The 134,191-nt window shown below is 42.2% G+C and overlaps 5 protein-coding genes and 1 non-coding gene across 26 annotated transcripts; 3 read left to right on the plus strand and 3 right to left on the minus strand.

Moving 5' to 3' along the window:
* Nucleotides 1–5,579: 5,579 nt before the first annotated feature.
* ACTRT3 (actin related protein T3) lies at nucleotides 5,580–7,601 on the minus strand. The gene is made up of 2 exons (XM_008142272.3): nucleotides 7,290–7,601; nucleotides 5,580–6,704 (listed from the first exon to the last, which is right to left on the minus strand). Exons 1-2 carry the CDS (start codon nucleotides 7,487–7,489, stop codon nucleotides 5,786–5,788), a joined length of 1,119 nt encoding a protein of 372 aa, XP_008140494.2. The 5' UTR covers nucleotides 7,490–7,601; the 3' UTR covers nucleotides 5,580–5,785.
* A 1,744-nt stretch (nucleotides 7,602–9,345) lies between these two features.
* On the plus strand, nucleotides 9,346–9,418 carry TRNAV-AAC (transfer RNA valine (anticodon AAC)). The gene has a single exon. It is a non-coding gene; the product is annotated as a tRNA-Val (tRNA).
* A 1,592-nt stretch (nucleotides 9,419–11,010) lies between these two features.
* MYNN (myoneurin) lies at nucleotides 11,011–47,878 on the plus strand. 18 transcript variants are annotated; one of them, XR_008555523.1, is made up of 11 exons: nucleotides 11,012–11,357; nucleotides 12,494–12,790; nucleotides 18,424–19,217; nucleotides 19,960–20,119; nucleotides 21,934–22,112; nucleotides 22,984–23,067; nucleotides 24,072–24,158; nucleotides 26,273–26,598; nucleotides 42,478–42,510; nucleotides 43,652–43,747; nucleotides 47,665–47,878. XR_008555523.1 is itself a non-coding variant. In XM_054713713.1 (9 exons), exons 3-9 carry the CDS (start codon nucleotides 12,525–12,527, stop codon nucleotides 26,533–26,535), a joined length of 1,833 nt encoding a protein of 610 aa, XP_054569688.1. In that variant the 5' UTR covers nucleotides 11,011–11,357; nucleotides 11,743–11,846; nucleotides 12,494–12,524; the 3' UTR covers nucleotides 26,536–27,845. The 18 variants fall into 18 exon arrangements, 6 of the variants coding, with proteins under 6 accessions (XP_054569688.1, XP_054569690.1, XP_054569689.1 ...); XR_008555527.1 differs by lacking the exon at nucleotides 47,665–47,878 and adding an exon at nucleotides 44,409–44,422; XR_008555525.1 differs by lacking the exon at nucleotides 47,665–47,878 and adding an exon at nucleotides 44,311–44,369.
* LRRC34 (leucine rich repeat containing 34) lies at nucleotides 35,498–55,821 on the minus strand. Of its 2 annotated transcripts, XM_028146581.2 has the most exons (12): nucleotides 55,698–55,821; nucleotides 54,997–55,020; nucleotides 54,599–54,719; nucleotides 53,734–53,852; nucleotides 52,840–52,904; nucleotides 51,773–51,856; nucleotides 48,192–48,320; nucleotides 45,495–45,590; nucleotides 41,187–41,341; nucleotides 38,908–39,063; nucleotides 37,744–37,870; nucleotides 35,498–35,851 (listed from the first exon to the last, which is right to left on the minus strand). In XM_028146581.2, exons 1-12 carry the CDS (start codon nucleotides 55,798–55,800, stop codon nucleotides 35,648–35,650), a joined length of 1,383 nt encoding a protein of 460 aa, XP_028002382.2. In that variant the 5' UTR covers nucleotides 55,801–55,821; the 3' UTR covers nucleotides 35,498–35,647. The 2 variants fall into 2 exon arrangements, with proteins under 2 accessions (XP_028002382.2, XP_054569691.1); XM_054713716.1 differs by lacking the exon at nucleotides 38,908–39,063.
* Nucleotides 55,822–60,718: 4,897 nt separating this feature from the next.
* Nucleotides 60,719–74,592, plus strand: LRRIQ4 (leucine rich repeats and IQ motif containing 4). Of its 2 annotated transcripts, XM_054711135.1 has the most exons (6): nucleotides 60,719–61,780; nucleotides 64,184–64,357; nucleotides 65,601–65,739; nucleotides 66,702–66,898; nucleotides 72,688–72,862; nucleotides 74,511–74,592. In XM_054711135.1, exons 1-5 carry the CDS (start codon nucleotides 60,815–60,817, stop codon nucleotides 72,838–72,840), a joined length of 1,629 nt encoding a protein of 542 aa, XP_054567110.1. In that variant the 5' UTR covers nucleotides 60,719–60,814; the 3' UTR covers nucleotides 72,841–72,862; nucleotides 74,511–74,592. The 2 variants fall into 2 exon arrangements, with proteins under 2 accessions (XP_054567110.1, XP_008140594.2); XM_008142372.3 differs by lacking the exon at nucleotides 74,511–74,592 and having other exon boundaries at nucleotides 72,688–72,934.
* Nucleotides 66,433–98,158, minus strand: LRRC31 (leucine rich repeat containing 31). Of its 2 annotated transcripts, XM_008142374.3 has the most exons (11): nucleotides 98,143–98,158; nucleotides 96,278–96,529; nucleotides 90,116–90,250; nucleotides 87,478–87,645; nucleotides 84,557–84,724; nucleotides 84,157–84,324; nucleotides 83,222–83,389; nucleotides 79,884–80,051; nucleotides 77,336–77,503; nucleotides 73,929–74,256; nucleotides 66,433–66,460 (listed from the first exon to the last, which is right to left on the minus strand). In XM_008142374.3, the coding sequence occupies exons 2-11, from the start codon at nucleotides 96,495–96,497 to the stop codon at nucleotides 66,433–66,435; spliced, it is 1,719 nt and encodes a 572-aa protein (XP_008140596.2). In that variant the 5' UTR covers nucleotides 96,498–96,529; nucleotides 98,143–98,158. The 2 variants fall into 2 exon arrangements, with proteins under 2 accessions (XP_008140596.2, XP_054567117.1); XM_054711142.1 differs by lacking the exons at nucleotides 66,433–66,460; nucleotides 87,478–87,645; nucleotides 98,143–98,158 and having other exon boundaries at nucleotides 73,925–74,256; nucleotides 96,278–96,467.
* Between the last annotated feature and the right edge of the window lie 36,033 nt (nucleotides 98,159–134,191).

Raw genomic sequence — 134,191 nt, forward strand, 5'->3', positions numbered from 1 at the left:
ATCACCCGGCCCGGGCCACCCTCCGCAACCCGCCGCGCGGCGGGCCGCACCCCCTTATAAAGGAGCGGCCTGCGCCCGCGCCGATTGGCCGAGGCCGCCGCCGCAGCTGTCGCGAGATCCGGCCTCTGCAAAACTTTTTTCCCCTCAAGTTGTATTTCCGGCCATGCGGTCAGTCGCAGCCCTTCCCCCACGCCCCTTTCGGGGAAGATTTGCTTTAAGGGTGAAAATTAATTTGTGCATCAGAGTGCCGGTTTCAGTCCGCTTCGGAGCGGGCGCAATGCATTAACTTAGCTAAATAAATAAATAAATAATATCAGCCGAAACCGGTTTGGCTCAGTGGATAGAGCGTCGGTCTGCGGACTGAAAGGTCCCAGGTTCGGTTCCGGTCAAGGGCATGTACATTGGTTGCGGGCACATCCCCGGTAGGGGGCGTGCAAGAGGCAGCTGGTTGATGTTTCTCTCTCATCGATGTTTCTAGCTCTCTGTCCCTCTCCTTTCCTCTCTGTAAAAAGTCAATAAAATATATTTAAAAAAAAAAATCAGAGCTGACCTAGCCTGCATTGCTCAGTGATTAGAGTACTGAAGGGTCATGGGTTCCATTCGGGATGACCTGGGTTGCAGGTTGGATCCCTGTCCCCTCACCCTCCCCGCTTCCGGGGCGGGTTGGGGAGGCAACCTACGTGGTGTCTTATCTGTCTGTCTCCCCCACCCCCTTTCTTCCCCCCCCCCCTCCTCCTTTCCACTGTCTCTGAAAATAGATGGAAAAAATATGCTCTTGTGAGGATTAAAAAAAAAAAAGAACTCACAGAAAAAGTTGAAGGCAGGAGACACAAGAACAGTGATTCTTACTGAATCTACTATTTGTTAGGAAGGGCTTTCAAGCATTGGTTTTGCTTTTTTAAAAAAATATATATATATTTTTATTGATTTCGGAGAGGGAGAGAGAGATAGAAACATCAATGATGAGAGAGAACCACTGATCCGCTGCAAACCCCCCTCCCCCCCCCCCCCACCACCCCGCTTGCCCCCCACTGGGGATCAAGCCTGCAACCCAGGGCATGTGCCCTTTACTGGAATGGAACCTGAGACCCTTCAGTCCACAGGCCAACGCTCTATCCACTGAGCCAAATCAGCCAGTGCTGGTTTTGCTTTTTAATGTTGTGTCGTGATTAGGTTGAAAAGGAACAATCCACCATAAATAGCAGCAAGGGTTTTATAATGGCTAATATAATAATGTTTTACATGTAACTGACTTCTTAAAATACATTTATTTTATTTTATTGTAACTATTTGATCTTAATTGAACTCGTGTTCACTGGGTGAATTCCATAGAGTCGCTACCAGTGCCTCAATCTGAGAAAAAAGTAAAATGTTAGATGTGTCGGTTCCAAATGATTGTAAGGGCAGGAAAAATATAAATGGAGTTTTCACATTTTATTCTCTATTCCTAGATTACCTGATAAGGATCATTTATGACCTCGTGTTAGAGGCTGAATATTCTACAGAATATTCCAAGCTGGCTATTGGGTTAACTACCTAGGAGACCAGTGTGGATGAAAGGGGCCACATGCTAACCTGACAAGCTCAGGGAAGGCCTGCATGGTGGACTTGCAAACTCAGAGACCTAAAGTAACCACAAAGGATGGTCTGAAATTAAACTTTAACTAAAAGCAGTTATGGTGGGTAGTTACGTCCTAGGCCAGTATCTTCACCGACAAGGTCAACCTTTACCTAACTGAGCCTCTCTGTCTTTTTGCATCTATAATAATGTCTGTGTAACTTGTAACTTCCCTTTTTCCGGACCCCTTGGGCTAATGTGCCTGGGCTCTAGGACAGATACCACAAATTCCTTCATTGTTATCATGTTAACTAGGGGTCCAGTGCACATGCGATTGATGTCAGCAAGAGCTTTATATGTATCGCGCATGTGCCAGTCAACCTAGCCTTTTATATATATAGAATAAACTTGCTTAATTAGACCTGCTTTCTGATGTAGCTAAACTTTTTCCAGCCCAGTGAAGCACCCCATCTTCTCTTTCAGGTAATTGTCAGCAGCACAGCAGTAAATATCAACACGAAGCAGATGATTATTAGATGGGAGAACAAAGGGTAAATAAAATATTTAACTGCAGCAGTGTTTGACTATATTCTGTGCAGTGAGAAAACCTGAAGTCATTTTCAAGGTCCACCATTTCTTTCTTCTGTTCAGTCGGGTCAAGTTTCTAAACTTTCTACCATAAATCTCCGTTTTCCAGCTAATGAAAAGAAGATAGGATTCCACTGAGTCTCCTATCTACCTACTCCAGTATTTCTGTGAGGATCAAATGAGCTGAGGCATGGGAAAATGCTTCATAGACATTTGGTTAAAGTGTAAATGTTTCCACCTGTGTTCCTGGGCTGAAGAAACTGCAAGGAGCCGAAACCGGTTTGGCTCAGTGGATAGAGCGTCGGTCTGCGGACTGAGGGGTCCCGGGTTCGATTCCGGTCAAGGGCATGTACATTGGTTGCAGGCACATCCCCGGTGGGGGGTGTGCAGGAGGCAGCTGGTCGATGTTTCTCTCTCATCAATGTTTCTAGCTCTCTACCCCTCTCCCTTCCTCTCTGTAAAAAATCAATAAAATATATTTAAAAAAAAAAAAAAAAACTGCAAGGAGGCTAGTCGTCACTAGGGAGAGGAAGCCAGCCATTGCTATGTGACGTCATTACCCAGCGCCCATAGCCACCGTTTCCGGGCTGGGCTGTGGGCCACATTTTGTGCCGTGGGGTCTTGGCAGCATTGGCTGTGATTTGGTGGGGTGTTGCTCTGGGGTGGTGGCGGGGCCTCTGTCCCACTTGGGGGAAGCCAGGTGTTGCTTTGTCAGCACCAGGTCTGCAGTGCCATTTCTTTGTAAATGGCCAGTGCGTGTCACAGCAGCTCCTTCACTGAGTGTCTGTCCCCTGGTGGTCAGTGCACATCATAGCGACTGGTCAGATGGTCGGAGGGACACTTAGCATATTAGCCTTTTATATAGAGAGATTGTTCCTGCACCCACCTAAGTATGTGTCTATCATTTTACTTTTTATCCAATCCCAGAGGTTCCCCTGCCTCGTTTGCTTTCTCCTGCCTCTCTAGTCTATCACCAATGGATTTCATATAACCCACCTATGTCCCTTCTTTGATTGCAATGTATAAAAATAGAGGAGCCCTGACCAGTGTGGCTCAGTGGATAGAGCATCGGCCTTGGGACTAAAGGGTCCCAGGTTTGATTCCGGTCAAGGGCATGTACCTTGGTTGTGGGCACATCCCCACTAGGGGGTGTGCAGGAGGCAGCTGATCGCTGTTTCTCTCTCATCGATGTTTCTAACTCTCTATCCCTCTTCCTTCCTCTCTGTAAAAATCAATAAAATATATTTTTAAAAATAATAATAATAAATAAATAAAAATAAAAACAGAGGAAAACCCGCCGTTCTCCAGAGCATTATGTCAATGTTGAGGTTCTGCTTCCCAGCAATTGTCAACAGTTTGGCTCAAATAAACTCACAAAAATTCTTTATAGGTTTGGATGTTTTTACATTAACACCAGGATAAGGACTGTGTGCCCACCTAACCTGGAGAGTTATTTCGGGATCACTTTAAACTTAAATCTCTTAACCTGTTTAAATCTCAATTTCTTAATTTGTAAAATGTGAATAATTGTTTTCTCTTTGGGATGTTGATGTTTAAGTTAGGTAAATGTATAATTAGCCCTATTTTCTTTAGGAAAAAAAGCACTTTAAGAATTCTAAAGTGAGGAAGACAAGTAAACCAAAGGATAAGAATCCTATAGAATAAAAGCCTAATATGCCAAGTGTCTGTTCGTTCGACTGTTTGACCAGTCGCTATGATGCGCACTGACCACCAGAGGAGAGATGTTCCAGCCGGTAGGTTAGCTTGCTGCTGGGGTCCAGCCAATCCGGACTGGGCAAGATGGGCCAGACATGCCCTGGAGCCCTCCTGCAGTCCCTCCCCGGCCCCGATGGTGCACCGGTGGGATCCCCCGGCCTGGCCTGCTCCCTCTCGCAATCCAGGACCCCTCAGGGATGTTGGAGAGCCGGTTTTAGCCCGATCCCCACAGGCCAGGCTGAGGGGCCTCTAGTGTATAAATAAAATGGTCAATAGATGTGTGTGTGATATGATGTGCTGGAGGACATAGTCAATTTAGACTCCATGGAGGAAGTAGCATCTGAACTAGAATTTTCTAATTCTATGAGCAAAAGTTCCTTTAGGGACATTATCTCAGTTGAACCTCGAAATGACCCTGTGAGACAGATTGGGATTAGCAACCCCACCTTATGGATGAGGAACTTGAACTTCAAGGTGTTGAAACAATTTGCTTAAACAGACATCTGGAAGGTGGCAGGGTTTAGGCCCCAACCCATAAATACTGCCCCTGAATTCAAAGGGCAGTAAATTCCACAGTCCCCAAGCCCCGTCCCAGAGCCAAATCTACCAGAAAGTCTTCCTTGAATCCTTAAGGCATTTTCCCTCCTATTAAACCCCAGAGCATTTCATACTTCACTTAGGGTACCAAATCACCTTCTACCTTGTATTATGATCATTAAGGTATGGATTCTCCTTATACTAGACGGCCGGCTTCCTTGGATCTGACTCCTGATTTAGTGTAGTGATTTGCATAGAGTGGATACCATAAATACTTTGAGTTGTGTCAATACTGCCATCATTCTTTCTGATACACAGGTCATTTTGGACCTTTTTTTCCCCCCTTCACACCTATCTAATTAGGCACCAAGACTTGTCTGTTTTTCATAATTTGTTTTTAAGTCCTATTGCCTATCATCTTGAATACAAGACTTAACTATTTTTTAAAAAAAATATTGTTTTATTTATTTCAGAGAGGAAGGGAGAGGGAGAGGGAGAGATAGAAACATCAACGATGAAGAGAATCATTGATCGGCTACACCCCCTACCAAGGATACAGCCTGAAATCCGGGCATGTGCCTTGACCAGGAATCAAACTGTGCCCTCCTGGTTCATAGGTCGACACTAAGCCACAACGGCTGGACCAAGACTCAACTATATTATGTCCAGTTTTTAACTGAACATCAAATCTCCAGAGCCTCCCCAATTTATCCTCCAAATTATTGCCACATTCATCTCAATTCCCTTATGTCTTCTGCTTTTAAACCTTTAATTGTTCCCCTTTGCTTATATGGCATTTAACACAAAGCCTTCCAGCCTCTGGCCTTAATTTACCTTCCTAGTGTTGCTCTTAGTCTGCTCCATACGAGTTTTTTCTTCATTTTGACAAAACCATTCACCGAACGTGCCTTGAATATGCTTAGTTCGTTTTCATCTCTAGCCCCTTGTTCGTTTCCTTTATGCTTTTCTGGATATCTGCCCTCTGTCCCTCTCCCCCTTACCCATCCCAATGCCTTCCGTCTATGAGGGCATACTTTTGCTATGAAATCTTTCCTCCTAGCAACCCTTTGTTCCTTAAACTCCAGCGAACTTAAACCTATGCCACTCATTTGGCACATAACAAGTGGCACCACAAGTTGTTCTTTCTCCAAGGGAAATGTAAGATCTCCAAAGTCAAAAATAATATTTCCTGTAGCATTTAATTTCGTCCTACTCAATAAACAGGTTGTCTTACTGCTTCACCATTATTTTCCCCCATTATAGAAATGCAACAGAGACATGGACAGTCCCATAATGGAAATAGTTTCTGTTCTCCCAGAAACTTAATATCCAAAGTTTTCTGTCCCACACACTTGGAACATTTTCTTGTAAGCGTTTTATCTAGATTCAGAAGCATCTTTGGTGTACTATGTTGGGACCTACTTCTTTAAATTCTGCAGCAGTGATCCACACATCCTGGAAGGCAGACAGGGACGCAAGAATAGAGCCTCCCATCCACACCGATATTTTCCTTTCTGGGGGAGCTCTAACCTGCACAGGGGTATTGGGAGGCGCCACATTTGCTATATCTTTAACTAGCCGCTTGTCTAAATTAGGGAACAAGGTCGATCCCCCGGCAAGGATAATATTGGAGAAAAGGGAATTCCTCAGATCTTTATCGCATTTCATTATGCTGCTGAAGCACATCTTATCAATGCCCATCGTCCCCAGGTTCACGAGAGATGGACAAAAGAGGACCTCTGGACATTTAAAGAGCTGGTCGTAGAGCTTGATCACCTTCCCGTCGGGCAGTTGGTAAACTTTCTCCATACTACTACATTTCTTGGCCATTTCCTCTTCGTAGTTCATTGCCACATAACAAGAGGTTTCCTTCATTTCTGTGACAATCCTTCTGTCTGTAGCACTAAGCAGTATGATGCCATGGTCCTTTAACAGACTCATGAGGTAGTTGGTGAGGTCAAAGCCAGCCAGAGGTAGCTGCTGGGCGCCATGAGGCAAACAGTAACCTTCAAAAATGGGCACACACTGAGTAACCCCAGCCCCGGAATTCATCACAAAGCCGGTGGTGAAGCCAGCAGCAAAGAGAGCCAGCACCCCCTGGATGGCCATATAGAAGGCAGGAACCCCCAGATGCTCAAAAAATATTTCAGTGATCTGTCGTCGGTTGGCTAGTGGGTTCAGTGCTGGCTCCGTAATCAAAACCGGGCGGTCACAGGGCTTCAGCTTCAGGCTATGGTCATAGACATGCTTCCACATGATCTCCATGTCCCCCCAGGAAGTAATGAGACCACGCTCCACTGGGTAGCTGTGGAAAGAACAATAGCGTCAATGGCAGTTTCTGCCCTTCAAACCTGGGTCAATCCCCATATTTGTCACTAGTGTGCCTTTATGGGCAGTGACTGCCAGAGTTTCTCAGAGAAGGTAACTACCAGCAAAAGTAGAACAGCTACTTCCCTCTGCAATTCCTGTTGCTTTCCATTCCCCACATCCACTTTGGAAAACCCTTTGTGCGTTAAAAAAAAAAAAAAAAAAAAAAAGTTGGGGGAGGGGGATGTTCACATAACAGTGCAATTTTACTACCAATTAATCTGAGACAACCGCCCAAACGACAAAGGTACCATGAATTAAGTAACATTCTTACATGCACTTGCATTTTTATGAGGGATACATTTACATGTTTGAGTACATTTGTACAGATCCAGAGGGCAAGTAACATTCACTCATTAGATGCTTGGCATCCTCGGAGGGTTGTGGCCCATGCACTTCCAACAACGCCGGCTAGCTGAGGCTCTCCTGGCTTCCTCACCTTTTCTCTCACCCTCGCGCACCTCATCTGGGCTCTCCCTCCTCCCCCCCCCCGCGGGTCCTCCCCGCCAGGAGAAGGCGGTACCTAATGGACAGCGAGCTTCTCTGCTTCTGCGCTTGGTCACCCACGTACAGCTCCTGCCCGCCCTGGGCCGCCCAGCTCTGGCCTTTGACACGGCCGATAATGTTCGGGTACATAAACTGGGGCTCCCGGGACCCCGCCAGGCCCGCCTTGATCACTCCCGAGCCGTTGTCGATCACCACCGGTAGCTGGTGGTGGCTCATGCTGCCGACGCCGCCACCGCCTCGGGTCTGCTGGCCGGTCCCTCTGCCCTGGCTGCGGGCCGCGCCAGGAGGACCGAAGGTGCGGGGCGCAGCCCCTGCCCTCCTTACCAGCTTCCAGTGATGCGTGCGAGCGGAAGGTCTGGAACGCCGCGTCACAAAAGCCCCCCGCAAGGTCCCGCAGAGCCTGAGGCCCGCAAGGTCCCGCAGAGCCTGAGGCCCGCAAGGTCCCGCAGCGTCTGAGCAGGGACATCCCCGGACTCTCCGGGCTCACAGAGAGCCCCAAATTACCGTTGTCACCGCGGCTTCTCTCCCTAACTCCTGGAATCCCGGAACACCATTATCAGGAAAAACCAATTTTTCCTCCCCGAAAATACAATCTATCCCTTCACAAGTGGCTTTCTCTAATACCTCGAATAGCTAGAAAACGTTTTATTTCCCCCCAAACCATTGAATTCTAGTTAATAAGTGTCTGTCCAGGCGCTTGGGGAAAGCTATGGGAAGAGGTGGAGAGATTAGACAGGGGAAGTTATCCCCGCAGGGGAGGCAGGGTTCCTGCTTTTGAAACCCCATCACCTTCTGAAAAGAGGAGGAAAAATGCTAGGATGTAAAGTGGGTTTTAGCAAGCCCTGGCTGGGTAAGCTCTCCCGTTGGTTATAGTGTCCAACCGATACTCCAAGGTAGCGGGTTCGATTCCAGGTCCGGACATATACTAGTACAAAAATCAACCAATGAATACATAAGTAAATGGAACAACAAATCTATGTCCCCTCCCCCTCTCTCAAGTCAATAAAAATGTAAAGTGAGTTTTAACATATAATTTCACTCATATGTGGAATCTAATGAACAGAAAGAACTAACAAGCAAAATAGAGACAGACTCATTCATAGTGGAGCAGTCTGATAGCTGTCAGGAGGGAGCTGGGGAAGAGGTGGAGGAAATTGAGCAAAAAAGAAAAGGGAAAAAAAAACACGAAGTGGGTTTTAAAAACTTTTATTATTGTTTCTATATACTGGGCAATGGTTGCGTTTCTTTCGTGTGGTTTGTAAGCATAATGCACTCAAAACCAAAATGGTAGAATCTCACATTAATTAATTAATTACTTACTTAATTAATTAATGCAATCTTATCAGGTTATCTCCCAGGGTAATAGGGAAGCTAATTCTTATTCTGAAAATGTCTGGATTTTTAGGCCTAAGGGTGTGTCTGTCTCTTTGCAGGAAAAGTGATATTCCTTCAGTCAGATGAAGCTCACTCAGGCTTAGAAGCATTTAAGTACCATGCGTGCCAAAAAAGTGCATCATGGTATCTGAGTCCCACCCCCAATTTTGCACACCTGTAAGTACGCAATTTAGAAGCTCTGGTGTACAAAAGCAAGGGAGGAAATTCAAATGCTATTACACGTCCCTCCACTAGGGGCTTGGAAGAGTTGCTTTCTCACTGGCTAAATCCCTGCGTTGGGGTTTGGTGAGGCGCGCCGCTGCGGGTTCAGGGACTCTGGGATCCGCGAGGACGCGCCCTTCCAGGCCAGCGAAGCCCAAAAACTCGCCTGGCACTCTCAGCAACGCCACTCTGGGAAAAGATGCATAGTAAACACTTCTTTCTCATAGAAGAAAGTGTACCCAAAAGAAGGGCAACTAGCGGGTACCGCGGGGGAGGGAGCTTTAAAAAAAAGTGCATCAAATTCCAGTTTTTGAACTAATAGCATTGTTCAACATAGTTATTTTCCTCTTTCTGGTTTTATTTTATTCTTTCAGTTAAAAGTTACATTAATGTTAACTTAGTTAACTTTAAAAGTAAGTGAATGGCAAATTAGAATGTCTATATCTAGGACTTTCTGAAGGCCCACCACCACCCGGGTTTCCGTAGTGTAGTGGTTATCACGTTCGCCTAACACGCGAAAGGTCCCCGGTTCGAAACCGGGCGGAAACAACTTTTGCTTCTTTTATTTTTTTTTAAAGACAGTAACTTGTACACCCTTCGGAAATTCAACTTTCGGTTTGGGTATTATTTGATTTGTTTACCAAATGTTTTTATTCATGGCGTGCCATGTGCAAGAAGGGCTCCAGACTTAATTTTCTTTCTTTTATTTTTTTCTTTATTGATTAAGGGTTTTTTGTTTGTGTTTTGTTTGTTTTACTTCAACTCACAACCTGATCCTGGGAAAATAATGTAATGTACAGCCTAGCAGGGAAGATCAGTGTGAAAACTCTTAGCCCTGTGGCCTCCTGAACACTCTACTTAGTATTATGTCATTAGGTTTTCCATTAATTTTCCCCAGAGACCATGCTTTATTCTTATTCTTTATACTAGTGTCATGCTTGGCACCTCGGAGAGACTCATAAATATTTCTGAATTAATAAATCATCAAAAAAATGTTCCGACAAAAAAGTGAAATAAAAAAAGTATACTCAGAAAAATAAAATTGTTAGGACAAGGGTCTCAAGGTCTGGGTCATTCTTACTAAATGTTATTCTTGCTAAATGTTAAAATGTAGCACAGTATTTTACATACTAACTGTAAACAGGATGAGCTCGACAGGAACTACTATAGATAAATGTAGCCAACTGTAAAGAAGAAATCAGTGTGTACTTGACTCTTCTGGGAGACAGCTTTGGCCATGAATCCCCATCTCCTTTACTTGCTGCAAGTAAATAAAACTACCTTGCAACAATCACCTCTTGTTTTTTTTAATACAGGACCCCAAGCAGCGAAACCCTTGAGTTTAGTGACAAAACCAAGAAAGAACCAGACTCAACTTTTTCCTTTATAAACATAACGGCTGTGTTTTTATGCACAAATAGACTTCTTACTGAGTAGACAGAAGTTATAAAATTAGTAAACAGAATCTGGTTGGAAAAATCTTCAGAGAGAAGAAACGAATAAGTTCAGTTGAGACTGCCCTTTAAAATAAAGTTACGAGCAAACTTCCTATGGTCCTGACACAACTTTTAACAATAAAAAATGTTGGAAGTTTTGGTTCCCTGAGACGGATGATGTCTGCGGGTACTAGGAAAGAATCCACCCTAACACAACACGATTTATCTTAATGTTTCTGCGCTTCTCGTATATTATGCAAACTGGCATCCCTTTCCTTCACCATACAAAATTTGAATTCGACGTAAATAATTGCATTAAAATATTTTTAGCCGGGACTCAGAACCTTTTCCGGGATAACGCCCACCTTCCTCCAATGCTGCGCATGCCCAGTGTGCCCTACATCTTTGCTCGGCTTCCACGCGTCAGACTTCGGTCCCCTGGTAAGGGAATCGTGGAAAGTGGGCTACAGTTGGCTGATGCACACAAAACCCAGGAGGTCCCAAGAGCTTTCGGGTATGTACACTGAAAAGGGGTCATCCGTCTCAGCTCAAAAACTCCCCATGGCCGAGAGAGCCCAGCACACAAAGCAGTTTTTCCCGAGGAAGGAAAGGATGATGGGAGAAGACAAGCAACTACAAGCCCCAGCATGCACTGCGCACTGTGGCTCCAGGAAAGAGGCCTGCGAAGCGAGCGCGAGACGCGGACTGTTGGCCGACCGGAACGCTGAGAAGGAGGAATACAGGCGGGGCGCTCCGAGCGATCCCTGAGGTCTCCCATCTTTGACGCTTGCTATTTTGGGGGAGGAGGGTGCGCCCTGGCATGTAAGGCGTTGGTGTGAAGGGGGTGTGTGTGTGTGTGGACCAAGCAGTTCAGCCCTGGATGGTGTTGGACCTCCAAGGTCCTAAAGCCTCCAGTGTTGCCAAGGGACTCCCGGACCCGGATGTGACGTCGTCGTGGAGGAAGAAGGGAAAGGCGGAGCTGGCGTGGTGACGTCCTCCCAAGATGGCGGGGAGAGAGTGAAGGAACGGTGTCCCCGGTTGGGTGGCTATAGGTGAGTTCTGTCCTCACCCCAGCCCGCGATCCCCGCTCTCTCCAGACCCTGGGCCACCTGTGGGGGACGAGGGGGAGCAGGCACCTTGGAGTTCGAGCGCAAGGCGGGACGAAATGATGAACGGGGGAAGCTTGGTCGAGGCAGCCCGCGGTTGGCCTTGGCTACCACCTCTGCTGTGGGAATTTTGGGGGAGTGGGAGCCGGGCAAAGGGCAGGGCGGCCGAAGCCGGGAGAGACGGGCTCGGGTGGCCGCCCGAAACCACTGTGAGTGGAGAAGGGGGAAGTGAGGGGGCGTGGCCTCTTCCCGGAGCGGGACTGAGCCTTTGACAACTCCCGGTCCTGCCGGTTCTCCACCCGCCGGGCACCCGACTCGCGTTTGGGAGCAGCTGTGTGCACCGCCGAAGCTCACAGGGTTCGGTGATGTGTGAGAGCAGTTAACAGAACTCCTACCGGTCTTTTCCTCCTCTGTCCGAAGGAACCGTTTCTCATGGTTAGTTTTTTTGTTTTTTTTTCTTAACATTTGTATGCCTACTGCGCTTAAAAGTTGGAAGGTTCAGCCCTGACAGGTTTGGCTCAGTGGATAGAGCGGTCGGCCTGCGGACTCCAGGGTCCCGGGTTCGATTCCGGGCAGGGGCACGTACCTGGGTTGCGGGCACGTCTCCAGTGGGGGGTGTGCAGGAGGCAGCTGATCGATGTTTCTCTCTCATTGATGTTTTTTAACTCTCTATCCCTTTCCCTTCCTCTCTGTAAAAAATCAATAAAAAAATATATTTTAAAAAGTTTGAAGGTTCAGCCGGTGCAAAGGCGAGGAATTTTGTGGTGCTTCTTTTTCAGCTTGTGCAAGTGTTTTCCACCATTGTCATTCATTGACGTGTTCAAAGGATTGTGTTAGCTGGCCAAGGTGAAGCAGAGATAGAAAGGACTTATCCCTTGAGCATGTTGACCATATCTGTTTGATAAGAATTTTCTGGTGTGTGTGTGTGTGAGGGGGGGTGGAGGGGGGGGGAATAAAATGAGAACTGACTTTATTCCCGTTCATGTTATGTCCCACGTCCCTTCTCGACTTACCAATTGCTTGGGTGACACTTTTGATGAAAACTTAGGATTACTGACTTACTGTTTCTTTTTGTCTTTTAGAACAAGGGTAAAAATCCATTCTGATACCAAAATGCAGTATTCGCACCACTGTGAGCACCTTTTAGAGAGACTGAACAAACAGCGGGAAGCAGGTTTTCTCTGTGACTGCACCATAGTGATTGGGGAATTCCAGTTTAAAGCTCATAGGAATGTGCTGGCCTCGTTTAGTGAGTATTTCGGGGCGATCTACAGAAGCACTTCTGAGAACAATGTCTTTCTTGATCAGAGTCAGGTGAAGGCAGATGGATTCAAGAAACTGTTGGAGTTTATATACACAGGAACTTTAAACCTGGACAGGTAAAGTACACGTCTTTTTTTTTTCTTTTCACTTATAAAAGCTAATCAATAATCTTAAGAACAGAAGTTGATTTGTATTTGTTACATTCAGTCTCTGAACTTGGGAGTCTTCAAATATTGATGTGCACAATATTGTTGTTTTCTGTTTGTTTTTTAAAGAAGTCAATATCACTGATTTTGAACAGACCACATTCATGCAGTTTTGGAATTATTTTTTAAATGGTGTATTGATTGAGTCAGTTCCGTATGAGTTGAATAAAGGAACAGCAGTGTAATAGATTAATCTCATGATAAATTATTTGAATTTATTGAGAAGTTGACTATAGAAGTGCCTCTGATTAAAAATTCAGAATATTTAATATAAAATAACCACAAAACCAGTGCATTTTGGTTGCTCTTCAATTTAGTGTTTTCCCTTTCTCGGTGAACTTTGCCAGGAAAATATTGAGTTGATCTGAACACACTGAAGAACATCTGACTTTGTGCTTTCATAAACAAAAGCCAGATGTTCTGTCAGTCTTTTTTGGTACATATCTTTCCTGTTTGAGCCCAGCCATAAATGTAAGAGACGACTTTACCAAAAATAGAAAGTCTGTGTAATTTAGTGATTAAGAAAACAGAATAGCACTGACCAGTGTGGATCTGTTAGTGGGAGCATCAGCCTATACGCCAAGAGGTGATAGGTTCAGGTACTGGTCAGGGCACATTCCCAGGTTTCGGGAGGCGACTGATGTCTGTCTGTCCGTTTGTCTTCTTCTCTCCCTCTCCCCCCCTCCCCCCTCTCCCCCCTCCCCCTTCCCCCCATCTCCCCCTCCCCCCTTCCCCTCTCTTTCCCTCTCCCCTCCCTCCTTTAAATTAAGACCTAGAATGCTAGTTATTAATTTAAAAAATAAGAAAGAAAGAAAATAACATTAAACACAAAGAAAGAGAGAAAACAGTAGTAGAGAATTAAGTGGACTCAGGAGCCAGATTACTTTGGTCAAATTTTAGTTCTAACACTGTTTTCTTGGAAAAATTACTTAATTTCTTTGGACCTTTGGCCCTTCATTTGTTTTGTTTTTTTGTTTTTTTAAAAATATATTTTATTGATTTTTTACAGAGAGGAAGAGAGAGGGATAGAGTTAGAAACATCGATGAGAGAGAAACATCGATCAGCTGCCTCCTGCACACCCCCTACTGGGGATGTGCCCGCAACCAAGGTACATGCCCTTAACCGGAATTGAACCTGGGACCCTTGAGTCCGCAGGCCGACGCTCTATCCACTGAGCCAAACTGGTTTCGGCTGGCCCTTCATTTGTATGTAAAATGGGTATCATAATAGACTAGAGGCCCAGTGCATGAATTTGTGCACGGGTGGGGTCCCTCTGGATGGCCTGCAGGGATCAGGCTGAAACACCACCTGCAGCTCCTACCTGCTGCTCCTGCTCATCCCGGCCCCACTGTGCCTGCCTCGGGCTCTCGCCCAGTCAGTACCAATCGGGAGAGGCTCACACTGCCTGGCACAGCAGCGCTCACCAGCCATTAGCCCTGCATCTGGCACCTTCCCAAGGGGAGTGGCCTGCGGGATCGGGCTGAAACCAGCTATCCGACATCCTCCGAGGGGTCTCGGATTGCGAGAGGGTGCAGGCCAGGCTGAGGGACCCCACCGGTGCACTAGGCCCGGGGAGGGACCACGGGAGGGCTCCAGGGCATATCCGGCCCATCTCACTCAGTCCCAATCGCTCAGTCCCGATCTGCTGGACCCCAGCAGCAAGCTAACTCCCCTGGTGGTCAGTGCATGTTGTAGCGAGCAGTTGAGCAGCCTTAGCATATCATTAGCATAATACACTTTGATTGGTTGTTTGGTTGTTCTGCCATTTGGTCTATTTGCATATTACCCTTTTTTTATATAGGATTTCATAGGTATGTCCTGAGGATTAAATGAATTATTCATATAAAGCATTTAGCCAGATACCTGCCATATGTAATTAAATGACTTTCAATGACAGTTCAAAAGGTGAAAGCAGATTTTCAAGCACTGTAACTTCATACTTGTAAACAAAAGCACATCAGTTATTGACATAAACAACTGTTGATTGGTTCTCTTAACTGTAATGAGATTATAAACTATGAAATAATTTGTATGAATTAAGTTTTAATGAGTGACACAATGCTAGTTCTTATTGGTCTTAAAGATTACCTGACCTTGTTATCTGTTTGAAGGTTCATTTTATGGAGCACTAAACACAATTATAATATGAGACCAAAGTATAAAAAATGATAAAGTAAATTTGGCTTTCATTCTAATGGTGTCTCCCATTTATTGTAATTTAATAATAGATTATATACCAAAATCAGTAAAAATACTTAAGGAGAAACATAATGTTTTCAGAAAATGAAAATGCTACATACATGGAAAAAACATCCTACCTAATAAAAAGGTAATATGCAAATTGACCGTACCTTCGACACACCCGCAAGCCACGCCCACCAGCCATTCAGAGCGAGCATGCAAATTAACCCAAACCAAGATGGCTACAGCCACAGAAAGCAAGGTTTCCCAGGTAACAGAGCAAGCCAAGCTTTCTGCCTGCCCTTGCCAGGCCTAAGCCTCCACTCAAGCTACAAAGTTTCAATTATAGAAGGTAAACAAATTCAAACAGAATGGCCGCAGAATGGAGCTTGAGAGAGCAGGCCAGGGTTGCCCCAGGCAACAGGGGAAGCAAAGCTTTTCGCACATCCTGGCCGGGCCCAGGCCTCCGCTTAAGGCTACAAAGTTTCAGTTATAACCCCAACAGAAATGGCTGCCAGCCGAGGAAGGAGCCCCAGGCTTGGCTCCGCTCCAGGCTACAAAGTTTCAGTTGTAGAAGGAAAATAAATTCCAGATACCATGGCCTCCACTTGGGTTGCCAGGGGGCGTGGTCGGCCTGCAAACCACCACAGGACCCTCGCTCAGGCCGCCCTACGCCCCAAGGGAACCCCCACCCTGATCAGGGACACCCTTCGGGGCAAACCAGCTGGCCCCCACTTCTGCACCAGGCCTCTATCCTATCTAATAAAAGAGTAATATGCAGATTGACCATCACTCCAACACACAATATGGTTTCCCCCCATGTGGTCAAAGATCCTGCCCCCATGTGGACACAAGATGGCCAGCAGGAGAGGGCAGTTGGGAGGCACCTGGCCTGCAAGGGAGGGCAGTTGAGAGTGACCAGGCCTGCAAGGGAGGGCAGTTGGAGGTGATCAACCCTGCAGGAGAGGGCAGTTAGGGGTGACCAGGCCGGCAGAGGAGGGAAGTTGGGGGCAAACAGGCTGGCAGGGGAGCAGTTAAGCATCAACCAGGCTGGCAGTGGAGTGGTTAGGGGGTGATCAGGCTGGCAGGCAGAAGCGGTTAGGGGCAATTAGGAAGGCAAACAGGCAAGCAGTTGGGAGCCAGCAGTCCTGGATTGTGAGAGGGATGTCCGACTGCCCGTTTAGGCCAGATCCCACTAAACGGGCAGTCGGACATCCCTCCTGGGGTCCCAGATTGGAGAGGGTACAGGCTGGGCTGAGGGAAAACCCCCTCCATGCACGAATTTCATGTACCGGGCTTCTAGTTTTCTATAAAAGACAGTGATTATATTTATTTATGTCTGGGGCATTTGTGCTGTATCATTGCAAATAGAGTATTAACTTGATTCCAAAGATCATTGATTATATATATATACATATATGTATATGTGTGTGTGTGTGTGTGTGTGTGTGTATATATTCCAAAATTATAGCCAAGGACCATAAAAAAAGACTACGCTTTCTTATTTAGCGGAAAGACTTAATATGCAAACAGATTATGTTCCAAAAGTGTATTTGTAGTATGTTTAGGAACTTGGGATGGATTTTCTTAGAGAATAAAATGTTCCTTAAACTGTTGACTAGGTTTCCAAACTAGCCTATAAATCTAGTCTATAGTCAGCTGAAAATGATTATGAGTGTAATAAAAGACAATTTTAAAAGCTATTGCAATGCTAAATCTAAAGAGCAAACATACAGGTGGCACTTGAAGAAAAGCATGTTTAATTATGAGAAAATGGATAGAGATTTGTAGATACTGTAGTATGTATACTTTCAGTGAACTGAAAGTCTCATCATACTAGTTATTTTTATTTTGTTTCAAATTTTATTCCCCCCCCCTTTTTTTTAAAAAAAAAGAAAGATGTATTAATAGTGCTATATTTATATTATTAGCTATAACTAAAACCCTTTTCTGGCTCACACCTAATAGGAAAAAGTTATTTTTTCTTGTATAATTAAACAATATTTGGGGAAAATGGCAAGTAGGAAGGTTACTTGAAGGACGTGTGTGTATGTATGTGTCCATGTCCTCAAATAATTTTCAGTGTTAATACCAATTCAACTCTGATTTTACAGCTGAGAAAATTGAAGCACCCAAAGATCCTAACTTACCATAATTAATTCAGCTAGTAATTTCAGAGCCAGTGCTAGAGTAATCAGACCTTTCACTACATTGTAAACTTCTGGAAGGCAGGGACTGTTTCTTCATATCCCTCTTAGTACCACAATGGTGGGTGCTAAGTAAATATTGACTGGAATGATGAACAAGGTGACTTAAGTTTTTCTATATAATTCTAATATGACAAACTTGCTAGCTAACTTGGGTTGATCTCTCTCTCTCTCTCTCTCTCTCTCTCTCTCTCTCTCTCTCACACACACACACACACACACACACACACACACACACAAGTGGACAGTTTACAAGGGGGAGCACATTCTAAAACTTGTTTATCCAAGTGTGATGGATGACCAGCAGCATTGGCATCATCAGAGTGTGTTGGAAATGCAGACACTCATGCTCTGGCCAGTTGCTCAGTGGTTAGAGCATCAGCTCACTTACCAAAGGGTTGTGGGTTCAATTTCTGGTCAAAGACATGTGCTACCTTGGTTGCAGGTTTGATCCTCTACCCCGCCACGTGCAGGAGACAACCAATCAATGTGTCTCTCTTAAAAAAAAAAAAAAAAAAAGGAAATGCAAACACTCAGGCCCCACCACAGGCGTACTGAATCTGAATGATCCCTTGGTGGTTCACATGCATAGGAAAATTTGAAAAGCACCATTCAAGTCCCTCACAGAAGGAGGAGAACAGAGGAAGATTAATTAGAAAACATTTTTTTTAAAGTAGGTAGAAATTTTGCCCTGGCCGGTGTGGCTCAGTTGGTTGATTGTCATCCTGTGCATTGTTTGATTCCAAGGTTGCAGGCTCCGTCCCCACTAGGACGTGTGCAGGAGGCAGCCAGTTGATGTTTCTTTATCTCCCTCTTCCTTCCTCTCTCTTTCTAAAATCAATGAAAACATTTCTAAAACAGGTAGACATTTTAACATTTTATTTTTCTGCAGTGGTACATAGGTAGCTATGAATAACTATTATTTTTCATCTTTTCCAGTTCTGTAAAGCTGGATATTTTTGCCTAAACATTACTCTGAGTGAATGAATGAATTTTGTAGATTTATTCTTAGTTATACCTTTCTCATCATTCTGCTTCATTAGGGCTTTAAAGACATTGAAATATATGCACAGCTCTGTTTCAAAAACAGTTTTTCTTTGAAAAACAGTTTTTCTTTGGTCAGAATGTTGTCATTTAGCCTTGTTTCCTTTCAGTTGGAATGTTAAAGAAATTCATCAGGCTGCTGACTATCTCAAAGTGGAAGAGGTGGTCACTAAATGTAAAATAAAGATGGAAGATTTTGCTTTTATTGCGAATCCCTCTTCTGCAGAGATATCTAGTATTACCGGAAACATTGAATTGAATCAACAGACTTGTCTTCTTACTCTACGAGATTATAACAGTCGGGAGAAATCAGAAGTGTCTACAGATTTAGTTCAGACAAATCCTAAACAAGGGGCTTTAGCAAAGAAGTCATCTCAAACTAAAAAGAAGAAGAAATCCTTCAACTCCCAGAAAACAGGGCAGAGTAAAACAGTGCAATATCCCAGCAACATTTTAGAGAATACATCCGTTGAATTATTTCTAGATGCAAATAAATTGTCCACACCTGTAATGGAACAGGTTGCACAAAGAAACGATAATTCAGAACTTGAGTTGACATCAGTTGTGGAAAATACCTTTCCAGCACAAGATATTGTGCAAACTGTTACAGTGAAACGGAAACGTGGAAAATCACAGCCAAACTGTGCTCTGAAAGAACACTCTATGTCCAATATAGCCAGTGTCAAGAACTCTTATGAGCTGGAGAGCTCTGGGGAAGAGCTGGATCAGAGGTATTCCAAGGCCAAGCCAATGTGTAACACATGTGGGAAAGTGTTTTCAGAAGCCAGCAGCTTGAGAAGGCACATGAGAATACATAAAGGAGTCAAACCTTATGTTTGCCACTTGTGTGGAAAGGCCTTTACCCAGTGTAACCAGCTGAAAACACATGTAAGGACTCATACAGGTAAGAATGATTTATGGGAGATATAATTGTTTGTGTACTGTAACTGAAATAATACTTTTAATAGAGAAGTTATTAATATACAGTGTTGACTATGATTAAAATTTGATATATACTTGTATTCATAAAAGTACTTAGGATGTTAAAGTTTTGAAAATTTCTTTGTAATTGTGAGCAAGTGTTTAATCGCTATTTATTTTATTGCAACTGGTTCTCTAGTCTTAATACATGAGCTCTTTATACCATTTTTTCTCAGAGTTAAAATATGCATAAATTTGGGTTTAGCTTACTAAGTATTAACACAAAGATTTAAAAACTGATAAAGAGAAAAAAGTAATTACAACTCAGGCCAATTCTCAGATTTTGCTAACACATCTCACCACCTGCTTCCTAGACTTTGTCAACTTCTGAACATAATATTAGCATCACACAATATTTCTTCCTCAGCATCTACATTTTCCTTTATAGGTACACTTAGATTTGTAGTTTTTAAGATGCAATGTGTATTTCTCTCATTGATCACCTTTCACTATTATGAATTAAGAAACACTAATTTCTTTTAACTCTACTGTTGTTTTCAATAAGTCTGGAAGAAGAGATCCTATTTGCTTTTTTACTTATAACAATTTAACATTTTCTGAATACTGAAACTAGTTCTGTTGGACTCTTTTGAAAGTTTATGATTTAAGTAACTAAAACAGAGTATTTCTTTCTAAATACAGATTTTATTTACTTCTTCTTTTAGGTGAGAAGCCATACAAATGTGAATTGTGTGATAAAGGATTTGCTCAGAAATGCCAGCTAGTCTTCCATAGTCGCATGCATCATGGTGAGGAAAAACCCTATAAATGTGATGTATGCAATTTACAATTTGCAACTTCTAGCAATCTCAAGATTCATGCAAGGTAAAAAACAAACCCAAAAAACATTTGATCTTTGAGTCTGTCATTCACCATAGTCTTATGAATTGACTGCTGTATTAGAATTCAGGATAGTTAAGTTCTAAATGTGGTTCCACCATACAGTATCCTTAACACAGTCAAGGAACCACAACGAAACTGTGGTGACTGGAGGGAAATAAGATCAGAATGGTATTAAGGTGTCCAGAGGGTGTACAGTTTTATAGGCCATTATAAAGCTTTTATTCTTAAGATTGAGAAGTAAGTGATGTGATGTTGCTTGCCTTTTAAGAGGATCATTCTGGCTGCTATATTTGGAAATGATTATAGGATTGATTGCAAGAGTAGAAGCAAATTTACCAGTTAGGATGCTCTAGGTAAAACCCAAGTGAGAATGATGTTGGTCAGCTAGAGTGGTAGCAGTGGGAAAGATAAGTAGTAGTCAGATTCTGGATATATTTATAAATGTAAGACAAACAGAATTTGCTGCAGATTGGATGTGGGGCATGAAAGGAAGGAAGGAAAGTTGGGAGGAGGGGAGAGAAGAAGGAAGGAAGGAAGATCAAAGATGATTTTGACATTTTGAGCCTGACCACCTGAAAAGATGGAATTCCCATTAACTGAGATAGAGAAAATTTGTGGATAGAGGATTTAAGCGGGAGTACAGGAGTTGTAAGAGTAGAATTCTGAACATGTTAAATTTTAGATGGCTATTAGACATCTGAATGGAGCTATATAATACAATTGGTTATCTAAGTCTGGAATTCAGGGTTTGATCTGAAGATATAAATTTAATAGTCATCAACCTATAGATAGTATTTAACGCCATAACACTGGATGAAATCACCAAGAGAATGAATGTGTATAGACAAGGGATCAAAGGACTGAAGTTGTGAGACACACTAAGAGTTCTGGGAGATGGACAATAACTAGCAAAGGTGACTAGGAGGGAACAGCCAATATAAGAGAAAAACCAAAAGAATGGGTTGCCCCAGAATCCAGGTGAAGAAAATTATTCCTGAGGGGAATGATTGGCTTTGTCATATTGTGATGATAGGGAGATGAAGACAGAATTGACTGGGACTTAGGAAAGTGAGAGGTCAGCAGTCAGTGCTTCTGACGAAAGCAGTGTGGTAGTAGAGGCTAGTAGAGAAGAGATTAGTAGGGAAGAAATAAAAGAACAGTTGGAGACTCAAGTTTTTGATAAGTGTGAGTGAAGTGGAGGAGCAAGTAAGGTCAAGGGTCTTTTTTAAGATGGGAGACATCAGTATATTTATATGCTACAATCCAATGGGGTAGGAAAAATGGATGATGTAACATGAAGGAAAATGCAGGGGTAGTATCTTAATTATACAAATGGGAGTAGTGGGAGTCAGATGAACGGTCACCCTCAGAGTTAACAAGAAGGAAAGCAAACTATATAGGTACAGATCTCTATAGGTAGAGAGATGTGATAGTAGAAAATTTATGATTGCTTAAATTTTTCTTGGTGAAAAAGGAAGCAAAGAAATCAGCTAAGGGTGAAGATGGTGAGGAGGTGCTGAAGGTTTGAGGAAAGAGTTTTGAAGAGTGAGTGAATGGACAAGGAAAAATAATTGCCTGCAGAATTAGGGGCGCTCTTGACAACCATGTAAAGATGTGGCAGAACTTTTTGACCTGGTCTCAGAACTGATATTTTGATAACAACCAAACCATTGAACCTATTGGTTTAAAGTTCATGTAATTGGTCTGTTAAGATGAAATGAACTAAAATACTATATGAAAAATGCTCCAAATTGTTTTGCTTATTAGCATATAACTTTATATTTATTTACTAATAGGAAGCATAGTGGAGAGAAGCCATATGTCTGTGATAGGTGTGGACAGAGATTTGCCCAAGCCAGCACACTGACCTATCATGTTCGTAGGCATACTGGAGAAAAGCCTTATGTGTGTGATACTTGTGGGAAGGCATTTGCTGTCTCTAGTTCTCTTATCACTCATTCTCGAAAACATACAGGTAAGAATTTGATATGGAGAGACTGTTTAAAATAATGAAAGTTGTAAAAAAAGGGGAAGCTGAGCCTTTACAGAAAGTAGATTACAGACTTTGTAGTTATATATCTGTTGTGTTTGTGCTTTTTGAAACTTTTTATGCTTATGATTTTTAGATAGCTATTAGATATAAAAACACTATTTTCTAGAATAATAAATGGTGACATTTTTATCATATAACATATACATTAAAATCAGATAATTTTGACTATATAAACTTGAATTGAGACATATTTTGTGATCTTAGAAAAACTCCTTAGCCTCTTGAAGTTTCATTTCCCTTGGATAAACCTATAAAGTGAAATTAAGGGGTAGTGGTGAGTTTGGGTAGAACATTGATTTTATAACTTCTTAGGACTTTTATTATAGAGACATTCTAATATTTGCAAATTAAACAGATACATTAAATGTGAAGTATCAATTTTGAAACAAATCTTATTCAACCGTTTTCATTTTTTATAGGCTATATTTTTAACATATTTTTTCTAAATTTTATTCCTCTTTAATGATATAGTACATAGCAAGAATTGAAATATGGATTGATGAATTGACATGTTTTTAATCATATAAAAATCTAATTTCTTGCCTGATTCTAGCTACTAGAAGTATATTTGCAAAAATAAAGTTTTATTAGATCAAAAGCATCAGGTTACATGAACAATATAACATAATTACTAATATTCATTTCAGTTGGATCACACTGAAAATACCTCTAAAATATATTATAAAGAGGTTTTAATTTTAATATTTTAAAACAGCTTACTTTAGTTTATTGTAATTAATATATATTATATTGGTATAGTACACCACTTCGCTATCTTTTATTTTCCATCTAGGTGAAAAACCATACATATGTGGTATTTGTGGGAAAAGTTTTATTTCCTCAGGAGAGCTCAACAAACACTTTCGATCCCATACAGGTCTGTGTTTAGGGAGAATGTATTATTTTTTGTTCTCTCTAATTTGTTTTTATGTAAACCTTGACTTTTAAGCCATTATGGACTATATAATATATAGTTGTACTTTTCAGTAATATTTTAATGCATAAATATCACCTTTTCATTTGCTTACCTTTTTAGTTGTTTGAAGTGTCAAATAAATTTGGTCGAGAATTGTGTAGATTTTCTAAGAGGTATGCCAGATAATAGTTTTTTAAGTGATTTGGATTTAATTGCACATAGATACCAATAAATGAAAAGGAATCAGTAATAAGATAATATTTTCTTATTAAACAGTGTTCAGCAAGTTTTAGGAATAAATTTTAATATTGGCATGTTTATTGTAAAAGGTAGTAAGTTGTTATTGTAAATGGTATGAAGAAAATATTAAATGTAAAAAAAGTATTAAAGGGAAAGGCCACTTTGAAAATGTGCTGTTCTTTTTCTTTTTAAAAATTACCCCTCATAATTTCTGTCTAGAATAGTGTGAACACCTAGGAAACATTTAATAAATTTGTTGTCAACTTAAAGCATCAGACAGTTCTTATTTCAAGAGAATTACAATTTTGTAGCATTTTATTCTGTCAGGTTTTTAAAGGATTTTCTAATTTGTAAACTACTTGAGAACAGAAACCATAATTATGCTTTTTCCCTCCACTCTATCTCTTAGCCAAGGTCTGGTATTTAATTGCACTCACTAAATGTCTGATAGAAATAAAAGAGTTTTTTTTGTTTTAGTTTAAAATTTCTGTTAATGAAAATGCTCAATTTTCCCTAAAATGGGGATGCTTTACTTTACATAAAGAGGTGCCTATGTGTATAGAAGTTTTTATTTCACTATATTAGAACCAGGTGATTAAAATGGTAATTTGAAACTAAATTTAAACAGTGTAGTAATGTTTGCCTTGTGTTCATGAGCATTGATATTTTTGTCTTAGCTTAGCTTCTAAAATATTGAGGTTTTAAGCTTTTAACTTATTTTTCAGGAGAAAGACCGTTTATCTGCGAATTATGTGGAAATTCTTACACGGATATTAAAAATTTAAAGAAGCACAAAACAAAAGTTCATTCTGGTAAAGGCTTATGTTTTAAAAATTTGGTGCTCTCATTATTGATTATAACAGCTTAGATTTTTTTAACTTAGATACATATGAGAAAAGTAGCTTTATAATTTGTACATAAGTTCACTCTGAATTTCTTTCCATATTGATCTTCTAATAAATAATATTTAACTATTTTCTCCATTTAAAAATCTGATTTATGAACAGTTTCAAAAAGAAGGCATATATAAGTAAACGATGTACCACATTCCCTTTACCAGAGTCTGGTTGTCTAGAGTTTACTGTAGTTATATGAAGAGAGGTCCATCATGAACACAAATCCAGATATACAGATGTATGTGGAAATAAGGAAATGGAAAGCCCCAGACTACTATACTACTAATATATAAAAATAAGAGAGCCAGAGTACAACATTTTAAGTGTATTGCTTAAAATTAATTCCGTGAAAAAGTTTCACTGTGCTTACCATTTTCTTCTGTCATGATTAGAAACAAAACAAAACACCAAGCTTCTTCGGTGTATAGAAATGCTAGTGAATCTTTGATAGGAAACATAAATATAAGGATTTAATTAGTAACATCTGAAGACTGCAATGAGTCATTAATTCCACAAAAATTTATTAAGTACTTCTAATGTACACAATACTTCAGGGTATATGAAGTTGAACAAGGCGTAGTCTAACCTTCAAAGAACTTGCAATCTGGTGTGGGAGACCAGAAATCTAAATCAGTATGATTACAAGACAAAATGTAGGCTGTAATAGAGACACTGAGTGCTGAAGAAGAGATAAATTACCTCTGAGGTATTGGAAAGACCTAATCCTGGGGAACTTGCAGGTCAGAGAAGAATTAAGAGATTAGAAATGGGAAAGGAAGCGTTCATTTCAGGCAACATTGTAGAGAGAATCACTGGGACAGGAAATTGGAAGCCATATTCTTGATTGAACTGAAGAGTATTCTGCAAGAACTGAGTAACTGAGTTATATTTTTATACAAGGAAATACACAGTTTTGTCTAACAATAATAGTGAGATTGTAATCATGTCAATACTTTGGATTGTCAGGAGCATGGTAAAGCTGGTGGAAAATTTGAAGGCAAATTGTATCTTTAGTCAGTATGATAACTATTCACTTGAGTAGAGCAGAATTTCCTACCTCTGGAAACATATGAAAGTGCCTTACCTCTGAACTTGAATTTACAGACTAGTATGAACAACTTGTTAATACAGTCAGTGAACAAATACTGTAGAGTATTTATTATATATATTGCTCTCTTAGGTACTTTAGTTGAGGATTCAAAGAATACCTAAGTTGTTAAATAGTGATAAGAGAAACTAGAGGCCTGGGCCCTCAGCCTGGCCTGCGCCCTTGCCCTTTAGCAGTCCGGGAGCCCTCGGGGTGTCCCATGCAAGGAGCGGGCTCCCTAAGCCACAGTCAGGCATCCTTAGCTCCGCTGCTGTGCTCACCAGCCTTCAGCTCAACTTGTGGCTGAGCGGCGCTCCTCCTGTGGGATCGCATTGACCACCAGGGGGCAGCTCCTACATTGAGCATCTGCCCCCCTGGTGATCAGTGCACTTCATAGCAACCGGTCGTTCCACAATTCGGTCGATTTGCATAATACCCTTTTATTATAAAGGATAGCATGTCACAAGGCTGTATATGAAACACTGACAAATGAGTAGTAAAATAGGTCAGAAGCAACTCAGCCAGGACTAGAATAATTAAGTTCACTTTTATTAAACTTTTAAAAAAATATATTTCCTTATTGATTTCAGAGAGGAAAGGAGAGGGAGAGATAGAAACATCAATGATGAGAGAGAATCATTGGTCAGCTGCCTCCTGCATGCCCCCTACCTGGGCTTGTGCCCTTGCCAGAATCGAACCCGCAGGCCTATGCTCTGTCCACTGAGCCAAACTGGCTAGGGCAAGTAAGTTCATTTTTATTGGTGAGTTGATGTTTGAACCTAGTCTCGAAGCCTGTGTTGAACTTGTATAGATAATGAGGGATATTCAACAAAAGAGAAGTAGCCTGAGTAAAGGTGTGGTGGTTGGAATGCAAGTTCTGGGAATGGTAAGGGTTTTGTTTTGTCTTTAAAGATTGTATAATTTTTTTCCCCTTCTGTTTTAGGGGCAGATAAAATTCTAGATACTAGTATAGAGGATCATCCGTTAAGTGAACAAGATTCCATACAAAAAAGCCCTTTATCAGAAACTTTGGATGTGAAGCCTTCTGATATGACTTTGCCACTAGCCCTTCCACTTGGGACTGAGGACCCCCACATGCTTCTGCCTGTCACAGATAATCAGTCTCTGACATCAGATACATTGTTGAGGTCAACTGTGAATGGGTATTCAGAACCACAATTGATTTTTTTACAACAATTATACTGACTTTGTGAGGATTATGGAATTGCTAAAACATCTCTGGTAGTAAACTTAAACATCTCTGGTAAGGTGCGTATATTCATCTTAAACTACCATTCATTTGAGTTGTGGCCATTATTCATTCACTGAAGTAAAGGCACCTGATGCTATATCTCATAACTGCAATGCTTGTTTTGAGTTTTGGCTTTTATGTCAGTAGCACTATTTTGGGTGGTTAAGTTTCCTTTTCTTTTAGAGCTGCCTAAATTCCATTTTTATTTTGCATTTTAGACTTGCTTTTCATTTATTGAAGTGGAATCTGTCAGTTTATATGATTTAGTTTTCACCTATGGGATTTAAAATTTTTCTTCCCCTCAAAATTTAAGTAAAATCCATGATGGTATGAGCACAAGAGCATTGCTGTTACTAAGCTCCATAGGCCAATACATAAACTATGAGGGAAAAAATAAAATTTCATATTTCTGCCTAAGAAAATTTAGATACTGAATAAGAATTGTGCTACTTCTCTATTAATATATTCCATTGGAGATAACTTTTTTAATGAAACAAAAGGAAGTATTTCTCTTGAAAGCTGGAAAAACTGTATATAAATTCTTGTTTATTTTAGAACTCAGTATTCTGGAGAAAACCAATGGTCAGTACTTTTGATTTGAGTTACCTGAGATTACATTTTCAAAATAAATTTAAATAGCTATTTGGTATTTTTACTTTGTTACAAGACAGTTTCAAAATTTGATTCAGGTTATGTTTTAATAGGTTTCTAGATTATTGAAGATGAGGGAAATATACTGAGTTTTTAAAATTTTTAATAAGTTTCTCTTATACCTGTTGTGCACTTTTAAAATAGAAAATTCTAAAAAGAATTTTCTAAATATAAACAATGCATACTATAAATCACTTGGTTTCTGAATCTATATTACATAGATTTAAGAAATTTAACTTCAATTATAAGTAAACACGAGTGATCAGAAAGCCAGTTTATTAAACATTTTATATTTGAGTGTTCTATAAGTTTTGAGTTTAAAATTTTATAATAAACCACAACATTTGCTGGTGGTTTGTAGCTGCACAGTAGCCCCTTTCCTTCCTAATGAACATAGAAAATCAGTATTATTCTGATATTTGCTACCACTCTTTCCCATTCTACTTTTCCCACATATTGATTTATTTTATTGCCTGATCTTTGAACATTATCAGTCAGTTCCTATACCGCTAATCGAACACCTTGGTGACATTATATTTTATTTCTGCCATACATTAGTTGTGGCTTGCTTTGGTTTTAAACTACACCTATAATAAAGTTAATGTGTTTTCTATTGGTATTGATTCTTTAATTGTATTTCCTTTGGGGTCTTGGTCATAGGAACCAACTAGAGTACATAATAAAACTACTTCATTGTTGTGAACTGTAAAAATCGTCACCATTTCACAGCACACTCAGCATTTTTACAGTAAATTACCACCAGTAGGATTGACTTAACTGAATTGAGTTTGAAATATGCCTTATATTTCCATCAAACATAGTATTTAATTATTTATCTAAGAAATCTAGTTATGCATGTGTATTAACGTAATATACTGGGCTTAAATACAATTTACAGAGTTATAAAATGTTCAACTAATCTATTCTGGCTTAAATTCAATAGGAATTTATTGGAATGTGAAGATTTTAAAGAAAATTAAAAGACTCAGCCTCTTTAAGAAGTCTGCTGAAATGGAGAGGTTATATTTAATTCATATCTTCATTAATTCAAGCTTCTAATGAACAAAATTTCTTTTTAAAAGCACTACAATGATGTCATAATTCTATGAGGGCAGTAGTTACCAAATTTCCTCTAATATGATCGTTAGCACTTTGCCTTTGCATAGATTAGCCTTCAGATTTATTATTTTTAGTATTATTGGATTGGAGTGGTTATAGTTGATTTACTGTGCTTTTTTTTTTTTTTTTAATCACATCTGCCTTTTAAATAATTTTATTTTAAATTGAATTGGCTTGATGCTCTTCCAGAATTGACAGGTAAAGAAAGATTGAAAACTGAATTTCCTGTCTTGTCATTCTTCTCATGCCATCCTATTCTTTATCATAATATACATATATTTTAGCTGTATTTGCTATCATTCTGATAATCAAATGTGTCGTTTTAGTTAAGTTCATCTTTAAATATGTATATCATAATGCAGTGTTTTGAGAAAGATCTGTTTTTAATTATTTAAGTATTACTAAGTTTTTAAAAAAGTGTTTAGGATGCTGAAGATCTTATTGGGAAACAAATTATTTTTTAAGTTTTGTTTTATGTTTGTATGAGACTTTCCCTACTGTATTGTTAGAGGTTAGACTTTTTAAAAAGAAAACATAGATTATATATAAAGGACTTTTTGCTGTTTTTAAATAATACTTGTTTTATGTTTAATTTCATAGGATTTTGATAGACAAATTCTAGAAAATAGTTTTATTATTTTTTTCAAAAAGGGTTCTATCAGTTCTAATGCAATAATAGTTTATACCATTTTTCTATATGTTTTAATTCTACAGAAATTGTGCAAATGAGTAGTTGAAATGTGCTCATATAAAGGCAATATACATGTATTCATGTTTTTAAATATCCAAAAATAATAGTTCTAACATTTGATGCATATCAGAAACATTTATAGAATAATGATACCCAAGCCCCACCTCACCTTATGCCTACTGAATCAAACAATCTTTGGAACATATCTGTGCTTGCAAAGCCTCAGAGTTTATCTTAATGTATACTACACATTGAGAACTATTATCCTAAATATTTTTAATGTCCTTCCTTTAGGAAGCATTTATAAATGAAGCTCTTGATATAACTTTCCATCTTTTACTTAGAGATTTTGAGTCTGTAGAACTTAGCTAGAAATACCACCAAGTAAAAAGAAATTATATTTTAATGCAATACCTGTAAATTCTACATTTTTACTCATTATTTATGAACTATATTGAGATTTACTTATGGAGCATTAATTTCTTTTTTAAAAATATTTTTATTTATTTCGGAGAGGAAGGAAGAGGGAGAGAGAGAGAGAAACATCAATGATGAGAATCCTCAAATCAACTGCCCCCTGCGCACGAGTGCACACACACATACCCCACCGGGGATTGAGCCCAAAACCCAGGCATGTGCCCCGACTGGGAATCAAACTGCGACCTGGTTCATAGGTTGATGCTCAACCACTGAACCACACACTGGCTGTGTGTAGCATTAATTTCTTGAGACAATAATATGGTTTACTCTTCTGTCTTCTGCAGTCCCTGCCCCCTTTCATTCAAGAGAGATTTGGTGTATTTAAGGAATTAAATACTTATATAAATTATCATACAGAAATATGATATTCAATTTCAAGAAGAATGGACATTCAAGAGAGATTTGGTGTATTTAAGGAATTAAATACTTATATAAATTATCATACAGAAATATGATATTCAATTTCAAGAAGAATGGACTAAAATAAACCCGTGGTTGTGAACAGATATTTGGATTAAAATATTTGGCTAGTATTTCGAATGCTGGAAAATTAACGAAATTGTTACGGGGGAGTTCCTCATCCCCACCTGTTGCTCATGAGAATGGAATTCTTGCGATATCCTGAGAAAAAGAATTTTCTGAGACTCACATGGGAGGATGAAATATTGTAGAAAGCTTTATTTCTGTGGAATTACATCCATGAGTTTCCACGGTCCCATTTCCCTTTGTCCCTTCAAGGAAGAAGTGTAGCTGTGGCTTCAGGAGGGCTAGCATAAAAGCCAGTATCCAGAGTCTCTGTTCCATATTAGGGCATAGTCCAATCTTGCATCAGGCTAGTTTAGTTTGTATTCCCAGCTGCAGCCCATCAGTCTATTTTATGTGGGGTCAGCATGGCCATGGGCCATGTGTCTATGGACGGAATACAGGCAGGTGCAAAATCAAAGAGTCAAGAGAGTCAAATGAGTGAACTCCTTTGGGGGTTTATGTATCCCCCAAATTTTCATGGGCGCAATTGGCTCCACCTCTTATAGCCAATGATTTCTGTTCCCGGATTTGATTGACAAGTATCTACCCTTGGTCACCCTAACTTCACTGCATATGTGTCCATCCTCCCTTTTGTGTATTCCCTTTCCCCAGTAACCTACAGGGGATGGGCCAGTGGTTCCCTGGGGAGTGTGAAATTGTAGCTTCCTGGTGATGCTACCCAGGTGACATGCCTATAATGTCTGGCCTCCCTTTTGTTTTTCTATTAATAACTAGCTAATGACAATGTATCAAAATCAGAATATATAAAGCTACAAAGATAAATAAGGTAAATTCCACCCTTAAGTTTACAGTCAAATGGGAAAGACAAGCCTGAATATAACTAGCAATAAAATAAGTCAGAATGTCGAGTACTGCAGGGGAGGAAAGCAAGAAAGGAAATGTTGAGCAGTCAGAGGGAGTTGAATGGACAAAGAAAGGGCTGTTGCTCCCCTAGTTCTGAAAACAAGAAGAGATGGCTGATGGGAGCCCTTTGCACGCAGCTGGCTGAGATAGGCAGAATGGAGAGAAAGTATGAAATGGGAATGAGATAGAAGTCCAACATGTCCAGCTCTATACCTATAACATCTTTTTTTGTTATACCATCTTTTTTATTGTTAATCCTCATACTAGGATATTTTTTCCATTGAAATTTAGAGACAATGGAAGGGAGGGGGAGAGACAAAAAGGAACATTGATTGGTTACCTCCTGCACGCACCCCAACCGAGGCTGGGGATCCAGCCTGCAACCAAAGTGCACACCCTTAACTGGAATCAAACCCAAGACCCTTCAGTCTGCGGACCAGTCCTCTAACCACTGAGCGAAACCGGCTAGGCTTAGCTGTACCTATACTATCTTACTTGCAATAGTCCTCTACCCTTAGCCTATGCAGAAGGAATGGGATTGGGTAGCCTGGTTTATAATCCATGTTCTTACACATGAAAACCACAGTTGACTGCTGAAGGGCAGGGGTTAGACAGCCACATTTGTAACATGATTCCATACCATGACCACAGCTGATTGAAAACCTTACCAGCGAGAAACAATTCTTAGGCCAGACTGAGCTAGTTAGGTTCTTTTAAAAAATACATGTTTTTATTGATTTTAGAGGGAGAGAAAGGGAGAGAGATAGACAGAAATATTGATGAGAAAGACATTGATTGGCTGCCTCCTGTGTGTTCTTCCTTCCCCTCTGCACACACAGTGAGGATCAAGCCCACAACCCAGGCATGTTCCCTGACTGGGAATCAAATTGGAGGACCTCTTGGTTCATGGGTTGGTGCTTAACGACTGAGTCACACCAGCCAGTCTACTTAGGTTCAGTATATTTTTATTGATTTCAGAGAGGAAGGATAAGGGAGAGAGAGGTAGAAATGTCAATGATGAGAGAGAATCATTGGCTGCCTCCTGCACGCCCCCTACGGGGGATCAAGCCCTAAACCCAGGCATATGTGCTGACTGGGATTTGAACCGTGACCTCCTGGTTCAGAGGCTCAGCCTTTGGCTGGGCAGGCTAGTTAGGTTCTTTCTCATAAACTTGAACTATGAAATTCTGAGACCATTACGTACACATGTAAATAAAAAGGTCATTTATAACTGGCCCATGGTCGGTGAAGCAAGCCAAAAGAAACTGAATAAGCAGAGAAAGCTGATTTGTAGAGCAAAAGCAAGGGGATGAAATTGGTTTGCAGAACCAACTGAGGCCCTGTGAGAGAGGAGTGGACTGGGTTTCTAGCTTTTCAGGTCCATTCCTGGGACACAACTATGCTTCATTTTCTTATCCTTGATTTCAGTGATTTTTGCCTGATATATCTTTAGTAAACCCCCTTTTTCTTTCAAAATTTTAAGTACATTTTTATTGATTTCAGAGAGAGGGAAAGAGAAACATCAATGATGAGAGAGAAGCATTGATCGGCTGCCTCCTGCATGCTCCCTACTGGGGATCAAGACCACAACCTGGGCATGTGCCGTGACAGGGAATGGAATCGTGTGACCTCATGGTTCATAGGTTGATGGGGAACCAGTGAGCAGCACCAGCTGGGCATAATTCCCCTTTTTCTTAAACAGGCTTGAGTCAGTTTCAGTTCCTTGCAGTTAGACAGCTTAAGACACCTACCTATGTTTTGATCCTTAGTGACTGGGGTGGTGATGCCAAGAACATATATGAAAGAGAAAACTCTTATTGTGGATATACTGAGTTTGACTGGAGGTGAGATATCCACGTGAAACTGTCTAGTAGTAGTTGGAAATGGGGCCTGAAACCCAGGAGAGGTAAAACTGGAGAGAGAGATCTTGTAGCATACGACTAATAATTATTGTGATAGAAGTGATTAAGGCAGCTCTGGGAGATGGTACAGAAGAACAAAAGATGAGGACAAAATATTGGGAAAATGCATTTAAAGAATGAGCCAAGGACAAAAGGAGATGGAAAGTAGTAACAAAAAGAAAAAAAAAAAATGGTGGTTCAAGCTGGTCACATGGTAAAGAGAAATTAAAGAGGATGTCAGTCTAAAACAATGTTAGGTAGGGTAATTGGGAGTAGAAGCCAGGTGGATGTAGTTTGAGTAGTAGATAAGACATAATGAATACTATTTAGTTTGAAAAGCAGTGTGTGTGGCACAGACAATATCATTATTTTACCAGATATCTAAAATATAAATCACTTGGTTCCTTTTTTATTTCACATTTTAAACATTGTAAAATAAGCATAATATAATTTGCAGCACTGTAATACAAGGCTGTATCTGAGTTGGATCTTTCAAAGGTTGCTAGGAGGAAAATGGAAGGAAACTCTAGACACATATATGGTTGCAGATTTACTCATTACAGTTCACATGTGCAGAGGAAGTGGAGTTTTCCTATAGAACTTCCATGTCCTCCTTCCTCTTGAGCTCCCACCAGTGGGAAGTCTGGAAAAAAATAATTTTTAGTCTTAACCCCTTTAAAATTTAGCCTTATAAAGGGGATATATAATTTATAATATCTTAAAGTAATGCTTAAACTCATGGAATATTGCGGTCTTATTTCTGCTCTTTGTTTCTCTTAAATGGGATCCAGATATATGGAGGAGGGAGCTTTATATGACACAGTGACATCAAGGAAGTCAGCTCTTCCATTCTCTGAGCATCTTGCTGGCCTCTGGTGCCCTGAGCAACAGCTTGTAAATTGTGTGATCAGGTTTTCCTGAGCCTAGTCGGAGCCTCAGTAGTTCTTGGCTGCACTGACCTCACCTAGGTTTTCTTAGGTATGGAGAACTCTGAGGCTTCTGCAATTCTCAAGCAGTCTGCTTGCAGGTTTACCTCACTGTGGGCTCCAGGTAAACCCACTTGCTTCCCAATCAGCTACCTTCTGAGTCTCCTCTTGGGAGAATGTGGGAACTTAGTGGGACATCTCCATAGCACACAAGAACAGGAAGAGGCCTGGAAAAGCATTAGTGCTAAGGTTTACTTGACTGTGTCCTAGTCTTAGAGGCTGTCTTTCCAGAATGCTGTAGACTAAATCTATTGCCCAGCATATTCTAGAATATTTCAACGCAATAAAAGATGGGCTACTGCTACATTAAACAACATAAATGAATCACACTAATAAAATGTTGAGCAAAAGAAGTCAGATACAAAACGTATACACTGTTTGATGCCATTTATTTAAAATTATTAAACAGGCAAAATTACTCTGGTGTTAGAAGTTAGGATAGAGGTTGTCTATTGGAAGAGGTTTGGAGGCACTTGAGGGAAGCTTGTGATTTACTCTTTACCTGTGTCATAGTTAACATAGGTGGGTAACTGTGATCATTCATCCAGCTGTTCACTTAAGATTTTTGTACTTCTCTGTATGATGCTATACGTCCATTTAAAAGATATATAATTTTTTCTTTTAATTTGAAGAATGAGAAAACCAGAACATTGGTTTTTAAACTGTAAAGAGGTGAAAGGTGACCTGGATTGTAAAATGCAGATTCTACAGGCTGCCTAGACATTTTGATTCAGTAGGTCTGACTCTGAGAATCTGTATTTTAAACATTTGTCCAGGTGACTGATGTTCCACACTTTTAAAAAATGCTGATTTATTATCTGTAGTTTGATAAACTGTGATCACTCTCTGGACAGATGTTCAAGTGTAAGAAGTTTTTAAATATATTTTTATTGATTTCCAGAGAGGAAGGGAGAGGGAGAGATAGAAACATCAATGATGAGAGAGAATCATTGATTGGCTGCCTCCTGCAGGCCCCCTGCTGGGGATCGCGCCCACAACTCAGGGCCTTTATTTCTGCAGGCCAACACTATCCACTGAGCAACCTGGGTAGGGCAGAAGTTTGTCATATTAATTGTCATTCAGGCTTGAGTTTATTGGATCTTTATAGGAGTAGTATTTTCCTCACGAACTTAAGTTTGTGAATACAGGCCTCTAATTGAAGGATCCTAGTGTCAATTGCCTCTTCATAGTAATCTTAATTTGAAAACAAGATCAACTACAGGCAACAGTCATTATTTGCCATCAAATCATTAAAATGTTAACTGGCAAAAGAGAACTATCTTAAAGAGAGAAAGATAGAACTCCAAAAGAGAAATGTCTTAAAAAGCTCACTGGTAGCACTGGCTTGTTTGGAAAGTATACTTTTATATGTATTTGTATATGTGTATATTTATACCTATTTGCCTATATCTGTGAGATTGTATCAACACCCATCTGTAATACCTAAATAAGACATATAAAATGCTTTTCAACCCCTAAACCCCTTGGAATTCCCTGAGAATCTGCCACCTGAAACCTTTTTACCACTTCATGACAACTTAGAGTTAGCATACCTATAATGACCTTTTCTTGAATGCTATTTTACTATTTGGTTATATTTTCTTTATAAAAAGTTCTTTGATTTCTTTCTTCAGGGTATAAAAATTGTAGTCTCTATTTTGTAAAATTTCCTTTTAAAAATTGCAGTACACAGTTTTTTCATAATGGATAATTACACAGTTTAATATAGCCATATCTTTTACATATTTGATAAAAGTAAATTGTCCTAATTTATGAAATAGGCAATAAAATGTTCATTTCTGTGACTATAAATAAGTCCAATGTGTGAAAATTATTTTAGAGCTGTTTGTCATAGCTGTTGGCCTACTGGTACAAGACTGAAACCTGCATTAGATGAGTGGCTGAAAGCTTCTCCATAAGTTGGTGTCCAGTAATAGTGCTTTTTAAGGCCATTGGAGACTTCTGAAAGATACACACGTCCATCCACCTCATATGGCTGCACATCTGTATTGTCTGGTTTTAGACGGCCCATTTCAATTAAGTTTGAATATGCCTAATATATTTAAGAAAAGAAAAACTATATCATTCAGAAAATAGTTTATTCATTTTACAATACTTAAAACAAATTGGCTGTGCTAATTTGCAGTTTATAATAAAATATTCTGAATAACATTGCTGAATTTTTATACTTTCCAGGTATTGTAGTTAGGTTTTCATTCATTTAATTTCACACAGTGAAATTAAAATTTTGTAAAACGTATTTCTAATATATTAGGTGCTTTTATTTTTTATAACTCCCAAAGTTACCAATTCTCTGTACACCACTTTTGTGGGCTGAAAAGTCCCATGGTAAAAAATGTCAAGTCCCACAGAGGTTCTTAAATGAAGGAGGAGGGCATTGTATATGTCCTTGAAGATCTGATGATAACCAGGGATCCATTTCTCAGAAAATTAAAGAAGCACAGATTTTGTCATATAACTATATGGAGTGCATGAACTTGCTGAAGCTAATCTACAGATTTAGGGTAAGAGAGATAATCCCCATAGTATTAGATGCTGGCCAGGCTGGCTGCCTAATTATATCTTCGTTGTAGAAATTACTTTGCATATCGCTTATCGATCATTGGTATCTGTGTAAGGGTGTCATACAAGTGAGTTAAACTGGTTTGTCAGTAAGGTTGCAATTATAGAGAAAGGCAAAAAATTTAGGTAAAAGATTTTAAAGTCTAGCTGCTTTTTGCTTTAGCTTGTCATTATTAGTTGTAAAAACTTAGCTTCTAGTATGTGATCTTTATATTCATACTAGAGGCCCAGTGCATGAAAATTTGTGCCCAGCCTGCCCCCTCTCACAGTCCAGGAACCCTCAGGGGTTGTCCCGCAGTCTGGCCTCCCTCTGCAGGAGGCGACCAGGCTGATCAGGGGAAGGCGCCGCCCCCATCACCCTGCTGCTGCTGCCACTGCCGGCCGCCGCAGCTGCCAAGGTGTTTTCATTAACACGGAGTCCAGTCCCTTCACCACGAAAAAATGACAAACTTTATTTAGGCATTTTCAAGATCTCTCTTTCATAGGATATGACATTTCTTTTTTTTTTATTCTCATCTGAGGATATTTTTCTATTGATTTTTAGAGAGCGTGGAAGAGAGAGGGAAAGACAGAGAGGAACATCAGTGTGAGGGGGACACTTCGATTGGTTGCCTCCTGCATGAGCCCTGATGTGGGCCCTGGCCAGGGAGGAGCCTGCAATCTAGGTACATGCCCTTGACCAGAATCGAACTTGGACCCTGCGGTCCACAGGCTGAGGCTCTAACCACTGAGCCAAATCAGCTAGGGCAGAGATGACATTTCTTAGCCCCTCCAGCAGCGGACCTTAGTTTTTTTCCTTCAGTAGTGAGGTGGAAAAACCCTGGCTCACCTTCTCGGATTCTTATTACCCAAGTTACTAAGAACACTGCGAGTGGCGTACCAGGAGCTTAGCCAGTGATGGGTCAGAAAAGGTGTTTCCTCTGCAGCTCACGCACAGAGGCGGGACTGCTGGTGCACTGCAGCTGGCAGGCCCTCCTCTCTCCAGGCCTGTGCCATCCGTGGCATGCCTCACCGTGCACGCAGTCCCCTCCCGCCCCCCTGCATGTGCAGCCTCCTCCTGAGCAGTCATGATGTTATGGCATCCCAGACAATTTGCATATGACCGCTTTGTGTGTGTGTGTGTGTGTGTGTGTGTGTGTGTGTGTATGTAGCACTTGATATCTTTTACTATTTCAATCAAAAAACTTTCCAGTAGCTAATTTTTAGGACTTAATGTTAAAATTTATCAAAACTGTAGTGTCTCGCTCTACTTTGTAATCATTCCTAATGCACTTGTAAACAATGTATATAATTATAAATAAATAATATCTGATGTCATAGAGAAGACCCTAGAAAATAACTTCAGTAAAGAAAAAAACTTACCACACATGTAGCCTCATCAAATTTGTTTCCCCAAATGTAGATATTAGAGAGTGTGGCATTTGTTTTCATTGACTCTGAAAGTGCAACAAGTCCTTCTCCCTTTATGTTGTTGCTGACTACTGACAACCTGTGGGAAAACAAAAAGTAATAACCTTGGAAACTAGTATTTCTACAAAAAGAGAATGCCTAAGTTAGCAACATTTATTACATACAGGTTAATTTGTAGTCTCAGAATTATTCTTAAATATGTTTAATGTAGTAGTCAAAATACTATGTATTTCCTTAGATCTGAGAAACTTAGTTTTCTGCTTGTATGCTTCATGCCCCTAGTAGAGTTACCTACATTGTGGAAATTGTTTTATATTATCCAGTAAATGTTTGGGGGTGGATTACAGACATATTTTTCTTTTTTTTATATTGATTTTTTATAAAGAGGAAGGGAGAGGGATAGAGAGCTAGAAACATCGATGAGAGAGAAACATCGATGAGAGAGAAACATCGACCAGCTGCCTCCTGCACACCCCCCCACACACACACACCGGGGATGTGCCCGCAACCAATGTACATGCCCTTGACCAGACTCGAACCTGGGACCCTTTAGTCCGCAGACCGATGCTCTATCCACTAAGCCAAACCGGTTTGGCTACAGACATATTTTTCAATATAAAAGTCATCCAAGTAATACTTTCTTTTTTTCTATTGATTTTTTGTTTCCCCTTTTACTAGTAGAGAGAGTGCAAAGGGAGGGGAGGGAGGGGGAGAGAGAGAGACACTGATGTAAGAAAGACACACCAATTGGTTGTCTCCCACACTGCACTCGCCCTCACCGGGACAGGAATTGAGTCCAAAATTCTTTGGTGCATAGTCTGACACACTAACCACTGAGCAACAACCAGCAAGGGCAATAATATTTTATTTTATTCATTCTTCATTTTTAGAATTCAGGTTAAACAGTGTAAGCAATAAGAATATTCTTATTAATTTCAAGGAATCATAACTAGAATCAATCTAATTTTTAAAAGTACTTTTGAAAATTAGAAGAAATGTTTACTGTACACAATATTATGACAGTTTAGAAAATGAGTTTATCATAAATCTTAAGAGTTAAGTGGTTTGATGTTACATTTAAGTTTTTTCTGTTATAAAATACAAAACCATACTAACGCTTTAAGGGTCCTGTTGTGTGAAGCAAGAGTTTCACTGAGATTCTTTGCTCCTGCATTTTCTATTCTGTTAAAAGAAAGATCTATTACTTCCAGGGTAGTGTTGCTTTTCAGTACATCAGCCAAAAACACCATTCCATCATGAGTTATTTTATTGCTGGGAAAGGAAAAATATGTAGCTTTAATGAGTGGCCCAGTCCACAAATTTGTGCACATTGAAACTAATTAGAAGAAATATTTTAATATCGCTATTCACACTTTCTCTATAATAGAAGTGTCAACCAAATTCACGATATACAATGACAGATCGAAACACATGTGTGCAACTGGCGCTAGCAATAGCTTTATATGTATCACACATGCATGAGCCAACTTAGCCTTTTATATATCCTATATAATAAAAGCCTAATATGGTAAGTGTCCGGTCATTGGTCATCCATTCAACCAGAGCATAATATGCTAATGATATGCTAAGGTCACTCAACTGCTCGCTGTGATGTGCACTGATCACCAGGGGGCAGATGCTCCAACCGGTAGATTAGCTTGCTGTTGGGGTCCAGCTGATCGGGACTGAGCAAGATGGACTGGACACACCCTAAAGCCTTCCCACGTCCTTCCCTGGCCCCGATCATGCACTTGGCCTGGCCTGTGCCCTCTCGCAATCAGGGCTGAGGGACCCCCTCGCCCCAAGTGCATGGATTTCGTGCACTGGGCCTCAAGTGTAGAATAAACTTGCTTAATTAGACCTGCTTTCTGATGTAGCTAAACTTTTTCCAGCCCAGTGAAGCACCCCAACTTCTCTTTCAGGTAATTGTCAGCAACACAGCAGTAAATATCAACATGAAACACATTATTATTGTAGATCACACAGGGAGAACAAAGGGCAAAATATTTAACTGCAGCAGTGTTGGACTATATTCTGTGCAGTGAGAAAACCTTGAAGTTGTTTTCAAGGTCCATCATTTCTTTCTTTTCAGTCAAGTTTCTAAACTTTCTAAATCTCTGTTTTCTGGCCATGAAAAGAGTCTCCTAGCTGCCTACTCCAGGACTTCTGTGAGGATCAAATGAGAGGCGGCACGGGAAAACGCTTCACAGACATTTGGTTCAAGTGTAAATGTTTGCACCTGGCTATAAAGCAAGTCGTGTTCCTGGGTTGAAGAAACTTCAAGGAGGCTAGTCGCTAGGGAGAGGAAGCCGGGCGATGCTACGTGATGTCATTACCCGGTGCCCACAGCAACCGTTTCTGGGCTGGGCTGTGGTCTGCATTTGTGCCATGGGGTCTCAGCAGCATCGGCTTCGATTTGGTGGGGTGTCGCTCCAGGGTGGTGGCAGGGCCTGTGTCCCACTTGGGGGAAGCTTGAGTGTTAGTTTGTGGGTGCCAGATCTGTAGTTAAATGGCCTGTCACTAGGGAGAGGAAGCTGGGCATTGCTACATGACGTCATTACCCAGTTGCCCATAGCCGTTTCCAGGCTGGGCTGGGCTGGGCTGTGGGCTGCATTTTGCACCATGGGGTCTTGGCAGCATCGGCTGTGATTTGGTGGGCTGTTGCTCCGGGGTCCACGGTGCCGTTTCTCTGTAAATGGCCAGTGTACATCATGGCAGCTCCTGCATTGAGCGTCTCCCCCCTGGTGGTCAGTGCACATTATAGCGACCGGTTGGATGGTTGGACACTTAGCATATTAGCCTTTTATATATAGATATTTGAAAATATGAAGTATTTTTTAAAATATATTTCTATTGATTTCAGAGAGGAAGGGAGAGGGAGAGATAGATACATCAATAATGAGAGAGAATCATTGATCGGCTGCTCCCTGCACACCTCCTACTGGGAATTGAGCCCATAACCCAGGCATGTGCCCTTAAATGGAATCGAACCCATAACCCTTCGGTCCACAGGCCAATACTCTATCCACTGAGCCAAACCGACTAGGGCTGAAATATTTTATTCATAGAGAGAACATACTTAAAAACTTACAGAGTGATAAACAGTATTTTCTATTTCATTAAATATTTTACTCAATTTCCAAAAAAGTTAATGAATATTTGCCATAAAATATTGCTTCCATTCTGGTGTTCATAATTAAATTGCTCACTCAAGTTATTAGGTGATTAATATCAGTATAAACTAAATAAATTCTAAGGCTTAGGATAAAAAGTTGACAACAGTGGTTATGTTTTCTAATCTTTGTAATTTTTGTCTAACAAAATATACTATATACTATGAATATTGACCGATTGTTCCCAGACTTGAATTACTTACTGTATAAATTATCACCTACCAGCTGACATCAAGGTAGCGCAGGCTTCTGTTCAGATATAGTGCATCACATAACTGTTTTAGGCCAGAATTTTTCACATTATGCTTACTCATGTGTAGTGTAACTAGGCTGTGATTTTCCTTTAACATGTGGCCTATATGAACTGTGGACTCTTCCTAAAAAATAGATAAAATCGTTTTTCTAAAGTATAATTTTGAAGTAGTGGATGTTTGTTCAGGACATATACTAAAAATAATCATTTTTCTTTCCCCATAAGTGATCCTCTACCTTCTTTGCCATAAATGATATCTTTACTGTCTTAGAAACAGGCAGCAGGCAATTGAAAAATGCAGTAACTAAATGATGTAAAAGAGACTAGTTAAAAAAAACCATAATAATCATTAAGAAAAAGAATCATTCCAGAAGGAAAAAAATCAAACCAACTTGTCTTATGATGTAGTGAGCATATTAACTCCCTTACTGCCATCTACTCAAGTCTCTAAACCATTCCTGACCCTCCATATATTCCTAAACTTTGTTCTTGATCTCCTCTTAATAGTAGACAAGATACAAAGCCATTTCTTAGTGTCCACTCTATTTTAAAAATACACTCATTTTAACCGACTGATATATTCGATTCTTCCTTTTATAATCATCCCAAATGTCTAAATATGGTATATCTTAATCTTCTTTTCTTGTCACTGGAAGAGTTTTAAAAAAATGTATTTTATGATTTCAGAGAGGAAGAAAGAGGGAGAGAGAGATAAAAACATCAATGATGAGAGAGAATTATTGATCGGCTACCTCCTGTACATCCCCCACTGGGGACAGAGCCTGCAACCTGGGCATGTGCCCTGACCGGGAATCAAACCGTGACCTCTTGGTTCATAGGTCAAGGCTTAACCACATCAGCCAGGCTGGAAGACTTTTTTTAAATTCCAAAATATAGCTGTTCCTAGGCAAAAGGTATATAACCTCAATGAGGATCTGAATACCAAGCATTTCAAATTTTTAACAGAATCAAAATGTGTCTTAAAATGAATGGGCCCAAGTATTTTCTGGTCCTCTTGAATGATTGTTGTATTTGTAGTAAGTTTTATAGTCACTAAAATGCTGACCATAAATACAATAACTATATATGCTTTAATTATGTAAATGTACATTAAGAAAAACTTTAAGTGTCAAATGAAACCACATAGCAATAGCACATGAGCTTTATAATGAAACTGTCCAAATGGTAGCTTTACCTTTTACTAGCTATATGACTGGGCAAATTATTTCATCTGAGTCTGTTTCCTTTTCTGTTAAATAGGTGAAATTATATTTCCCACCAGAATTAAATAAAGTAAGTTCTAGAGAAAACTGCAAAGCATTTATTCCTTCAATATTCTATAATCCTGTATCTGGTTTGCTTATATTATTGCTTTGACAATGACAAGATATACCCAAGGGGAAGCTGTAGTTACCATCCTAAGAAATGCAAACTGAACCCCTAGGCCAACCTTTCGGACCTCACGGACCACCGGTAGGCGACTGCTGCCCTAGGGAGTCCAGTGTTGCTGTGTGTGCTGCCTGGAATGGAGGACATACTAAAAACATATTTGTGTTGTGCATCTTGATTGCATTTTTAGGTCAAGAAGTTTGAAAGAGAGGACTAGTGTCACGTAGGAACAGTAAAGGGTGTTTTTAGCCCCATTCACTAAGTTTGTGACTTAATTTGCCTAGAGTGGCACCTGGCATTGATATTTGTCTATTCTCCCCAGATAGTGAACAGTAAAATCCGTAAGTGGAATAAGTTTGCAGGCTCACATTTCGGAACTGCAAAGTATGAGGCCCACAGCCATTTAAGAGGAGAGCAGTACTCGGGGAGGGTGGGAAACTGTCCTGGAGAGGAAGAGAAAGCAGAGTGTAGCTGACTGCCCAGAAGCTCCAGACTGAGAATAAGGGCCTGGGCTTTTGATTACTATTTTGGGGTGGATTGGGGAGTAATGAAGCCACTCAACATATGATTTCATAGAGTTGAACATGTATTTCCTTGGGACCTTTAATCCAGAAAATTTTTAGCCTTCAGATCTGTCATGCCCTCAATCTGAGAACCTTCCCAGCTACCTCTCGTCCCTCTGTATTGATTTTGCTGCCCTTCCTTTTGCTCCCAAGATCCCCTAACCATATCACCCTCCAAACTTGTTGATCTCATCCCATGTAGACAGAAAGCTCCTTGAAGACAAGGGCTGAGTGTATGTTTGACTTCTTAGTCTAGCACCCAGCGTTGTGTCTGGTTTAGGGTTGCATTCGAATGTTTACTTTTAAAGGTGGCTTTAAATATATATTTATATTGATTTCAGAGAGGGAGAGAGATAGAAACATCAATGATGAGAAAATAATTGATGAGCTGCCTCCTGCATGCCTCCTACTGGGGATGGATCCCGCAACCCAGGCATGTGATCCAACTGGGAATCCAACTGTGACCTCCTTCTGGTTCATAGGTCAATGCTCAACCACTGAGGACACCAGCCCAGCAAATGTTTATAAATGAATGAATCGCCAGTGAAGCAGTTCACCGAATGCTTACATTGAGTCAGGTACTTTGTTGGTCTTTTAAAGAAGGGTGCTTGTATTTGAGGATTCTGTATTTGTTGAACAGATTAGATTTATGTACGTGAAGCAATTAACATGTAAAATTCCAAAAATTTTGATACAGGAAAGTGCAGAAATGAATCAAAGGGAGAGATCTATGCAAAGAATGCAAAACACGAATATTAAAAATACTTTAAGAATATAGTTAATTCTCACCCAGCCGGCGTGGCTCAGTGGTTGACTGTCAACCTATGAACCAGGAGGTCACGGTTCGATTCCCAGTCAGGGCATATGCCCGGGTTGAGGGCTTGATCCCCAGTGTGGGGCATGCTGGAGGCAGCTGATCAATGATTTTCTCTAATCATTGATGTTTCTATCTCTCCCTCTCCCTCCTCTTTGAAATCAATAAAAATATATTTTTTAAATATATAGTTAATTCTCAATGACTCATACTAATGGGGAACAATGACATAGATAATTTAAAGACTAGACAAAGTACTTTGAAAATTTTTTATTAGATATTCTGTTTTTGTTTAGATCAATAATAAAATGACTTCTTGCTCACTAGCTTTTTACAACTGACAAGAAAGGAAAACCATCTAAAAGAATGTTAAGGAGCAAGAAGCCTTGAAAGTAGGAACCACATTTTTATCTCTCTGTTTCCAGCATGCAGCTTACCTAAAGGAGCAAGTCCAGACTTCCCAGACTGTTATGCACACACATTCTGCCACGATTACTCATGATTTCAAGTATGTAATGGTTCAGTCACCGCAATATAATAAAAACAAACAGTAAAACAGTTCACACCCGCCTTATAATCCAGCCTTTAAAACTAATCTTTTATTCTTTCACTAGAGGCCTGATGCATGAAAATTCATGCACTGGAGGGGGGTTCCCTCAGCCCAGCCTGCCCCCTCTCACAGTCCAGGAGCCCTCAGGGGCGGGAGGCAACCTGGCGATCAGGGGGAAGGCAACGCCCCCATCACACCTCTGCTGCTGCCACTGCCGGCAGCGCAAGCCTCAGCCTGCCTGGTTACCTGAGCCTCTGGCAGCCCTGGGTGGCTGGGCAGCTTCCATCCGAGGCTTGCCTCCCCCTCGGGCGTCAGCTGGGCAGCTGACATCTGAGGCTTGCCTGTGCCTCAAGCCGGCCCTAGGTGGCTGGGCAGCCGACATCCAAGGCCTGCCTCTGCCTTGGCTTGGCCCTAGGCGGCTGGGGAGCCGACATCCGAGGCTTGCCTGCCCCTCGAGCATCAGCTGGGCAGCCGACACGACATCCAAAGGTTGCCTGCGCCTTGGGCTGGCCCTGGGCAGCTGGGGGGCTGAGGGCGGGTCCAGCTGCACCGTGCACCTGCCGCCCCCCCAGCTGGGCTGAAAGGACTGTGGGACTTCGGCAGGGCTGAGGGAACTAGGCGCCGCCATCTTGTGGCTGTGGGCACCGCCATCTTTGTGACAGCATGACGGTCAATTTGCATATCCCCCTCTTTATTAAATAGGATTTTAACTACTTTGCCTGTCACAGGTTTACTCACTGAGAATTTGAGTTTCTGAGAAGGAAAAAAATTATATGTTTGCTGCCTAAATAAGCAACATCTAAAACATATTTAAGTAATAATTTTCCTTTAAAATATTTTTTTATAAATAGTTTACATTCTAGAAATACAATGCATTTGTGAACCTTGACATAACATTCAATAAGCAGTACCTTCATTTTATTCACATGTGGTAATAACTACTGTTACTTGGGATACATACCTGCTCACCATACAGTATAGGTCGGTTTAGGTTTATTCCTTTAATTGTCTGGTTCTGAGTTAGGACTGTAGCAAATGCTATCACACTTTGCATTCCCTAAAAACAGGTAAATTCATTAAGGAAACTGACAAAGTATATAAATTAACCTCCCTATAAATAAATATTTCAAGATTGGTAATCTGGAATCTGATAAATCAAAATCGTGTCTTAAAAATGTTTAAGCATTTCCTGCTCCTTGAATTATAGATTGACCAAATTCAGAAATGAACTGTTACGCTCTTTTCTCCCTGCCCTGACACCTATTGATAACATGCATGGGGAGTTCCAGTATCCGAGAATCTGCTAGGGTGTTGGCCTCTAGGTTTGTTCCTAAGCCCTCAGATTCATGTGAATCCCAGCTAGGGCTCTGTACGACGAACACCTATCCTGTGCCAGCATTCTTTTATAGTCATACTTTAAGTGTGCATGGCAGGAAAGGGTTACTGATCACATGTCCACCGCTCCCACAGGCCTCCCTCTCTACCCTATTGGGTGGGCCTAATCCTCCCCCATCTCAGTGATGGTACCACCACACACCCAGCTGTGTTGCCATAAAACCTGTGCTTCCTTTCACTCCACCAGTCCTCTGACCCTCCCATCCAGCTAATCAGTAAGTCTTACAGATTCTACCTCTAAAAAATGTCTCAGATTAGGGAACCTCTGTGGCCACTTCCCTACCCCCAGTCCTCATCGCCCATGTGGACAACTGCAGTAACTTCCTATGTGGTTACTGGGTTTCCTCTTGCCACCCTCTCATTCTTCACAGAGAAACCAGAATGATCTTTTGAAAGTACCAATCCGATCATGTCACCCCTCAACTTAAGGCCTTTCCATGACTTCCATTTATAATAAAATCCCCTCTGCTTCCCATGACCCACGTCCACAACCCACACAACCTTTGTTGAAACTGGCCCCTATACTAGCAAACCTCTCCACCTTCCCTGTGAGGCACTCTTTTAACTCCTGTCCAGCCACTGTCTTTTCAGTTCTTAAAACCTGCCAGACTTCCTATTTCATTATTCCTGTTCCTCCCTCATGATTTTACCATCAATCTGAACATCAGTTTTAGTATTATTTCTTATCCTCACCCAAGGACATGCTTAGAGAGAGGAAGGGAGAGAAAGAAACATCAATCAGTTGTCTTCCATACTCCCCCAACCAGGGACCGAACCCAAAACTCAGGTATGTGCCCTGACCTGGAATCGAACTGCAACCTTTTGGTCATGGAATGACGCTCAACCAACTGAGCCACTCTGTCTGGGCAGTTTTACTATTTACCTAATATTTTTCCATTAAGTCAACTCTTTCACTTTATTTTAAAACTCTGTATCACACCCAGCTGAGGTGGCTCAGTGGTTGAGTGTCCACCTATGAACCAGGAGTTCACCGGTTCAATTCCTGGTCAGAGCACATGCCTAGGTTGTGGGCTCGATCCCCAGTAGTGGGTGTGAGCCAATCAATGATTCTCTCATCAATGATGTTTCTAACTCTCTCCCTCTCCCTTCCTCAATGATATCAATAAAAATATATTTTAAAAACACACCTTTGTATCACTACTGTAAATGGAAAACCATAATCCCTTGAATAAATAGAAAGCATCTGCAAAACATGTACTTAAGGATTAAAATTACCTCAACCTGTAGCAGTAATATTGCCTCCACCACACATGGAGAAGTACTAGCCGAGTCTATATATTGGACCCCTCACCTGGAATGTTCTGTCATACACCTCTCCAAGGCAGTTTTTTCTCATCTTTCATGACTCCTAAATATTACTTTCTCAGGTCTTAGGCAACCGTCTATCATGCGAATTACCTCCTCCCCATTATAAACAGTACTTGGCCAGCTTCACAGCACCTTTCTCTATTTGTTCACTGATATTGTCCCAACTAAATATAGGCTTTATGAAAGAAGGCAGAGACCACATTCGGTGCACTCTTGTATCCTTGGAATCTAGGATTGTGACTGTTATGTATAGAGGGTATATATTGAATTAATGCTTCTCCCAGAGTACTGGCATCTACTACTGGCATCTACTACTTTTTAAAGCTGCAGAACCTATTATTCCTAGGAGCCTCCTGGCCCATCTTATTGTTTAATGTCCTAGTAATTTTCATTAATCTGTACAACAGGTTCCCAACATTAGGCCTCCAGGTCTGAAAGCCTGTTCAGAAAATGAAGCCTGGAATTGGAAGACATGCAAAACCCACACACCTCATCAGGCCCATGGAAGGCCCAGAGCAGTTTCTGGCATCATTTTAGGTTTTTATGCTACAACTACTCACTTCAAAATGTTTTCAAATGTAAAATAATTGTATCATACCAATAAAGTAGTATTTGTTTAATTAAAATGAATACAGTTTTTTTCTTTTAAAATCCCACACAGGTTAAGAAAGGTTATGGATGGAAATTTAGGAAGATTTTTATTATACTGGAAATTCTTCTATAATGCCATTTACAGCAATCTGATTTATTAAGTAAGCACTATTATGCCTAGGGTTTTTTTTGTGTGTTTTTTTTTAAGCAGCCTTTTCTCCGATATTAGACATTAGGGGCAAGTCTAGTCATTCATAATGCTGTCATTTAGCTGGTCTCTATGCTGGTTTCCAGGGAAAATGATCCATTATCTGAGTGTTTTTCTCATAAGCAATTTACTCACCAGATCAGTGTCACCCAGATCTAACTTCTCTAAGGATGAATTCATTTGTAGCATTGCAGCAAAACACATTCCACCTTTATTTTCAATCTTGTTTCCAGTCATTCTTAGGTATTTCAGAGTTGTATTCTTCTGAAAAGGAAAACAGTCAAACCTTGGTTAAGTTTTTAATCCACAGAATTTTCTTCAGACTATGAGCTAAGTGACTATTTTACTATTTGAATTCTCATCAATTATTCATGGAGATAGAATTGGATATAGTCTTTAAGGGTGACATTCAATTTCCCATAATAGATAAAATCTAGATTAATAGTAGCTCAGTAGAAAGAATACCCAGGAAACAAATGCTAAACAATAACCACTAAATAAAGCAGACTTTTAATAAACTTCCTTACCTTGGAAAATCTATAAATTTATCTTCTAAGAATATTACACCATTTTTTTTATTGAGGTGAAATTTACGTAACACAAAATTAACCATTTAAAAGTGTACAGTTCACTGATTTTTTAGTATATTCACAGTCATCACCTCTAGCTGGTTGCAAAACATTTTCATCACCCCCAAAAGGAGAGCCAGTGCCCATTAAGCAATCAGTTCGCTTTTAAAGATCTAGTTCTCAAACATTCTCAAAGTTTAATTCCTTCTCTCATTCCACTTTTTGGATAACTTTCACAAAGAAAGTTATAGACATTTCATTGTCCTAATGAATAAATATTAAGTGCAAATAATTGTCTTTAAAACTAATTCAAACTCACCACATTTAACACTAGAGGCCCAGTGCATGGATTCGTGCACCAGTGGGGTCCCTCAGCCTGGCCTGTGCCCTCTCACAATCCCAGACCCCTTGGGGGATGTTGGACTGCTCGGATGGGACCGAAACCGGCAGTCCGACATCCCCCGAGGGATCCCCCGAGGGATGTAGTAGTGCACGAAGCAGCAGGCGGTGGGAGGAGCCCAAGCGTGGGCTGGTTACCGCGCTGCTCCTGCTCATCCTGCCCTGCTACAGTGGCACTGCCACAGAGGTGAGAGACGCTCCTGCCACCGTTGCACTCGCCAGCCGTGAGCCCAGCTTCTGGCTGAGCAGCGCTCCCTCCGTGGGAGCACTCTGTCCATCAGGGGGCAGCTCCTACATTGAGCGTGTGTCCCCTGGTGGTCAGTGAACGTCATAGCGACCAGTAGTTCCACCATTTGCTCAATTTGCATATTAGGGTTTTATTATATAGGATTGTACTGAAGGTTCTACACAGGGCCATCAGGCAAGAAAAAACTAAAAAGGCATCCAAATTGGAAAAGAAGTAAGTAAAACCATCTCTGTTTGCATACGACATAATCTTATATGTAGAAAATCTTAAGCCACACAAAAAGGAAAAATCTGTTAGAACTAATAAACAAGTTCAGCAAGACTGCAGGACACAAGGTCAATATATAAAAAATCAATTGTATTTCTATATATGAGCAATGACAAAAAATGAAATTAAGAAAATTCCATTGACAATAATATCAAAAAGTATAAAACATTAGGAATACATTTAACAAAAGAAGGTCAAGACTTGCACATTGGAAACTATAAAGCATTGCTGAAAGAAATTAAGGACCTAAACAAACGGAAACAGCCCCATATTCATGGACCAGAAGACTTAATATCATTAAGATGGCAATACTCCCCAAATTGATTTTAAGATTTAAAACAATTCCTCTCAAAATTCCAGGTGCTTTTCTTGCAGAAATTGATGAACAGATCTTAAAATTCATATGGAAATACAAGGAACCCAGAAGAGCCAACATGATCTTGAAAAAAGAACAAAGGACTCACCCTTCTTGACTTCAAAACTTTCTACAACAATACAGTAGCTGTGATAGTGTAGGATTGGCACAAGGACAGGCATATATAGATTAAAAGAATAGAATGGAGAGTACAAAAATAAACCCTCACATTTATAGTCAACTGATTTTCTTTTTTAAAAAAAATATATTTAATTGATTTTCTACAGAGAGGAATAGATAGAAACATCGATGAGAGAGAAACACCAATCAGCTGCCTCCTGCACACCTCCCACTGGGGATGTGCCCGCAACCAAGGTACATGCCCTTGACCGGAATCGAACCTGGGACCCTTCAGTCTGCAGGCTGACGCTCTAGCCACTGAGCCAAACTAGTCAGGGCTCAACTGATTTTCAACAAGGGTGTCAAGAAAATTATAAGGGGGAAGAATAGTCTTAACAAATGGCATTGGGACAACTGGATACACCCACAGGTAAAAGAATGAAGTTAGACTTCTAGCTCAAATCATATACAAAAATTAACTCAAACTGGATCAAAGAGCTAAATGAAAAGCTAAAACATAAAACTGTTAGAAGAAAATAAGTGTAAATCTTCGTGACTAGGTTAGGCAAAGCCTTCTTAGATATAATACCAAAAGCACAAACAAGAAGAGAAAAAATAGATAAACTCAACTTTATTAAAATTTTAAAATGTTGTGCTTCAAAGGACACCATTAAGGAAGCGAAATGCAGCTTGCAGAATGAGAAAATAGTTGCAAAATACACATTTGATAAAGAACTTGTATCCAGAATATATAAAAACACTCTTATAATTCAAAAGGACAAATAATCCAATTTTAAAATGAGCAAAGAATTTGAAGATATTTCTCCAAAGAATATATGTAAATGGCTAAAAGCACATGTAAAGATGTTCCACATCACTACTTACTAAAGAAATGCAAATCAAAACAACCACAAAACCTCTTCATACTCACTAGGATGGCTAAAATTTAAAAAAATAAAAAAGTACCAAATGCTGGTGAGGCTATGAGAAATTGGGAAATTCATTATTGTTATTGAAATTGTAAAAAGGGACAGCCACTTTGGAAAACAGTTTGGCAGCTCCTCAAAATATTAAACAGTTACCAAATGACCCACAAATTCCACTCCTAGGTATATACCCATGAAAAATAAAAGCTTATATGCTCACAAAAACATGTGTAAGTAGTCTTAGTAACATTATTCATTAGAGACAAAAAGTAGAAACCCAAATGTCCATTAATAGATGGATGAACAAAATGTGATGTACCGAGACAATGGAATATTATTTGGCAATAACAAGGATGAACCTTGAAAACATTACGCCAATCACAAAAGGCCACATGTTGAATGATTCCGTATCCATGAAATGTCCAGAATAGGCTATCTACTGGTATAGATGGAAAGTGGGTTAGTGGCTGGTGAGTGGGGAGAGAAGCACGGAGAGGGGTTCCTAATGGGTACAGGCCTTCTTTTGGGGGATGACAATGCTATGAAAGCACTAATAATGGTGATGGTTGCACAACTCTGTGACTCCATTTAAAAAACCACTAAAAGGAACACTTTAAAAGGGTAAAGTGTATGTATGTGAATTATATTTTAAGCTACTTTTAAAAATGAGTTCAAAAGTGCTCATATAATGTTCATATTTTAATAAATTGAAGTGTAACAAAAATATACATCCCCACAATATTAAAATAATATAATATAAATTCACATTAACATTTGATTCTGTTAGTTACAAGATATCAGAAGTTAAAATTCCCAAATACAATGTTACTTACATGTAGTGCTTTAGCAATCAGTTCTCCACCTTTGGGCCCAATATCGTTAAACATAAGGTTTAAGTAAATGAGAATGTGTTGTTTCTACAATAAGGAAAAGAAGCTATTAAACATGTATTATTAAAAATCAATACTATATGAGCTGCTTTATTTAAGTAACTGTTTATAAACCAGAAAATCTTTATAAACCAGAAAATCTGAAAGTCTAGCAAAAGAAACTACGATTAAGGGGGAAAATAAATCACTATTCTCATTTAAACATAAATATAATTGCAACATAGATGAAAGAAAAGGACTATCTTCAGTTTTGACCAGTGATTCAAAGTATGAATGTGCTTTGTATATTGAACCGTAGTGTACAACAAGTTTGTAAAAGATGACTCAGCAGCTCTAGTTACCAGCTCTACTGAAACCAAGTGCATAAATGGATTTTCAATACATTTCAAGTGTTGTAAATATATCACAGTCAGGACTTGACATTTTGCAAAACTAGTGTTTTGTGGGTGTGCCATTAGACTTAGTCGTTTCACTATAAATAGACCTGAGAATGTCCTGACGATTTTGTTGCATTTTTATTTGTGATTGCTGAGAATAACATGGTTTCTTCATTTTTTAATCTTCACCTCTGCGCTTACATTGTGCACCATTTCCTGGGTCTGAGGATTTTAAGATCATTTTAAACTCATTAAAAGTGCTTTTAGAAGAAGAGGTTGGGATAAGTAGTTGCAAAATTAATAAGGGAGAAATTTTAAAAAAGATATATACGGCTCTAAACAGTTTATTTTAACTGACAGTACAGACAAGCGCCTATTTGGTGGTGTTCTGAGGCTGAAACAAGGCCTTTTCTTCAAGTACAACTTCTCTGATTAGTGGACCACACTGTCTTTCTTACATAAAATGCAACCATAATGCAGCATTCCAGTTTGGGTGTCTCCAAAGTGAATCTGCAATAAAGGGTTAACTTAGCAGGCTTAGCATGCTCAAACCCTGCACATTCCAAAGAAAGGACTGGTTCTTAATTGACCTCTGAAAGAAAAAATACAAAACATTTTGTAGTAAAATAATACCTGAAGCAGTTTTGCAGCATAGTATGCACCAGCATCACTTATGAGGTTATATCTAAGATCCAAACCTGAAGAACACAGAGGAATAGAAGCTGATGTTCCTTATAATGGATACTTAACGCAGGAAAATAAAAGCAGGGGCAACCTAACCGGTTTGGCTCAGTGGATAGAGAGTTGACTTGTAGACAGAAGGGTTCCAGGTTCAATTCTGATCAAGGGCACATGCCTGTGGTTGCTGGCTCGACCCCCAGTAGGGGGAGTGCAGGAAGCAGCCAATCAATGATTCTCTCTTATCATTGATATTTCTCTCTCTCCCTTTCTTAAATCAATACAAATGTATTTTTAAAAATAAAGCTCTGTCTTGAAAATTTGTTAAAATTTTTTTTTGTTGTTAAAAAATTTTTTAAAAGCAGGGGCAAACATTTTTAAGGAGACCATAATTATATTAATACTAGAGGCCCAGTGCACAAAATTAGTGCATGGGGCGGGGGTTGTCCCTCAGCCCAGCCTGCACCCTCTCCAATCCGAGACCCCTTGGGTAATGTCCAACTGCCAGTTTAGGCCCTGCAGAATCAGGCCTAAACAGGCAGTCAGACATCCCTCTTCGCAATCCAGAACCACTGGCTCCTAATCACTCACCTGCCTGCCTGTCTAATGCCCCCAACAGCCCTCCCCTGCTGGCCTTGTCACCCCCAATGGCCCTCCCCTGCCAGCCTGGTCGCCTCCAATGGCCCTCCCCTGCCGGCCTGATCACCCTTAACTGTTCTCCCCTGCCAGCCTGATTGCCCATAACTGCCTCTGCCTTGGGCCCCACCACCATGGCTTTGTTCGGAAGGAAGTTGGATGTCTGGTCTAATTAGCATATTACCCATTTATTAGTATAGATATGGACCATACCATTAACGTATGGATTCTTCTCTACAGTTTTAGAAAGAGCTAAAAAATCTTCATTTGTTAGTCTTTCCACTGGCATTGAGTGATTGTTACCAGCGAGGTTTAATGTGATTCCTTCTGATCTGTTAAAATACAAATAAAGTCGGTAACGAAATAAGAGGATTTTATTCTTCATGTGTAAATAGTAACATAATGGATAGCATTTATCGGAACCAAATATGTACAGCAATATAGTTTACATCAAGTCACTTAAAACTACTAAATATTCTACAGATTTTGCTAAGCACTTTAATATATACTATATAACCTAATTTTTCTCTCTCACACACACAAAAGTATCCCCACTTGGTAGATAATAACATTGAAGACTTCAATGACTTGTATAACTACCAGCAAATAGGAGTTAAGGACAAACCTGGAGACCCAGAGTTGGAGATTGCTAGTCAAGTGCCCTTTCCAGTATACTCCACAATCTCCAAGACCTACTAACAGTGACAATCAACTACTCTGAATCAAAAGGTATGTCCAGCCCTAACTGGTTTGGCTCAGTGGACAGAGCATTGGCCTGCAGACCGAAGGGTCCCAGGTTAGATTCCGGTCAAGGGCATGTACCTTGGTTGCAGGCACATCCCCAGTGGGGAGTGTGCAGGAGGCAGCTGGTCGATGTTTCTCTCTCATTGATGTTTCTAACTCTCTATTCCTCTCCCTTCCTCTCTGTAAAAAATTAATAAAATATATTAAAAAAAGAGATATGTCCATTTTACCAAGCACTTGCAAATGGCTTTGAAATCACTCAGTATTCCAGGATTTTCACACAGATGAATATCACAAAATATTATTGATATAATCAAGTATTTTTCTTCCTTACCCCTTTTGGATTTCTTCATCCACTCCTTTGAGTTTAAGCAATATAAATTCATTAATTTTCTGTGAATTTTCTATACATAGATTGTTATAAAGTTCCTGGAGGCTGATAATAGGTTCTGGAGCTTTTGAGAAATAAATGCATTATCATTACCCTTCATCACGCATTAATTACCCCAGAACCCCTCCCGCTCCCAAAATTGCACTTCTTCCAAAGATATGACTGTGTGTGTATAGAGTCAGGTGGGGAAAAAAGGCGACAGAATTAACAGAAAAAGGGGAGAGAAACAGAAGTTAGGAACCAGAGAGAATAAAAACGCTGTTTGGAGAGCGAGGTCCACAGAAGCACCCACCGAGGGTGGGCAGACACGAACTTGGAAGTGACATAAAAGGAGAACTAACCTCTGTATGTACCAGGCCTGGAAGCTGAGGAAAATAATGCCAGAGAAATTAAATATTTTGTCCAAACTCATGCAGTTAGTTAATAAGGGCAGAGTGCAGAATCAAACTGATTACAAAGTTTCTTTTCTACCCTGCGACACTGGGTTAAGGCAACTCCGGGTTTCTTATAATGGCTTCACAGAAAGACAGGTTTTAAGTGAGAATCTACTTTCAAAAGGGATCTGAGATATCACCGAGTCCCTTAAGCTGCTCCCATACCCTCTCCACACACCATGCGAGTTGCTGGCATCTCAGCTCTATTGCTTCTCCCTAACCCAGAGTTGAGGCCAGAATCGCAGAAAGCAGCTCTTCCCGTCCCTGCCTCGGAGCTCCCCCACCCAGGGCCCGAGAAGAGCACCCAGTCACCCTCCCGGAGACCGCAGACCCGCGGGAACACCTGCCTCCGGGACAACCTATCACGCGAAGGGCAGACGCGCCGCAGAGACTTGGGGTCCCCCTCCCGCCCGCGTTTGGCGGCGCCCCAAAGCTCCCGCCACCGCTGGGCGGGAGCGCCCCCTTCCCCACCTCTCTCCCCTTCCCCACCCCCTCCCCCCACCGCGGAGCCTGCTCCGGCGAAATGGGCAGGCGCCACCCCGCAGCCCGGGCTCCCCCGCTCCTCGCGCGTTTGGGGCGACGAAGGACACCCTATTTCTTGTTGCTACCGAAGGTCTGGGCCCGGCCCCAGAAAGGAGCAGTGATCTGCGTGGGGGGCGGAGCTGGGTAGGAGGTCCCGGGCCAGGGGGGCTTCTCCGAGCCCGGCTTCATGCTCCTCCCTCCCGGCGGGCTGCAGCGGCGGCGTTGTCATGACGACCGCACGCATGCGCCCTGGTCCCGGCGTGCTGCGTGGGGCCGGGATCGGGAGCGCGCGCTGGGAGAGGCCGCGGGACCCCGAGCGCGCCGCCCCGGGGATCCCCTGCCATTGCTCACCCGGGCCAGGAGGCCTGACTGGACAGGCAGGGGCTGCCCAGGCCATGCAGGCTCCATGGTCACCATATCTGGGTCCAGATCACGCCCTTCTCCGCCCAGGCGTTACTGTCACACCAAGGCTGGGCTCCTTTGCAGGGACCCGTTTTCCAGGTTTAGGAGGCGCTGCTGTCGGGGCTGGGCCGGGACTACAAAGATGATTGTGACACAGGCGCCTCCCCAAAGTGTGCACACACCTGCGGAGGCCAAGTGCAGAAGGAGATAGATGGTGGCAGCGGCTCAGACAGGGCGCGGAGCTAAGGGAGCATAGAGGGACGTTGTAGATCAGTCTTTTGAGAGTTGGGGAGGAATCTGGGAGGGCTTCCTGGAGGAGGTAATGCCCTGCCTGGTGGCGCGAACCTGCTGGAGGGCGGAACTGCTTGGTGTGTGCTGGAGGCGTGCAGGTACTTGGGGTTGCCTAGAAGAGTACAGAGGAAGGGGACAGGCAGAACGCATCCGCGTGGAGTCCTGTGCATCCTCAGGAGCACAGCTGTTGGAGAATGGATTCGACACAGCGCAGGGCAAATGAGGTCTGAAGCAGCTGCAGTAACCCAGGAGAAATAATAAGGCCTCGGCTAAGACTGGACTTGGGGGGAATGAGAAGAAAGGGGCAAATCCCAGAAATAGTTACAGGGTGGCATAATCAGAATTTAGTTTTTTGGACATCCGAGGGAGAAGAGGAAGGAGGGAAGGGGAGGCCTTCTGTTTGGGGTTGCTATGGACTCAAGAGAAGGAAGTCCAAGGCCCTCACCAGGACCCTGGAGCCAGACAGAGACCCTCCAAGTGAAACCAGGCTGTTTATAAGCACAGTTCAAAGGTGAAAAACAAAATGCCTGAATCCTCTCTGCCTCATGCTGTCCCACCAAGCAGTGCTCCGCTGCCAAGACAGTGTTGCGCCGGACAAGGCGGGGGTCTCTCGAAGCCCTGTGCCCACAGAAGTTAAACATCGCCTGAAATAGCACTTCTTCAGGTTAACCGTGATGAGGATAGAAAACAGACAATTATGTGTTCACTTCCCCTACGTGCTGCCAACAAAGTTGCCAGGTGGCTTGAAATACCAAGTGTATTTACAATCTAGTGCGGGTACAACCTAGCACCTGCCTTCCCCTATGCCTCCCTTAAAGTGGTTTGAGTTAAGAAGATGAAAGGAAAGGAAAGACAAGAGAGGTGGAGGATTCATTAATTGCTGCTCCATTTGGGGAGAGAGGGATGTTCTTCCAAGGGAGCAAGAAATGCAGAATCGGATTCTTGTTTTAGGGAGGAACTAATAAACAGGGTCAGGACAGAATAAACAGAAAAGGGCTGCTTTAACCGAACAGAACCCACAGCACTAGTCTCCTTAGCTAGCTGCCTCCGCAAAACAAAAGCAGTATTTACACAAAAACACAGCCTGCAGTGTCAAAATGCATACTAAACAGGTGGTGAAAAAGATACTGATCACATATACAACCTAGTTCCATCAGTATATTTCTCATTACCCCTCACGAAATGGTTTCCAGATAAAGGAGGGATGTCGTTGGCGGGGGAGGGGGGAGAGAGACAAAGACCTCCCCTTGAGAAGCACTGAGGGGTAGGGAGGTGGGGGAGATGTTGCTGAGCTAGCTTGAAGGAAACCTAGGTGGATTCATTGGGTACTTATGTGCCAAGAACCCAGAGTATAGGTCTAACTCGAATCTGAGCTTTCTAGAAGTCAGAGCCAAAGGGAACATATGAGGGTGTGGAGTCCTGTCTTCAATAAAGGGCAGCATTTACGTTTCTCTGGTACCCTCTAGTAGGAGAATTTAGTAGGTATATCTTTATATAAGTAACTGAATGCACATGTCTTTGACTATAATTTTGTAGACGATCCAGAAATATTTTTTTTTCAAGTGATGTTTCTTTTATTGTAATTCTACTTAGAAAGCCAACGGCATGGTATTTAATTATAGTAATAGGGTCTAGGCATGGTGTTTCCTGATAATATGGAGATAGAACTCAAAGGATCTGGGGGAATATTTAACATATTCATTAGCTATTTTCACAGCTATCAGATGGCCTAGCTGAGGTGCCAGCAAGCGCTGGAACAGAATAAATGCCTGGTTCGATTTTCTGACAAGTATCTGAAGTACTGACTTCTGGTGTTGTTCATGCCTGAATGTTTAGGTACTGAATATGCAGATGGAAAGTGAGTGTTTTGTTATTTTAAAATGATTTTGGCCCATGGATAAAAGAGTACGTAGCATGAAAAGTTTTACATTCTTGTTTTCTGATGAGACGAGAAAATACGTCAGTGATTCATAAAGAAATAGTGCCCCATACTTTCCTGCTCATGATACAAATAACATTTTGAAAAACCCAAATTTAAAAACAGAAGGAAAAAGAAAAAGAAAGGCTTGCTCAATGAGTCCCTAGATCTATAGTTTGGAGGTAGGGGGAAGGGACTGAGGGGGAACGCTTTTGTAAAATGGATAAGATGCAACTTTTGAGTCTATTTAAATAAGCAAGTGTGAGAAGCTATTTCAGGTCAATAATTTGGTGACAGTGGGGATGGGAGCACACCTTCAAGTTGCTTGCTTGTGAAAAGCTTTCCATTGACGTCTGAAATCTGTATGGAACTTTCAGTTCAGTATTAGCTGAAAGGAGACAACATTTTTTCAAGGGATTTTATAGCTTCCAAGAAATTTTCATCAAAGCAAAGAGTAGTGTTACTGTTACATGATTTTCTAGTCCTAGGTAATTAAGGCTACTTTTAGCTTGTCTGCATTAAAGAAAAAAGAGCTCCCAGCTGAAGTTTTAGGCAAAATCTTGAAATCATTTTAACTAGAAATGTAATCAGAGTCAGTCACTTACCATAGTAACCTCAGGGCCCTAATTTTATCCATCCAGTTTGTGTGTAATTACACATGGAAACATAAGTATCAACACTTGATGAAAATTTGAGAGGGCTGATCATTTTCCTAAATGGTTTTCTTGGACATTAAAGTTACATAAAGAAGGGCTAATTATTAAATTGTCCAACCTTGACTCTTTAAAATGATGATGCAACAAGTGATTCCACTTAGAAACACCACAGTAACATTGGATTGTAATAAGTTAATTTGACCATGTTCAGGTAGCAATTTCTAGGGGGAAAAATAGCCAATAAGGAATCAATCTTCCCCCATTCTTATTTACTGTGGCTGAATTATTAGCAAAGCTGTTGCAAATCCAGGCTTTACAACCAGTATTTGTATATTTACTGATTTATGTTAAATATTATTTTGTATTAGTTTTAGGGTATAGCATAATGGTTAGACAATACTTTACAAAGTGTTCCCCACAAACTCCTTTTATTAAATCCACTAATGATATAATATATATATATATTATACATATAGCTTTCAGAGGGCCATCAAATTGGTTCCAGATACATATGTGATATCTGATTAAGGTGAGATAATAGATACACACACACATTCAGACATTCTAGTCAGGATTCATCATGGAGCAAGATGAAGGTTAGGAGAAATAAGTTCTTTCATGTGTCTGGAAGCCCAGACACACCGTGTTCACTCTAATCAGGATGGCTAGTCCACACACATTTCCCCCAGATGTCTTGGAAGGCTGAGAAAGAAAAATCAAGCCTGAAACCTCACACCCAAGAATCATTCTAATAAAAACCAGACTTCCTGTAAATAAATGATGCTAAAAACCTATGTGAGATTGAGTCATCTCTGGTTCTGCTCCCACGTCCTATTCTATCCTGAGAAGAGCCCTTTTAGTTACTTAGTTTATCTGTAAAACAGGAATTATAATGGTGCCTCCTTGTTAGGGTTGTGGTGAGGATTAAATAGGTTAATTTAAGTAAAACCTAGAGCACCTAAGTGTCCTGGTGTTACTGGACTATGGGACCCATTTGCCTGTGCACATCAAAGCCCATTAAAATGCGAATAAGGGTTTTCAGTCAAGCCCCAGCTAGTTTGGCTTGGTAGAGAAGGGCTTCGGTCCTCAGACTGAAGGGTCCCGGTTTTGATTCCAGTCAAGAGCACATACCTCGGTTGCAGGCTCCATCCCTGGCCCTGGTCGGGGTGTGTGCAGGAGGCAACCAATAGATGTGTCTCTCTCACATCGATGTTTCTCTTTCTCTGTCTCTCCCCCTCCATTCCACTCTCTAAAAATCAATGGGAAAATGTCCTTGGGTGAAGATTAACAACAACAAAAAAGTGTGGCTGGTTTCTCCTTACCCCAGAGGTCCCTTGCCTAGAGGATGGCTTGTTCTCCCCCTGTCAGTCACCAAACTTGAAAATGCCACAGGCATGAAAGCGCCCACTGGTCTCTACTTTTTTAGGGAGGACGAGTCCATCTCTCAAATTTAATTCTCCTGACCTTTGCATCCACAACTCTCTAGTAAGGAAAAAATAAAATATTTTAAAATATTAAAATTTTTCTAGAGTTCTCTCAGTGTTTGTTGTAAAACCAATGATCTTTTGCAACTTTCTACAGCCTGCCTGGAAATAGAATCAAGATGGGCATTTTTTTAAAAACTGAATTTAGACTATTTAAAAAAATATTAGTTAACCTGTTAGGAGAAAGGGGAGTCTACACTTTAATTCTTCTCCCAACACAAATCACAAAAACCTTTATTTTATGTTGTGGCATAATGTCAAGCACTACATTTAATCAACTAAATTTTAATTTTTATCTCTCTTTAAGGATACCAAACCCTGGTGGCAGGTAAACTCTGATTTTTTTTTTCTTTTCGCAATATTTCAGATTTTGAATATTTGAATTGTCCATCTAAATAATATCAAATGGCATCACAGAATCAGTAGAACAGTCATCTAACGTACACCAAACTATGATCCACAGCACATCTGGAAGAACATTTTTCCTCGATGCTTCTAATCAGAACTTGGCTACTATTCCACCGGGGATCTTAGCGTTAAAAGAATTAGAAGAAGTGCATCTGGAAAACAACCGCATTGAGGAAATCCCCCAGGATATCCAGTACTTAAAGAATCTCAAAATCCTCTACCTGAACAATAACAAGCTCAGCAAGCTGTGCGCCCAGCTGGGAAAGCTGAGCAACCTGGAGGGCCTGGACCTGAGCGACAACCCCATCCTCCCCTCCTGGATCCCGGTGCTCAGCACCATCCGCTCCCTGCGCCAGCTCCGCCTCTACCGCACCCACGTCAGGGAGATCCCCACCGAAATCTGCAAACACCTCCACCATCTCGAGCTGCTCGGGCTGTCCGGAAACCACCTGACGTCTCTGCCCACGGAAATTGTGAACCAGACCAAACTGAGGGAGCTCTACCTGAAGCAAAACCAGTTTGAAGTCTTCCCGCCGGAGCTCTGCGTCCTCTACAACCTGGTGATCATTGACCTGGATGAGAACAGGCTAGTGGCCCTCCCAGAGGAGATTGGGAACCTGACCAGGCTGCAGAAGTTCTACGTGGCTCACAACGGCCTGCACTCGCTCCCCGAGTCCCTGTGCCAGTGTGACAAACTGTCGGTGCTGGATATATCCTACAACCGCCTCCACTCCATCCCGCACACCCTGGAGAGCCTCGTGGAAATGACGGAGGTGGGGCTGAGCGGGAACCCGCTGGAGAAGGTGCCGCGCCTGGTCTGCAAGTGGACCGCGCTGCACCTGCTCTACCTGTGCAACGCCGGCCTGCGCGCGCTGCGCCGCTCCTTCCGCCGCCTGGTCAACCTGCGCTTCCTGGACCTCAGCCAGAATCACATGGAAGGCTTCCCCTTGCAGATCTGTTCGCTGAAGAGCCTGGAGATCCTGGCGCTGGATGATAATAAGATAGGGAAGGTACCCGATTCCCTTCCTGCCTGTCGCTATGCCCTCATCCAGGGCCCTTCCTGCCCTGAGTTGGTGCGGTTCTGTGTCTAAACATCAGCAACTTCTAACTGACTGTATGGGCAAACATCCAGGGTTCACAAATACACTGAGTGGCCACATTATTATGATCTCTGAACGCATAATAATCTGGCCACTCTGTGTGTGTGTGTGTGTGTGTGTGTGTGTGTGTGTGTGTGTGTATTAGAGGCCCGGGTGCATGAATTCATGCATGGGTGGGGTCCGGCCAGCCTGGCCTTGGGGAGGGGACATGGGTGGCAGGCCTGCCTGCTGGTCGAACTCCTGGTTGAGGGGACAATTTGCATATTAGCATTTTATTATATAGGCTATACACTGAGTGGCCAGATTATTATTATGCATTCAGAGATCATAATAATCTGACCACTCAGTGTATAGCCAACACGGCGATCATTTCTATGACGCCCCTACCCTCCAAGAACAATATCAATCACAATTAGTACCTTCTGTTTATTTACAATATGTATGTCAGTCACTGGGCAAAGTGTTTTTTTACAAGGATGATCTCATTTAATCCTCTCAAGTATCTTTTTTAAAATACATTTTTTATTGATTTCAGAGAGGAAAGGAGAGGGAGAGAGAGAGAGACAGAAACATCAATGATAAGAGAGAATAATCGATTGGCTGCCTCCTGCATGTCCCCTATCAGGGACAGAGCCTGCAACCAGAGCATGTGCCCTTGACCGGAATCGAGCCCGGGACCCTTCAGTCCACAGGCCCATGCTCTATCCACTGAGCCAAACCGGCTAGGGACTCACAAGTATTTTTGATGTAGGTAGTATTATCCTCAATGGCATATGAGGAAAACGAGGCGCAGGGAGCTTAACTAACTTGTCAAGGCCACACACCTATAAGTGATGAAGGCAGGATTCCCACCCAGAGCTGCTGGACTCCAGGGTCTCTATTCTTAATAAAGACCACCTCCTAACAGGATTTCCTTAAACAGCAGATTTTTCTGACATATACAACCTTAGATCTTAATGTTCCATTCATGGGGAACTGCAAAAACAGCTTTAGAGGAACTTTCCCATGTGTACAGGGTGGCCTGTTCAGAAATGTTCATCATAGCATTGTTGGTAATCATGAAGTAATGGAAGACAATCTAAATGTCAGTCAGTAGAGGAATGAGCAAGTAAATTGTGGTATATTTGTAAAATGGAATGCTATGCAATAATTTAAGTGAATGGGAGCTATAGGTAGCAATGTGGAGAAATCCCAAAATGTTAATGTCTGTTAAAAAGTAAAGCACCAAATTGCAGAACCTAATGATGCCACTTATAAAATTTTTAAATCACATAAAAATACATATACACACAATAACACATTTTATGGATATTTATATATGTCATAAGAGTATAAAAATATGGACTGGAAAAAACTACATTCCTAACAATGGCTGTTTCTGGGAAGAGGGAGGTAGTCAAGCAAATGAGGGTATTATAGAGAAACTCAACTTTAATTGCAGTATTTTATTGTATTTATTAACAAAGATTTGGGTATACTTGTATTTGTTTCTTTTGCTTAATATTTAAAATTTTAAAAAAGATTTATTTGAAAAGCAAAGGACAACTATAGAGGGAGAAAAAGGGATACTTGGAATTCAATACCTAACCAAATAATAGATCTGTCTTTCCTGGCCATCGACACCAGTCTCATGTGTTCCCCAGACATTATAAAAACCCTAGGCCAAAAAGGTGTGGGTTTTGAAATATATATATTTTTTATTGATTTCAGAAAGGAAGGGAGAGGGAGAGAGAGTCATAGATACATCAATGATGAGAGAGAATCATGGATTGGCTGCCTCCTACATGCCCCCTACAGGGGATTGAGCCTGTAACCAGGGCATCTGCCCTGACAGGGAATCTAACCTAGACTTCCTGGTTCAAAGGTCGAGGCTCAACCATTGAGGTACACAGGCCAGGCAAGGTCTGAGTTTCTTTAAAAATAAATTTTTTGTACTCAATTTTCAAAACCTTGGGTAGGTCTTTTGTTGCCATAGACTTTTAAAACTGCCTTTCAACAAGTAAATGTTTTGATAGTAACTAAGATTTAGGAAGAGAATCTAGGATTTAATCTCTATTAAGTTTGCAGGTTCAATTCCTGCTCAGGGCACATACCTAGGTTGTGGGTTCCATCCTGATCGAAGCATGGGAGTAGGCAGGTGACCGATGTTGTTTCTCACATCAATTTCTCTCTCTCTCTCTCTCTCTCTCTCTCTGTCTCTCTCTCTCTCTCTGTCTCCCTCTCCCCACCTCTCTAAAATCAATAAGCATATCCTCATGTGAGGATTTAAAAGAAAATCTTGACTTGAAACTTATCTTTTTGGAATACTTCTAGTTACCTTCAGACTTCGGTACACTTTCAAAACTGAAGATACTTGGACTAAGTGGGAATCAGTTCACTTCATTTCCAGAAGAAATCTTTTCTTTAGAGTCTTTAGAGAAATTATACATTGGGCAAGATCAGGGAGCCAAGCTCACCTATATGCCAGAGGACATTGGGAAACTACAGGTAAGCCTCGCCAGCTGAGCAGTACACACCGACTGATTCCTTAAGTTGGCTGACATTGGGGAAACAGGGCCCCGTTTCCACAGGCCGTGTGTGGAATCAACCACACCAGATTCTCAGCTCTTAGCAACAGTCGTGATCATACTTTGAGCCTTCCACTGTCTTCCTGACCCACCCCCAGATTTATACCTAGAGAACAATTTATCGTGATTGCTAGTGGGTATGTCATGCCATACTCCTTTCCACTATGTGGTCTGGAAAGTTTTATTTGCAAAAGTTGAGCCACACTGCTTTTCATTTCGTTTCTACTTTTCATAAGTTACCCTTGAAAGTTGTCCTGTTTTGAAGTGAAAGTGTCATACAGGTGAACTGCTGGGAGCTGCAGTTTGGATGGGGCAGTAGACCTCCCACTCTACGTGGTGGAATGTAAATCGTGATCTGTTTCCCTGTTGCACCAGGTCCACTGCAGACGGGTCCAGGGCACTGTGTTAAATGCTAGCAGAGCAACACGTTCACTTCATTAACTGGTAGCCATACCAGTGTGTCTTCATCTATATTCATACTTTAAGGAACTGCTATATTGTCATGCTTCTGGTACTGCACCCTTAATACTGATAAAGTAGGTGTGGGCCACTACATTATCCCTGGTCACGGCACTGAGCAATGGTCAGTGGTATGTATAGCACAGATACGCACCTGTGACACAGGGTTTCTATTCCAAACTCTCCATCCCTTTATGCTGTGTTCATAGAACTCTGTCTATCATCTTGCTCCTTGTACATCATGTCACACTCTCCAAAACCTGAGGGTGAAATACAAAGTTTTGCCCAGCGAATTTGAACGTAGTTAACTTATCTGTATACTTGGCTACTTCCACTTGGGCAATGTTGGATTGATATTTGGGGAAATTATACCTCTGAGGCAACTGCCACAGATAATTAGCCATTGAAAGGGAGCAAGTGATATGTGTAGTTAAATGATCCACGTTATTTTCTCATAAAGTTCTTGTGAAACGAAGAAATACTAGGTTCCCATGTTCTATTTTTCCCTACATAAATGTGAACCATTTCTAATAGTTTAACTAAAAAAATAACTTCTTGATGATGGTCCTTTAAATGTTTTCCCCCTTTATTCCAAGGCATAACAACCCTCACTGAAGTAGCATGGGAACTCACAGGTGATTCTAGTTACTATAATTCATTTTTCAATGTAAGGATCATTATGGTATACTATGATATTATTTCAGATTCTTCAAGAGCTGCATATAGAAAACAACCACCTGGAGTACTTGCCAGTGGCCTTGGGATCAATGCCTAACCTGGAAATTCTTGATTGCCGCCACAATCTGCTTAAGCAGCTTCCAGATGCCATCTGCCAAGCACAAGGTGGGGACTCTTCGTAGGCCCATAGCCTAGGCCCTAGTAGAGTTTGAGGCCAGCATTTCCCTTGATAAAAGCTTCTTTGCTTTTCTAAAGACCAATCTCAGTGTTTAGAGAGCTTGGCCCTACTTCATTACCTCCTTGCTTGGCTCACTGGGAAGGTCAGGTGCCTGACTAGTATAGCTCAGAGCCTCTCAAAGGTAGATTATTTATTGGGAATTTAAAAAGAAAAGCAAGTAGCAACTGCTAAGATCATTAGTCATTACACCAGCAACAAAAATGTACTGAATACCTACTACATGTTGGAATTGGGAGTTGGGGGCCCTGTCGTAAATTCACATTAGGTCCCTAAGTCACTTGAAGAAAAAGAAAAATACTGACTCACAGTGGTGAAATGAGCAAGGGGCGGGCTTTTGAAGCTACATGATTTGACATGAAAAGTCATATATGATTCATATTTAAACACTCAAACATATGCATTCACTTAAGCTTTTTGCTGAGTTCCTACTGGGGCCAGGTTAAAAAAAAAATTCTCCCCATAGTGTACTGAATCTGCAGGTTTATCGATATGTTTTCAAACTGACTATTCTTTAGTGAAAGGAGGATGAAGAAATACGAGTGCAAGCTGTTACCTAACCACAAGACATTCAGAGATTAGAGGCTGGCGTGGGTATGCAGGATCTTTAGTAATGTTCCTGACTATACATTTTTATCCTGTCCTTGGTCTCTGGAGGAATGTAACATTCTCAAAATCTTTTAGTGTTTATTAATTTCTTGTCTCTAATACTTATTAACACTAACTCCAACAACTTTGAGTTGTTTTAAAGAAGAGAACTTCGGTTTGCCTCATCAAATCTGATGTTTTTTTGTGACATGGCACAGTAGGAAACAAACCTGGACTAAAGAATTCACATTTTAATTCTTGCTTGTTTTTAAGATGAATTCATCATTTTAAAATATTGTTTCAGCTTTGAGAGAATTACTGCTTGAGAAAAACTTGCTCACCCACCTTCCGGAGAATTTAGATAGTCTAGCGAATCTCAATGTTCTGACGCTGGCGGGCAATCCTATGGAAGATCCCCCAAAAGAAGTGTGCACTGACGGCAAAGAGGCTATATTCACATACCTTAAGGAGAAAAGAAATATGAAAATAGTAGCAACAAAGGTAAATCAGCAAAATTTCTGGATAATATACTCACAGTTGCTTTGGAGAGGGGTTAGTGTTAAACACATTAGATTAGCCAATGGGCTGCTCTTCACACATCCATACCTTGTCCTTGAGAGTAGAGACTCTTATTTACTGACCCAGGGCCAAGCGAGAGAATTTTGAACATCGTCCTAGCATTTTTGTTCCTTGTCTCCTTGTCAGATAAGAAGCCAACAATCAGGCAAAAGAAACCAAAATTTCAAATCTTCAAACAATCTAAAATTCTTAGAGTATTCACTGGGATGAAAAGCTGATATTAACAAAGTCAGTAAGATAAGGCTGAAAAATTAGAAATGAAAGCATTTATGGTGCAGAGGTCTAGCGACCAGAGTTCTTCTCTGCCACTAACGAGGATCCAAGAACTAAGAGCCCAGTCTTGCCCAAGAAGCTCATGGAGACATAAGGATACCCCAGACAGACCAGGAATGTGTTCACCTCAGTCACTATTCAGTGTTCTTCATTCAACTGTTCCAAGTCCCCATCTTCTCACACTCCTACTTCCACTCCTGCTCCCCCGGAAATATACCTTTCACTCAGCAGTCACACTGATGCTGTCAAAACATAGGTTGATCTGCTCTCCTCTGCTGAAATCGACCATTTTTCATTTCCTGGAAATTAAACTCATAGATAATATTACCTACCAAAACCACATACTTTTAATAAATCGAAGTAATGCCTGAGCTACAACATAAAGGGAAAGATAAGGACAGTTATTTATATTAAAATATTTATTTTAATATGTATATATTCAGGAATGGTTACGTTGGAAGAATAAAAATACTTTTTGGAGTCTTCCTAAGAGCATTTTGAAAAACCATATACCCTCTTGCACATTTTCAAAATTGGTATATAAATTTTTTTGTCACTAGGTTTAAATCATTGCAAAGTTTTTATTTTTCAGTGAATTTTAAATATCGACATTTTAAAATAGAGCTCTTAGATCAATATTTTAAATGTACCCAGTGGAATCTAAATATTATTTTGATTTGATATTTCAGTCAACATCAATTTACAAAATACTTGAACAAGTTTTTATTTTACAGGCAGACATTTTGTTATATTCTTTTCTTCTTGAACATCTATTTTCATTCCATTTCCCCCTTAGAATTGATCTTAATGTTTTATGTGATATATAGTGTGTCCCAAAAATGTATACACATACTTTGAATAAATATAAAGGCAGTGTTTATTAAAATACACTTCATTTTCAAAATTGCGCTATCAGCTGTTAAAGTGTGTATACATTTTGGGGGAACACCCTGTACATATCATTTTATTATACATATATATATTATATATATATAATATATATATATATAATTTAAAGTCATTTATAGATCATCTTTCATACTTATAGGTAACAAAAATATTTATGCAAATTAAAATTTAAAATTATCTTTTTCTGTGACCATAGGGTTTTATGTTCTAGATTATTACATTTTATTAGTCTTATTACAATTATTGGTAGTATAAAATTGACCATAACAACATAACATCTATTATGAATTTTTTAAATGGTTATCCCTGATGAATCATTTTTACCTTATTATTTTTTTAAATTTTTATTTTTTTAATAATTTTTTTTAAATATGTGTCCTTATTCCCCCATTCCCCCCCATCTCCCACTAATGCCCCACCCCCCTGTTGTCTGTGTCCATTGATTAGGCTCATATGCAGGCACACAAGTCCCTTGGTTGATCTCTCCCCCTTACTCCCACCAACCCCGACCTTCCCTGAGATTTGACGTTCTGATCGATGTTTCTCAGTCTCTGGATCTGTTCTTGTTATTAATGAATTTTGATGTTTAATTATTTGACCTATAGGATTTGGGGGAAATACGTATACAAATGAGAGAAACTTTTCCCCATGGTTTATGTATCCTTGCATCAATATTACTTATGGCTACAATGAGACAGGGCTTGGCATCAGTTCTATGCCTGTTTTTCATTTTACAAATGAAGTGCTGAGAAACATTGTCCCCATAAATAAGGTGATAAGAAGTTTTTCTCTTTGCCACATTTTGTTTTAAATGGCAAAGTCTTAAACGTCTCTTGAACTTTCCCCAGATTTATACCCCAAATCAGATAGCAGGCTCTTAGCAGACAAATCAACTGTTCTACCTTCAATTTTCTTGAAGGCGAAGAGCTGGAAGGCAAAAGGATTGGTTACTCTGTCCTTAGAGCCAACATCAGTATTATTATTATTTATTATTATTATTATTATTATTATTATTATGTGTCCCAGAGGTTTCTGAAGTCCAGGGCAACACATCCTAGTCAGATTCAGGTGGGTGAGAGGGGTGCCAAGGGGCAGCTGTGTTCCTAGGCAGGCATATTTTAGAAAAGGGTACGCATGGAAGTTGAAATTTTGAAAGCGGATTGCTTCCAAACTGTCCAAGCCTGCACACCCTTTGAATGTTCTTTGTGGGCCAGGGTGCATGTCACACGATTGAAGACCTTGACAACAGAAAGCTCTGCACATTTTCAGAAGGCCTCTAGAGGGCAGTACTGTCCCCTGGAAAATCACCACCCTGACTAACTGATCTGCTGCTTTCACTCCCCATCTCATCTTTCCCTTTTTTACTTTACTTGAGTCACAAACGGGATCCTTGGTATGTTCCTAAGGTCCAAGCATGCTCCTGCCTCAGGATCTTAACACTGGCTCTTTCTGCCCAGAGATAATTCCCCTGGTATGGACAAAACTCTGCCTTCACTTAGTTGAATCTCTGCTCAAATATCCTCATACCTGCCCTTAGTCCACCTTATATAAAACAGCGTACCTATCCCCACCTAACTTTTTCATTCATCCAACAAATATTTATTGAGCTTCTACTATGTGCCAGGCATTGTTCTAGGCCAGGGGTCCTCAAACTACGGCCCGCAGGCCACATGCGGTCCGCCGAGGACATTTATCCGGTGTTTTTGCCGCCACTGCCTGTCCTGCTTAGCAGCCGACTCGTCCTGGGCCCGCAGTGCGCATGTGTGGAATGTGCGCCACACTCTCCGACTCCCCTCCAACAGTCTGAGGGACAGTGAACTGGCCCCCTCTTTAAAAAGTTTGAGGACCCCTGTTCTAGGCACTGGAAATACATCAGTTTGAACAAAACATAATATGTCCTCATATTGCTTAAAGTCTAGTGTGATGGGAATAAAAACACAAATATCCTATCTAATAAAAGAGTAATATGCAAATTGACTATACTTCCGATACACCCACAAGCCAAGCCCACCAGCCACTCAGGAGCGAGTATGCAAATTAACCCAACCAAGATGGCTGCAGCCATGGAGAGAGCAGGAGGCTTGAGTTGTCCCCCAGGCGATGGAGGAAGCCAAGCTTTCCACCTGCCCTGGACTGCCTTGGCCTCCGCTTAAGGCTACAAAGTTTCAACTATAGAAGATAAATAAATCCCAACAAAAATGACTGTGGCCACGGAGCAAGCAGGAGGCTTGGCTCCGCTCAAGGCTACAAAGTTTCAATTAGAGAAGATAAATAAATCCCAGATACCAGGGCCTCCACTTGGGTCACTGGAGGGGCGTGGCCAGCCTGCAAACCACCACAGGCCCCTCGCCCAGGCTGCCCCACGCCCCAAGGGAACCCCCACCCTGATCAGGGACACCCTTCAGGGGCAAACCAGCTGGCCCCCACCCCTGTACCAGGCCTCTATCCTATATAATCCTATCTAATAAAAGAATAATATGCAAATTGACCATCACTCTAACACACAAGATGGCTGCCCCTATGTGGTCAAAGATCCTGCCCCCAGGTGAACACAAGATGGCCGCCACAAGATGGCCAGCAGGGGAGGGCAGTTGGAAGGGACCAGGTCTGCAAGGGAGGGCAGTTGGGGGCAATCAGGCCAGCAGGGGAGTGCAGTTAGGGGTGACCAGGCTGGCAGAGAAGGGAAGTTGGGGTGACTGGGCCTGCAGGGAAGGGCAGTTGGGGGGGACCCAGGCCTGCAGGGGAGAGCAGTTGGGGGGGACCTGGCCTGCAGGGGAGGGCAGTTAGGGGTGACCATACCTACAGGGGAGGGCAGTTAGGGGCAATGAGCCTGGCAGGGGAGCAGTTAGGCATCAATTAGGCTGGCAGGGGAGTGGTTAGGTGGTGATCAGGCTGGCAGGCAGAAGCAGTTAGGGGCAATCAGGAAGGCAGGCAGGCGAGCAGTTGGGAGCCAGCAGTCCTGGATTGTGAGAGGGATGTCCGACTGCCCATTTAGGTCTGATCCAGATAGGATTGGGCCTAAATGGGCAGTCAGACATCCCTCGAGGGGTGCCAGATTGGAGAGGGTGCAGGCTGGGCTGAGAGACACCCCCTTATGCACGAATTTCATGCACCAGGTCTCTAGTATAATATAAAATTATATACTCTGTTAGAAAGTGATAAGTGGTGTTGGAAAAAAAGTTCAAGCTAAGAGGAACTGAGATTACCAGAAGTTGTGTGTGTATTGTGGAATTTCAATTTAAATGAGATAGTCATGGTAGGTTTCACTGGAAAAATGACTGCCTCAGGTTACCATAACAACAGACCATAGACTAGGATGCTTAGACAACAGAAATGTATTTTCTCACAGTTCTGGTTCTGGATGCTAAAGGTTCAAAGAGTTTACCTACTTCTAGAGGAGGGATGTTTCTGAGTAGGTGTGAGGGAATAGGATTGAGTGAAGCAACAAGGGTGGGCTGGCTGTAGGTAGGCAGGGGCACAGGAAGACTAGTAACAAGAAGGAAGGCAGGGTAGAGGCATGTCCGATTCCCCTTACTGTGCACTGCCATCTCCAGGCCACCAAACACCATCTAATTAGACATTTACTAGAGGTCCGGTGCATAAAAATTCATGCACTTGGAGAAGGGGGGGGGTCCCTCACCCCAGCCAGCCCCCTCTCACAGTCTGGGAGCCCTCTGGGGTGGGAGGCGACCCGGCGATCAGGGCCCCCCATCACACCTCTGCTGCTGCCACTGCCGGCAGTGCAAGCCTTGGCCAGCCCTGGTTACCAGAGCCTTGGGCGGCCCTGGGTGGCTGGGCAGCCACCATCCAAGGCTTGCCTGCGTCTCGGCTGGCCCTGCTTGCCTGAGCCTCAGTCAGTGGGGGGTGCAGGAGGACCCAAGGCCCCCGGCAGGGCTGGGGGGACTCTGGCGGCAGGTGTGCAGAGCGGCCGGCCCTGGCTGAGGAATGGAGGATACTCTCGATGACATGAGTTATAACTTCCAATTTGTTGGACACCACAGTCAGGCTTCAGCTTTGGGGGAGGGAAGAAGAGAGGAATGGGCAGCTTGTTGGGGGAGCCTGGGTGACCTGTCAGTCATTGGGGGGAGGGGTGCAGGAGGACCTGAGGCCCCCAGCAGGGCTGAGGGGACTCTGGCTGCAGGCGCGTGGAGCAGCCAGCCCTGCCCCCCTGTGGGCATTGCCATCTTGTGATGGTGTGATGGTCGATTTGCATATTACCTCTTTGTTATATAGGATGTGTTTATTGTTTATTGTCTCTTCCCTTCACTGGAATGTGAGCTCCACAAAGTCAGTGACAATAGTATTTAACTGCTGTTTCCCAAAGTTTTGGAACAGGGCTTGGTGCATAAAAGCACTCAATACTTTAAAAAAATTCCTGGATGACTGGCCAATTGAGAAAGAGAGAAAATAAGGCTTAGAGTGCTCATCACATTCCATTCTTCACATCTTTAAAACCACATGTCAGAACAAAGAGTTGTAACCATCCCCAATGATATCAACTAATACTGTTTGGGTTTATCTGTTTTCAGATTCAGTCCTGGTGGCGTGGAATTATGGTACGGAAAGGACTTGGGAGATTTTCTGAATTGTTAAAAATGCGAAAGAAAGGAAAGAATTCTCTAAAATCTAAGTCAGGAAAGAAGGGTGGAAAAGGAAAACCTGCAAAGGAAAAGAAGAAATAATTTTGTATATTAATGACTTGAGGTAATGAACCCTGATGCATTAAGAAGGCAAAAATATATAGGAATTAGATGCCCACCACACTAAAATTATTCATTAAATTATGGTTATGTATAAAAGTAAATATTCTTACTTTTACTGAAATATTTATGAGAAAATGATATGAAGCCCAGGAATTGCTTCAGAATTATATCAGGTAAGTGTAGGGGATCCAAATGAAACAAGATTGGACATAAGCTGATAATTGCAGAAATACCTCATAGTTACATGGAGGTTCCTTATAGTATTCTGTAACAAACTTTTAGTTTTGAAATAATTACATATTCACTAGAGGCCCAGTGCACGAAATTTGTGCACTCGGGGTGAGGGGTTCAAGAGACCCAGCCATGGGACCCCACTGGTGCCTGATCGGGGCTGGGGAGGGACATGGGAGATTGGCCAGCCAGGGAGGGACTGCAGGAGGGCTCCAGGGCATGTCTGGCCCGTCTCGCTCAGTCCTGATCAGCTGGATCCCAGCAGCAAGCTAACCTACCGGTTGGAACGTCTGCCCCCTGGTGGTCAGTGCACATCATAGCAAGTAGTTGAGTGGCCTTAGCATATCATTAGCATATTGTGCTTTGATTGGTTGAACAGACAAATGGACACTTAGCATATTAGGCTTTTATTATATAGGATAGGAAGTTCCAAAGAAATGTACAGAGAGGCCCATGTACTCTTTACCCTCCCTTAGTGTTGACATCTTGCATAACTAGAATACAATAAAAAAAACTCAGAAAATCTACATTGGTACCATCAAGAGAACTTATTCAGATTCCATCAGTTACACATACACTCATTTGTGTGTGTGTGTTGGGCGGGGAGGAGCGGGGGTCAATGCGGTTTTGTCTCATGTAGCTTCATGTAGCCACCACCAAAATCAAGATACAAAATTGTTCCACCACCACAGGTCTTTACTGTATTATTCCTTTTAGTCACATCTACCACCTACCCCTCTCTTGATCCCTGAGCTGTTCTCTGCCTGTATAATTTTATTATTTCAAGAATGTTATATACATGGAATCATATATGTGACCTTGGGAAACCAGTTTACTGACACCCGCCATGGTCAAAGTGAATGCTGCTGCTGCGATCTTGGTCCAAACATTTTAGTTCTTCCTCCAGTGAAGGTGGGAGGATCCATCTTTTCATTCCTATTTCAGTGATCTCCGGAAGTCTGGTCACAGCACATAACAAGTGTCTAAACCATTGTCCACAATCCCGAAAAGTTGATGGCCGAAGGCTAATATCCAGCTCTGTTAACTCTTGGAGGAGCCACACGTTTTGGCAGAAGATGGCCCATCCTGCATCACAGATGCTGTCATTATAGCTCAGGTCGAGCTTCCGCAGCCTGGTCAGATGACCTGTGTGTATTACCGATGCTGAAAAACAAAATCACTTTAATTGCCAAAACACAAGAATACTTTCTGTCATGGCTGTTTCCCACTTCCAATAACACAATGCAATAGCTCCAGACTGGTAATGACAAGATTGATCATTAGTAATGCTTTGTTATTAGCTAGCTATTTTATTTGGGGCATCTGAAATTACTTTAGTAACAAATTTCCTTTCTGTGCGTCCCAAGTACAACATGAAAATTGATTTTTTTTTTCTCTTTCCACATCCCTACCCAAAGAATATATGTATATTCAAATTCCTGCTCTTTACTTCACTGGGGTCCCAGCTCTTCCTGCAGACTTTCTCTAATTAAATTTGAGGAATGATGGATCATTGGCTTGAACTGAGGACTATCCTATCTAATAAAAGAGCAATATGCAAATTAACCATCACTCCGCTACACCACAAGCCACGCCCACCAGCCACGCCCACCAACCAATCAGTGTGAGTATGCAAACTAACCCCAACCAAGATGGCTGCCACCACAGAGAGCAGGAGGGAAGCTTGGGTTTCCCCAGCAATAGAGGGAGCCAAGCTTTCCACACACCCTGGCGGGCCCAGGCCTCCACTCAAGAATACAAACTTTCAATTATAGAAGATAAATCCCAAGAAAAATGGCGGCAGCCATGGAGCTGGAGAGAGCAGGCTAGGGTTGCCCCCGGCAACTGAGGAAGCCAAGCTTCAACCTGCCCTGGCTGGCCCAGGCCTCCGCTTAAGGCTACAAAGTTTCAATTATAGAAGATAAACAAATCCAAACAGAAATGGAGGCAGCCACTGAGCAAGCAGAAGGCTTGGCTTTGCTCCAGGCTACAAAGTTTCAATTGTAGAAGGTAAATATATCCGAGATACCAGGGCCTCCGCTTGGGTCGCTGGGGGGGCATGGCTGGCCTGCAAACCACCACAGGCCCCTCGCCCAGGCCATCCCACGCCCCAAGGGAACCCCCACCCTGATCCGGGACACCCTTCAGGGCAAACCAGCTGGCCCCCCCACACACACCAGGCCTCTATCCTATCTAATAAAAGAGTAATATGCAGATTGACCATCACTCCAACACACAAGATCAAGATAGCTGCCCCCATGTGGTCAAAGATCCTGTCCCCAGGTTGATCACAAGATGGCCACCACAAGATGGCCAGCAGGGGAGGGCATTTGGGAGGGACCAGGCCTGCAAGGGAGGGCAGTTGGGGGCAATCAAGCCTTCAGGGGAGGGCAGTTAGGGATGACCAGGTCAGCAGAGGAGGGAAGTTGGGGGCAAACAGGGGAGCAGTTAGACATCAATCAGGCTGACAGGGCAGTGGTTAGGGGGTGATCAGGCTGGCAGGCAAAAGTGGTTAAGGGCAATCAGGAAGGCAGGCAGGTGAGTAGTTGGGAGCCAGCAGTCCTGGATTGTGAGAGGGCAGTGGGACATCCCTCGAAGGGTCCCAGATTGGAGAGGGTGCAGGTTGGGCTGAGGGACACCCCCCACCCCCGTGCACGAATTTCATGCACCAGGCCTCTAGTTAGTAAATAATCTTCTTGCTGTTTGATACTATTTAGTTGTTCATTTCTCATTCATTCTTCAGTCAACAATTATTTAACTGAGCACTTTCCATGTGCAAAATATACCTGGATAATTTATAATCCAACTGAGAGATGTCTAATCACAGAACAATTTTGTCTTTGAGTAGCACATATCACAGTACTACCTACAAGGGCACTTAATAAATAATAATGATGAAGCTAAGAGAAGATTACTTCTGTAAGAAAAGGTAGGAGAGACACCCAAGATTAATAGTACATGCTTTTCTTTTTAGTCAAAAGTTGAAATGGATTATAGAGATGAGACGAGTGGTGTAAAATCTGAGTTACAAGGGACTTTGGAGGTCTCAACCTCCAGATCAATGATCGGCGAAGGATCCCTTTCCCTGCTTCTCTATGGTGACCAGCCCGAGTCTGCCTGCAGCACCCTTACAGGTCGCCCCAAGAGGGTGAAGCAGCTCTCAGCAGGAGGATGCCCTTCCTTTGGGACCTTGATCTACCTCCTGGTGATTCCTCTATTGCCCGCCTTGGCCTGCCTGAAACCCCAGCTCCTTCCTTGTGTTAGCCCTGCCGTGTTGGACAACAGTCGGGTCCCCTCAAATTTTCCTCCTTTAGGACTAAACATGCCTTGGTTTTTCGATCATTTCTTGTACGTTATGGCTTCCAGACCCAGCCAGATGCTCCATTCCCATTACTTTCACTTGCGACAAGTTTGATTCCAGAGTGCCCTTGAGAGTTTAGCAGTCCGTACACTCAACAGCTGCCCTCAGTCCCTAGATGTCCATGTGTGTTCTTTCTTCCAGCCTTTCAGCCTATTACTCAGCATATTCGCAAGGCCTAAGTAAGACAATGTGCATGCTTTTTCTCTTCAGAATATTTCCTATTATGGAAAAATTTTTGAAACATACAAAAAGTTGACAGGAGAGTGAACCCATGCCCCCATCATTCAGCCTGAACAGTTATGTTCATTACGCTTAACTTGCCTCACCTAGTCCCCAACTTCAGCTGGCAACAGTCTAGTGACGTCTATCAATGAGAAATGATACCTGTATTTCAGTTATGATGACCACTTTCCTGTTTAAATAAAAGCATTTAAGTTAAAGAGTCAAAATAAAGAAAAAATTAAGTCATAGCACAGGTACCATGTGGCTAGGGCAAAATTTGTAAAGGTAGATGACTCAAGTTCAGTTAACACGGAGCTGGTTAAGAACACCAAGGCACTCATGTATGGCGAGATGTGGAGCTAGTCACCTGGCAGGAACCTCCCACCACCACTTCTATGTCCATCTTCTTTTAGGAAGCACCCTCCTGAGTTACCAGTTCATCAGATCCCAAATATTAAATTTCCCTCCACTGTTTCTTTTGGTTTTCGAGTCTCCCTTATTTGTTTTAAACAGTTCACTCCCGAGCAGGTGTCAGGAGAAGGGAAGCTGCAAAAGGGCCCCAGGCCTCGCTGCCTTCTGTACCTCCCTCCCCCTGCACTTGCTGGGCGGGCACGCCGGGCTCTGCCTGCCAGGACTGCTTCGGTACCCAGAGATACAAACCCAGGAGAGCCACGTCCTCTGTCACCAGGGAACAGCTGCTCAGCCTCAGCACTTGAAGGGATGTGGAAAGCTTTAGTGTTTCCAGGAGCAGCTTCAGGTTGCCACCGACACACTTATTCCAAGAAAGGCTGAGTACTTCCAGGGCAGGGAGGTGAATGGAGGCTTCAGCTAAATGAGAGCAATAAGAAGAGCTATAATTTAGGCTTCCTTAGAGGTCATAAGCCTTCACTTTGAGGAACCAAGGCTAGGGCAACATCTACACTAATAAAAGAGAAACATGCAAATTGACAGTCACTTCGCTACGCCCACCAGCCAATCAGGAGTGAGTATGCAAATTAATCCTACAAAGATGGTGGCAGCCCCACCCTCCAGCCACTCTGGGCCTCTGGGCAGCACGCATGCAGGCACATGGAGTGGCCGGGTGGGGCGGGATGCCTGATATGAGGGGGAGGGGGGGCGGAAGGAGCTACAAGAGCTGTGCTCTGCCCGGAGCAAAGACTGAAGGCGGCGGCCAGAGTGAAGGCCTGGGTCCCTGGTGCCAGAGGAAAACCAGTGCCGGCAGCCAGGGGAAGGAAGGCCTATTGCAGGAATCTCTTCATGCAACGGGCCTCTAGTATGAACATAAGCGAGGTTCAGAAAGTTGTAGAGATTGCTCACTCCTGCCTGAAATTCATGGCCTCAATTTATGTTGTCTATTTTTATTGGGGAGAAATGTTGGAAACTGTAGAAAAGTAAAACCTAATTAAATTGAATTCACTATTACCTGGAATTTTCCTTCTTTTCCTTCACATTTAAGAAGAAGAAATAGCTCTGGCTGGTGTGGCTCACTGGTAGAGCATCGGCCCACGCACCCATTCCCAGTCAAGGGCATGCCAGGGTTGCAGGTTTGTTCACAGGCCCCAGATGGCTGAGTGTGGGTGGCAACCAATCGATGTGTCTCTCTCACATTGTTGTTTCTCTCTCTCTCTCCTCCTCCCTCCCTTCCACTCTCTCTAAAAAGTAATGGAAAAAATATCCTTGTGTGAGGATTAACAACATCAAAAAAGATGAAGAAAGAGGTAGAGAGGTAGGCTCACAGGCTGGTCAAGATTTCCAAAGTGTGCACTGGGCTTACATATCCCACCAACCATGCAGTCACTGCTGAGATCCTGAGACAGGGCCAAACCTCCCTAGGACTCTGCAACTCCAAAATGTATCTGTGCTTGCTTATCTGTAGTTACAGAGACTAAGAAAGGAAGTGATGTATTAGGAAAGATTTTTAAAGGGAATTAAAAGAACTTTCTGTTTAATTCTCAATTTTCCCTAACATTAAAATCAACCAGAACAACTAATTTTTAAGGTAAGTAATTAATTATACTTTAAACTTCTTTCCTTCTGCCTTCTTTCTAAAAAATTAAAATATATTCAAGGGGAAAATATACATTCTTTTATAATATCAAATAAGAGAACCCCTCCCAGTTACATGGTACAGAGACCTCTCAATAAGAAATGGAACTTTTTTCTTCTAAACGTGATACAGAGAAATATATACTACTTGATTTACTTCTTAATTCAGATTGAATTTAAGATTGAATGATAGATTTATGTTAGATGAGATAGTTTAGTGTAGTATCTACTTGATTATGATCATTGACTTTGTAGCTATAAATTGGAAAGAGCTGTGTCTTCTACAGAAGACACAAAATTAAAAACAAAATATAAAAAATTTCAACAAATTTTGAATCTGAAGTATATTTAGGAAGTATATTTTTGAAACATCATGTTGTACCAAAATTTATTTTTTGTGGAACTTTTCTACGTGAACATCGGTCTGAACAGTGAATGTGTGTGTATATGCTGTTTTACCTAACTATTGGGGGGATAATGGAGTCCTTAAATTAATCTGTCTATCTACTTACTTAATATGTAGAAATGTCTAAAATGTGCTTTCGGTATGCAGCGAAGAATAGACACAAATCTTGCCCTCAATGTTAAAATCTGAGAGAAATGTGGACATTAAAAAACCAACCAAATAAATATATAATGATTAATTCTGATAAAGTCCACAAAGAAGATTCAGGGGCTTCTAATGTAGATTGAGTGGGGCTGTCTTAGAAGGGGATGTTTCCACTGAGACCTGAAATCAGAGCTCCCCAGAAAAGAATGGGGGCGGGGGGTAGCCAATTCCAGGGAATAGGGAGGCCTAGTAATTGCTTTCCTTTCCCCATCAGACAGCACCCCCAGTTTATATTGGCGCCTCATTGAAATGACAAGTTACTGTGGACATGGACCTCCAGAGTTAGTTATACAGACTTTAAATTTTAAAGGTTAAATATGCAAATGCCAGAGTCATTCATGTGCCCTTCAGGAGGTCACTTTTAAGAAAGCATAGTTACTGAAAAGAAGACACATTAGCATGTCATACCTTTGCTTATGGCTGAGTCTTGGAATAAAGAAATTCATGCATAGGGAAAGGGAGTTCCCCCGGCCGCCCCCCCCCCCGCCCCCTCTCCCCCACCCCCAACACACAAGTGTTATTAATACCGTGCTTCCTGAGGAATTTTCTTACCAAGGGCAGTAAAAGTCTCCCTTTGCAAAGCACAGCTGTTGATGAGTAGTGACCTCAGTGCTGGTAAAAATCGGAGCCTGCTGAGTAGGTTTTCAGAAGAGCTGCCCATCTCTTTGTTGGCAGATAAATCCAATCCGTGAAGACTGGAGAGCAAAGGGATAACCTGGGCTGTTCAAATAGCAACAGTGACACGATTTAGGCACCGTCCCACAAAGCGTCTTCTGGGTGTTTGGTTCCCACAATCTTCTTGATTGGCAAGCCCTGCCGTCCCTTACACACGTACACCCCACAGGAACCAGCCACTCTTCCCAGTATGCGGCCTGCGCTCTGCCACTTCCAAGCCTCTTTTCAAAGATTCTGGAGACAGAGAACTGGGCTCTAATCCCAGCTCTGCTGCTAAAGAACTGGGTGATTTTGGACACCTTGCTTAACGTCTCTGAACTTCAGTTTTCCCAATAACAGTCGTAGCAATTCTACTTCCCAGGGCCAGTGGGAAGATAAAACGACGTGGTGTGTGTGAAGTGCTCAGCGCACATCAACTGCTCCATGAATGTTTGATATCATCATTCTTTTCTCAGAACATAAGTGCCAGGAAGGCAGTGAGGTCAAGCAAACAGAACAGATATCTGCTGGTGACAGCACTGGACTGGGTCCCCAGGGCCCCCGAGATGCATGGGGTCTCTGTGGGCTGGCTCGCCTCGGAGGCTCCCAGCCACCCGAGCCTGGTCACAGTAACCCCTTGGTCAGTATCACATCGCCCTGTTTCATTTTCCGCACAGCACCCCCATTATGTAATGTTTTATTTGTGTATGTGTTTGCCTTCTGTCCTCCCTCACTGAAGGTGAGTTCTGTGTGTAGGAACAGTGTCCGAATCTGCAACGTGGAGGCACGAACCTACAAATAAGTACAGAATTCTAAACTGTGTAAGGAGGGGAGGAGAATAAGAGAAGGGAAGGCAAGCACTTGTGATCCCAACAGATGCAACAATCACTCCCTCGTTGAATCCCCACAGCCCGTCGTAGTTCACTGTGCAATTTAGATATTTATTGGTTTGCTACTGCCCTTCCAGACCGAAGCTCCCGGACTGTGAATTGTCCTAAGCCCACAACACAGTGCCAGGTACGATTAGATGGTTAATCAACAGTTGTTGACTAAATGATCTATAACTCCATTTCTTTGGAGCTGTCTAGAATGAGCAGATAAAAGAATGCTTAATATTAAAAAAATAATTCTTTAACACCATAAGGTATTATGTTTTTAGTACATAACACATCAACAGGATGTATTTTCATTTCCATCTTTTCAAAATTAAGCGGAAGGAGAACAATGCAATTCGCGACAGCTTTTCAATAATCATTAGCTTTCCAAGGCCTGCTGGTGGCTGTAAATCTAGATAAGACAGGCTTGTCCCTCTGTTATGTTAGTGGTAACAATTCAGGCCATCTAGCAGTTTAATCTTTCTCTGGGCAACAAGCTGAGATGCGATATTCGTGTTATTCAGTATACTAAGGGGAATGTATTATTTAGAATCTGATGGACTGCTAACTCAGGAGTATCTCTCCCAGGTATGACACTCATCAACAGAGGGATGGTTATACCTCATAAAGCTCTACCTGGAGCCCCAAAAGGGGTTGTTTTGTTACTTTAAAATCTCCAAGCCTTGACCTCATTTTCCAAAATTGAGGGATAAGAGCCTAAGAAATAACCAAGCAGTACTAAAAGGTAGATGTTAGACCTCAAAACCTATTTTACTGTTTTCCTCTCCAAACGGTACTAAAAAACAACTAAAAAGTTCTTTATATTCGTGTTCATTGAATCGTTCATTTATTCAATCACATATTCAACAAACATTTACTGGTGCCAACTATGTGCCAGCCCCTGGGTGTGAGCAAAGGAGAGATGCTGAAGGAGATGCACCCCTGCCCCGGAGGAGCCCATGACCTGAAGAGAGCTCAAGGCCAAAGGCCCGGGCATGGAGCATGGCTGGTGAGCGTGAGGAGCAGCGTGAAGGAGTGGCTGGAATAGGGTCAGTGAGGGGGAGGGGGAGAGAAAGAAGGCAGTGACAGAGGAAGAGGGTGACCATTTGGATTCGTGGGATGAGCTAAAGCAGGGTGGTAGAGGTCTAGATGGTGAACCACGATCAGATTCTGGATGTATTTTGAAGGTTTATTGTGGTTACAGATGGAATAGAACACTTACTCTCAAGGCTGTGCTTGCTGTTTGTTATGGGAAACTGCATAGATACATTACAAGTTGTAGTAATAACAGGACTATGTCTGGGGTAGAAAGTAAGTGTAGTACCTATGTGTAATGTACACCTGCTATGCACCACCACCCTGACTTTTCTCTACCTTCATTTGTATCTAAGTGACTTAACTTACTTGTTAGTCTGAAAGCCTCAACACCCTTCGTTTTGGCTTTCTCTCTACAGCCCTCTCTGTAATAAGCTAGGTGACACCAACAGATCTGTTTCTTTTTGTTGTTCCACCTACTTATTTTATTTTTGAAAAATATTTATTGTTGAAAGTATTACAGATGTCCCCTTTTATCCCCCATGGACCCCTTCTGGCCCAGCCCTGCGTCCCCCCGCCCTGCCCCCCGCTCCGTCTCCTGCCCCAGGCCTTCACCACCCTATTGTCTGTGTCCATGGGTTATGCTCTTTGGTTGATCTCTTCCTACCTAACCCCTTGCCCTCTCCCTAAGATTGAACAATGCTTCTATGTCTCTGAAATGTATTTTATTGATTTTTTACAGAGAGGAAGGGAGAGAGGGATAGAGAGTTAGAAACATTGATTAGAGAGAAACATCGATCAGCTGCCTCCTGCACGCCCCCTACTGGGGATGTGCCAGCAACCAAGGTACATGCCCTTGACCGGAATCAAACCTGGGACCCTTCAGTCCGCAGGCTGACACTCTATCCACTGAGCCAAACCAGTCAGGGCCTCTGGATGTATTTTGTTCATCAGTTTATTTTGTTCATTAGATTCCGCATATGAGTGAGATCATGTGATAAGCCCGTCAGAGAAAAATAAGTATCACATGATCTCACTCATATGCAGAATCTAATGAACAGGTTTATTTCTAAACAGCAACATAAACCCGAAGTGTTCTCCTTCAAGTGCCATCGCTATCATTTACTGACGTGTATAGGAGGACCTCAGACTCACTAACACTTATTGGGCACTTAATAAATACTATATTGGGGAAGTCACAGAACTGTTATGATTTGAGCCTCCCAGGAGCTTCATCAGTAGTAAGTTTAAGGGTATATCTCAACTTTGTCGCATTTCTAAACATATGCCAAGGCTCCAATGTCCTTGGCTCTACCCCACACTTACTCAGTGACACCACGTCGCCTGCTGTTAGTGAGCACCGGTGCAGGTCCAGGACTTCCAGATGCTCCAGCGTGGCCACCTGAGCTGGCGAGTCTTCAAAACCCCCACCCAGCTCCTTGTTGCAGGAAAGGTCAAGTTTCCTCAGCTCACTCAAGTATCCAAAAGCAGCGTCTACAGAGAAAGTCAAAATCTCAGTCTGACATATTACAAGGTGGTAGGCAGGCATGGAGCAGGGGAAGGCACAGGAGACTGAGAAAATACACCCAGAAAAATGCCCAAACAGGGGAATAACTGTAGGCTGTAGACTCCCTACCATCTAGCCCTCTTCGGATTTGCCAATGACCTCAAACACAATGGTTCTGCCATTAATGGTTTTCCTACTACAGTTGAGCTTTGGCGTTTTCATAGAGTTCTAGATTTACTCAGACTGCCGGTGAGAAGGATATTACAAGCGTTGTAAGTTGAAGGGAAAACACAATTTCATTTCACATCCTCCTTTATTGTGGATGCTGTATACAGGGAAATGACTTTTAACTATGGATACCACTGAAGCCGTTCTTTTTATCAGCACCAGTTCCTTCTTACTACCGAGCATAAAATAATGCTGGCAGTTTCAAAAGTAAGAGACAACGAAGTGCTTTAACAGCACAGAAACTTTTATGTTGCCCTGTATCTATCTCAAACCTAAAATAGACTGGCTTTTTCAGATTCAGCCATTTTAAAAGGTTATTTTTGTAATCATGAAAGTATATTCTTGCTCTAAAAGAAAGCACATAAAACATTAAGATTTAAATTACCCACAACCTTATTCCTCAAGATAACCACTGTTTACATTTTATTTTTCCTACTAGTTTAAAAAATTAAATATAAAATAAAATGACATACACACATTAAAAACATAAAATTATGTATATGAACTTCAGCCACTGCTTACATACCCAATAGTTTGACACTCTTTTGTGATAACCCACATGACTGTAACTTCAGTACTTTCAGATTTGAGGCACTTTGTAACCCCTGAGTGATACTGTTCAGACTGCCGCCGATGTTTCTGTTAATGGAGAGATCAAGTACTTCGAGACTGGGCAGCATAGGTAGCAACTGACCTGGAAGGAAGGAAATCGGAACAAAAAGGGCAGCTCAGTGAACATGCAGGGGTGGGAGTTGGGGTGGGCAGGCGGGGAGTGCAGCCTCCTGGGACCCAGGGATGGAGTGAGCCACTCTTGCAATTCAGGGTAAAGAGAAAACAGCCAGCTTTGACTCCCAAGCTATCCAATCATGGGCGTCTTCACGTTTACATTTTAATTTTTGGGAAGAACGCTTCCAAACTCCACTTACCCACAAACGCCCCGTCTTCTGAGGTGAGGGCGCAATCCACCAGCTCCAGCGTTCGGATCTTGCTCCCGGCTTGGAACTTCTGGAGGATCAGAGGCAAGTTTCCCCCCACTTTACTGTTCCAGGACAAAGTCAGCTCCTCAAGGTCAGGTGTCGCTTTAAGTGCGGCTCCTGTCACAGAGGGGCCCGAAGATTGATCACTAGGTCTGCAAAGCAGAGAATGCCCTTCACAATCGGCCCAACCATTATTTGTGGTTGTGGAAGCCAAGCCAGGTCTGACGGGTTAGGTGCCCGGTCACAGAGAAGAGGATGCAGTTCCCGCCCGCTCCCAGCAGGGGGAGCTTCCATATTTACAGGCGCCTTCTACTGCCTCCTCCAAAGTTCTGCAGCCTTGCTTATGAACAGATTGCTTTTTTAAAATTCACCTCCTCATAAGGTATTTCTTACTGAGATTTTTTGGTGGTAGTAAACATGTGTACTAGTCCATTACTTTCTCTCACCCACCCTCTCTGGGAGCAGCAATACTGAGACGCTTGGCCGGAGGTAAGAAGTGAGACAAAGCCAGGCGCTGGCCCCCACAGGGGGAAAGCTCACATTGACATCAACAGTGTCACGTACAACGGAACCGACCACGGCAGAGAAGAACCCATAACAAAGCACCAGGCACTAACAGCTCACAAGATTCCTCGGCCTGTGGGGCAGAGGAGGGTGCCGTGAGAAAGGGGTGCAATGACATTTCTGAAACCACCTCACACAGGGAAGCTCCCTGGGGCTACAGCGTGGAGGCTGGGAGAGACCAGGGGAAGTGACTGGGGCGGGGGTGGGGTGAATCCTTAGGATGATTTTCGCTGCCCAGGGGAGAAGGGTGGGGAGCCACACAGGGAAAATGCGCTTCTCAGCATGCAGCCTCGGTCTCAATCCTAAACAATCAAGAGCTGGAAAGCCCCATGTCCGGAGCCTCTTCCACCTCCCCTACTGGGCGTGGACCTCGCATTGGTTAGTCACTGTGCGGGTTAAGGATTCAGGAGTCGGGAGCCCCGTGTTAACAGGCATATTCTTCCTGCACAAGTGTCACCTTGTGTGTCATCGCCAGCCAATTGGGGGTGGCTTTCTACAGCCCTGAAGCTCAGGATCAGGGAGAAAGCGTGTAAGGTTGATTAGCTATCTGCAGTGCTCACGGGACTGGGCGGCCAGCACTGGCCATCCTGCACTACGCAGTTGTAACAGGTGGAACGCTGTGGGAATGGCTCCTGACTTACGTTAGCTTACCAGCCCACCATTTATTCTCCCTATCTGCATTCAGACTACAGAAGGCCCTCTCTGATGGGAGAGGATGCAGAAGTCCTTCTAGAGAGGAGACAGACTCCGGGAGAGGCACAAGGGCTCAGGACATCAGAGAGACAAAGAGCCACACTCCCTCCTGCACCCAGTAAGTTTGGAGTGGGTCCCAGGGCCAACATTCCATGTTCTGGTCTCTTAAGGAAATGGGGGAATCCTGAAAAGGATGAGGTTAATCCAGTGGTCGGCAAACTGCGGCTCGAGAGCCACATGCGGCTCTTTGGCCCCTTGCGTTTTTAGCAAAGGCCAGCATAGGAGTACCCTAACTAAGTTAATAACAATGTACCTACCTATATAGTTTAAGTTTAAAAAATTTTGGCTCTCAAAAGAAATTTCAGTCGTTGTACTGTTGATATTTGGCTCTGTTGACTAATGAGTTTGCCGACCACTGGGTTAATCAAAGAAAAGACAGAAACTCCATTTTCTTGTCACGTCTGAGTAACAATGTGTAACATTTGTGATCCTTCTACATGATAACCAGCTGCTAACTGTGGGGCTAAATTCCTCCTGTAAAACCACAGAAGGGACATTTTGGATGAGGGAATAGGGAAAAGAGGAAATACCGATTACTGAGCATCTGTTATGTGCCTGGTATGTAGTAGGCACTTCACAGAAATTTACTTTCCTCACAGTCATTTTTTGAGGTGGGTAGCACCCCCTTTTCTGATATGAGAAACTGAGGCTCCGAAAGGTTCGTTTGTCCATGATCACAAGCTGGGCATAAGTGGGACTAGGATTTGAACTGGGATCTGGCCAGCTCTGAGATGTATGACGTTTTTCCTCAGCTATAGGCAGGGTGGGGCCAGGAGTCATGAGCTGGCCCCCATTTTGTTGGGAGAGATTGGAGAGAATGAACCGTATTGTTTTTACAGAAATCTTTGCAGAGATGTAAATGATCAAAATACACAACTGAAATAAGAAACTTCAGACCAAAAGAAAATTTTAAAATATTAATGTCATCTAAAACCAGCAAGCATTTTCGTGAGGCAGTTGGGTTAGTAGCGTGACAAATGTTATCCTGTGTTCTTTATTCTCTGTTCAGCATATAAACTAGCTTAATGGAGGTTCTACTGCTGTTTAAACCAGCGGTCGCCAACCTCTCGGACCTCACGAACCACCAGTGGTCCACGGATCACCGGTTGGCGGCCGCTGATTTAAACCATTTCTTTTAGTTGAAAAGCCTTGTTTTGGTCAATTTTTTAAAAATGGAGGTGGAAAAATAGAAGAGATTATTTTGGAGTTGGAGAAGAATCTAATCGTTATCTACTCAACTCTATTTTACAGATGAAGTAAAAGACGCAGAGTGAGCCAGTTTTACAATGATCTGCATTTAAACTCCATGAGAGTGGGTACCTGGTCAGCCTTGTTTCCTTCTCTGTCCCGGAAATTAGCACAATGCTAGGTAAGGTTACGTGGCTCTTTAGAAGTTATGCTAGTGCTCAACACCACAGGCATCATGTACATCGCCTCAGGCACAGCACACTTTCCATGAGCACCGAGGGTGTGGGGGCCCAGATAATTCGCCCTTGAGGGCCGGGCTGCCAAGGTGTGTAAGTGAAGTCTTTTACGAGAAGCATTCATCATACCCAGTGCTCGAACGTCATCTGTGGTAAGTCTGCAACTCCCCAGCCTCAGGCTTTTTAACTTGCTGACAAGATGCATTTGCTCAGTGATCGAATGGAGGGTTCCACCGACAAAATCATTCCAGGAAATGTCCAGTGTTTCTAGGTCCGGGAGAAAAGGCAGCAAAGCAACTAGACGTGAACAAAAGAACATACAGATTTGCATAAGTACGTTGTGATGTGCAGTAAGTAGGATCCATTGCCTGTACGCACAGAACATAGTTTGGTACTGTAAGAGAATAAGGGGACGAGGGCATGTGGCTCTCTCAAGGGTCTCTCAGCTGTGCAATTAGAGAGATTATGATGTTTACATTTTCTATTTCTTGGGATGTTTTCTATTTTTGCCAAATAATTTCACTCTGAAAATGCAGGGGTGCCCAACTGGCGTGGCTCAGTGGTTGAGCATCCATCTATGAACCGGGAGATCATAGTTCGATTCCCGATCGGGGGCACGTGCCCGGCTTGCGGGCTCGATCCCCAGTAGGGGGCATGCATGAGGCAGCCGATCAATGATTCTCATCTTCGATGTTTCTATCTCTCCCTCTCCCTCTCCCTTCCTCTCTGAAATCAATAAAAATATTTTTTAAAAAGAAAGTACAGTGGTGTCTCTGTAAGATTTCATAGGAGCTTTTTTACTGCGGAGGAAAAGGCAAGTCTACTGTTGCCACCACTTGTGAAGTGTGCACTGGTCCTTGTGTTTTGCAAAACTCTCTGACATCCATCAGCCAGTCATCCTGTTGGCTCCTCAGGCTGGTGGCCTGGGGACTGCTCTCTGGGCCAGGATTGCTGAGGTTGCAGGTGCCTCTTACCTTTTCTTTTTTATCTTGGTTACCTGGGCATCACCACCTTAAAAAGCTGCTGTAATACTTAAACGGACTCCCATATGGAGACTTAGGCTGGCACACAGCCTGATGGGAACGTTCTCTGGGTCTCTGCTACTGCTCATTAAAAGTGAAGTTGCTCTCTGGGCAAAGGACCCTCCAAGGCCATCGTATCTCCTGACGCAACAACAAGACTCTTGAGGGGAAAGGCCAACACAGAGGCGGTAAAGCATCTCTGCTTTTAAAGGTCTGTCTTGAATGTTAAAGTGGTGGCAGCCGTCGGGAACAGCAGGCTGAGCTTCTGTGTTACCGTCACACAACCCCAGCCTTCCGGAATGCTGAGGCCACGCTTCGAGCGGAAAATTGTTTTCCTTTCACCAGCATTGAAAGCATGTTCAGCTGGCTGGCGTGGCTCAGTGGTTGAGCATTGACCTATGAACCAGGAGGTCACAGTTTGATTCCAGGTCAGGGCACAATGCCCAGGTAGTGGGTTCGATCCCTGGTGTGGGGCATGCAGGAGGCAGCCAATCAATGATTTACTATCACCATTGATGTTTCTATCTCTTTCTTCCTCTCTCTTCCTCTCTGAAATCAATAAAAATATTTTTTTTCAAAAAGCATGTTCACAATGATCCTAAATTTATTATAAAGCATAAGTCCATTGAATATATTAGGATGGAAAAAAATAAATAGCCGAAACCGGTTTAGCTCAATGGATAGAGCGTCGGTCTGCGGACTGAAAGGTCCCAGGTTCGATTCCGGTCAAGGGCATGTACATTGGCTGCGGGCACATCCCTGGTAGGGGGTGTGCAGGAGGCAGCTGGTCGATGATTCTCTCTCATCGATGTTTCTAGCTCTCTATCCCTCTCCCTTCCTCTCTGTAAAAAATCAATCAATAAAAAAAAGTAAAAAAAAAAAAAATCATAAAATAAATAAATAATAAATAAATAAATAAATAAAACCAGAGATTGCCATTCAGTGGGTTTGGGTTGGACTCAAGTGCCTGCATTTCTACAGGCTCCACACGTGATCTTGACACGCGGGCATTGGATACCCACGGGCATGATTCGAGTTCCCTTCCAGAGTACCGTCCAAATTATAATGGCCTGGATTTTAATGAAAATAGTCAGGGACTCCTCATTCAAAACGCAGTTCTTTGATGCATCTCTGTTGGTAGACACATCCAATTTGATTAAAGGCTTAATTTAAGGTATCTGAGAAAAAGAGGGGGGAAGGTGGTGATGGTGGTGTGGGCACAGGGTTCTTCACAATCACACGCCTGCTTAGGAATAACAAAGGGTAGTGGTACTTTTGTGCACAAAAAAATATAAGCAAAGGAGACTTATGTAAAACTTTAGACAATAAAAAAATATATATATATAAGCAATAATTGCTGGTAGTTGTACTTTTCATTCCACAGATAACCAAACAGCACAGTACCCCTTTAAATTCCCAAGAAGGCTCGGTTTCAGGCTGAGTTTCACGGGTTTATATCATATATAAGAACAGATGTTTTGCAGGGGCCAGAGGCAATCAGTAGGGAGGTAAATTGCTCAGGAAAAACAAACAAATGAACTTCCTCCACTCAAATCTTTGAAGCTTGAGAAAGGATAAATTAACTTTTTTTTCTCTTTAAATTAGCAGTGCAGCTGCTGTTTCTGAGTAGTCTGGGGCCACCCTCAGACCTTGGGTTACCAAGTGAATAATGAGTGCATTTTGCCTGCTCATTTCAACCTACAGGCCCCACGTTCCCGTCAGTGCAAAGTCAACCGCATACAGACCCATCTCCCTCACGTCCGCTGTCGTGAGCCCGCAGTTATTCAGATCTAGACACGTGTCCGCAGCCTTTTTGCCCAGCTTCTGCAGGAACTGCTCCACCCTGCATCCCGGTTCCATTTCTGAAGTGAGAGGCGTGGCTACATTATAAGAATAACGAAGGATTTGCTGTTAATGACAGATAGTATTAAAGATGCATAATGATCACAATACAACAAGTGAAAAGGCGGGCAATCATCCTGAACTGGTCCCTGGTGAAACCTGAAGCATTCACCAGGAAGAAAACCTCCATTCTGGCCTTGGTGGCTTTTCTTTCATGGCCTGACCTGGGCTTCTCAGCGCAGAGACAGAGCTGTGTTCCTGAAGACGAGGTGAGCTTGTTAGCACAGCGTTAGGCGGGCGAGCAGTGCTGGAACCATGACAGATAGCTTTGGCGAATGCCACTGCTGGGCCAAGCACAGGTGTTTGCCTCCTAACCAGGCAGGTGAAGAAGGGGAGGCCTTGCAATCACCGCTGGTGAGTTTCAGATGGCTACAGGGTGGGAGTGAAAGAAACAGCTGCTGCTCATTTCCTCCACCGTTCAACTGAGGAAGCCTGAGAGCTAGTGCCTGGGGGAAGCTTTTGTATATTCTGAGCTCCTGCTGGAGAACACATTCAGAAAGCCTCATTTGTCCTTCTTGTTATTAGGAATTATTTATGAGGCACCTCACCAAATTCCTCTGTTGTAACACTACTAGAGGCCCGGTGCACGAAATTCGTGCACTGGAGAGGGTCCCCTCAGCCTGGCCTGCACCCTCCCACAGTCCAGGAGCCCTCGGGGGATGTCCGATTGATGGCTTAGGGCTGTGGTTGGCAAACTGCGGCTCGCGAGCCACATGCGGCTCTTTGGCCCCTTGAGTGTGGCTCTTCCACAAAATACCATGGCCTGGGCAAGTCTGTTTTGAAGAAGTGGCATTAGAAGAAGTTTAAGTTTAAAAAATTTGGCTCTCAAAAGAAATTTTAATCATTGTACTGTTGATATTTGGCTCTGTTGACTAATGAGTTTGCCAACCACTGGCTTAGGGGGTGCGGGCCTAAGCCAGCAGTTGGACATCCTTAGTGCTGCTGCGGAGGCGGGAGAGGATCCCGCCACCACTGCTGCACTCGCCAGCCTTGAGCCTGGCTTCTGGCTGAGTGGCGCTACCCCTGTGGGAGTGCACTGACCACCAGGGGGCAGCTACTGCATTGAGCATCTGCCCCCTGGTGGTCAGTGCATGTCATAGCGACCAGTTGTTCCGCCATTCGGTCAATTTGCATATTAGCTTTTTATTATATAGGATGCTAATGTGATCTCACTAAAGTAATAAAAAAATACTATAATTTTATTGAGCACCTATTATGTACCAGTGCTTCACTTATTGCATGTGCCAGCATTTAAAATATATGTAAAACACATTATACTTTGGTAAAGGAAAATAAATATGCATGTACTGACCGTGACTTTAAAGAGGTTTGTCAGTGGCAATGTACAATTTAAAACATACACAAAGAGCCTGGCCACTGTGGCTCAGTGGTTGAGCATCAACCTATGAACCTGGAGGTCACACAGTTCAATTTCTGGTCAGGGCACATGCCCAGATTGCGGGCTTGATTCCCAGTGTGGGGTGTGCAGGAGGCAGCTGATCAATGATTCTCTCTCATCATTGAGGTTTCTATCTCTCCCTTTCCCTTCCTCTCTGAAATCAATAAAAATATATTTAAACACACACACACACACACACACACACACACACACACACACACGAAGTACACTGGAATCCAATAAGAAGACATAAGTTATGAATGTGCAGGAATATTCTACTAACCCTGACAAAAAAAGTATAAAACAACATAGCTGAATACTATATATACATATATATTTGTACCAGTGAAAATTAAAAGATAGTAGGATTACAGTAATAATAAATTTAGACTAAAATGTTAGCAAGGATAATGAAAACTTCATCTCTCTTCCACAGGGTGTCTTGTGACTTGCTATTTTTATTTATTTATTTTATTTAAAAGATTTCTATGTTCCTGTGGCTCTATTTTCCTGTCAATGCTAGTTGTCAGTGTGTTTTTTTGTTTGTTTTATTTTTGCTTTTTAAAATATGTATCTTTATTGTTGAAAGTATTACAGATATCTCCATTGACCCCCTCTACTCTGCTCTCGCTCCCCCAGGCCTTCACTGCGTTATTGTCTGTGTCCATAGTAAGTCAGTCAGAGAAAGAGAAGTATCACATGATCTCGCTTATGTGTGGAATCTAATGAACAAAATAAACTGACTTGGCTATTTTAAAGAAAGCCACCTGTAGGGTATACAGCATTGCTGGCATGGTCGCTGTTGCCACATTCCACCAGTAGGAGGCAGCACCTTCCACCATTTTACCTCTTTACTCAGGCTTTCAATTTTTATCATGGCACTTAGATACAAGGTATTTTGGGTAGGGTTGCCAGATTTAGGAAAACAAAAGCAGCATGTCCAATTAAATTTAGACTTCAAGGAAACAGGATCATTTAGTAAAAGATGTCCCAAATATTGCACTTATTTTACATGGCAACCCTAATTTTGGGTGGCAGAAAGGAGAACTGTGGATGAAAGATGGGGAGGGACTGCCTCTTACATGCCAGTGAGCACAGAACATTTTGTTTAAACTTAAAGGAAATAGTCACAGTTATACCACTTCATAGATTTGGTAACCGAGACTCTGTTAATTACTAAGTAGCAGAGTCTGAATTTGAACCCAGAACAGTCTGCTCCAAAGCCCATTCTGTGTGTTTTAAATTTTTTGTGTTTAAAAAATTTCTGCACATGGTATCCTATTGCTTTTTTTTAACTCCATAGACTCAACCTACAACCAGCCCCACCAATTCTTCTTCTTTGTTTTCTCCTCAAGCCACTGCCATGTCAATCATTTCCTTTACTATCAAAAGTTTGGAAAGAGTGGTTTGTACTTGCTCCCCCCACTTCTTCAGCACATTTACCAACTAACCTGCTACATCTGGTTGCCACACTCACCTATTCAAATAAATTGTTTCTCAAAAGTCACCAGCAATGACCTACCAATGGATAGACTCAGAAATCTCTTCTCAGACCACATCGAACCTGGGTACTCTGTAATGGTTGATATGATTGGCAAGTCTAAGACAGCACAGTTGGACGATCTTGTTGAAATCATGGATCCAATGGGTGAACAAGTCATAACTTCCCTGAGCCTTGGTTTACGCATCTATAAAAGGAAGACTATAAGTCCTGCCCAGTTCCTTTCTCGGAAGTATAGTGACTTAAATTTATGAGAGTCTTCCAGGGAGATGGGACTCTGCAGAGTCTTACGTGAGACATACTTGGTGAATATTTGTTATACGAACAAATAATTGAATGAGTGAATGAATGAGTGAGTGAGTGAATGAATATTAATTAGCTTTACAGTTTCTTAATTACCAAAATAAATCAACATGATAAATCTTTCTCAAAACACCTGCATATAAATATGAATATCAACTTATGACACCCCTAGACATCTCGTCACAGACCGTGTATTTCTTTTTAACTATGAAACCCTTTCCTTGAAGACTATCGGTGTCACAGCTCAACATACAAAACTGATGAGTCAGAGCTGCTGCAGGTCGGCTGAGGTGGGAGGGCTGGCACTTCGTGGAGGGGACAAAGTGATCGCACGTGAGCAGTCTGTCGAGTGATTTGGGGCCTTTTCCGGCTGCTTTCCCGCTGACCTGAACTCTGGCGTCTCCATCCAGGTGATTCTGTGAGCTAAACAGTCTCTTCTCATTGAGTCCTTTTCCAACTTAAATCTGTGAGGGTCGGTTTCTGTTGTTTATGACCAAGAATCCCAATGTTTTCATAAAAACATTATTACGTTTGTAACAAAACAAATTCCTGTTTTCAAAGAGCTACCTGTCTAATGGAGGAGACACACAGGAAAGCCACGGTCACAGCACAGAGAAGTGCGATGGTGGAGGCGTGCAGCGGGTGACAGGAAGAACCTCTGGTCTGGTGGGTGGGTCTTGGCAAGCTTCCAAGAGAAAGTGATGCATGATTTGCACCTGAAAGGACCAATGTGAGCCAGCCAGGTGGTGGAAGTGAGGAAGAGGTAAAAGGGGAGGGGTGAAGAGGCAAGGTGGTGATGCAAGGGAAGGTCTTTCTAGGCATCCAACTTGGGGGAATATGGCCAGTTTAGGAAACTGCAGGTAAATCAGAATGCCAGGAGGAGAGGCTGAATGTGAGGCTGCGGGGAGGCAGAGGCCATGAAGAGATAGCCAACTGATCGCCAATACCTTGATGACCTTTCTTGGGAGTATAGACTTTCTCTTCAAAGTGAGAGGGATCAGGAAAGGGTTTTAAGCAGCTGAAAGACACCATATTATCTGTGGTTTACGAGGGCATCCTGTGGCAGTGTGGAGGACATGTTGGCAAGAGAGCAAGACTAGAGACAGAGAAACCAGTTATGAAGCTGGCACAGTGGTCCGGGCAAGAAACGAGAACCAGAATAGCAGTGGAGAGGAGGATCCAGATCCAAGAGCCATTTGGGAGGCAGAATTAATGTGACTCTAGGAGCCACTGAATTTTGAGATAATGGAACCAGAGAAGCCATGAATGGCTTGAGCAGCCGGTGTTTACCTCTGCCTGGTCTTGCACTGTTGATTTATTAATGGTTTCAGATACTCATTAACCATGTTCCTGAAGCTCCGAACAATACTTTAAAACAAATGCCAACAATTTTCTGGTAGAGATTGTCTTCCTTTAGAAGTAGACTTTCACTGCCTAGTTACCAAAATATATTTAAAATACATTTAACCTACTTATAGGTAAGATGATATTATTTTAGGTATTTAATATTAATAATTTGATGGAAGTGAGGATAGGAATAAATGAAACAAGATTGGCCATGAGCTGATAATTGTTAGAGAGGTGATCACGGGGACTCATACTGTTCTCTCTACTTTCGTATATGTTTGCATAAAAAGTTTAAAATGCTTTTAAAATTCATTTAACCTAATGGATAATAAATTGGTGGCATGTATATGCCATCATATTGCCAAATAATATGATTCTGACTTTGGAGAGAGAGTTGGCAATATTTATTTTCATAACCCTTGAATATATAATTTTGGTTCTTGGAATTTATACTTTTTAAAAAAAGCTGAAATTCCATGAAGCAGGGAATATGGGAGAGGGAAAGCCAAAGATAATCACTGAAGGGTAAAAAAAAAGGAATTCATTAAGTAATTATAGCATATGAATGTAATGGAATATTATGCACCTGTTAAAATTATGTATAGGAACATCATGAAGCAATGTAGGAATTGAGCAGTATCATAATATGTTTCCGAAGTAGGATCACTGCTTCATACAACTCAAGAGGGATTTGTAGGCTATTATAACTGCAGGAGATGCCTGTTCTAGCCCCCAGCTACCTCCCTGACTTGTCTCTACTTCTCTCCCTCTCCCCATCTCTCACCCTGCGTCAGCATCCCGGACTTCACTCCGGGCTCAGTCCCACCTTGGGCCTTTGCATTTGCAGTTCCCTTTGCCTGGAAAGCTATCCCCACATTTATCTATGTGGCTGGTTTTACTCATTCATTCTACATAGCTGACTTTATTTAGAACTCCGCTCCAATGCCACCAAGTGAGAGACTCCTTTCCTCCAATCCTGTGGAAAAGAGCACTTCCATCCCATCACTCTCTACTTAGCCTGCGTTGCTTTTCTTCACATCCCTCATCAGCACTGAAATTGTATCTGCATTTGGTTCCTTGTTTACATAAGGTCCTGCTTTTCATGGCTGTATTTTGAACGCTTACAAAATACAGTGGCAGGCACATAGTAGGAACTCAATGAATGGTTTCTGACCGACCATAAATGCATGCACGTGAACAAAAGACTGAAAAGAATCTTGAAAAAAATGACCATTTGCGTGAAAATGAAAGGAAATCAGGTATTTTCTCTACACCTTTCTGTAGTATTATATATTTTTGATAATTGAAAAGTAAAATTAGCAAAGTATTTAAAGTATTTAAGTAACATAATAAATGTTTAGACAGAGACTCATATTAGATTTAGTTTAACCCAATGATCTCCAGGGGAAGACATTATTCTAAGAAACAAAGAACTGACAGCAGTCAGGAGTTTACCGGTGTCTAAGGTGGCAATCTTCTGTGGCTCATCGCTGGGCTGGGAATCAGCTGTTTTAAGGTCATTGCTCTCGTTTCTGCTTTCCGCTTTGGAGGACCTGAGTTTTGAGCCCCTGAGGAATTTGCTGACAAATGAAGTCCGGGGTTTGGTTTCTCCATCTGAGGAACCTTTCTTCCTCGTTTGACTCATGGTCAAGTTGAAGGAGGTCTTTCTCAACATGACATCTTCTTGTTTTCTGTTTTCTAGGATTTCTGAGAAGAAAATAGGTCTGTCAAGTCTGGGTGGAATCAGAACCTCCCTATACGGGCTTTTATTCCCCCTTTTCCTTCTGTTTTCATTACTGGTAATGTTTAACATAAAAATAAGAATGATGTAACCCAGGATCCGGGAACCAACAGATGGTAGCAGATGTCAATCCAGAGTTTTCAACATTGCCCTGTTTTATTGTGTGGAATGCGGGTCATTGAACACCGCTTTGGCAAGTGCATCAAATGTGTCAATAGATTTTTAAAGTTCAGCCGTCAGTTAGCGTTACCTTCTAAGAAAGTTAGTGAAGGACGATGCCGCACGCCATTAAGCCGCCTGGACCTTCACAAAGCTGTCACCCAGAGGAGTTAGTGGGCCTTCAGGGTCCCCAGCCTCCTCTCTTTGCACACTGCTTCTCTTTCACTTGGCATTTTTACTTTCTCTACTCCAGCCCTGCACCACCACCCATTAAAAACACCTTGGCAGGAAAGAATTCATCCATTCCCTAAACAGAACCTACTACGGGCCAGATATTATTTGAGATTCAAGAGATTCAATAAAGAACAAGACACAGCTCACGTGTGACCTGGTGGGAAGATAGACCTGTGTGCCAATGGTGACACTGGGTGAAGGGCCATCAGCGAGGAGGGACCCAAATAGTCAGAGACCCCACCGTTGGACTAAGCCTGCTTTGGAGAACAGACTTGGAGCAGTGAGTGACATTGCCTGGGTTTTGAGAACTAGGAATTAGCTGAAAAGAAAAGAGAAGGCAGAGTATCCTAGGCAGAAAACAAACAAACAAACAGCAGGCTCACCTGCTTATAGGCATGCAGAGTCTAGTGGTTGGCTCCAGGAGTGGATTCTGGTTTTAAGGGAGCAAGATATGTGGGAGGTAAGTGGAGGGTCTGGTGTAATGTAAGGCTGACAATTCATGAGGGTCACTCTGTTACCCCTCCTGGGATTTGCCTGCATTTTAAAGGAAAGTTAAAGACTTAAACTAAAGGGATAAAGCCTGTAAATGGAATTTCAAATTCTGTTAATAGAATTTCGATCCTGTTCTTGGGCCAGGGCCCAATAGTCTTACCTTCTTCAAATGTTCATGACTTTCTTGCTATACGGGAGGTATTTCTGTAAGATTATGTTTCAGAATGGTTCAAGAAACGTTTTACACGGGGACTCCTAACAAAGACCTTGCAGAACCCACCTTCACATCTGGGGGATGGATGTTCCACAGTACTACTTTAGAAGTCACCAATGGGCATCTGTTTCTTTTTACATTTTCTTTCCAAATTAGATCAGGGTCCACTCAGCCCAGGTTTACCCAGGAGGACACAGCAATAAGTTGGAAAGTTGCTTCACACCTGACCAGAGCCTCGGGGGGAAGGAAGGAAGGAAGGAAGGAAGGAAGGAAGGAAGGAAGGAAGGAAGGAAGGAAGGAAGGAAGGAAGGAAGGAAGGAAGGAAGAAAAGGAGGGAGGGAGGGAGGGAGGGAGGGAGGGAGGGAGGAAGAAAAACCTTCAGCTCATGAATCCAGCCACAACCTGCAGCCCCAGCTGCCCTATTGTGATTCCACCATCACCCTACAGGCCCTTCTCCTTTTGCCCCAACGCAAGACTTACCTCCAGGGTCATCTTCACTCAATTTCACCTTTTGGAGACATACACAGCCATTCTCTGGAGAGCCATCCCAGGAAATGGTTTCACTCCGCCCACCCTCACCCCCTAAATGCACTGCCTCTAACTCCTACGTCTTAAGGAAACACTACTGGACGGTGCTCCAGGATGTGGTAATTTACCCAAGTGAAACCCCACCCGGCTGTGAGGCACAGAGTCCACTGTGGGGCAGAATGGGAAGGGCGGGGCAGCCCGGGAAGGCAAGAAACTGCACAGGACTCCAGGGGTCAGAAGAGGAAACCAAAGAACGGTGGGCAAACTGGGGAGGCAGAAAGGAGAGAAACACAAGAGAGGCTAAGAGAGAGTTGGAAAAGAAGCAAGGATGAGGAAGGCAGATGTGTGAGCACAGGGGTAAAAGCATCAGCAAATTTCTTAGTATTCAGTATAGGAGGGCACCATGCCCACACTTACAAAAAAAAAATTGTTTCCAAAGTATGTTTAGGAGATTGCTCTTTGTATACAAACTTCAACAAGTACTCAGGCTTCCCATACTAATTCAAGCTTTAAGATGAGCTCACATACAAACCTCTTCTCTTCCCCTTGGTGAAGGTAAGCCCTGAAAACTGAATTTGGGGGAATTTGCAGATCACAGCCTAACCACCAGACTACAGCAGCTAAATACTGGGGTTTTGTCTCTTCCCCCCGGATCAGAAGCATTTACTCAAGAGCCCTTTGGGAAAACGAGTGGCTGGCATTTCAACTTCACAATGTTAGTTGAACAATTACTTTCAATATTTACAGTATTATCAGTAGGTAAGGTTATTTGTCATGAAATGCCAAGGACAATAAAATATTTCTTGCACTTAAGTGGTTTTTATTTATTGATTTTTGCAAAAGTGAGACTACCTTTCCTTTCTTTTCCAACCTTAGGTTTGGGCTTAACATATACTTAAAAAGTTTGATCCTCTTTCAGAGGGAATCATATTTTCAGTGTTGTTTGTGAAAGGGAAATGCACTTTGCTTTCCCCACAAAACGTCATTAAAAAGGAAGAAAGCCCTGCACACACTACATGAATGAACCTTGAGGACATTATACTAAGTGAAATAAGCCAGTCACAAAAGGACAACTACTGTATGATCCCATTTCTAGGAGGTATCTAAAGTAGTCAAATTCATAGAAACAGAAAGTAGGATGGTGGTTGCCAGGGGCTGGGGGTGGGGGTGGGGTGGGGAGAGGAGACAGGGTAAATGAGGAGTTGTTTAATGGGTACACAGTTTCAGTTTCACTAGATGAAAAAGTTCTGGAGATTTGTTGCAAAATAATGTGAATGTACACTTAAAGATGATTAAGAACTGTGCATTTAAAAAATGGTTAAGGTGGTAAAATTTTTATGCCTTTTTTTAAAAAAACACCACATAAAAATACATATGTAAACGTATATAAAGTGATTCAGAGGACCAGGGCTCTAAATGCAAAGAAGTTTTAGGAATACCTTAATCAGTTTCTGCTTTTCTTTTTCTTTTTATGTATATACAAGTGTGGTTTAAAAAAAAATCCATGCTTAAATATGTCTAAGTAGGTTTTAATAAGTCTAAAACTCCTAGGTAATAGAAACGACTTGATCCAGTCACTTCGTTCTAAAGCCCCTGGTGGCATTCAGTGTCTTATTTAAAAATGTATCTTTATTGTTGAAAGTATTGCAGATGTCCCATTTCCCCCCATTGACCTCCTCTACCTTCCCCACCGCACTATTGTCTGTGTCCATGGGCATTCAGTGTCTCAAGTTACATGTCTGGGGGGCTTGGTTCAGCCCTATCCAGAACTGTTGCCTTGAAAATGCATTATTGTAGATCTGTTCCTAGTATTTCCATTGATACTATTATCCTCAGTTAAGTTAAGCAGGAAAGGGAATGTATTAAAAGGATAACAGAACTTCTATTAAAGGGCAACACAGATGAATATGCCCACTCCTTTTGAATCTATTTAAACAATGATTAAGGGATTAAAAAACACTTCATTAACCTGTAAAGATAAAGAGAACTAGATAGATGCCAACATAATTTTGGAATCCACAGCACGAGGGTGAGTTAAACGGACTTGACACTAAAATGCCTGCAAAGGTTGGGGGAACAAATTTTTCAAACTCCAGAACCCCAAAAGGCTGAGTAATTGAACCAATGATTATACCAGGCAACTCGGAAGGAGAAGGTGAGTATGGATGGAGCTGAAAACAGGATGATTAGTTTAAAATTTGTAAGAAGTTAAACTATTAAATTCGGTTTCTCAAGCCAGGGCAGCCAGGAGACAGACTGCCTTTCCCCCATCCTGGCAAAAGACAGAAAGTTTCTTTTCAGGGCAGGTTGAAACATAGAGGATCTGGTCATGTTTTGAGTACCTGATTGGAAAGGGAGGTTAGGTAAAGTCTACATATTGAACCACAAGACCCTTTCTCGTTCCCCTTTTGATTCCTCTAAGAACACAATGGCCACGAAGCTTAGCCACCCTCTTCCACCACCCAATAAAGGTTTGTGGGCGGACACGACTAGGGAACCTGAGCAGCCTAAGAGAAAAGGCCTACAGATAGTAACTGTTGAGAGTCCCTCAACTAAATGAAGTCCTGCATATATACACACAGAGCTCCCAATATAATGCCAAATTCTATATATGCTTGAAGGACTATCTGGGATCCCAAGGTAACAGAAAGAGGACAGAGACCAGAGTTCAGTGCAGGATCTTAGGTGCAGGCAATGCCCTCCTGGTTTCCCTACCATTTAGTCCCTGGCATCTTCATACAGCCAAGCATCCCTTATCATGCAGTGAGTTATCACGGAGGACATAATAACAGACCTGCCCGTGGGGTCCTCAATCCTGTTTTCGTATGCTGGGCCTCAGTTGTTTCGTGCAGTGAACCGTCTCCTTATCGAGAAGTTGTAACACGAGGAACATATCCATTTGAGCTCAAAAAAGGCAGCAAATGCGTTAGATGCTCTCAACATTTTCCTACCCTGGATGTCACGTGCCCTATGCCTAGCATCCGCAGAACATCAAGTCTCACACAAAATCCTGAGAATCGAAGTTCCCTCTAGACACATCCTGATCATGAAAGCAGCTAAAGAGAAAGGAAACATAAAGACAGAGTTGTGAATGCACTGCCCAATTAGTCACAGAAAGTAATATAGGCCCAGTGAGGTTTACTATATCTACCCTCCGCTGGTCCTTAAGCTGGATGCTTAATGTAGCTAATTCCAGTTGCATTACTTCTGCTCCCTTTTAAACAGTCTGGAGCAAACCACCTTATAGAGGAACTCAATGAGGCATGGTTGGTGGCCAGTAAGTTGGTGGTTCGTGCATACACTCCATCTTCCTGCCCCAAATTGGTTGCATCTCTCTCTGAATACCTGTTTCCGTGATTGTTTCTGCAAGGGAAGACAGTTTGGAGAACTGGCCACTGGTTCTTTTTTTTTTTTTTTTTTTTAAATATATTTTATTGATTTTTTACAGAGAGGAAGGGAGAGGGATAGAGTTAGAAACATCGATGAGAGAGAAACATCGCTCAGCTGCCTCCTGCACACTCCCTACTGGGTATGTGCCCGCAACCAAGGTACATGCTCTTGACCAGAATCGAACCTGGGACCCTTGAGTCTGCAGGCCGACGCTCTATCCACTGAGCCAACGGTTCTTAAATGCTTCTGCTTGGGAGTAACATGCATCATTTCCACTAACATTTTGTTGACCAAAGCAAGTCACGAAGCCACCTACATTCAAAGGGAGATCCAGGAAGGGGAAGAGAACTTCGACCACCGGTCTGCTGCAGCCCCCTACCACAAGAAGCTGGCCTAAACATTAATGTTGGGTTAAGGGGAAGCATTGATGATCCCATAACTAGTGACTGGAGTTTTACTTGCTAAAGCAAGTGCATTGTCTTCTTTGCTCTGAGGCATATTTTTCCCTTTTCATTTTTATTGTGATGTTCTCTGCTGGCTAATGTGCATTCTTATCTTGGCAGACCTAAGCTTCAGGGCTTTACCAGAAATGACCCTGTGGAAAGGAACTTGAGGTCAATAACAGAATTTGCTTACTCAAACTGGCTCATCATCTATTCAGCGCCTTAACGAGGACAAGCAGATTGAGTCCCTTTGTTACACAGGAACTATGGGTTTGCTGTCGCGCTCATTCATTTGCCTTGAAATTTAGCTGCTCGTGGAGCTCTGCAGAGTGGGGCCTGCATCAGTCACCAACCACACACTTACTCAACTTCTGTGACCTATCATTCCTTTACCAGGTATTGAGAAGTGCAAAGAAATACAACTCATGGCTCTTGTCCTCAAGAAAATAACCTTCCAGCTGAGGAAACAATATGTAAACCTACCAAGTATTCCCCTGTATGTTTCCATACAATACTGGTGGTCAGGCAATAAAATAATTTCAGAGGCAAGAAAGCTCAACATAAGGGGTCGTGTAGTCAGGGTCTTTGAAGAACGTGGAGGGTGAGCTGGGCTTGGATGGTGGTGGGTGTCAGGGAATGGAGTATGGATCTCCCTTCTAGGCCTACGCATTTCTAGGGAGAGCCTGAGAGAGGAACAAGATCAGCAACAGTGATGGAGGAGAGAGAGCATCGAAGGGTTTGGAAAGTATCTGCCAACGTGGTGGGAGAACTATTGAAAGCAGCGCACGCATGCCCTGGGTCTAGTCATCTCAGTCTGACTTCCAAGTCTCCCCCAGGTCACAATTATACCTGGGATTACAGAAATTTTACATCTTCTAGGAAGTCTAGCATTTGGATTAATATCAGAATTCCATTCTGCACGTTAGCCATCTTGGTGTCCCATCTGACATCCTTATTGGAGTCATACACTGCCACTTTTTTGGCATTGGAGTGTGACAATATGCATTGAGTGTCACCAACTAAGGAAGTTTACCAATTCCTTGGGGTCCAGAGCTTTACTGGGGCCTCATCTAGGAGGTCATCTCAGGTTCCAGCCCTCAGGAGATCAACTGATACCATGTAACTAAAAACCCAGAACCTATGTCACAATGTCACTATCTGACTGGCCCAAGACCCCAAGCAAACGGAAACCCTCCTTTCAGGAAAGCCGAGGACAAAGGCCAGAACTCTTTTGGTAGTAAAGGTTAGATTCTTTACTACACAATACCAAAAATTTAATCAATTTCATTAGATTTTTATAGGTACACATATAATTATTAATGTGCAATTTCTTTCCTGAGAAAGATATTTTAATCACACACAGTGGGAACACTCATCAATTTGCTCGAGAGCAAAACGAGTCCTTGACTGCAATGGGCTGAATTCTTTAGATCCCAAGTTCTGTCCCTCTAGTCCCAGGAAAGCCCTCAGGATATAAACCACCTGTCTCTGCACTACACTGACAGGACCAAACTACACAGGGGTGAATGGAAACAGACAATCTGAAAGAACTCCGGGACTGTGAGAAAGGAGGGATTTTGCCATCCGGATCATGCTCAGGTGGCTCAAGGTCTCCCCCAGAGAAGAGATTTTGGGCCAACAAAACCCCTTTCCCCGAGGTCCATGATGTGAAAACAATTTCATGGCAATACTAAGATTTCATTCATTTTATTCACTCTCATATCCTCATCACTGTACAGTGGAGTTCTCCAGAAGCTATGTGACATCTGGTGTCACAACAGATTAAATGAAGAAGCAGGTAGGAGAATCCAGCTGTCTTAAGTCAAGCATTTCAGAGATTGGCAAAAATGGAAAACAATGCCATTCTTTTCACTAAAAAAATTTGTTTAAATATATTCTTCCTAAAAATATGTTATTTATTTATTTATTTTTTTAAAATATATTTTATTGATTTTTTACAGAGAGGAAGGGAGAGAGAAACATCGATGAGAGAGAAACATCGATCAGCTGCCTCCTGCACGCCCCCTACTGGGGATATGCCCGCAACCAAGGTACATGCCCTTGACCAGAATCGAACCCGGGACCTTTCAGTCTGCAGGCTGACGCTCTATCCACTGAGCCAAACCGGTTTCGGCAAAAAAATATGTTATTTATATTAACATGCAATGAGTTCATTCTGGGTTTTAATTTCTAATATATTAAATGTTGATATACAAGATTTTTGAGGCACTCAATACATTTTTAGGGCAAAACGGATCCTGAGACCAAAAGAATTTGAGAATTGCTGGTGTAAGGGGGAATAGCAATGACTTTGAATTGAGACATCCCTACCACTACTAGCCTTCTCTCCACACATCTTCCTTCAAAGAGTGTGTGTGCGCGCGCGCGCATGCACACACACACACACACACACACACGCATCAATCAAACTCCCTTTTATCTCCTACTTAATGAAAAAAAAAACAGTTTAATTCAATAAGTAAATATTAAGTGCCTCAACAAAGCAACTAAAAGAAAAAAATTCTCCAGCTCTAACAGGTTTGGCTCAGTGGATAAAGCATCGGCCTGTGGACTCAAGGGTCCTGGGTTCAATTCTGGTAAAGGGCATGTACCTTGGTTGCGGGCACATCCCCAGTGGGGAGGGTGCAGGAGGCAGCTGATCAATGTTTCTCTCTCATCGATGTTTCTAACTCTCTATCACTCTCCCTTTCTCTCTCTCTGTAAAAAATCAATAAAATATATTTTAAAAAGAAAAAAAAAGAAAAAACTCTCCAACTGAATAATGAAGATGGAAGAAACTAGAACATGTCACCCCAAAATATGCTTCTTTGACATAAAATTATTTTGAGCTGAAGGCAAGTAAGATACAATAAACACAGGAAAAGCTCTCTTTACACTTTGTTTTTTCTGCATAAAAGCAGGACATAAATTCTCCTTTTACTGGAGATGATTCTAGACTCTTATCAGCCAAGAGATGGCACCAGAGGAATTTGCAAACAAACCTCACTTTATTAGTTCTCTCCCGCATATTTATCTTTCCATAGTTTGCTGCCACTGGAAACCTTTATCTGCCACTTCTCTACAGATAGATTGTTCTTTGTTGAAAAGCCTATATAATAAAGAGGTAATATGCAAATTGACCCTCACACCCTCGTGTCACAAGATGGCTGCCCCCACGTTGTCACAAGATGGCCGCCCTGATGCTGTCACAAGATGGCCACCACAAGATGGCTGCCCCCATGTCATCACAAGATGGCTTTCCGACGTCGTCACAAGATGGTCACCACAAGATGGCTGCCCTCATGTTGTCACAAGATGGCCACCACAAGATGGCCACCCCCATGTCATCACAAGATGGCCGCCCCCACATTGTCACAAGATTGCCGGCAGGGGAGGGAAGTTGGGGACAACCAGGCCTGCAGGGGAGGGCGGTTGTGGGCAATCGGGCCGGCAGGGGAGCGGTTAGGTGTCAATCAGGCCGGCAGAGGAGCAGTTAGGGGGCAATCAGGCAGCCAGGCAGGTGAGTGGTTAGGAGCCAGCAGTCCCTGAGGGGTCCCAGATTGGAGAGGGTGCAGGCTGGGCAGAGGGACACCCCTCGAGTGCACAGATTTCATGCACCGGGCCTCTAGTGTTCTATAAGCAGAAGTTCTATATCATCTTTTCTCGTTACTCTTTCTCTTTCCCTGAGCCTCTCCCATGCTTGGATGATATTTACATGTTAACAAACTTCTGTGCGTTTTTCTTTTATTAATATGTCTTTGTTACAGGAATCCAGCTGAGAATATAGAAGGGTAGAAAGAAAGATATTTTCCTCTCCTGTAAACATACTTAGTTTGAATATGGGAGCAAGGAAGGAAACACCCAAAATAACAACTAAATGCAAATGACTTTTAGATTATTTTGGTGTTATGTTATGTTTACAAGCATACTCAAATTAACTGTATTTGGACATTCAAAAATTTCAGTTTTCTATTAGCTTAGTTTTGAATATATATAATTTTTTTCTTTTCCAATTTTATTAAGGTATATTTTATTATAAAAACTGCACGTATTTAGAATGCATTGTTTGATGAGTTTACACACATACACACACATACCTGTGAAACTATCAAAAGATAATAAACATGCCAAAACCGGTTTGGCTCAGTGGATAGAGCGTCAGCCTGCGGACTGAAAGGTCCCGGGTTCGATTCCGGTCAAGGGCATGTACCTTGGTTGCAGGCACATCCCCAGTGGGGGGTGTGCAGGAGGCAGCTGATCGATGTTTCTCTCCCATCGATGTTTCTAACTATCTCTCTCCCTTCCTCTCTGTAAAAATCAATAAAATATATTAAAAAAAAAAAGATAATAAACATATTTATCATCCCCCCAAAAGTTTCCTCTCGCCCTTTTGTAATTCACCCTCCACTTCCATTAATATGCTTTCTGTTTGCAATAGTTTGCGTTTTCTAGAGTTTTATATAAAAGTATGTACTCTTGCAAAATTATTTTGAAATTTATTTATTTTGCATTTGTTTTTAGTTTATTGCTGAGTAAAAGTCTATTGTATAGATTTACCAAAACTTGTTTATTTATTCACTTGTTGATGGACACTGGATTGTTTTCAGGTTTTGACTATTGCAAATAAACCTATGTATATTTGTGTACAACTCGGTGTGAATACATGTTTTTATTTCAATTCAATCACATGGCAGGTGTGTGTTTAACTTCATAAGAAATTGTCAAACTGCCAAACTGTTCTCCAACATGATCACACCATTTCACATTCCTACCAGCAGTGTGTGAGAGAGTTCCAATTGTTCCACATCCTTGCTAAGACTCAGTATGGTCCGTCCTTTAACCTTTTGCACTCGGATGTCGAGATTAAAATTACTCTTTGAATGTATCAATAATTTGAAATATAAAAAAATCCAAATAAATAAGTTTGTATGAAAAGAAACTCCAGTTTTTTTATTCTACTGCCACACTTTGTAAAATCTGGGGTATTTAAAAAATTAAATCCCGAGTAGAATAAAGGAATCGAGAAAAAAGCAAGCGAGTGCAAAGGGTTAAGTTTTAGCCAATGAAAAGTATGTAGTGATAACCTGTTACTTTTTCTCTACCTTCTGACAGCCCTGTAATATCACTGTTTTCCTAATTTTCTAAATATTATTCATCATTTGAGACCAAGCACAATATGGTCTTTCAATGAAATATTAAGCATTTGTAAATAACTAAATGAGCCTTCTACTTGTGCCGATAAGGAAAGTCTCTAAGATATATTAAGCGAAAATAGTAATCTCTATATTTTACAGTGCTTTCTAAAGGCCAAGCACTGTTCTAAGCATTTAATATAGATTAGCTCATTTAATCCTTATACCAACCTTAGAGGCAGCTACTCATACTTTCCTCCATTTCAGGGGTCAGGAAACAGCCTCAGTGATGTGTGTCCATGGTCACACCTGTAATAAATGACAGAGTCAAGACTGGAACACAGGCTCCAGAGCCTCAGCTGTTAAGAGCTCTACAATACTCCGGCTCTATGTGTCAAGGCACAGAGCAGCTACCAAAGGGGGGAGGAAATATCTATTCACATTTATTTAAATGTGTATAAAATGTCTTTGAAAAAATACACCAAAGTGCAGTAACATTGACTGCCATTGTGGAGGGAAGTTGGTGTTGAAGGAAAGGGGAGAAAAGGAAATCTTTAGAATGTTAAACCTTGGGAATATTTTATTTACTAAAAATAGCAAATCCTGCCCTAACCCGTTTGGCTCAGTGGATAGACCGTCGGCCTTCGGACTGAAGGGTCCCAGGTTCAATTCTGGTCAAGGGCATGTATCTTGGCTGCCGGCATATCCCCAGTAGGGGGTGTGCAGGAGGCAGCTGATCGATGTTTCTCTCTCATCAGTGTTTCTAGCTCTCTATCCCTCTCCCTTCCTCTCTGTAAAAAATCAATAAAAACATATTTTTAAAAATAGCAAATCCTATATAATAAAAAGGTAATATGCAAATTGACCATCACTCCCTCACACAAGATGGCCACCCCCATGTGGTCACAAGATGGCCACGCCTATGTGGTCACAAGATGGCTGCCCCCATGTGGTCACAAGATGGCTGCCACAAGATGGCCAGCAGGGGAGGGCAGTTGTGGGTGAGCAGGCCAGCAGGGGAGGGCAGTTAGGGGTGACCGGGCCTGCAGGGGAGGGCAGTTGGGGGTGATTGGGCCGGCAGGGGAGCAGTTAGGCATCGATCAGGCTGGCAGGGGAGTGGTTAGGGGGTGATCAGGCTGGCAGGCAGAAGTGGTTAGGGGCAATCAGCCAGGCAGGCAGGCGAGCGGTTGGGAGCCAGGAGTCCCAGATTGTGAGAAGGATGTCCAACTGCCAGGTTAGGCCTGATCCCCCAAGGGGTCCCAGATTGGAGAGGGTGCAGGCTGGGCTGAGGGACACCCCCCACCCCCAGTGCACACATTTCGTGCACTGGGCCTCTAGTAAAATATAAGTAATAAAAATACAACTCACGAGTCCAACTCCTTAGTCCAACTTTCTTCCAAAGTGCTTCCCAGATATTTAATTCCAGATCCATGTTACTCAACAACTGATATTTGTTTGTTGCCTCATTTTTTTTATGTAAGTCATTTTTCTCTATAAACTTCTTGAATGAAATACCCACTTCATACTTAAAAGTCTTGGAGTTCCCTGCAGTGCTTAGCAGAGTACTGGACATTAATAAATGCTTAACAATAATCTGTTTATTAACTGATAAGCCTGTTCCCAAGGGACTGAAATCCTGGCCCTGAGCCCACTTTCTGTAGCAAGTTGTCTTTTATGATGAAAACATGTGGGATTGGGTCAGCCTAGGGCAGTGGTTGGCAAACCGTGGCTCGCGAGCCACATGCGGCTCTTTGGCCCCTTAAGTGTGGCTCTTCCACAAAATACCATGGCCTGGGTGAGTCTATTTTGAAGAAGTGGTGTTAGAAGAAGTTTAAGTTTAAAAAATTTGGCTCTCAAAAGAAATTTCAATTGTTGTACTGTTGATATTTGGCTCTGTTGACTCATGAGTTTGCCAACCACTGGCCTAGGGGGAACACCAGGCACAAGCTGATCAGAATAAAAAGAAGAACCAAAAACCTTTTTAAATTGATTTTTGAGAGAGAGAAAGAGAGAGAGAGAGAGAGAGAGAGAAAGAGAAAGAAACATTGATTGGTTACCTCCCTACATACCTGGACAGGGGAACGAACCCTAAACCTTGGCATGTGCCCTGACCGGAAACTGAACTGGTGACCTTTTGGTGTATGGGACAACACTCAACCAACTAAGCCACACCGGCCAGGGCCCAAAAACCCTTTCTTGAAAAAAATGTAAATTTGAAAAAATTGAAGTAGTCATCACTGGAAATAGAAATCATTTGTTGGATTCTCTGCAAGAGTTTTATCATTTGAAAGTTTTTACTTGTTAACATAATGGCAAGGGCCCTGTCACCTTTTCAAGGCCCTGCCAGGGTCTATAACAACCTAATCCATCTGGGAAAATAAAGGGAATGGGAAAACGTTCCATGATGATGTGATGATCTGTTTGTGCCCTTTTTTTGGATAGGTTGGTGATGCTGAGCATTTGTAGAAACTTTGTTGAGCATCCCGAGGTGTTTTATCAGTGAAGCAGTAAGGGTGGCAGGTTAACGTCACATAATTGAAGAGCCAGACAGCCCTCCTTGCAGGTGAAGGTCATTGTGATGAAACAGGGGCTCTTCCGGTTTCAGCGCTGGCCTTTGGTTTTCAGTTTTGAGAACTGAACTTCGGGGATACAGCTTTAAAAACAGATCCTACAGTGGGTGAAATTTTATTTTTCAGTAATTGTGGGCAGCATTACTAAAACAGGGCTTAAAGGCTCCCATAGGAAAAGTGAATCAGAAAAGTCCCGTCATTGGAAGAGGCTTTCACCCACAAGTTACAAAGTGGCTCTGCCTGGGTCCCTCCAATCAATAGGAAACACAACTCACTCACACAAACTGTTAGCAACACGACGACGCCCTGCTTCCCATGCGTACTGCATTCTGTAGGGTCCGCCATCCTTGGACTCCCCGGAATGACTACCTCAGAGAAAAATTTCGGATGCTAAACTATTTGGAAGTTTCTATTTCCCTTTAAAGATTATCTCACTCTCTCAGGTCCTTGCAGCTCTTAACTTCCTTAGCTAGAACTGCACACAATGAGCAAAGTTTCATGTTTAAATTTAGAAATTGTCAGAAGAGAAATTTTATTTTATTCAAATTTGCTTTGAAACTTTTTACAAAAGAGAGGCAAGGAATTGGGGCTACCATTTCAAAGCCAGATGCTGTTCTGACTTTTTCATTGTTTTGGAGAACAAAGGCTTGGCTTTTTGTTGGGAACGGTCGGAGTTGATTTTGTGTTCAGATACACTGAAGGAATAACAACAGGTTTCTTGCAGAGAGCACCATTACTTACAACACCAGCCTTTCTTTCTGGTGTTTTATAATTTTCAAAACATGTTTTAGAGTTATTGAGAAACACAAGGGTTTGCAATTTAGGTGGATATCAAAACAATTTGGCAGTAAGAGAGCCCTCCCGTTTTAGACTGAATATCATGAAAAGGCAACCGGGCCTACTCTTTACGGGAGAGTTTGTCTCAACCTGGTTACTGAAGTCCTTGGTGGAGCAGCCCAGCCACAAATGGTATGTTTATCCTTTCTTTCGCTTATCAGCATAGAGAGGCAACGACGAAGGAATTTTACAGTAACTTGCTTGATCAATTCTTTTTCAGTAAAGTCGAATTCCCTTTTTAAAGGAAGTCCCACTTTACTAACTTCAGATTTTTCCTTCTCAAGAGAAGACAGATGTATGATTCTGTTTCCACATCTATGAATCCAGCCTGCATGTCTCCTCTCTTGCACATTTACCCGACTCGGGCCGGCTGACCAGATTATTGGACATGGAAAAAGACTGGTGGGCCGCCAGGACACTTGAGGAATCTCGGCCGAGCTCATGGACAAACTCTTGGCAGGAAACAGGGCTGAGCTCTCCAGGCCCCAGAGCTGGAGGCCAGCAGCCTGGTCTCTTTAAAGATGCCTGGCTTCTGGCCGGCAAAGGTGGAGTCTCCGCCATGGCTCCAATTTCCCCCGACTCCCTGTTGCTCCGGCTGAGGGAGCTATATCCAGTGACTTCCTAGGTGGCTATCATTTTTAAGACATTCAAGTTGATCTGATCATTTAAATTTTCTACTTGGAGGTGTTTTATTATGTATACTAGAGGCCCAGTGCACTAATTCGTGCACGGGTGGGGTTCCTCGGGGTGGCCTGCAGGGATTGAGCCTCAGCTTGCACGCCCAGGCTCGCAGCCCCAGCTCCTGCCCCCCAGCCTTGCAGCCCCACAGCCCCATAGCACCACAGCCCTGCCTGGCACCCCACCATGGCCTGGGCCGCCTCCTCACCTGCTCCACCATCCCGCCAGTAGGCCAATTGATTGGGGAGCCCTTCCCGTCCCCCTGCCCCCCCCCCCAGCCGCTGCATTGCTATTGGCCAGGCGATCGGGCCCCCGCTTGCACTTGCCTTGCCCTGGCACTATTCTCTCACCTGCTCCACCATCCTATCACAGTCCCGCTCTCGTCGGGGCCCATCGGGGCCAGCAGTGCCTCCACTGCTGCCTGCTGCCAGTGCCGTGTCGCCCCCTGGTGGTCAGCACACGTCAGAGCGAGAGGTCGAACTCCCGCTCTCTAGGTCGAACTCCCAGTCGAATGACCGCCTGAGGGGACAATTTGCATATTAGAATTTTATTATATAGGATAGTCTATTAAATAATTGTTCATGTGTATAATTTATAAGTGAGCCTATGGGGGGAGTCATGCTTAAAGATATTTTCTATGGGTGTTCACAACTAAAAGGTTTGGACACCACTGCTCTATGAGTAAAAGTTCTGGAAAGGGTCTCTATGACCTTCTCCCAAGGGCAGTTTCAGAGTTTATGTCCAAGACTCAAGAACCAACTTGCAACAGCTCCAAATGGCCAATGATGGGCCAATTGGAGCATTAATACAAACCATGGATCAAAACATGTGAAGTAAATTAAAATGTCATGACTTCATAATGATCTTTTAAAAACCAACTCATTGGTCACCGTTGGAGGATGTCAGTGAGCCAATTATTCTTGAATGAATCATGCATTGGACCTGCCTTTCCTATTAGTATGTGAGCTGTACCCTCCCTCTTAAGGAATAATGACATTTGAATATCATTATTTGGCAAATCTCAAGTGAAATAAGATCTAGGCTGTGACCATCAATAACTAATATCAGAGGAAGAGAGAGAAATGAACATGGTAACTCTCCTGGTGGAAAATCCAACACCAACTTTATATAAAATGACCCTGGCAAGCCCTGGCCAGCATGACTTTGTTGGAGCACGTTTCCATATACCAAAAGGTGGCCAGTTTGATTTCCGGTCAGGGCACATACCCAGGCAGCCAGTTCACCAGTCTGAGTGCATTGATGTTTCTCTCTCTCTCTCTAAAATAAAAAACAAAAAGCACAAAAATATATCCTCAGGTGAGGATTTAAAAAATAAGAAGTCCTGCCCTAACCAGTTTGGCTCAGTGGATAGAGCGTCGGCCCTCAGACTGAAGGGTCCCAGGTTAGATTCCGGTCAAGGGCATGTACCTCGGTTGCGGGCACATCCCCAGTAGGGAGTGTGCAGGAGGCAGCTGATAGATGTTTCTCTCCCATTGATGTTTCTAACTCTCTATCCCTCTCCCTTCCTCTCTGTAAAAAAAATCAATAAAATATATTTTTTTAAAAATAAGGGGTCCTGCCAAAATATTAAACCTGAGTCAGATTGAGCAACTAAACCTAATACTTAGGAAATACGGAGGCACCAGGGGAATGCAATAAGCAAAACCAGACTGTGGGAGATGTGATGGGAAAGATAACCTGTTTTCTTAAACAAATATACTTCACGGAACAAGAAAGAGAAGGGGAGCCTATAGCTTTACAGCAAGCATGTCAAACTTGCGGCCCGCAGGCCGCATGCCCCGTTTATTTGGCCCGTGTTAGCCTCTGAGTTTGACATGCTTGCTTTACAGAAACTCAAGGCACATAAACCAAATGTAACATGTGAATGCTTTTTAGATTCTTTTTCAAGCAAACTTAAGAAAAACAAACTCTGAGACAATCAGGAAAACTTGGACACTAACTGGACAATAGATGACATTTAGAATTGTCAATGTTTTCGGTGGTGTGGTCAGAGTTTCATGGTAATTTTTCAAAAGGTCTTTTTCTTTTAAAGATACATACTGAAATATTTGTGGATGAGATGGCATCAAGCTGGCATTTGCTTTATATACCCCAGTGTGGGGAAGGAGACGAAGAAGGCAAAAATGAAACAAGAGTATGCATGAGTTTGTAATTATAATAGCTACATAATTGGTACATTCAGGTTTACTGTTCTAGTCTGTCTCCTTTAGCATATGTTTGAAATGATCTATAATAAAGAGGGGTTCTTTTTTGTTGTTGTTGTTTTTTAAAAAGGCTAATGTCCAACCACGATGCTCCTTTGTATTCCTAAAGCACATACCAGAGAAAACGTTCCTCAAAAACAAGAATTTCAAATGCTCTATGAAATCCAACAAAATTAGGTTGAATGGACCAATGAATTTCTGTTCCAATCTCACCTCTAAGCAAAAGCCAAAAAGAGAGGCCATATAGGACTTCCACTCTAAAAAGAGAAATCTTGTAGGGGTGAGTGCTCTCGATTAAATTTTAGGAACCATAAAGTGTTGTTGAAACAAATGAAACCTTGTGTTATGCTCAGATGTGCTAAGTCCCCCTCTCCACCCCACCCTACTTCTGGAGGCCTGGGCTGGACGGCAATGCTGGAGATGAGTTTCATTAAAATATTTTTAAAAGATGACTGTTTAATCCAATTTCATTTGTCATATGTTTTAAATCTTAAAGGTTGCTGGGCATATAGTAGTTGCCTGTAAGTGTTCGTTGAATGAATGTTTGTGCATATAGTGTTTTATAGGATTTACACTTGTGCTTTAGGAGAAAGGGCATTCTTTCTAGCATTCACCAGCACGTGGCCTGGACAGAGAATACAATTTATGGGGCATAACCTCATTATGATCATGGGAGCTACCATCCCTTCAATCCCGGATATTATAACTGAAATGTTCCAATACCTGGTGCTCTGAGGGCTTTGCTGCCATAACAAAGTATCACAAACTGAATGGCTTCAACCACAGAAATTCATCACCTCCCAGTTCTGGAATCTGGCAGTGGAGATCAAGGTGTCAGCGGTTGGTTTCTTCAGGGGGCTGTCAGGAAGGATCAGTTCCTTGGCTCTCTCCTAGCTTGTGGGGATTTGCCGACAATCTGTACCATACTTTGGCTCATAGGAGCATCACTCTGATTGCCTCCTTTAGGTACATACTAGGAGCCCAGTGCATGAATTCGTGCATCTTGAAAGGAACTATGGTCCGCGAAGCTACGGTGGGTACAGGGGCGGGTCTCAGCCCATCCTCCATGCCCTCGCCCAGCCCCTCCTGTGGCAACCCCTGGTCACCTCTCTGCCTGCAGCCTGGCTCCTGCCACCGCCGCTTCCACACCCTGACGGTGTAGGCCCCACTCGCACCCACTGACTGTGCAAAGCGATAGGGACTGGAGCCAGCAGTGGGTGTGAGAGGCAGCTGCCAGCCCTGATCTCCCCTCAGGAGCAGGGGGAGGTGGAGAAGCCCTGAGGGGCGATCGGGGCAGGCAGCCACCGCTCGCACACGCTGACTGCACTGAGTGATTGGGGCCGGCACTGGGCACCGGTAGCGGGTGTGAGCAACAGCTCTGGTGCTGGCTGCGGGTGCGAGCGGGGCCGGTGCTGGCACCAGGTGCAAGCGCCGGATGGGACCACGGCGTGCAGGAGCAAAGAATTTTCAGTAACCACCAGAGGCTCTCCCCAATGACAGCAATCAACGCTCTGCCTTGGTCTGGTGCCCCCGCTCACCTGCTCCACCATGCCACCATGACCAACGCCCACCATGTTCTGCACACACCCCCTGGTGGTCAGCGCATGTCATAGCAACTGGTTGTTCTGCTGTTTGGTCTATTTGCATATTAGCCTTTTATTATATAGGATGGTGTTCTCCCTGTATGCATATCTGTGTCAAAATTCCCTTTTAGCCCGGCTGTTGTGGCTCAGTGGTTCAATCCCTGGTCAGGGCACATGCCTGGGTTGCAGGCTCAATTCCCAGTGTGGGGCGTGCAGGACACAGCCAATCAATTATTCTCTGTCATCATTGATGTTTCTATCTCTCTCTCTCGCTTCCTCTCTGAAATCAATAAAAATATTTTTTAAAAATCCCTTTTTATAAGGACTCCTGTCCTTGGCTTAGGGCCTACCCTAATTACCTCATTTTAACTTGATTATTTACATAAAGGGCCTCTCTCCAAATAAGGTCACATTCTGAGGTACCCGGGGTAGGACATCAACGTATAAATTCTGAGGGAATGCAATTCGACCCATAACACTGCTTGGCCTTTATTTCTCCAGACCTCCCTGTCCTTGGGGACAACTGCACTCCAGTGTGGGGAAGGAGTCTAACACTCAGCTCAGACCCTGCATTTTCCAAGGAAGTCACTGGGCTAGGAGGCCCCAAGAAACTAGGCTCCCTCCGTTTCCTGTTGGCTCGGAGGCAGCCCTCCTGGTCTTGCTCCTGGAGCTTTCTCAACACAGCTGTGGTTCGTGTTGCCTGGTCTGTCTCTTGGTGGCCTGGTTTAAGGGCCGTTACTTCCCTATCACTGGAATATGGCTCTAGGCTCTTTTTCTTTCACCACACTACCCCTTACAGCTGAAGAAGCGTTCCCCTCTGCCAGCAAGCAGTTTTTTGGGTTTTTTTTTTGGCTAAACTTCCAGTGGCCTGGCCTTACACTACTATTAGATGCTTTGCTCCTTTTGGAGGAACTTGGGATATAGTCCCCAGATCTAGAGAAATGTGGGCAGATGATAGTGTATTTCTTCCCTATTGCCCTTGAACTTTTCCCAGGGGTTGGTTTTCCTTCCCTCATTCAAGACATAGATCATTATCTGCTTCTCAGGACATCCCAAACCCCCTAAGTTAAGGGCAGCCTTCATCTGGTTCTCTAGGAGTTTGTAACTTTCTAAAATTCACAACCTCATTTTTCCAAGACCCTGAGGGGCTCTCATGCAAATAGACATCCTAGTAGCCTGCTGTGATACTCAAGATTTCCCAGGGCCAATGTGCAAAGGAGGTATCCTCCATCCAGCTCTCTGAGAAAGATCTTCACCTGCTCTTTGGAGTCTGTGCCCAGAACAAGCCAAGGAAAGCCTTGCCCTTTCAGACATGTAAAGTAGACTTCCACCTAGACGGGCTGCGTTCCTAATCGCGATGCTTCCAAAATTAGAGCTAGAGAGATGGCAGCTATGGACTCATGTTCTCTTAGCTAAAGGGCGCCAGACAAGCGTTAGCGCAGAACTTTCAGACGCTTATGCTCACCTTGCGTTTTCTGAGAGCCGACAGTCATATCCCAGGTCACCAGACAACAGTCATAACTGCATGCTGAGACCTCAACTGCAAGAAAAAGTCAGTCACCTGCGGAGACTGGGCCAGGAGCAGGAGAACCAAGAAAAGACCCAGAAATCCCAATGGCACATCCCTGGGATGCTGTGTGGAAGGAAGCAAGTTTGGCTTCGGTTCACTCCACTCCAACCTAAAGCAGTGTCTGAGGGTGAGAAGCTTCTAAAGCCAGACAGGCTTGGGTTCAAATCCCACATGCCATCTCTTACTAGCAATGCAAGCCTAATGGTAGCTTTGCCTCAGCATCCTAGTCTGTAAAATGAAAGTAATAAGAATACCTGCCTGACAGGTCTGCTGTAATGAATGCACCAGAGGATGTGTAAGAAGTACACAGCATAGGGTTTAGTACAGAGGATATCTATATATAAAATAGAGAAATATGCTAATTAACCGGGATGCCATAATGGGTCGACCTGACAGGAGGAGGTTGCATGTGCAGCGTCAGGAGCTGGGTAGCAGGGGCCTGTGCACACCTGCGCTGGCGGAGGGCCTGATCAGCAGCGGCCGGGGCTGCTTCAAGGGCTGGAGAGGGAGGCAGGGCCGGACCGGCAGTGGCTGCTGCAGGGCTGGACCAGGGGAGCGAGGCAGGGCCAGACTGGCGACTCGAGGGTGGGCGGCGCCATGCAATTTCGAATCGCACGCTGGGCTCCTAGTGCTCAATAAATGTCATCATTGTTGTTGTATTAAGTCCTGAGGCTCTGTTCTGGAGAAGAAACAAAGATAACCCCTTTGGCTTTCAATGCTGTGTTTATGGACAAAGAATTCCCTCTCTCTAAACTCAAATGAGCCCCTTCCAGTCAGTGTGATCCTTTGAAACACAAGCTGGCACCTTTCTCCCAAAGGCTGGGGCAGAGCTGCTGAATTCCTTTGGCATTTTGTAAGACGGAGGCTCATTTCCCAATATTACATTTCATCATCACCCTCTCTTCACACCTCCTACAAACTCAGCAGAAGATGGCTAGCTCATCATTCTCACCAAATAAAACAAACATCCACAAAAGTGGAATTGTGTCCCGGAAGGCACGGCTGGAAGGACCCGGATCCCATGGTCTCTCTGATTGCAGGTGCTGACAATGCAGCCTTTTCCTTGCAAGTCACAAGCCTGAAACTCTAGCTGCAGCCACTCAGGTCAAAAGGCTGTCGCCATGGTTTCTGAGGCAGGAGCAGAGGCAGAAATTCCATTTTTGCACTAATAGATGGAAAAGATAAGCGATCACCTTGTTTCTCTTAGTGTGTCTTTAGAAGGGCAACAGCAGGTGAAGAGGAAAGAGGATATACTAGTGAGAAGTAAAACAAATGCATTTACCCTAGGGACAAAAGAGAAAATTACTTATTTTTCTCTTATACCTAAATAATTCATCATTCCTACCAGAAAATCACTTGACATGCTGGCAGTTGATTGTATTTGCCATTAACCTCTCTCCCTGACTGACTGGTTTTGGCTCACGCCCCAGGTCCCAGACTCCCTTCATGGGTGCTCCCTACGTGGGTGAACTGGTGGGTGAACCGTGCACCTTGGTTAATCAGCGCGGTGACCAGCCTCAGCCTGTTTTCCTCTGAAGGGTGTTCGCTCTTCCAGTTGAGGGAGCCCAGGTTTATGGCCCCAGGGTGTGGCACGAAGCATAAATCTTTGATCAGGTTTGTCCCTGTTATGTCAAGGATGAATTCGTTTAGGTAGGTTAGCTAATAGTGGGGATACTTAGTTATCAATCTTTTGTGAATCTCAGCTGCAGTTTTAAAATACACACACACACACACACACACACACACAGACACTGAGTGGCCAGATTATTATGATCTCTGAACACATAATAATTTGGCCACTCAGTGTATATATCCTATATAATAAAAGGCTAATATGCAAATTGTCCCCTCGACCGGGAGTTCGACCAGCAGGCAGGCCGGCCAACCGCCCATGTCCCCTTCCCCTGGCCAGGCTGGCTGGACCCCACCCATGCACGAATTCATGCACCAGGCCTCTAATATGTGTGTATATATATATATATATATATATATATATATATATATATACACTGAGTGGCCAGATTATTATGCGTTCAGAGATCATTATATATATATGTGTGTGTATATATATATACACATATATATATAAATAATTGATTTCAGAGAGGAAGGCACAGGAGAGAGAGATAGAAACATCAATGATGAGAGAGAATCATTGATTATCTGCCTTCTGTATGCCCCAAACTGGGGATCGAGCCCACGACTCAGCCATGTGCCCTGACTGGGAATCGAACCATAACCACCTAGTTCATAGGCTGACACTCTACCACTGAGCCATGCCTGCTGGGCTCAGCTGCAGTTTTGACCCAAGAGGATGACACTACAAAGAAATGAAAACAAAACATTCTTGTGTAAAGTGGTGACTGATGTGTTTCAGTGTTTGTGCGTGTTGTTGGGGGGTGGGGATCGAGGGGACAGGGAGGCTGAGGTGGGGTGTGCTCGCTGAGTAATAATTGCCAGGCTGTTTTCCTTTCAAAGTGTCCCAGATACATTTCAAGCATTTTGCCTTTCCTCGTTTCCTAAAGCTTGACTCAAAACAACAAGGTATTTAGAACCCATCTTTCGTTGATGAGTGTTAAAACCTCCATTCTGCTGTAGGAAACATAACTTTGACACAAGGGGGAAAGGACAGGAGACACTAAAATTTAGCTTAATTCCCCGGGGGTCTGAACTCCAGTTCTTAGGACGGCCTCTACCACCGAAGACATTCTTTCTTTTCCACATACCACCCTTAAGAGTTGTGAGTGACACGGAAGGCAAGCTCTCCCTTTGTTTGCCCAATATCCTATTACACTTTTGCAGCCTCCATTATTTTAGCATCCATGTCATCATGAGTTACTCAGAGTACCAGCGCCCTGAGATTCAAAAGAACACGGACCCTGTCCCAGGGGCACCAGTGCTCTCAAGGAGGGCAGGAGGGTGAGCAATGAAACAAGGTCGTAGCAGAGCTAGAAACCCTCGTGATTTCAGGTTTCCTTGGTCCTGCAGAGCGATGGTCATTCTCATTAGATCCAAAGCCCCTTCTTACAACAAACATTTTGAAACACCCCCTTAATATCCTGAAGTGGAATTCATAGATAATACAACCTGCCTACACACTTCCAGAAAATCAATATCATGCCCTAACTGGAATATAAAAGAGAAAAGCAGGTAAAGTAATCTAATAGGTCATATGTATTTTAACATGTAAATACCCCAGCACAGCTACACTGAGACATATGAAAAGTCAGCTGCTTGTACCCACTACATTGAAAATATCTTACCTAATTTTTATGTGTTTATATTACTGTATTTATTTATTTATTTATTTATTTATTTTTTAAATATATTTTATTGAGTTTTTTTTACAGAGAGGAAGGGAGAGGGATAGAGAGTTAGAAACATCGATGAGAGAGAAACATCGATCAGCTGCCTCCTGCACGCCCCCCATTGGGGATGTGCCTGCAACCAAGGTACATGCCCTTGACCAGAATCGAACCTGGGACCCTTCGGTCCGCATGCCAATGCTCTATCCACTGAGGCACACTGGTTAGGGCTTACTGTATTTAATATTTCATTTATTATGTATCAAAATATTTAAAGGGTATTTAATATAATAATGTGTTGTTATTTATTTCCAATAGTCTGTTTTTTACTTTAAAACTATTTGACATTTTGAAATCAGGACTAAATTAGTATATCATACATATTGTGAGGTTTTATATAGGTAGATAAATAAATACATGTAGATAATGACTAAGAATGCAGAAAAATACAATGTGTTGATTTGGTGACTCAAATACTGTGAATGGCTTTGCCATCTGTGATGTGATCGCTTTTGTTATGATGAACACGCCCTTGATAAAGCTGGAACACAAGGAAGACATTTTCCCTCAACTTATATCATAGTTGAATACCTGAAAAATTCAGTGTATGTCAACAACCACGCAAGAGAACGCTTTGTAAAGTTCAGCTTTAAACTCTACCCATTATCATCTGTCTTCATACATTCCCAGCAAAACACTTTAAAACTGTATGTGAGGCAATGCACTTCTTTGTTGAGAAGGACTGTCCATACACTGCAGGATGTGCCCTATCCCTGTAACCATGCAAAATCTCCTAACAGCATCTAAACAGGCAAATAGCCCGACTGGCGTGGCTCAGTGGTTGAGTGTCAGGGCACAGGCCTGGCTTGCAGGCTCGATTCCCAGTAGGGGGCATGAAAGAAGCAGCCGATCAGTGATTCTCTCTCATCACTGATGTTTCTATCTCTCTCTCCTCTCCCTTCCTCTCTGAAATCAATAAAGAAATATGTTATATATATATATTTTTTAAATAAATAAATAAATAAACAAACAAATAAATAAATAACAAACAGGCAAACAACCAAAATCCTCCACACGTTCCCAAAAAGTCCCCGAGGAGGCACCATTGTCCCCACCGAGAATCCCTGGCCTAGGATCCCTGCTTGCCTCTGAAGTTTAGTGGTTCTGTTTGTATACTTCATTCCCAAACTTAATGTAATTAATTATATTGAATGCCTGGTGTGTTCCTTGTCGTTGAGGCAGGCAAAGATAAACTTGTGTCTTATTCCTTTACAAAGATTTTCACAGGTTTATCCCTAATGCTTAGCACAGCCCCTGATACATACTAGGTGCTCAGTAAATATTTTTGAATGTATGCATATGCCTAGGGAGGATGCTCAAAAAGTATAAATAAACGTGAGTCTTTTCCTTGCATTCTAACTGGAGGTGTCATACCTTTCCAGCATCCTACTTGGGAAACTAAGAACAAGATGCGACAACAATATACGATCAGTACAATGTAATACTTCATTAAGGGGTGCATCTTACGGTAGAAGCTGTAAGCGCAATAAAGTGATAAGAGAAATTGCTGAGGTGCCGAGAGAAGGTTTAGTAGAGTCAGTGGAATTGGAGCAGGGCCCTGAAGGAAGGGTTGAACTTGGGTGAGAAAGGGGGAAGGCTTCCCAGAGAAGCAGAGAGGATGCTGGGCCCAGAGTCAAGAATGTGCAAGGTCTGAGTGAAGAGCAGGGCAGGGAGGCGCCTGGCTGGACTAGACGTGCAACAAGGTTCACATTAATGAGGTGTGGAAACACTGTGACGAGGTGTGCAGGGGCCAGATTTAGAAGGACTGTGAATACCAATTAGTTAAGACTTACTTGAAAGATTTTTAAAGGAAGATTTTAAAGTTGTACACGATTTTAGAAACCCAAGCCAAATGCTGACATTGTTGGGGAATGGAAGGAATGTGGATGGCTGAGGGCAGAAGTGGTCTGAGCAGTAACGTGCTGAGGCCAGTTTGTACCCACCCACAGGAGCTGATTATTACATTTTCAGGAATTTTGTTGGTTGGTAAACACAACCATTATTAAAAATCAAGCTATATAGGCAGAATTAAATAAATTCTATTAAAATGAAGGTAGTACATACTCAAAACTCTTCACTTCCTAATTATTTTACCACATTTCACTATTTCTATGCTTTTGAGGTTATTTACCAGTACTTACCAGAATGGTGGAAATGATGCAGAATGTTGTACAGCTTAAAATCAGCCGAGGAGGGAGTATGAACACTACAGAAATCAGAAAGTGCTACATATCACAGCTTGATTGATTGTCTTGTTGACTGTGGACTTAAGAAGGTGACAGAGAAAATGTTAAGAATCTAGATGAAAACTTTAAATCTGTGTCATGTCTCTAAGAACTGTTGCTTAGAGCATACCACAGAAAAAATTGAGGAAATCATTTTTCCAGTATTTAGAAATCTTTTAGCTTTAATGAGGTATAATTAACAATGTTATAAGGTATTTAAAGTGTACTATATGATTATATGATATATATAATATGATTATATGATATATACTGTATATAGTGAAAGTATTCTTCCATCAACTTAATCAACATATCCCTCATCTCACATATTTGCCTTTTTTTTTGGTTTGTTCTTGTTTTAATTTTTTATTAAATCAATTGGGGTGACATTGGTTAAGACAATATATAGTTTTCAGGTGCACAATTCTATAATACATCATTTATATATTGTATTGTGTGTCCACCTCCCAAAACCAAGTTTCCCTCCATCACCATTTATCCCCCTTTACTCTCCACTACCTCCCACACCTCCTTTCCCTCTTGTATTCACCAAACTGTTGCCTGTGTCTGTTGGGGAGCACACGAGACTTGGTTGGAAAGTTTGTAAGGAGGGCATTCTGAGAAAAGGGAAATGTGCAGAAGCCCGCCTGCCCTGTTTATCGGAATTCTGACTTAGGGGAGTGCCCCTAATTATTCCTTGACCTTTCCAAACAAGTCTGTGCATGTGCAGACCCCCGGGGTGTTTACTGGAATCCTTATGCTTAATCTTTGGGTGTCCTTGCTTAAAGGACATTACAAACACATGTGTCCTCCCAATATTACTTACCATACTGATTGATCTAAAAGATAAACTTTATCTCAAACTGCTGCTACAATAAAAGCCTAACGAGGCAGGCAATCGAGGCTGTCTGGTTCCTTTAGCCAGGCAGTCCCTTAGCCCTCTCTTTCACAGCAAATGTGTGTCAGAGTAATCCATTCATCCGTCGCTCAGGGTCTGCTGGTCAGTCCTAGCATGTGTCTATGAGGGTGTTTTTTTTCTTAATCCCTTCACCTTTTCACCCAGCCCCCCAACTTCCCTTCACTGTAACAGCTGCCAGTCTGTTTTCTGTATATGAGTCTGTTTCTATTTTGTTTCTTTATTTTGTTCATTAGATTCCACATATAAGTGAAATCATATGATAGTTGTCTTTCTCTGACTGACTTATTTCACTCAGCAAAATACTCTCTAGGACCACCTGTTGCAATATTTGTCTTTTGTTTGTTTGGTAAAAATATTTAAGTTCTACTCTCTTAGGAAATTTCAATTATACAACAGAGCATAATCAACTATAGTCACCATGCTTTATATTATATCCTCAAACCTTATTCATCTCATAGATTAAGGTTTGTACCATTGTACCACCTTCTCTCCATTTCCACTATTCCCAGCCCCTGGCAATCACTTTTCTACCTATTTCTATGAGCTTGACTTCTTTAAGATTCTACATATAACTGATATCATTCTGTAGGGGGGAAATACTTATAAGTTATATACCTGGTTAATATCCAGAATATATAAAGAACTACAACTTAACAAAAAAAAACCAACAACAAGCAATCTAATTAAAAAATGAGCAAAGGACTTGAATAGACATTTCTCCAAAAGAGATAAACTAAGAGTCAATAATCAGTCACATGAAAAGATGCTCCACTTCAGTAATCATTAGGAGGGAAATGCAAATCAAAACCATCTCATGTCCAATAGGATCACCATTATCAAAAATAGCAACAAAACAACAAACCCAGAAAATAACAAGTGTTGGTGAGGATGTGGAGAAATTGGAAGCCTTGTGCACTGCTGATAGGAATCTAGAATGGTGCGACTGCTGTGGAAAACAGTATGGCAGCCCCTCAAAATATTAAAAATAGAATTACCAGCCCTGGCCGGTGTTCTCAGTGGTTAGAGCGTTGGCCTTGGACTGAAGGGTCTCAGGTTCAATTCTGGTCAAGGGCACAATACCTGGGTTGCAGGCTCAATTCCTAACTTAGTCAGGCCTCGTGTGGGAGGCAACCAATCGATGTCTCTCTCACCTCTCTCTCTCTCTCTCTCTTTATCTCTATCTCTCTCTGCCCTCCCCTCCCTACCTCCTTTCCACTTTCTTTAAAAATCAATGGGGAAAATATCTTGGAGTGAGGATTAACAACAACAACAACAAAATAGAATTACTGTATGATCCAGAAATTCCACTTCCAGATATATACCTAAAAGAATTAAAAGCAGAGTCTTAAAGAGATATTTTCACAGCTGCTTTATTCACAATAGCTAGGAGACAGAAGCCACCCAAATGTCTATTAATGAGTGAATGAATAAACAAAAGGTCGTGTGTACATAAAATGGAATTTTATTCAGCCTTATAGAGGGAGGAAGTTTTGACACATGCTACATGGATGAACCTCGAGGACATTATGGTAGGTGAAATAAGCCAGTTCCAAAAGAATAAATACTCCGTAATTCCACTTACATGAGTTACACAGAATAGTCAAAATCATGGAACCAGAAAGTAGAATGTGGTTGCCAGGAGTTGGGGTGCATGGAGAATGGAGAGTTATTTAATGGGTGTAGAACTTTAGTTTTGAAAGATGAAAAAAGTTCTGGAGATTGGTTGCACAACAGTGTGAATGAACTTGCTATTGAACTGCACACTTATAAATGGTTAAGATGGTAAATTTTATGTTATGTGTATTTTATCATAGTTAAAAAAAGATATTTCATGCCATGTGGTACTCATAAAAGTGACTCATTATTTATGTATAAAATGTTGACATTTGAGGTTGCTTTGAAACAGGATACTGCTCACACCAGGAATCAGAGCACTGCACTGGGGGTGAGGAAACCTGAGGCCACTCCTTTCTGACTTCACCCATGATCCACAATGTGTGAAATGCAGTTATTGAAACTTTTGAGGACTTGATCAAATGCTATTACTGCCTTCTAAAAAAAAAAAAAAGTAGGTGTTTTAGGTATGGGTGAGGTAATATTTGTAAAACCACAGAGGTTCTTTACCAAAAAGAAACTTTAAGTAAAGTAAAAAATATATATCATTAGCATGATTATGCTACTTCTGTTAAACATTGTTACATTGTTCAAAGGAATTCTGTTCATTTTAACTGGTCAGGGCTAAATATCTATTAATGATAGACCCTTTGTCACAGCAAGTAATATTTAGTTTCCTGAAACCAATCTTTAAAAGTCTGCTTTGTACAACTGTTGACATCTATCATTACAAGAACTTATTTTTGGCACCAGGTCCTGGAGCTTTGGCTAATAGCAGCCAACTGAGGTAATTCTAGCTTCCTTCTGCAAGTGTTCTAATGGCAGGAAAAATATGTTACCCATGAATCATCATGACACTCAGCAGAACAGCTCAACATTTTACAGAGCCGCAAGAGCATGGTAACTGTAGCTCCCATTTTCCAAGATCCATCGTTTGTTGGCAATCTTTCTATTACTTGGAGATACACAAATCATTTGAAAGAATAAAATTCCCTTACAATTAATACCCACATAACAAAAATGTGTTCAATTTTGGAAGTTTTTGTGGTTGGCCAAGTAGTCTAGATTCAAGGCCCTGGAAGAGTTTTTATACTGTGATCTTGGTTCCACCACCACAACGCCCCCCCTTACCCCCCCAAAAAAAAACAAACAAAAAAAACAACAACAACACAAAAACCACCATCAATAAGCAATTTACAAGTGCAATTGTTTGAACTGATTTTCCTGTTTGAAGATAAAATGGCATTTCTTCATGTTGCCTAGTCTACTTTCTTTTCTATACCTTGTGAATTATTTTTCCTGCTTAGTACTTACGCTATCTCAGTGGTGAAGAGAGAGGACCAGGGGAGTCATGTAGAAGAAACAAAAGTCATTTGCAAAACATTTTTTGATAAATTGTAAGCAAGAACCATGTCTTTGGCATAGAGTTCTCATGGTGCTCAGCATTTTATGGCCATTAAAATCAAATGATATTTTAAAAGCACTTTGCCATGCGGGATATAATCTTGTAGTATTATTTTTTTCAGGGTTCATGGCTTTCTAAATCTTAGTAAGATTTTAAGTTATAAGACAAGTTAATAAGTAATCTTATATTTTAATGGAGATATTAAGGAAGTGAGACTTTTAAAATTAAGGAAATTAAGAAAAATAACTGTTAAAACTAGTATCTAAAGAAACAAAAACATTTGTTGATTGTCTTTCTTATCTTACTATTTCCAAACTGTTGTCCACTTGTGCAATATATACAGGGTAGGGCAAAAGTAGGCTTGTAGTTGTTTGTATGGAAAATAATGCAATAATTAATAAATAATAAAACAAGAATAAACTGTGTTTCGTGTACTCACAACTGTAAACCTACTTTTACCCCATCCTGCCTGAGCAAGAGGTGAATCAAAGTTCACTGCTTCAATGCATTGCCTTCATAACAATATAGTAATATACTTTACAGATATGAATATATGCAAATTGATGTAATGTATGTTATAGTAAATATTTTCCTTTTTACAAGGCTTGATAATTGTTAGAAGCATTATAAAATAGGATCTAACAATTTCAGAAGAATGTATTTAATGCTGCCACCATATTTTTAACAAATGAATCACAATATTATTAAGCTAGAGATCCCAATTTTTTAGTTTTCTTAAATCATGCTCACAGTTGTACATCAGGAAAGTCCCAGAAAGTCAGGAAGAAGGTGACCTACCCTTTGGTTCCAGGAGCACCGGGGCATCTATATTTTGGGCAAAGAAAGGGAGAACAGACGAAGAAGGGATATCTCCTATTCTTTCTTTAGAAGTCTTATTACATGGAAAAAAAAAGTGTTCTTGGAATAAATCCTATTGCACTCCATTTCTATACTTACATGATTAATTTCCAGAAATAGAGCTGTCAACACTACAGGAGAAAATAATTTCAAGGGCTTGGTGGATCAGAAATGTGTCAGCATCAAAACAAATGATGACTTAAAATAGTTCAAAAACAATTTTTATTTTTCAGTGTATCCTCACCGCACCCAGAAAAGTCACTGATGTTAAGTCAGTAAGACTTAGCAAGAACAGAATTTGAAGGTAACTCCGTGTTATTTAAATAGATGGGGGTGATACAGAGATGCGAAGCTACAAAGGCAGAAGCCACTTCTTAAGATGGCTCAGAGGTGGGGCCATGAGGTTTATTGAGACAGGAAGGGAGGGGGTGAGAACTTTCATCAACAAAGAGGCTGGGGTAGACTGGCTTTGAGTCCCACACCTTTTTTTATTTACTTAGTTGATACATTTGTACTTAAAAGCAGGCTTTGTACAGAAAGAATGGATAACTTAATTCCAGATCATCCCCATTGGTTAGCATATCAAGGGCTGGGACTGGAGAGCTGCTCACAGTTGTACATCAGCAAAGTCCCAGAAAGTCAGGAAGAAGGTGACCTACCCTTTGATTCCAGGGGCACCGGGCATTCTGGAGTCCAGGAGAGGAGTGCTGTGTTAGGTGAGCACAGAGGACTTTTGCTACGCGTCTCATGTGGTTTCCTAGAGGAACACTTCTCAGCTAGGTGCCCTGGAGCAATCCAGGATTGCCAAGAGGCCAGGCAGAGAGAGCCTGAACTAGATTCTCTGAGTGACCCTGAGTGGCATGAATGGAAGGCCCTCCAAGTGCCTGTGTCCCCTTGGGTGATAAAGGAGTAGTAGAGACTCAGTCTGGGAAGCTTGCTAGAGTGAGTCTCCAGGGCTATGCAAAAATAACTCGGCGGTCAAGGGCTACGGGAGATGAAGGGCCAATCCGAAGTGTCAGGTGCTGAGGCCGCAGGCAGTAATGCATTTGCAGGCTGTGCAGTGATGCTGCACTGGGAAGCCAGCAGGGCCCTGAGCCTGAGGGAGCACCAGGAGAGCAGAAGGGAAGAATATGGTCCCTCAACTCTCTCTGAGTTCCACTCCCCCACTCCTTCACCACAAAGGCACTGCACGCTGTCCACCCCTCAAGGAAGAAAAGGAAATGGAGAAGAAATCCAAGGGAGATAATTTAATCTTGGAATTGACCCTGTTACCTGAAAAACACTGATTCTTTATATTATTGGGTAGGTTTAATTTACCAGATTGCACTAAGCATAGTTTCTCACCTCTTATCCAGAGAGTAGGACCTTGGGAGGAGACTAGATCAGATGCAGGAAAATAGAGGCTTTTCTTTGACTGAGTGCAGGGTACAAATTTACAACAAATCACCCCCAAGGCCACTGCTAGCCTCTCATCCTCATCTGCTCCCCTCTTCCTGTGGAGCTTCTTCCAACCATTCTCAAAATAGCCAGGGCCCTCTGAGCCCGCCATTCCCCCTCCTCCGGCATCACTCTGTCAGAGAACCGAGTCTTCAGCACTGCGATCTTTCGCTCTCATTCAGCAACAGTCACCCCGAGCATGGACCAATTCGATTGGAGTGTAGGTGAGGTGCTAGAGCGGGAAGCTGCAGGCCCATGCTGTGTTAGGAACTACCCTTCAGGTGCTGTACTGTGTGTGGGTGTCTCAGGGGAGAAGAGGAGCACCCGCTCAGGAGAGCACTTGGGTGCTCAGGGCAGTGACTACTTTCCAACCACTATGGGAGAATTTCAATATTTTAACAGTCAGCACAGCCAGACTAGTATGTATTTACTGGATACCAGAAGCTCCTATGTCTTCTCTCCCTCTTCCAGTCAGAGCCCAGACTCTCCAGAAGCCCACTATTTCTCTTACTCTTGACCTTCCATCCTTCCTTCTTTCCTTCCTTCCTTCCTTTCTTTTCCCTTCCTTCCTTCCTTCCTTCCTTTCCTTCCTTCCTTCCTTCCTTCCTTCCTTCCTTCCTTCCTTCCTTCCTTCCCGTAGTCTCAGCCCCAACCTCATAGCAAGAGCTGGTGTAGGGGAGTAAGAGAAGTAACAACTGCAAGTGGGGGTCTGGAAACTCATCCAGTGTTGGACCAGGAGAAACCCTGTCATTCATGAACCTACTGGCACTCTGAGCACATTTCCAGAACAGAATTATAAATGGTAGATTCACATTGAAATGAGGACTGCTGTTACACTGCTAGGTAGGGTCATATGGGCTGCCAGGAACCTAATTACCCTTTAGGTAGGGGAAAAAATACTTATAAATTATATACCTGGTTGCTTGTATAAAAACAATGCATTTACAAGTTCCCATTGAGCAATGTATAAACAAGCCTCTCAGACACAAGCTCTTCTAATTTGGGTACTATCAGAGTGATGAAATCTCTATGCGTTATTATTCACTAGAGGCCCGATGCACAAAATTCTTGCAATAGTAGGCCTTCTTTCCCCTGGCTGCCAGCACCGACTTCCCTCTGGCACCTGGGACCCGGGCTTCCCTCTCAGAGGGAGGCCCTGCCCACCCACCACAGCTGGCTAATCGGTGGCCTGGGCCTCCCTCTGCAGGGCAATCATGGGGCGATGGCTGGGCCCCCCAACCAATTGCATCACACCCACCTTGGCTGGCCTGGCCTGGCGCCAGTGGGTGTCATAGTGTGGTCGTCTGGAAGGTCATTCAGTCTAATTAGCATATTACGCTTTTATTATTATAGAAGATTAGCAGAAACATCAAAATATATATATATATATAATACAATGAGAAAGACAGTTCAATAAAGAAATTAAGGCAAAGGGACACTAATGTTAGAATAAACAAATTGAAGCCATAGATAGTTTCTGGTTTTAAAATGCATGCCTAAAGGCAAGTGGAGCTTACTGCTAGCCAACGGAAAGAAAAATTCACTGGTTACATAATTCCTGAGATTTGGCCTGATTTCTCTGGAAAATGCCCACGTATGCCTAGTCCTGCAGGCTGAGAAAAATTTCTCCCAGGGATCCTCAACCGAGGACTCCATGTAATGTTGTTCCCTAACATCATAGCTAACACTTAGTGGGGACTATATAAGAACTTGTCTGCACTGTTGCCTTCACATCTCAAAACACTCTCTGAGGCTCTTCTGAGGTGAGGAAAAGGTGGCTCAGAGAAGTTCCACAACTTGGCCAGGCCGTGCAGCTCAGAAATGGTGGGCCTGGGACTTGACTGGGTCTGTTGGTCACTGAAGTCCCTGCTGATGTGCGCTGTTTTATGAACAGCAAACCTAGAGTGACATCAGCCAGTACTTTCTGGTGTTTCTTATAATGGCCTCAATAGCCAATGACAAAAATGTGTGTCAACAAAGGAGCAAATTATCTTCAAACAGGAAGCCTAAAGCATGACTTGTAACACTTTAATTTTTTCATAATAAAATTTGTAATTTCCACTCCTAGTGGATTAGTAGGAATGAAAAAAAAAAAGAAGGTTATTTTTCAAGGCTACAAATTCTCTATTTCTCTAGTAAATAAGACAAGTCGAATTTTCAAAGTTCCATGTTTTCTCTTTTGTGTAGGTTGTAGCTCTCCCACAGATTCTGAAGGGTTTTCTCACTGTCTATGAGAAGTCAAGTCCACTTGTCAATGCTAGAAGACTCTTTCTTAAATAGTCTGCCATCTTTTGTTTAATCTTGCAGCTCTGTGGAAAGCAGCTTTGTTCTTTGTCCTACTTGCAAAAGGAACTTTTCCACTAACACCTGCTGGGAATATGAAATAGGTTATGTTTCCATCAAAGAAGAGCTTGTGACTCGTTTGTATAGTGTTTTCCCTTTGTGTCGAAGGGCAGCATTAAGTGAATGCCCACAAAGCACCTTAGAGGCTAAAGAAGGATCACATGGAAGGCTAAACCCCGAGGCAGGTTTATGTTCCCTGTAGTGCACTTTCCTGGGGCTTAGCATCTTTCCTCCTGGCTGTCGAGGACACCGGAGGGCACCGTATCTGTCATGAAATGGGACTAATCCCCTTAGCTGAGTTCGTATTTAAGGCCAGGTGAAGGAACCGAGACAGTGTCTGCTGCAGTGGTCAGATGTGCTTTCCAACCTGCAGGCAGAGAAGCGTCTGCAATGTAAAGGCAGAAAGTCTCCAGATGGCTTTTCCATGAGCAATGTCAACACCAAGACGTCTTCCCAGAGGATGTGAGTACACAAATCTGCACACTGGTTAGTCCAGACCGAGGCTAGTCGCTTTTACCAAAAATGTTTGCATGTGTGAAATAAAAGGACAATTTGATCTGAAAAGGAATATAGTTCTATAGGAGTCTAATGAAAAATGGAGAAGTAAGAAAATAATCTTGTATAAGTATCAGCAACAGCATTCCTCCCATAACCACTGGTAGGTACAATATAAGAAATATATATATGTGTATATATATATATATAACGCAGTACACTTCAGAAACATAAATTTATATAAAGTTTTATCTATAAATGTTATTGGCTCCGCTACTAGCAGTATGGTAGCTAATAAATTCTTATTTGGCTGAAGTTACTAACAAGTAAAGATAATATACTGCTCCTGCCAAGGAAAGAAATAAATACTACCTTGCCTTAATTTTTTTTATTTTTTAAGTGAAGGCAAAAGGAAGTTTTAAAAGACAAAGTCAGTTTAAAGTTACATATGAATTTAAGTGTTTTGTCATCTTCAAATATATTAAGTGCCTGCCTCTGTGTGTTACTGCTACATATTTGCTATACATTATTATTTTAATGGCTTTCCTCCCATTACTGCAGGTAACTGTATTCCAAAAATGGTCATAATATATAGACTATGAAATGTCAAAGTAGATAATTTCAGGGGGAAAAACATTGCGGAATAAGCAATTATAATCATGATATTATTTATATATTTTATGTTACTATTTCTTAACTCATTCTCGGCAACTATCTAAAATACCTGAAATTCAGTTCAACTATGTGAGTACTGCTAGAATTTCTTTAGTCTATGTATGAATTTATATACAATAGATTTTGGTTCACAACCTTTTGAAGGAAGTGAGCAAAATTTATGCAAACTGTAATAGCACATAACTTACATTAAATTCAAGTAGAAAAGGTATTACATAATTTCTACTTGCTTAATGATGTCGAAGGTTTATCCCTTGTGTCACAATATCTGCAAATGTGCCTAGAACTTTACATTTTAAGAAGGTGTGGATGGATCTACTGACAATGAGCTTCCAGAATGAAAAGAAATAGCCCTGACCGGTTTGGCTCAGTGGGTAGAGCCTCGGCCTGCGGACTGAAGGGTCCCAGGTTCGATTCAGGTCAAGGGCATGTACCTTGGTTGTGGGCACATCCCCAGTAGGAGGTGTGCAGGAGGCAGCTGATCGATGTTTCTCTCTCATCGATGTTTCTAACTCTCTATCCTCTCCCTTCCTCTCTGTAAAAAAAATCAATAAAATGTATTTTAAAACAAAACAAAACAGAATGAAAAGAAATAAGGGGTGAGAGAACCATGCACATACCATTTGCCTTCAACGACACCTCCAGGCTATATTCACTGTGATGTGCTGTGTTTAGAAAGTGCTAAAGCACATGCCTCTAGTAAAAGCGAAATATATTTTACGGTCACTGCCACATGCTTCTGTATTAAGTGTCTTTGCTGGCAATACTACAGTGATAAACTCATTTTTGTTTATACTGTGCTAGAATAACAGAAAAAGTGCTTATTGTTATTTAAAACCAAAATTGAGTCTAGCTGCCTCTAAAATGGGATGTTAGTGGCTTAATTCAAACCAGTAGACAAGAACTCCCTAAATTTCCTATCTTTGGTAAAGATGGGAAGGAAGGGAGTCAGTAGTGACCCAGAGTGGAGGGCCCACTGAGGAGAGGCTCAGAGCGGAGTCTGGGAGAGGGTCTAGAGAGGCCTCTGAAAAACAAACTGGGAAGAACTGGTTTGGAGCTGTTGGGGTACCAGCTGAAAGAAGGTCAAAGAAAAGAACAAGAAACCAGAGCCTGACTTGTCAAAAGAGGAATGGAGAGGTCGGGTTCACTTTTAAGTTGTTTTTGACACACACGCACCCCCCACTCCAATCGGCCAAAACCTCAGTGAAGTCGGCTGCACACGGGGAGTGGTTTTATGTGGATGTTGAGAGAAACGGACTGCATTCTGAGTCAGTGAGGCACGGGGTAGACTCGGAGCCCCACAAGAGCAAAACTGTTTAGACGGAGTGCCCACAGGGATGAAGTCCCTGGGAGTGGGTAGGAGCCTTGTGGAAGATGTGGGACGGGGGCTGAAGGTGGGATCAGTCACTCCAATTTTAAGGAGCAATATCATTTGTCCTGTTATAAATTACTGTGATGCACATTTGGGATGGAGATATTTTTAAATATTTCTTCCACTTGAAATGAGCGCTTGGGTAATTTTAGAATTCCCTTGTATTCTTCTCAAGAAATATGTGATTCTAGAATTAGAACAATCAAATATTTTATGCCAATGTCATCTAGTCTTACCTTCAACTTTATTTCAATTAACAAATGTATTTTGAATATTGATATAATAATTTATATTTTATTGTATTCAACACAATATTTTTTATAATTACTCTAAAACTTTTCTCGTTTTGGATATAAAAATAGGTTTTTCACACTTCTAGCTATAGCTATGAGAAAAGAGCATGATGTCTCTTATCACAGCTAATTTTTCTGTTAGAAATATTTGATAATGAAATGCTTTGAGGCAGCTCTTTTGGCTTTCCTAGTTTTAAAAATGATTTCCCATGCATTATTTTTAAAAACTAAAATATACCGAAGGAAGTGTGAAATATGCTTTTAGCATTAACATGCTTTTCAGAACTCACATTAATATAGGACACTTAGGACTATGTGAGGATTGTTTTATACCTTAAACAAAAGACTTCTAAGGATATCTCCTTCTAATTTTAATTTAAGAATTTATATTTATTTTTTTCAAGAATTGTAGAAACACTTGATCCTCCTAATCTTCCTTTTTAATGTAAAAACTTAACAAATACAGCAGTTATTTTAAAATGTACTTATTTAGAATGAATATATCCTAGAATTCAAGCATCATACATGCAACAAATATTTTCTATATAACTGCTCAAAATCAGACTTGGCCA

The sequence above is a fragment of the Eptesicus fuscus genome, chromosome 3, assembly GCF_027574615.1.
Source record: "Eptesicus fuscus isolate TK198812 chromosome 3, DD_ASM_mEF_20220401, whole genome shotgun sequence".
NCBI lineage: Eukaryota > Metazoa > Chordata > Mammalia > Chiroptera > Vespertilionidae > Eptesicus > Eptesicus fuscus.

What these genes read in the sequence shown, in the direction of transcription:
- ACTRT3 (XM_008142272.3), bottom strand. Translation starts at nt 7,489, where the DNA reads ATGAGCCACCACCAGCTACCGGTGGTGATCGACAACGGCTCGGGAGTG. An exon ending in AGAAGCTCGCTGTCCATTAG is followed by an intron (nt 6,705 to 7,289) that starts GTACCGCCTTCT and finishes TTCTTTCCACAG; the next exon opens with CTACCCAGTGGAGCGTGGTC.
- MYNN (XM_054713713.1), top strand. Translation starts at nt 12,525, where the DNA reads ATGCAGTATTCGCACCACTGTGAGCACCTTTTAGAGAGACTGAACAAA. An exon ending in ACATGTAAGGACTCATACAG is followed by an intron (nt 19,218 to 19,959) that starts GTAAGAATGATT and finishes TTCTTCTTTTAG; the next exon opens with GTGAGAAGCCATACAAATGT. An exon ending in TCATTCTCGAAAACATACAG is followed by an intron (nt 22,113 to 22,983) that starts GTAAGAATTTGA and finishes TTTTCCATCTAG; the next exon opens with GTGAAAAACCATACATATGT.
- LRRC34 (XM_028146581.2), bottom strand. Translation starts at nt 55,800, where the DNA reads ATGAAGCCGGGCTCGGAGAAGCCCCCCTGGCCCGGGACCTCCTACCCA. An exon ending in GATGAAGAAATCCAAAAGGG is followed by an intron (nt 53,853 to 54,598) that starts GTAAGGAAGAAA and finishes GTATTTTAACAG; the next exon opens with ATCAGAAGGAATCACATTAA. An exon ending in CACAACAGGACCCTTAAAGC is followed by an intron (nt 37,871 to 38,907) that starts GTTAGTATGGTT and finishes GTTTTCCCACAG; the next exon opens with GTTGTCAGTAGTCAGCAACA.
- LRRIQ4 (XM_054711135.1), top strand. Translation starts at nt 60,815, where the DNA reads ATGATCCACAGCACATCTGGAAGAACATTTTTCCTCGATGCTTCTAAT. An exon ending in TGCCATCTGCCAAGCACAAG is followed by an intron (nt 65,740 to 66,701) that starts GTGGGGACTCTT and finishes ATATTGTTTCAG; the next exon opens with CTTTGAGAGAATTACTGCTT. An exon ending in TGAAAATAGTAGCAACAAAG is followed by an intron (nt 66,899 to 72,687) that starts GTAAATCAGCAA and finishes ATCTGTTTTCAG; the next exon opens with ATTCAGTCCTGGTGGCGTGG.
- LRRC31 (XM_008142374.3), bottom strand. Translation starts at nt 96,497, where the DNA reads ATGTTGAGAAAGACCTCCTTCAACTTGACCATGAGTCAAACGAGGAAG. An exon ending in AGCGGACGTGAGGGAGATGG is followed by an intron (nt 87,646 to 90,115) that starts GTCTGTATGCGG and finishes GTTCACGTCTAG; the next exon opens with TTGCTTTGCTGCCTTTTCTC. An exon ending in AGAGGACGTGGCTCTCCTGG is followed by an intron (nt 74,257 to 77,335) that starts GTTTGTATCTCT and finishes TTTGTTTTTCAG; the next exon opens with CATCGGTAATACACACAGGT.